The 144,179-nt window shown below is 47.8% G+C and overlaps 1 protein-coding gene across 1 annotated transcript; it reads left to right on the top strand.

The window, feature by feature from the left end:
• Nucleotides 1–24,570: 24,570 nt before the first annotated feature.
• map3k10 (mitogen-activated protein kinase kinase kinase 10) lies at nucleotides 24,571–125,219 on the top strand. The gene is made up of 10 exons (XM_072274488.1): nucleotides 24,571–25,580; nucleotides 92,546–92,726; nucleotides 93,416–93,564; nucleotides 95,287–95,462; nucleotides 96,528–96,768; nucleotides 97,807–97,941; nucleotides 107,935–108,073; nucleotides 112,597–112,709; nucleotides 115,949–116,650; nucleotides 119,138–125,219. Exons 1-10 carry the CDS (start codon nucleotides 24,836–24,838, stop codon nucleotides 119,566–119,568), a joined length of 3,012 nt encoding a protein of 1,003 aa, XP_072130589.1. The 5' UTR covers nucleotides 24,571–24,835; the 3' UTR covers nucleotides 119,569–125,219.
• The last annotated feature ends 18,960 nt before the right edge of the window (nucleotides 125,220–144,179 follow it).

The raw sequence follows: 144,179 nt of genomic DNA, 5'->3' as shown, positions 1-144,179 counted from the left end.
TGGTCTAATTGTTTCAACTGATTGGCTAATTCAATTCTCTCCTTATTAGCTTTTTTCTTAATACCTGCGGTAAAAGGAATAATTTGTCCTCTAATATAAGCCTTAAAAGCATCCCATAACGTAAGACTAGAAGTCTCTTCTAGTGTATTCTCTTAAAAAAAAAGAAATTTGTCTCTCCAAAAATTCTTTAAAATCCTTATCAGATAACAAAGTTGTATTAAAATGCCAGAATCTGTTTATTTGGGAGACACCCGGAAGATTTAAAGATAAAAACACAGGATCTGAAACAGCAATTTCTTTATATTCACAGGATTGAACCAATGGAATCCATTGACTATCAACAAAAGAAAATGAATCCTGGAATACGTATGATGAACATGAGAAAAAAATGAGTACTCTTTATCTGTTGAATGCAAAAAGCGCCAAACATCAACAATATCACATTTCATTAGAAAAGATTGGAAAAGGAGGTAGATCTACTAAAAGTCAATTGTTTAAAAGATGAGAAATCTAAAACAAGGTCTAAACAACAGTTGAAATCTCCTCCTAAAACCAGATAATACAGACTTAAATCTGGTAAAAGCAAAAAAAAGCATTCAAAAAAACCAGGATCATCTATATTCGGGGCATACAAATTAGGAAAAACCATTAATTTATTATCTAATTTCCCTGACGCTATAACAAAACGCCCATTGGTATCAGACACTACACTATGTTGAACGAAAGAAACTGAATTGTGTATAAGAATTGAAACTCCTCTGGCCTTAGCCTGAAAGGAAGAATGAAAAAATAAGCCCTTCCAATGGCTGTAAAGACGTAAATTATCACATTTACGAACATATGTTTCTTGTAAAAAAATTGAGACATTCAATTTCTTAATGTAATTAAATATTTTATTACGTTTCACAGGATGGTTTAATCCTTTCACATTAAAACTAAGTAAATTAATACTTTAATTTACTTTTAAATATTGCTTAAAAGAGTGGTTAGAATAAAAACCGCTGGAATGTATATTAAATCCAAACAATGAGCTTTAAGATAAAGTAACCAAGCAACAAATGAAGCTAAGAGAACTAAACAGCTGATAGAAAAGAAGAAATCCACCCCCCACCCCCACCCAAAGAGAGAAAGTCAACCAAAGGGCAGTCGACAGCTAAACCTACCAACATTTCCCTCCCAAAACAATCTACTGGCTGAGCTCCAAAAAATTTTGAAGGCTAACTGCATTCCAACAAGACACAACAAAAAACAGAGCAAAATTAAACTTATTTTAAAAAAGCCTCATGAAAAAATATAGTATAAAATATTAAAAAGAACTAAGAAAATTCAGAACATATTAACTTGGAAAGTATTAACTCAATGAAAACTGACTGATGTTAAATCCTTAATTTTCTAAGCAAAGAAATAAAAGTACAAAAACAAATTAGATACGAAGGTATACCAAAAGTAAAAAAAAATTGTTCATAAAAGGAAGTTAGACTGCTGATTCTAAAAAAAGGATCCATCAGGCAGACACAACATAGATTTATGTAGGGAATTATTGAACAGTTAAACTTCTGATACTGATTCCGAAATTTTAAAAATCCTGCACCTCTTGAGTCGAACAGAACCATTTCTGAGAGCCATTTTTCAAAATGATTCTAAGACGAGCGGGATAATGAAGAGAGGGTTTAAAACCTTTATTATACAACTCCGACATAACCTTTTTAAACTTGAAGCATTCATTCAACACCTCAGGTGAAAAATCCTCCACAATTCTGATCTTCTGGCCTTCATAATCAATCATTCCTTTTTTACGAGATTCACGAATTAAAAGTTCCTTTGTTTGAAAGTCATGAAGACAGATTTTCACTGAGTGAGGTCGTTCATCTGGAGGGTCTATTTTAGGTGGAGATTTTAAAATATTTGGAAATAAGTTAGCAAAAAGGTTTGCAAAAAATTCCGAAGGCTGATTGCCTTCCATTAATTCCTTAAAACCCAGAATTCATAAATTATTTCTTCTGCTTCTATTTTCTAAATCGATAATCTTCTGTCTTAATTTTTCATTAATCTTTGACTGTTTATCACAGATCTTTGCATCCAACATCGTCAAAGTGTCTTCATTCTCTTTTATCCATTTATCGTGTTCACTTAAAGTTTTTTGAATAGAATCCAATTTTACATCCACTTGTTTAAATTCAGCACTGAGTTGCCAGAATTTCTGCAGGAACTCCTCTGAAAGTTCATTTTTATGCTTCCAAAGTGTCTCTATAATAGATTCCAAAGTTATAGGAGGGTCCTCTTCTTTTTTAGTAGCTTTGGCACCCCTCATCGTAAAACAATATTGTGTTTAAAAGTAAGTTTTCAAAACAAGTTGGAAACAGTAAATTAAGTAGAGTAGGAGCAACTATAAAAACACTGCGACTCCATCAACAGCCAGTAGGTTTCTTCACTATATCTCAATAAATAAAATAGATCAATAAAACACCAGTATCTGATGTGGTTGCACACATAGGAATGTGTGAATCTCTCTGGCATGGTATGCCCTACAACATTCCTCCCTTGCCTCCTTGTCTCAGACAAGGTTGCTGTATTAATAGATTTGCAATACTTGCTTACTTTTGTGTGAAATGGAGACATTTAGAGTCAGTGATTTGCTGTCAGCTGGGGGGGGGGCATTTGATTCTGGTTTGCTTGACTTGACACTTCCAATTGATTTTTGTCTCTTCTGATGACAGCTCTGTCTTATGTTTTGCAAAAAAAGTTCATTAGCTATTGAGACTGTTGTTCATGCAGTGAGAAATGGTTGACTGTTGTGCTGAGGTGGTGTTATCATTACAGAGGACCTGTCCCGGGCCCAGCACGTAAACATGGCAATGTCTCTACTTCCTTAGGAGTTTGTGAAGATTCGGCATGATTCTGCATCACTTCTATAGATGCGTAGTTGATTCCGGGGGTATCTCTTGCTGCAGGGAGCACATTTTATGCGTTGTTGTTGAAAACCTGTGGCCCAGCATTATGGACAGAATTGATAAAAGATGACCAGTTTTGTACTGTATTTCTGTTATCAGAGATTAAAGGTACATTTATTATCAAAGAATATATACAACCCTGAGATTCCTCTTCCCACAGACAGTCACGAAACGATGAAACACTATGGAACCCGTTCAAGAAAAGCATCAAACACCCAAGGCGTAAAAAAAGAACAAATCACACAAACGGCAAATACATATGAGCAAAAAATACAGAAAATTGAACGTCAAACCACAGAGTAACTGAAACAGTCTGGGACTGTTCAGTTCAATTTGGCGCGGGGCTGTTCGTTGACTGCAGGCCACAAAAAGTGGCAGGTCGCAAAAAAAAAATCAAATCGCACAAATGCCATGAAAAAAGAATGAGCAAGTAACACAGAATACGAAACACAAAGACATCGAAAGAGCCCAGGCACGAGGAATTCTGCAGATGCTGGAAATTCAAGCAACACACATCAAAGTTGCTGGTGAACGCAGCAGGCCAGGCAGCATCTCTAGGAAGAGGTACAGTCGACGTTTCAGGCTGAGACCCTTCGTCAGGACTAACTGAAAGAAGAGCTAGTGCGAGATTTGAAAGTGGGGGGGGGGAGGGGGAGATCCAAAATGATAGGAGAAGACAGGAGGGGGAGGGATGGAGCCAAGAGCTGGACAGGTAGCCTCCAACCTGATGGTATGAACATTGACTTCTCAAACTTCCACTAATGCCCCACCTCCCCCTCGTACCCCATCCGTTATTTATTTATATACACACATTCTTTCTCTCTCTCCCTTTTATCTCCCTCTGTCCCTCTCACTATACCCCTTGCCCATCCTCTGGGGTTCCCACTCCCCCTTTTTCTTCTCCCCGGACCTCCTGTCCCATGAATCTCTCATATCCCCTTTGCCAATCACCTGTCCAGCTCTTGGCTCCATCCCTCCCCCTCCTGTCTTCTCCTATCATTTTGGATCTCCCCCCCCCTCCCACTTTCAAATTCCTTACTCACTCTTCCTTCAATTAGTCCTGATGAAGGGTCTCGGCCCAAAACGCCGACTGTACCTCTTCCTAGAGATGCTGCCTGGCCTGCTGCATTCACCAGCAACTTTGATGTGTGCTGCTTGAAAGAGTCCAGGCATATTCAGTTCAGTTCAATCCAGTCTCTTGCTAACTGCAGACTACAGACCCAGTCTATCCCGAACAAAATTAAACAAAAAAAGAAGCGGCCAGAAAGCAGAAACACATCATAACATGAACTACAGAGTCCAATCCACAAACTGCATCGATTAAAACTTGTTCAAGCCCCTGGACTGCAGCACAATCCTTCGGCAGCATCAAGCGAGAACGAGAGAGAGAGAGAGAGCGTTCACACTCAGGCACCTTCCTTTAGCAGCAATGAGTGAGACAGAGAGATAGAGATACTGGTCACATGTTGACACCTCCCTCCGGGAGCAGCAAGCGAAGGGGACAGAGGGAGAGAGAGAAACCGCTCACACTCAGGTAGAAGGGGCCTGTCCTCCGCTCTTGTCCTCTTCGATTTCAATCTTCCTCAATGCTTCAATCAGCAGGATCGGCAAGAAATGGAGTTGATCGTGGACGCGCACCCCGTCTCCAGCCTTCTTAGCCCCAAAGTCGCATGCTTTGTTCGAAACCCCGTCAAACTCCCTCAGAGACAGCAAATCATTAGGTCGCTCAATCAGCCCAAAATCACACCACCAAGATATAGATCATAAGCTCCAACAGGAGCAGAACCACAGCTGAAAGAAAAATGAAATAAAACAAGTGAAACAAGTAAAAGAAATTTCAGGAACCATTGTTCACTGGTGTCATCTTCTTCCGGAAGATGATATCCTCTTCTAGAAGAAGATCAGAGATATTCGGACCATAAGACATAAGAGCAGAATTAGGCCATTCAGCCCATCGAGTCTGCTCCACCACTCCATCCTGGCTGATATATTTTCCCTCTCAGCCTCATTCTCCTGCCTTCTGCCCGTAACCTTTGATGCCCTGACTGATTAAGGACCTTTTGAACTCCGCTTTAAATATACCCAATGACCTGAGGCAATGAATTCCACAGATTCACCACCCTCAGGCTAAGAAAATTACTCCTCACCTCTGTTCTAAAGGGTGTGCCCACTGGTCCTAGACTCCCCCACTGCAGGAAACATGCTCCCCACATCCCACATCCACTCTATCTTGTTTGATATGAGTTCCTGTGCCAGCCAAACAGCTGCCTCTCAAAATTCATTCTTGCCTTGTTTAGAGCAACACACACAAAATACCGGAGGAACTCGGCAGGTCAGAGAGCGTCTATGGAGAGGAATAAACATTTGACGTTTTTGAACCGAGACCCTTCATCAGGACTTGAGAAAAAGGGGGTAGAAGCCAAAATAAGAAGATGGTCGAAAGGGAAGGGGGAGGAGTACAAGGAGGCAGGTGATAGGTGAGACCAGGTGAGGGGGAAGATGGGTGGGTGGGGCATGGTGTGAAGCTGGGAGTCGATAGGTGAAAAAGGTAAAAGGCTGAAGAAGGAATCTGATAGGAGGTGGCAGTGGACTATGGGAGGAGGAGGGGAACTAGAGAGAGCGATGGGCTGGTGAGAAGAGAAAGGGGTGTGAAACTACTGGAAGTTAGAGAGATTGGTGTTCATGCCATCCAGTTGGAGGCTACCCAGATACAATGTGAGATGTTGCTCCTCCAACCTGAGGGTGGCCTTGTCATCACCATAGACATGTTAGAGTGGGAGCGGGAAGTAGAATTAAAATGGATGGCCTCTAGGGAAGCCTGCCACTTGTGGCGATGGAGCAAAAGTGCTCAACAAGGCAGTCTCCCAATCTACGTTGCGTCTCATCGATATAGAAGTGGTCGCACTGGGAGCACTGGATACAGTAGATGACCCCGACAGACTCGCAGGTGAAGAGTCGCCTCACCTGGAAGGAACATTTGGGACCCTGAGTGTGGGTGAGGGAGGAGGTGAATGGGCAGGTGTAGCATGTCTGTCACTTGCAGAGAGATTAGTGGGGAGGAACAAGTGGACAAAGAAATCACAGAGGAAGTAATCCCTGTGGAAAGCGGAGAGTGAGGGGTGGGGTGGGAGGGAAAAATGTGTTTGATGGTAGGATCCCATTGAAGATGGCAGAAGCTATGAAGAATGATGCACAGGTTTGTGGTAAGGACAAGGACAATTCTATCTCTGTTATGATGGCAGGAAGATGGAGTGAGGGTCGATGTCTGGGAAATGGAGGAGATGTGGGTGATGGCAGCTTCAGTGGTGGAGGAAGGGAAACCCTGTTCTTTGAAGAAGATGAACATCTATGATGCCTTGGAAAGCCTCATGCATTGGAGATGAAGGAACTGAGAAAAGAAATGGGATTTTTACAAGAGGCAGGGTAGGAAGAGGTATAGTCAAGATAGCTGTGGAAATTGGTAGGTTTAGAAAAGATGCTGGTAGACAACTTGTCTCCAGAGATGGAGGCAGAGAGATTGATAAAAGGACCAAGTGAATTTAAGGCCAGGGAGAAAGCTGGGGGAAATGTTGGTGAAATTGATGGGTGCATGAAGCAGCACCAATGCAGACGTCAGTGTAACAGAGGAAAAGTTGGTGAGCCTCACCAGGGAAGGCTTGCAAGGCTTATTCTACATAGCCAATGAAAAGGCAGGCATAGCTGGGCCCATTGATTGTCCATGGCCACCCCTTGAATGTGGGAGGAGACGAAAGAGAAATTATTGAGGGTGAGGATCACTCCGCCAGACGGAGGAGGGTGGTGATAGAGGGTGGTTGCATCTGTTTAGAAAAAAAGCAAAGAGTTTTAAGGCCTTCCTGATGGGGGATAGAAATATATAGGGACTGGACATCCATGGTGAAAATGAGGCAGTCAGGACTAGGGAATTGAAGAGATCACAAGTATGTGAAGTGTCACTGTCACCGTCTGGTCCGTGAAGTCCGCATTCCGGTTCACGGTCCAGTCTGTGGATTCCGTGTTCCGGCTATTCCTTTTATCCCTTGTTCCATTGGGCGCCTGATTCTCGTTTCGGGCTGGACCGTTCTGTCATAAGAGGGTGATGGAAGTGGACCCAAATGCAAGACACAGTCACTGAAGTACTAGGAGCTGGACTATGTTTATTAAGAATGCTAGGGAAGCCAAGGAGTGAGGACAAAGTGATAACACAAAGGTAGACGAAGAATGATACACCGGGAATCCTGGACTTGGACTTGGGACGAGAACTTGACAAGGGAACTCAGGTCATGACTCGGGACTCAGGTCTTGGCAGGGACTCGGTATCTGGGTCTAGACTTGGCTCTTGACTAGAACTAGGACTTGGCTTGGACTGGACTCGGACTAGGCTTGGACTTGACCCTTGGATTGGACTAGGCTCAGACTGGACTTAGACACAGGACACGGAACACTGAGCCGGGGCTCCTCCTTGGACACGGGACATGAAGAGACTGTTCCCAACTCAGAGTAGTGGCGAAACGGCTGGACTGTCCTCGGCAGTAACCTCATCAGTAACTTCGTTGGTAACCTCGTCTCCACTGGGTAGGTCCAGCCGTTTTGCTGCTACTCTTGAATTGGGAACTGTCTCTTCATGTCCCGTGTCCAAGGAGGAGCCCCGGCTCAGTGTTCCGTGTCCTGTGTCTAAGTCCAGTCTGAGCCTAGTCCAAGTCAAGAGTCCAGTCCAAGCCTAGTCTGAGTTAAGTCCAAGCCAAGTCTAGACCCAGATACCGAGTCCCTGCCAAGCCCTGAGTCCCGAGTCATGACCTGATTCTCTGTCAAGTTCTCGTCCCAAGTCCAAGTCCAGGTTTTCCGGTTTGTCACTCTTCGTCTACCTTCGTGTTATCACTTTGTCCTCGCTCCTTGGCTTCCCTAGCATTCTTAATAAACATAGTCCAGCTCCTAGTGCTTCAGTGACTGTGCCTTGCACTTGGGTCCACTTCCATCACCCTCTTATGACAGTCACAGATGTCGGTGGAAAGGGACTGAAGCAAGGGGGACAAAATGGATACAAGATATGCAGGCACAATCAGTAGGACAGGAGCAGGCAGAAACAATCGGCCTACCCAGACAGTCAGAGGTTTGTGGATCTTGGGTAGGAGGTAGTGTGGTGTAAGAGAACTATGAGGTGATAGCAGTCTCCCTCTCACTCTCTCTCTCTCTGTCTTGTTCCTTCCCTCTCTATTGTCCATCCCCTTCCTCTCTATCTCACTGTGTCCCTTTGTCTCTCCGTTTCTCTTTCTCTCTCTCCCTCTCTCCCTCCCATTCTGTCTGTATAGTTATCTGTCTATCTCTTTCTCTCTGTCTTATTCCTTCCTCCTCTATCGTCCCTTCCCTCCCCGTCTCATTTTTATATCTCTCCCTGTTCTCTATCCATCTGTCTGTCATTGTCTCTCTTTCTCCCTCTTGTTCCTTCCCCCTCTATAGTCCCATCCCCCCATCTCCCTTGCTCGTTCCTTCCCCCACCGTCCTATCCCCCTCTCTCTTTCTTTTCCTTTTCCCTCTATCATTACATTCCCCCCCCCCCTTATTCTGCCCCCGCACCCATTGTGTGTGGCTCTGGGAGTCGCACCACAAGAAGGATCTGGAGGCTTTTGAAGCTTGGAGAGTGTACAGAAGAGCTGCTGGCTGGATTAAAGGGTATCATCTTTAAAGACAAACTTGGGTTTTCTCTGGAACAGTAGTGGCTGAACGGAGACCTGATGGAAGTTTATACAATTACGAGGGACCCACATAGAGTCAACGGTCAGGATCCTTTCCCCAGGTAGAAATGTTCATTTTATACAGTGCAGAATACACTCTTCCAGCCACTCGAGCCGGCTGCTCAGCAACCCCAATTTAACCTTAACCCAATCACAGGAAAATTTAAAATCACCAATTAAACTACTAACTGGTATGTCTTTGGACTGTGGGAGGAAACCCACACATTCCACAGGGACATGGGATTCCCAATCTTTTATGCCGACTGATACCATTAAGCAAGGAGCCCAGACTGGGAACCCCTGCACGGGGAGGGCATAAAGATTCCTCACAGATGACGTCAGATTTGAACTTCGAACTCCGATGCCTCGAGCCCTACTAGCATCACAGCGACCGCCATGCTACCGTGGCACTGATAGGGCAGTGCTTTAAGGTGAGGAGGGAAGGTTTAAAGGAGAGGTGCAGGGCAAGTTTTTCCACCCAGAGAGTGGTGAGTGACTGGAACATCCTATGAAGGTTAGTCATCGGAACAGATATGACAGGGATGTTGAAGAGACTTTCAGATTAGCACACAAATATATGGGGAATGGAGAAAGATGGATTGCATGCAGGCAGAAGGATTAGTACATTTTAGTGTCATGTTTGGCACAGATGTCATGGATCAGACAGCCTGTTCCTGTGCTGTGCTGTTGTACGTTCTATATTCTCTCTCTCTCTATCTCTCACTCCCTCTCTCTCTCTCTCTCTCTCTCTCTCTCTCACACACACTGTCTGATTTCCTCCTCCCTCTTTCTCTCTACCCTCTCTTCCCTAGTCTCTCTATTTCTCTCTCCCTCCTCATACCTGTCTCTCTCTCCCCTTCTCCATCTCCCCCCCCCTCTCTCTCTCTCTCTCTCTCTCTCTCTCTCCCCTTGTCTCTTTTTCTCTCCCGCCTCTCTTTCTGTCTCCCATTCTGGTTGCTCCTTCCACCTCACCAGTAGCTTTGTGTCCCTCAGTGGAATTAGCTGGTTTTTCAGACTGCTTGAAGCTTCTGTTGGGCAAATTGTGGATGAAATGAAGACCCACCTCAGTGCCTCGCTCTCATCTGAAACTGAGGTATCCAGGAGGCACATCTCCAAACTGAGATACCCTGAAGCAGAAAAACAAGTCAGACGCTAGTTATGCACGCATCTCTGATACTTCTGACTGATGCATTAATCTCCTGTAGTTTCTGGTGAGTACTTCACTTTCTGAGGACCTGCTTCAGTTTACTTGGTCAGATTTGAAACTCTGAAACAGGCAGACTAATTTACCAAGCTGATGATTCATGAAGAAAATAAATCCAATTTTGTTGGGCTTTGAAATAGTTTCACCAGCCATTGTTCATTCACATTCACATTATTCAAATTCCTGACAACCCTTGATCACTTGCTTTAATTTTTCCAGATTCAAATGTTCCCTGCTTCTCTGGGATCCATAAAAATCCTGTCAACCATCAATCATCAGGCTCCTGAACCAAAGGGGATAATTTTACTCAATTTCATTCACCCCATCACTGAATTGTTCCTGTTCCGGCAGATTTTGGAGATACAACATAGGAAATATTAATTCAACACCAAACAGCCTTCAGATCTGAGCACAAACAAGAGAAAATCTGTAGATGCTGTAAATCCGAGCAACACACACAAAATGCTGGAGGAACTCAGCAGGCCAGGCAGCATCTATAGAAAAAAGGTACAGTCAACATTTCGGGCCAACTCAGTCCTGCCAAAGGGTTTCGGCCCAAAACATGGACTGTACATTTTTCCATGGATGCTGCCTGAGTTCCTCAAGCATTTTGAGTGTGTTGCTTCAGATCTGAATATGGATTGTAGATTGAATTTAAAACACAGCTTGGAACAGTAAATTGCCGACTAGGAAATACCCTATTAACTGATATATGTCTGCATATGCATGAACGCAATTGACACCCACTTTGCATGAACACAACCCAGAGATGGCAGCACCTGGAGTAAGTTGCAGACCAGGAGACGTCTAAGTGACTGAGATGTCTGCATATGCATGAATGCAATCAACTCCCCAGTGCATGAATACGACTCAGAGATCATAGTAATTAACACTTATTTTGGGTGTGTTGGTGGGAAGACCCAGGAATTTGAAAATTACATGTAACTCTGAAGACCTTGATATTTTTTTCTTATTAATTTATTATGATTATTTATGTTTTCTTTATTTTGGTATATATAATAATATAGAAACATATAAAATTATGAAAAGGATAGATGTTTCCACTGGTAGGTGAGACTAGAGCTTGGGGACATAGCCTCAAGATTTGGGGGAGCAGATTTAGGATGGAGATGTGGAGGAACTATTTTTCCCCGAGAGTGGAGAATCTGTGGAATTCTCTGCCTAATGAAGCAGTGGATGCTACCTCAGTAAATATATTTAAGACAAGGTTGGATAGATTTTTGCATAGTAGGGGAATTAAAGGTTGTGGGGGAAAGGCAGGTGGGTGGAGATGAGTCCATGGTCAGATCAGCCATGATCTTATTGAATGGCAGAGCAGGCTCGACAGGCCAGATGGCCAACTCCTGCTCCTATTTCTAATGTTCTTCTGTCTTCCCATGCTCTCTTTTTGCTACTACCATCAGGCAGGAGGTACAGGAGCCTCAGGGTCCTCAACAACAGGTTCAGAAACAGTTACTATCCTAACAACTATCAGGCTGCTGAACCAGCATGGATAACTTCACTCACCTCAACCGTTACGTAACAGGCAACAATGAATATCAATTGAGGCAGGTTATATAAAAACAACTAAACATTTATTAAACATGGATAAACAATGAAAAAAACAAACAAAAACCTTAACCAGAAGTTAACCGCTAATGCAGCCGTTCAACAAATCGTCACTCGGCACTAGTTATTAACGTGTTAAATGCGAAAACAGTTCTTAAAGCGGTGAAGTCAGATATAGTTCTTAAAATGGTAAATTCGAAAGTCCAACAGATTTATACGTTCAACTGGGGGAGACTTCTCTGGAGAAGGATTCCTTCATAGGCATGACTTTCCTGCTGGTTCTGTCCAAAGGATTCACGATGCTGGAAATAAACAGTTTAAAACAACTGACCTTAAGTTTTTCTAGAGAGCAAATCCTGTATGAACTCCTTGCTCTTTTGGCAAGAGTTATCTTCGATGCAGGTCACTACTCCTTCAATGAAGACTCAATAAGGTCAATCCTTTGTTAAAGTGCCGAACGATACCAACTCCTCTCAATCCTTTGGGTCCTGTACTTCGATAAAGTCTTCACTCTCCCGTACCACTGCTGGAATAAGGTACATCAACACATCTAGCAAAAATTGCCAGTCCAGCACTATTGTACCTTGCAACAGAACGTAACAACAGTTTTAAAAATGAAACTGCGTCATAAAAAACAAATACGCAACAGAAACGGAGACCCAGTACATTCTAGCTGGAAATCTAAAAACTAAAAACCGAGATGGACACTACGGAGGTTCTGGCGCAGGCAAACACAAAGCAGGTGCAAGCCTTTTTAGAAGCGTGGTTCTCTTCTGATAACTCCGTAAACAAAATATCGGAATAGATGCCATCTATCAACCCTAAGAGCCAAAGAAACCTGAGCCAATAGAATTCAAAGGTCATCTGAAGGGGGCAGCCAATCAGGACTAAGACAAGTGAATGGTGGGGTGGGGGTGGGCTATATAAATGCGAGCACTTCCAGAGAGAAACACCAACAACTGCATTCTGAGGATGTCTCCTTGACCGGTGATGAATTGTCCGTAAGCTAATTGCTAAGCTCAGCGCACACCACAACATCAGTCTCCTCATTCTCACGGTGAAACTCATCGGCCAATCAAAACAATAGTACTTGCAGCGAGCGTAACTCGGTGCTTGATGCTGGCCCAAGTGCAGAGGGAGAAACAAGGACACGGAATGAACAATTCACTGAGCTTTCATGAGAACTGTATGGACCGAGAGGAAAATAACAAACACTAAGGCCAACAAGACTGCTAACTAAAACTCTCAAACTAAAGTCTAAAGCTGACACTACAGCTCGGGACAGTGCTCCTTTACAGTGTTAATCTAAACTGAAATCTTCACAAACAAGACAAAATCTGCAGATTCTGGAAATGCTGGAGGAACTCAGCAGGCCAGGCAGCATCTGTGGACAAAAATACAGGAGTCCTGCCGAAGGGTTCCAGCCCGGAAGGTCGACTGTATTTTTTTTTCCATAGATGCTGCCTGGTCTGCTGAGTTCCTCCAGCATTTTGTGTGTGTTAAACTATAATCTTCTTTCCTGGAACATGGACTAAGGGATGTCCATTTAGAACTGAGATGAGGTTCACAGTCACCTTCTCACGGGTCACTTAGGGACAGTTGTTTGTTGGTTGTTTGTTCATCAGTCTTTGTTTGTGTATAGTTTTCCATAAGTTCTATTGCAATTCTTTATTTTCCTTTAAGTGCCTGCAAGAAAATGAATTTCAGCAGTAGATGGTGACATATACAAAGTGTGAAAATAAATTTACTTGGAACTTCACTTTCTCTATTTTACACAAATATCCCTCAGTGGGATTTGAACCCATAGCTCTCTGTCTCAGAGCACTGAGCATGTTCTGTGGATGCAGGCTGCTCATTATTCCCGTTTCCCAGTTTGGACTTCCACCTGCGGTACTGTGTGGAGCGCAGTCTTTCACTCCCCCTGGGTGTGTGTTCAAACCCACAGATCAGTCGGGCTGGATTCCGGTTGGGTTGAGTTGTTCTCTGATCTTGACAATTTAGTTGCAAAGGTTTCACCGCCATGCAAGGAGACATTGTTGGTGTGCTGTTCGATTGCGGTGTGTCCTCCCAATGCTTGGCCATTTTATACTTTTCAAATGGTTGATTGGTCGTCATTTCAGAAACTCAGTTGTGATGTGGGGAGGAAATCTCGTTGCTGATTGGCTGTGTGGTGAACTTTGTGTATTGTTGTCAGCATGTCTGTTTGCAGGATTACAATGCTGGAGGAGCTCAGCATACCTATGGATAAAAAGTACAGTCAATGTTTCAGGCTGAAATCCTGCAGAAGGGTTTTGGCTCAAAATATCGACTGTACCTTTTTCCTACCTGGCCTGCTGAGTTTCTCAGCATTTTGTGTGTGTTGCTCTGGGTTTCCAGCATCTGCAGATTTTCTCTTGTTTCTGTTTACAGGATTGTTCATGGAAAACCACGCTTCTGGGAATTTTCTTGATTGCTGCATGTTCCCTTATGTCATGACTGATGCCCAGTCGAATTTGTGCCCCTCTCAATCTTCATGGGGAGAGATTACAGAGAGTCAGTCATGATGCTTAATGGTGGCCAGTTGATGTTCATGGATCTGTGGGGATAGTTTTCTCCCAGTCTGGTTGGGTTCTTTTCACCTCTCCCTTGGTAACTGCTAACTGGTTGATTATTGTCACATGTACAGTGGAATAGCTTTGTTGGCTTAACACTTCACAGCAACAGCGATCTTGGTTCAATTCCTGCTGCTGTCTGTAAGGAGTTTGTGTGTTCTTGTTATGTATTTAATACTGTACCTCAGAAATATTTGAGTAATCTTATGTATATGTTGGTTGATTTAAGCATTCTTGTTTGTTTGGTATCTGGAATGTGGATGCAAAGAAGGAGGTGTGTGGAAAAACTATATGTAATTCAGAGGAAACATTGTAGATACATTGTAGCTATAGATTTGACCACTGATACCTTTGATTGCTAGCGTTTTAAAAATGTCATGCAATTTTGGTCAAGCAACCCTCTTCTTCCAAGAATGCAGCCGTGAGTCAATGGGTGTTAACATTCGTTTTGGGTGTCTGGAGTGTGGGTGTGAAGAAGGAGGTGTGTGGAGAACCATATGTAATTCAGAGGAAGCATTGTAGATACATTGTAACTATAGAATTGCCGTCCTCTCACCTTTGATCTTTAGAATATAAAACGGCATGTAATATTGGGTCAGACAGTCTCTCTTCTTCCAAGAGTGTCTCAATATGATGCCTGTTGCTCACTTTTATTGAATAAAACACTCCTATATCCACTAGCTTTAGTATCTCTCCGGTGACTTTATGCATGTCACAACATTAATTACAGGTTATATCTAAAAATACGTTAATTACATGTGATATGTGAGTGCTTTGCTTAAAGTACAGATGAAGTTACACCCATATTTCAGACTCCTGAATTCTTCGGAATTAGTTTAACGTTTTGAAGTTATAAAAGTTAACAGTTCTCCCTATGACCATGTAGCTTTCCTCTGGCTGCTCAGGTTTCCTCCCACAGTGATGGGTTAGGGTGAGTAAGTAGTGGGCAGGCTATGTTGGTGCCTGGGGCGTGGCGACACTTGTGGCCTCCCCGCAGCACGCCCCTGCATTGTGTCGGTTGTTGACACAAATGACACATTTCACTGTATGTTTTGATGTATGTGTGACAACTAAAGCTGATCTTGAAAGATCATTTCATCGCATCAGTACATCGAGGCAAGGCAAAGGGAAAAGCAATCACAGAATATGGAATAAAGTGTTGGAGAGAAAGTCCAGTGCAGGTCCCATTCCAATATTGATGACGTTCCAATGTCCGACACATTCCAATGTTGGTTCTGTTCCAAAGTCAAATCCTTTCTAATGTTGGACCCATTCTAATGTCACATCTCAGCGGCCTGTGCGATCCATTCCAGTGTCAGTCCCACTCCAATGTCGATCCCGTTCCAATGTCTGACCCGTTTCAATGTCCGACCCATTCCAATATCCAATCCATTCCAATATCTGACCCATTCCAATGTTGATCCCATTCCAATGTTGGTCCTGTTCCAATATCTGACCCATTCCAATGTCGGTCCCGTTCCAATGTCATATCTCAGCGGCCTGAAGAACATCGAACCCGTTCCAATGTCCAATCCATTCCAATGTCCAATCCCTTCCAATGTCTGAACCATTCCAATGTCCAACCTGTTCCAATATCGGTCCCAGTAAAATGTCTGATCCATTCCAATGTCGATCCCCATTCCAATGTTGCTCCCATTCCAGTGTCGGTCCCATTCCAATATCAATCCTGTTCCATTGTCGGTTCCATTCCAATGTGCGATCTGTTCCGATGTCCGACCCATTCCAATGTTAGACTTGTTCCAACGTCAGATCTGTTCAAATGCTGGACCCATTCCAATGTTGGATCTCATTTGCCTGAGGGACCCGTTCCAAAGTCAGACCTGTTCCAATGCTGGACTCTGACTCCCTGAATCGTGAGATCACAGATGACCGTGGCTCTGTTACATGCCAGTTGTCCTACTGTAGCACCAGTGAGCGGGTTTAGTTCCACTGCTGTCTGTAAGGAGTTGGTACGTTCTTCCCATGACCACATGGGTTTCCTCCGGGTGCTCTGGTTTCCTCCCACATTCCAAAGACGTATGGATTAGTAGGTTAGTTAATCACATGGGTGTCTTCTGAGCAACCACTTGCTGGTGGCAAATAAAATAAAGAAAACAACTAAATACTCTATTAAATGCACTTTTTCTGGTAAATAGTCACTGCAAACAATAGCCTGTAATGTCCCTGTTGTTGTTGAACTGCCTGTACGACATGACCTGACATTTTTGTGGTGAGAACTGAAGCCTTGAAGGTGAAGGAGGGTTGCGGCGCAGTGTGTACCGAACGAATCGAGGTGGCAAGAGGGAAATGAGACAATTAATGGCCTTTGCTAGAGGCAATTCCATGTGACAGAACCGAGGCAAGGTGGAGCCTGGGCCCTAGAGCGAGAAAGGGCCTGAAGTTTGATCGATTTCAGCACCGAGCCCAATTGGAAAGGTTCCGTGTGGGTGAAGTTGAGGAGCCAGGGCTCAGGCTTGAGAACAAGGAATGACCTGAGATTAGGAGGTACTAAGAGGCAGGTCAGATTGGAGGGGTTAGGGTATCGGGGCCAGAGGTGAGGGACGGGCCGGTTGAGCTTGCTGCTCAGTGAGGTCTACTTGTCACTGTGCTGAACTGAAGCTGTGCCCTGCAACTAACAGGCTCCTGGATGGGCTGCAGGGATGGCTGTGGACTCACTTCTGTAAACTTCAGCTTACTTTTACTGTTTGCATGATTTGTCTCTCTTTCTCTGCACATTGAGTGTTAGGTGGTCTTTTGTTTTAATGGGCTCTGTTGGGTTTCCCTGTTACATGGCTGCCTGTTAGGAGAGGAATCTCAAGGTTGTATAAAGTACACATACTTTGACAATAAACGTACTTTGAACGTTGAATTGGGCAGCCCGGGCTTGTTGAGCCAGAAGGGTGTGTTACTGTGCTGTACCTCTAAACAAATGAGAAAAGTCAGTGTCCTGGCCACAGGAAGTCACGATGCTGGAAGACTCGAACCGTTGGTCACCAGAGCAGCCTGTCGGAGCTGAGTTACTGGAGTGTTTCGTAAATCCCAGTCCTGGGACCGACGGATTAGAGCTGTTTAAACACCAGCTGCTTCATTGTTCCTTCCCCAAGGCATTAACAGACCCAAGCACTGACTCATTTATGACCTTAGATTTTTATGGGATGAAATATTCTGCTTTTATTTTGTAACTGGGTGCTGGAATATTGTGTTCAGTTCTGGTCCATTATTATAGGAAGGATGTGGAAGCTCTGGAGAGGGTGCAGAGGAGGTTTACCAGGATGCTGCCTGGATTAGAGAGGGTGATTTATCAGGACAGGTGAGCTCGAGCTTTTTATTTCGGAGCAGCGGTTCCCAACCTGGGTCCAGAGACCCTTTGCTTAATGGTATTGGTTCAAAGCAGGTTGTGAACCCCAGCTTTAGAGCAAAGGAGGATGAGAGGTAACTCGACAGAGGTGTACGTGATGATAAGAAGCATAGATAGAGTGGACAGCCAGAGACTTTGTCCAAGGGCAGAAATGGCTAATATGAGGGGCCATAATATAAGGTGATTGGGGGAAAGCGTGGCAGGGATGTTGGACGTAGGTTTTTTACACAGAGAATGGTGGGTGTGTGGAATGTACTGAAAGGGCTGGTGGTAGAGGCAGATACATTAGGGACATTTAAGAAACTCTTAGATAGGCACATGGATGATAGAAAACATGGAGGGCTATGTGGGAGGGAAGGTTAGATCGATCTTGGAATAGGTTAAATCTGCAGCACATCTTTGTGGGCTGAGAAGCGGGTATGGTGCTGTGGTGCTCTGTACTCGATGTTCTATGCAGAGATATCTGGGCCACCTGAACACGTGCTCTGCCAGTCAGCCAGCAAGTCAGCAAGAAGGCTTTCTCATCCCCAGTTCCCCCAAACTGCTGATCTAGTTGTACTACCTCCAAGTGACCCTGAAGCATTGCTGGATGTTACAAGATGTCATCAAAAATGTTTGATGGTTGGTTGGCAAAAACTCTGTGCGTATATTGACCTGTCCCTATGACTTCTTCTCTCAGGTAGATTTTAATATTGTGTTGGTAATATTGAAAAAATTGATGGGAATGTGTCAGTACCATCAAAAAGATTGTGGTTCAAACAGATGATCTGGTTATTATCTTCTTACTCTTTGTGGGAGCTTTCTGTGCTCCAGTACTTACTTGTAACTTGTTACTGTCATTTCCAGCAGCAATGAAGGTCCTCTATCTCTGTCTGTCCTTGGCCATCTTCTCTATAGTGCCCCATGTGTGTATCAGGGCCCTCATTTCTGCCTCTACGGTACAGTGCCAATCGTCTTTGGTTTCCTGCGATTCCTCTGCCCAGCAAAGTGCTGCCTTGGTGATGGAGTTGACCACTTTCATCATCACGTGCCAACCCATCCCCTACGTCTCCTCCTGATGATTGCGGCCACATCCTCTTGGTTGCACTGAAGGAGTAGGGCGTGGTTGGAGATCTTTCTTGACCACAAAATACGGAGGATCCCTGGCTCGCAGTGTGGAATGACGACGGCTCGGCAAGGCCACTCTCAGTCATGCATCAGCAGTATGTCCTGTCAAAGAATGTGGACAGAACACAGTTCTGGTGCAGCTTCACCTTGGTGTGGACACTGTACCTGGTTGATCTGAAGATATTTCTCACTTCCCGGAGTCTGCACTGGGACATTGGTCTCGACCTCACCATCCTGCAAATGATGCTGCCCAGCTGGGTGAATCCACCATAACCTTGAGGGGAGGAGGAGACTCTACATAGGGGGTCATGTTCTCAGTCTATCTCTCAGTGACTCCAGGTCCAACTTGTCCACCGAAACAAGTGCTCTCCCAGTCCGTCATCAAGTCAGCAAAGGTACAGTATGTGCTCCATATGACGTATAGACCGTGGGGGGGGGGGGGGATACCATGTAGCACAGCAGTTAGTGTAACACTATTATAGACCATGTGGGGGGCACCATGTAACATAGCAGTTAGTGTAACACTATTATAGACCATGTGGGGGGCACCATGTAACATAGCAGTTAGTGTAACACTATTATAGACCATGTGGGGGGGACATGTAGCATAGTAGTTAGTGTAACAATATTATAGACCATGTGGGGGGCACCATGTAACATAGCAGTTAGTGTAACACTATTATAGACCTTGTGGGGGGGGACATGTAGCATAGCAGTTAGTGTAACACTATTATTCACCATGGGGGGGGAGACATGTAGCATAGCAGTTAGTGTAACACTATTATAGACCGTGGGGGGGGGACATGTAGCATAGCAGTTAGTGTAACACTATTATAGACCGTGGGGGGGGGGACATGTAGCACAGCAGTTAGTGTAACACTATTATAGACCGTGTGGGGGGGGACATGTAGCATAGCAGTTAGTGTAACACTACTATTCACCATGTGGGGGGGACATGTAGCATAGCAGTTAGTGTAACACTATTATAGACCATGTGGGGGGGACATGTAGCATAGCAGTTAGTGTAACACTATTATAGACCGTGAGGGGGGGGATATGTAGCATAGCAGTTAGTGTAACACTATTATAGACCGTGAGGGGGGGGATATGTAGCATAGCAGTTAGTGTAACACTATTATAGACCGTGGGGGGGGGGACATGTAGCATAGCAGTTAGTGTAACACTATTATAGACCATGAGAGGAACACTATGCAGCATAGCAGTTAGTGTAACACTGTTATAGACCGTGCGGGTCTCACTCTGTAGCATAGTGGATCATGTGACTACCACAGCACCGATAATCAGGGTTCGATTCCTGCCCATGTCTGTAAGCAGCTGACACATTCGCCATGTGATTGTGTGTGTTTCCTCCGGGAGCTCCGGTTTCCAAAGTCGTCCCGGTTCAGCTTAGTAAGTTGTGGGCCCTGGAATCACGTCAACTCTTGTGGGCTGCCCCCAGCACACCCTCGGACCATTTGCCAAGCAATGCTTTTCACTGTGCATTCCAATGTTTTGATGTATATGTGACAAATACAACTAATCTCTAATTGTGTAGTGTGTGGTACAGGAACAGGGCCCCAAACAGTCCTTCCAGGCAAGGCAACACTTCACCTGTGAGTCTGTATCTGATGCTCTCGTCGTGGCCTCCTGTTTATTGGTGAGATCCAGTGTAGGTTGGGAGAATACTTCGTCAAGCACCTTAAGCACCTCCCAGCACTGTGGCCGCCAGGGATAGCAGGATCTCCTGGCGGCCACCAATTTCAATTCCATTTCCCATTCCCATTCCAACATGTCACTCCAAGGCCTCCTGTTCTGTCACAATGAGGCCACCCTCAGCTTGGGGGAGCAACACCTTATGTTTCATTTGGGTCGGTTTCAACATGGATTTCTTGAATTTCCAGTAATTGCCCCCTGCTCCTTCACCATCCCCCATTCCAGCATCTCCTTACCTGCCCATCACCTCCCTCTGGTGCTCCTCCCCCTTCCCTTTCTTCCATGGTCTTCCATCCTTTCCTGTCAGATTCCCCCTTCTCCAGTCCTGTATCTCCTCCACCAAATCAACCTCCAGCTCTTTACTCCACCCCTCCCTCTGCCTCTCCCAGTTTCACCTGTCACCCCTCCTCCCACCTTCTTACTCTGACTTCCCCCCTTCCCTTCCAGCCCTACTCAGTACAGCAGACAGCATAATCATCGTCCCGACCATCCCAGACACTCCCTCCCATCAGGCAGAAGATAGCACGCAGCACCAGGCTCAGGGACAGCTAATTATCAGACTCTCGAACAAGCCTCTTGTACAATAAGGAGCACGGTTGGCGTCACAATCTACCTCATTATGACCTTGCACTTTGTTTACCTGCACTGCGCTCAGTGCCTTTCACACTGTATTCTGTATTGTTGTTGTTCTACCTCAATGCACCGTGCAGAGATTTGATCTGTACAAACAGTGTGTAAGGCAAGTTTTTCCACTGGATCTCCATACATGTGACAATAACAATAAACCAATTCCAATACCAAATCTAGGCGACATCCTGGTTAACCTCTTCTGTCCCTCCTCAACAGTTTCTCCCCCAGCCCGCGAGACGACGGAACTCCGCCGCCACCTGGTTCTCAGCACACATGAAGCACCAGTGGCATTATACCATTTACTTTGTAAACTTGTGTTGTAAATGCACCTTACGCTAAATGTCAGTCTTCTGGAATATATTTGTTAATTTACTTGTGGTAATATTATTTTATGTGTTGTGTGTGTGAGTTATACATACCATGCTGACACCTTGTTTCGTTTGGTGGTCATCCACTGCGCCTAGTCCCATCCCCAGCCGTCTCGACTCTGTCTTGCCACTGGATCCAGATGGCAATTGGGAAGAGAGAGTGAGGTTGACGCTACACAACTCTCCCTCACTTAAATCCAAATCACATGCTAGTCTCGACACCATCATAATGGTGTTGAGATCCTCATACCATTGAATGACAATGAGCTTGAACTAATTTATTTAGGGATACAGGCCCTTCTGGCCCAACGAGCCCACGCTGTCCAATTACACCCGTGTGACCAATCACCCTACTAACCCGCACACCTTCTCAATTTCCACCATTGTCTTGAAGGAGTTTGTTTCTTCTCCCTGCTCCCACATGGGTTTTATCCGTGTGCTCCAGTTCCTTCCCACAGTCCAAAGATGTCCACGGTCACCGTACTGTTTCTTTAAATAAATAAAAGGATAAAATCTGGCCATACTGAATACAGGACAGGCTTGAGGGGCTCAGTGGCCTTCTTGTGCAGCTATTTTCTGAAGGTCTTTTTTAATCCAACTAGTCCACAAGAGACTCTGCAGTTGCTGGAAACTTTGAACAACAAAGATCAAAGTAAATTTATTATCAAAATACACGTATGTCACCATCTACAACTCTGCTTCATTTTCATGCAGACATATTCAATAAATCCATAATCAAATAATAACCATAAATAATAATCAATAAAAGACCACACCAACCAGTGTGCAAAAGGCAGCCACATAAAATGCTCAGCAGGCCAGACAGCGCCTATAGAGGAGAGTAAACGGTTAATGTTTTGGGCAGAGCCCTCATCAGCACTGGAAAGAAAGAGGGAAGAAGCGAGAACAAGGAGGTGGTGGGGGAGGAGAAGCTGAACAGGCAGGCAGGTGATAGGTGAGGGGAAGGTGGGTGGGGGAGAGGGGGGGGATGTGAGAGACCGGCAGGTGATAGGTGAGGGGAAGGTGGGTGGGTGGGGGAGAGGGGGGGGATGTGAGAGACCGGCAGGAGATAGGTGAGGGGAAGGTGGGTGGGGGAGAGGGGGGGGGATGTGAGAGACCGGCAGGTGATAGGTGAGGGGAAGGTGGGTGGGTGGGTGGGGGAGAGGGGGGGGGATGTGAGAGACCGGCAGGAGATAGGTGAGGGGAAGGTGGGTGGGGGAGAGGGGGGGGATGTGAGAGACCGGCAGGAGATAGGTGAGGGGAAGGTGGGTGGGTGAGGGGAAGGTGGGTGGGTGAGGGGAAGGTGGGTGGGGGAGACCGGCAGGTGATAGGTGAGGGGAAGGTGGGTGGGTGGGGGAGAGGGGGGGGATGTGAGAGACCGGCAGGAGATAGGTGAGGGGAAGGTGGGTGGGGGAGGGGAAGGTGGGTGGGGGAGAGGGGGGGGATGTGAGAGACCGGCAGGTGATAGGTGAGGGGAAGGTGGGTGGGTGGGGGAGAGGGGGGGGATGTGAGAGACCGGCAGGAGATAGGTGAGGGGAAGGTGGGTGGGGGAGAGGGGGGGGGATGTGAGAGACCGGCAGGTGATAGGTGAGGGGAAGGTGGGTGGGTGGGTGGGTGGGGGAGAGGGGGGGGGATGTGAGAGACCGGCAGGAGATAGGTGAGGGGAAGGTGGGTGGGTGAGGGGAAGGTGGGTGGGTGAGGGGAAGGTGGGTGGGTGAGGGGAAGGTGGGTGGGGGAGAGGGGGGGGATGTGAGAGACCGGCAGGTGATAGGTGAGGGGAAGGTGGGTGGGTGGGGGAGAGGGGGGGGATGTGAGAGACCGGCAGGAGATAGGTGAGGGGAAGGTGGGTGGGGGAGGGGAAGGTGGGTGGGGGAGAGGGGGGGGATGTGAGAGACCGGCAGGTGATAGGTGAGGGGAAGGTGGGTGGGTGGGGGAGAGGGGGGGGATGTGAGAGACCGGCAGGAGATAGGTGAGGGGAAGGTGGGTGGGGGAGGGGAAGGTGGGTGGGGGAGAGGGGGGGGGATGTGAGAGACCGGCAGGTGATAGGTGAGGGGAAGGTGGGTGGGTGGGGGAGAGGGGGGGGATGTGAGAGACCGGCAGGAGATAGGTGAGGGGAAGGTGGGTGGGGGAGGGGAAGGTGGGTGGGGGAGAGGGGGGGGGATGTGAGAGACCGGCAGGTGATAGGTGAGGGGAAGGTGGGTGGGTGGGGGAGAGGGGGGGGATGTGAGAGACCGGCAGGAGATAGGTGAGGGGAAGGTGGGTGGGTGAGGGGAAGGTGGGTGGGGGAGAGACCGGCAGGTGATAGGTGAGGGGAAGGTGGGTGGGTGGGTGGGTGGGGGAGAGGGGGGGGATGTGAGAGACCGGCAGGTGATAGGTGGAAGAGGTAAGGTACTGAAGAAGGACTCATAGGAGAGGAGAGTGGACTATGGGAGAAAGGGAAGGAGGAGGGGGCACCGGAGACAGGCGAGGGAAAGCGAAGGAGTGAGAGGAGGACCAGAATGGGGAATGGAAAAAGAGAGAACGGGGAGGAGCGAGACATTACCGGAAGTTAAAGAAATCGATGTTCATGCCATCGGTTGAGACGTTTCTGTACTGAATCTCTTGCCAATTTCCCTCAGTTAAATCCAAATCTATCCGCGTAGACAATTGATCAACACTTTTAAATATATCACGACAATGCATTTTTACAAGCGTGATTTTGTATTTTCTGCGGCTTCAGAATTATATCGCTCTCCCTCTCTCATACAACTCTACGGTTGCGTCTGTGCGCGGAAAAAAAAATTGAAAACTGCCGAACGCCTTTTCACCGTCCGCTGCACAGCTTTAAATTGCAAATGCCGTGCTGGGAAGACATACCAAATCCAGCCTACATGACACTGGGCGCACGATGCAAGGGCTGAAACTTTAAGAATGCTTTTACTCAACCCAATATTGATAAAACCGAGATTTAGCTCAAGAACAGAGAGTGCTAAACTGAAATAAAGCAAGAAAAGCTCACGAACATTTTTATTTGCATTCTGCTTTTTAACTACACGCACAATGTCAATTAACCAGTTTCGTAAAGAGCCCGCCCTCTACCGCTTACATTGGTGCAAGGTCGTGCCAATTAGAACGCGTTGCCAGATTTCTTGGCGTTTATTGGGTAATGTTGGGTGTCATTCACCTGGAGGCCCATCCCATTTGGTGCCCTGAGCGGGGTGCGGAGCGGCTGAAGAGCGGCGCGACACGTTGTTCCCTGGGAGTTGTAGTCCTTGAAGCTTCACAGCGGTTTCGTCAGTCCTGGATAGAGAACTACAGCTCCCAGGAAGCACTGCGCCGCCGGGTTCCCATGTAACAGCTGAGAGCCCCGGGGCGCTGTGACAAGCCGCATCCAGAACGGAACCCTTGTTTATTTCAACGCGGAAGTAGTGACCTTTTAAATCTTTTTTGTGGGGTGCCGGGGGTTAAGTCTTCTTGAAAATAATGCAATGCAAAAGAATAAAAGGGAGGACAATAAAATAAGACGCCTTATGCCGAGGGAAAGGTTGCGCGGCTTCTCGAGGCTGGAGATACGGCGAACAGCACAAGGCTTTCATTAAACCAGCCCCAGGACTCAATGGCCAGCCCGGTGCATGGATGCACAAGTCGGGATTTTTTGCAATGGAGCCAGCAGCGATGAATTGCAGTGGGTCCCCAGCTGCAGAGGCGACCTCATGCAATGGGGACCCACAGAGGCAAGCCCCGCAGCAGGCTGCCCCCGGCTTCTGGACGGCGGTGTTCGACTACGAGTCGACGGCGGATGAGGAGCTGACCCTGCGCCGGGGTGACCTGGTCGAGCTGCTGTCCCAGGACTCCACCGTGTCCGGGGACGAGGGCTGGTGGACGGGCAAGATCAAGGACAAGGTGGGCATCTTCCCCAGTAACTACGTGAGTAACCGGGCGCAGCTCAGCCGGGACCTTCCCTCTCCGCCGGTCATTGACTTCGACGAGTTGCTCCTGGAGGAGATCATCGGTGTCGGGGGCTTCGGCAAGGTGTACAAGGGGCTGTGGAGGAACGACGAGGTGGCGGTGAAAGCGGCCAGGCAAGACCCGGACGAGGACATCAGCGTGACGGCGGACAATGTCCGTAAGGAGGCTCGGCTGTTCGGCATGCTGAGGCATCCCAACGTCATCCTGCTGAAGGGAGTGTGTCTGAAGGAACCCAACCTGTGCCTGGTGATGGAGTATGCCCGCGGTGGAGCCTTAAACCGAGCTCTGGCCGGTAGGAAGGTGCCCCCTCATGTCCTGGTCAACTGGGCGGTGCAGATCGCAAGAGGCATGAACTACCTCCATAACGAAGCCTTGGTTCCGGTGATACACCGGGACCTGAAATCCAGCAACAGTAAGTACGGGCACCGGCCGGTGACGCGAGTGTTGGTTATATTCAAGTCTTCGTGGTTTCGCAACTCTCCAGCAGCACGGCTTGCGCCGGTGTTTGAATGCGCGGTCACAGAATAGGCCATTCGGCCTACTCGTCCATGTTGACCTCTTTGCCCAGTCAGCTGGCTCTATCTGCCCACGTTTGGCCCGCAGCCCCTCTCCAGGCACTGATCCGCCAACGGTTCCATTTAATATCAGAGACTGTATACAGTACACAGTCTGAAATTCTTACTCAGACAATTTACTATCAGAGACTGTATACAGTACACAACCTGAAATTACTATTGTTCACAGACAATTTAATATCAGAGACTGTATACAGTATACAGCCTGAAATTCTTACTCTTTTCACTGACAATTTAATATCAGAGAATGTATACAGCCTGAAATTCGTACTCATCACAGACAATTCAATATTAGAGACTGTATACTGTATACAGCCTGAAATTCTTGCTCTTCACAAACAATTTAATATTAGAGAATGTATACATTATACAACCTGAAATTCGTACTCTTCACAGACAATTTAATATTAGAGACTGTATACAGTATACAGGCTGAAATTCTTACTCCTCACAGACAATTTAATATTAGAGACTGTATACAGTATACAGGCTGAAATTCTTACTTTTCACAGACATCCATGAAACAGAGAGGGGGAAAAGACCCCAAAGAATGAATGACAGAAAAATATTTGAACCCCAAAGCCTCCCTCCCCTCCCATGCACAAGTAGCAGCAAAAGCACCCACCCTCCCCCCACTTGATCCACCAAGAAAGTATCAGCTCCCCAGCATCCACCATGCAATAGCAAAGAGACCATCAAAAACTGAACACATTGACATATGGCAAATATGCTCCCCCTCCCCCTCTCTCTCTCCCAGCCACTATTCAAGACCATAAGATATAGGAGTGGAATTAGGCCATTCAGCTCATCGAGTCTGCTCTGCCGTTCCCTCATGGCTAATTTATTATCCTTCTCAACTCCATTCTCCTGCCTTCTCCCTGTAACCTTTCTTTCATGATATTCCTGGCAGATCACTACCACCCTTTCTGTGAATCTCGCCCTCATCCTCCTTATAAATCTCTCTCTTCTGAGCTTAAATGTACGCTCTCTTGTTTTCAGCACCAACCCCTTTTGTGTGGGGGGGGCCTATGTGCTGCCTACACCCCTCATATTCCTCTATTTTCTCGTGTTTATGGATGGCCACTTCACTGTGCAGTCTCTTCGAAGGATGCCTACCTGGAAGAAGCTTAAATATTCTCTTAAACGGGAGTTCGGTGAAACTCTCTCATTGCTCCTCCTCTCTAGTCTCTGCTGCCCTCTGGTTCCTCGTCTATGTGCTCACCTATCACCTTCCAGCTAGCCTCTTTCCCTCCCCCCATCCCTACTCACCTTTTTATTCTGACATCTCCCCCCCCTTCCTTCTCAGTCCTCGGCCTGTCACGTTGACTGTTTATTCATGTCCATAGATGCTGCCTGGCCTGCTGAGTTCCTGCAGTATTTTACTTTTGTTCTTTTGGATTTCCAGTCTCTGCACGTTTTCTCATGTTTGTGTTTGGGGCTGAGGGCTTGCCTGATAGAAGGAGATGTCAGTGCTTTGGATGGTGGAGTTGATGACTTTGTGGCCAAGTTTGTGGATGTTATGAAGATAGATGGAGGGGCAGGTAGTGTTGAGGAGGCAGAGAGGCTTCAGAAGGATTTAGACAGATTAGGAGAATGGACAAAGAAGTGGCAGGTAGAATACAGTGTCGGGAAGTGTATGGTCACGCGCTGTGGTAGAAGAAATAAAAGAGTAGACTATTTTCCAAATGGAGAGAAAATTGAAAAATCCGAGGTGCAAAGGGAATTGTGAGTTGTGCAGGATTCCCTGAAGGTTAATTTGCAGGTTGAGTCTGGTGGGGAAGACAAATGTGATGTTAGCATTCATTTCAAGAGGACTAGAGTATAAAAACAAGAATGTAATTTAGAGGCTTTATAAAACACTGGTAAGACCTCACTTGGAATATCTGAGTAGCTTTGGGCCCCTTATCTGAGAAAGGATGTGCTGACGTTGGAGAGGTTTCAAAGGAGGTTCATGAAAATGGTTCTGGGATTGAAAGGCTTGTCATATGAGAGGTGTTTGATGGCTCTGGGCCTTTACTCACTGGAATTCAGATGAATGGGGGGGGGGTGAGAATCTCTTTGGAACCTATTGAATGTTGAAAGGCCTCGATAGATTGGATGTTTCCGACGGTGAAGGAGTCTAACACCAGAGGGGCCAGCCTCAGAATAGAGGGATGTCCTCTTAGACTGGAGATGAGGATTTCCTTTAGCCAGAGGGTGGTGAATTTGTGGAATTCTTTGCCACGGGCCGCTGGGAAGGCTAAGTCATTAAAGCAGAGGCTGATAGATTCTTGATTGGTCAGGGGACGAAGGGAAATGGGGAGACAACAGGAGACTGGGGCTGAGAGGGAAAATGGATCAGCCATGGTGAAATGGCAGAGCAGACTTGGTGGGCCAAATGGCCAAATCCTGCTCCTATATCTCATGGTCAGGAGGGGCATAGGCAGGATGAAATCACATAGTCTTTTTCTTGGGCGAGGGATGATTAAAATCAGAAGGGCAGAAAGGAAGTTCTCAGCCTGAAACAACATCTACTTATCCCCCTCCACAGATGCTGTCTGACCTGCTGAGTTCTCCCGGCATTTTGTGTGTGTTGCTCTGGAATTCTAGCATCTGCAGAATCTCTTGGTTTATTTTATTTTCCCATTTTATTGAGATTTTCTTTTGGCTGCCCGTAAGGAGATGGATCTCAGGGTTGTAGAAAGTATACATACTTTGAAGATGCAGCACGGGACAGACCTTCCTGGTCCTTCAAACCCTGCCACCTAGCAACCCCCCCCCCCGATTTAACCAAAACCTGATCACGGGAGAACTTACAATCACCAATTCACTACCAAATGGGACATCTTTGGACTGTAGGAGGAAACTGGAGCATCCGGAGAAAACTCACACAGTCACAGGGAGAACATACAAACTCCTCGCAGGCAGTGATGGGAATTGAACCCGGGTCGCTGGTACTGTAAAGCGTTGTGCTAACCGCTACGCTACCGTGCTGCCTCGTTATTACTGTCATGTGAAGGGCTTTTGATCAGCGTGCCACCTGGACGGATCACGCCATACACAAGTGCATGGAGGTGGTAGAAGGAAAAGCAGAATGCGCTGGGGCCATAGCTGTCCATGCCACTCCCATTCACGTACCTATCCAAACTTCTCTCAAACATTGAAATCGAGCTTGCGTGCACCACTTGCACGGCGGCTCATTCTTTGCTTAGAGGGTAACCACCCTCCAAGCTAAGAAGTTTCCCCTCGTGTTCCCCTTAAAATTTTCACCTTTCACCCTTAACCATGACCTCTGGTTGTAGTCCCTCATAATTTTGTATGCCTCAATTGAATCTCCCCTCAATTTTCTACGTTCCAAGGAATAAAGTCCTAACCTATTCAATCTTTCCTTATAACTCAGGTGTTCCAGTCCCCCAGCAACATCCTTGTAAATTTTCTCTGCTCTCTTTCAACTTTATTGACATCTTTCCTGTAGATAGGTGACCAAAACTGCACACAATACTCCAAATAAGGTCTTTCCAATGTCTTATACAACTTCGACATAACATCCCATCTGCTGTTCTCAGAGCGTTGATTTATGAAAGCCAGTGTGCCAAAAGCTTTCTTTATAGCCCTATCAATCTGGGCCACCACTTTCAATCAACCTTTATTTCCAAAAAAAAAATTTATCTTTATTTCATCTTTTGGTGTGTATGAGGTTTCTTCAAGAGTCTGGTAACAGCAGGGTAGAAGCTATCCTTAAGCCTAGTGGTACACCTCCTCGAACCTTTGTATCTCCTGCCTGATGGGGGGTGGGGGAGAAAACAGAGAGTGACAAGGGAGGGAACCTTGTCCGTATTTTCAGCTTTCCCAACACAGCGGGAAGTGGATAGGGAATCGCTGTAGGTTTTCCATGTAGATAATTAAAGCGGGCCACCTTCACTGAGATTGGGTGAGACTAGAGCTAGAGGTCATGGGTTAAGGATGAGAGGTGACATGAGGGGAAACGTCACTCAGAGGGTGGTGAGAGTGTGGAACGAGCTGCCAGTGCAGGTGGTGCATGTGAGCTCGACTTCAACGTTTAAGAGAAGTTTGGATAGGTACGTGGATGGTAGGGGTATGGAGGGCTATGATCGATGGGAGTGGGATGAAAGACAGGTCGGCATGGACACATTCATTATGTGCCGAGTCGTATGGCGTGGGCGATCGTGGTCTTTCCATGACCATGATTGTTATGGGCAAATATTTCCACAAAAGTGGTTTGCCATTGCCGCCTTCTGGGCAGTGTCTTTACAAGATGGGTGACCCCGCCATTATCAACACTCTTCAGAGACTGTCTGCCCGGCGTCAGTGGTCGCATAACCAGGACTTGTGATATGCACCGGCTGCTCATACGACCATCCACCACCTGCTCCCATGGTCACTTCACCCTGATCAGTGGTGGTGGAGGGGCTACACCTGCCCAGGGGTGATCTACAGTCTAGCGGAGGGAAGGAGCGCCTTTCACCTCCTTTGGTAGAGACGTACCTCCACCCCATCACCCATTTTATAAGTAGGCTAATAGAAACAAATGTACAAACCCAGGTAATAATATCTATTTCTTATTGTAGTTTATATTTTTTATTGTGCCTTGCAATGTGCTGCTGCTGCAAAACAACACATTTCATGACAAATGCCAGTGATGTTTAACCTGATTGTGTTTCTGACACCTGATGCAGGTTTTCAAAATTAGGAGAAGCATAGACAGTGGTGTTCGCAGTCAGCATAATTTGCCCTGGATAGAACTGTCAACAATCGGAGAACAGGCTTTTAAGGTTGGGGGAGGGCGTGCAGGCAGGGGGAAGTTTGAAGGTGAAGTGAGGGGCAAGGTTTTTGTACGTAGTGAGTTTGGGTGTCTGGAATGGGTTAGTGGAAGAAGACAATTTATAGTTTGAGGCTTTCAGATCGACAGGTGTACAAAGGGAATGAAGGGATGTGGATGCAGGAGCATAGTTAGGAGTTGGATTCATGATCAGATTGACATTTTGGGCCAAATGGCCTGTCCGGTGCTGTCCTGTTGTACGTTTTATTTAAGAAACGAAGGGAAAAGATCCCTGGGGAGCTAGCAGCCTGATAACATCGTGTCAGTAGCAGAGGGACGCAGGCATACGTTACAAAAGGTGCACTAACTCAACTTCACAGGACTGGGCAGATTCAACATGGGTTTATGACGGGAAATAACGCTTGACTGATCCACCAGCCTAGGAGTATGTGATTAGCAGAATAGATTTAGATTTTCGGTTGGCTTTTATCAGAATCAGGTTTAATATCACCGGCACATGTGAAACTTGTTAACTTTGCGGCAGCAGTACAATGCAATACATGATAAATTACAGTAGTATATATGTGTATTAAATAGTTAAATTAAGATGGGCAGTACAAAAACAGAAATTATATAAAAAGAAAGCATTGAGGTAGTGTTTATGGGTTCAATGTCCATTTGGAAATCAGATAGCAGAGAAAAAGCTGTTCCTGAATCATTGAGTGTGTGTCTTCAGGCTCCTGTACCTCCTCCCTGATGGTAACAATGAGAAGAGGGCATGTCCTGGGTGGTGGGGGTCCTTAATGATGGAAACCATTTTTCTGAGGCACTGCTCCACCGTAAGGGAAGTTCTGACACAAGAGATTGGTAACAAAATGAAAGTTGGTGTTGAAGGTTATTTAGTGACATGACCGAGATGTTGTTCTCAGGCAGGGCACACAGGGTGGGTAAGTTCCCAAACCATGTCGAAGTGTACGGCAAATGAAGTTGATCCCTGATTGGTGATTGGACACTGGCCACTTATGGTTTGTGTCACCCATTGGCTAAGAGGAACAAATGTCATATTTCCAATTTGTTAACAGCGCGATATCGGTGATACTGAATCAGGAAGGAGGATGTTAACGGGGGCAAGGATTAGTTTTATTTGTCATATGTAGATCGAATCTACAGTGAAATGTGCTGTTTGCGTCAGCAACCGTCACAATTGAGAGGATGTACAGGGGGCAGCCCGCAAGTTTCCAGCACCAACGTAGTGTGCCCACAACTCACTGATCTGTGTGTTGGATATGTGGGTTATGACTAAAGACAAGATAGCTGCAGTAGCTTAGCACTTTAGTGCAAGGGTGTTTAATAGTTGCATCAAAAATCAAACTTACAGAAAAATTAGTGAAAGTAGTGCCAATGTTTACAAAAAAGGAATCTACTGTACCAGAAAACACAATAATAGCTCTGCACCTGTTACGTCCTGTGAGAACTCCTGGCAGCCCAGATCTCTCTCCCTCAGTGAGGGTGAAGAGCTCCTTTTGTTAGGTTCGATGTCAGATCGTCTCTGATTACCCGCAAAGTTAACTTCCGACTACACATGAATTAGTATATGATGCACCCCACAATGAGTTACAATCATATTACAAAATAAACAGAAGTAGCTCCCTTAAATACAGTGTGCAAACGACATATACACATTTACACAGCTCCATCACTATAGAAATGGAATATTTCGCCTTTCATATCGGAAAAGGCACCATAAAGACAACCAGAGCCCATCAGCTCAGTTTAGGGCCCATTGTGAGAGTATATGGGGATAGGCATTGAAGTACTTGCACTCAGCAGAATGACAGCAGAGTGACAAGAGTGTGTGTGTGTCTGTGTGTCTGGGGTGTGTGTGAGTGTAAGTAAATGGGTGCATTTACTAAGTGCTGTCTGCCTCACTGTACATCTTCGGAATGGGGAAGGAAATCGGAACACCCAGACGATTGCGAGGAGAACGTACAGCCTCCTTGCTGAAAGCAGCAGGAATTGAATCCTGATCACTGGCACAGTAAGGCGTTTGATAACCACTGCACTTGCATATACTGAAGCCAAGTCAATGGGTAAGGACATGGCAGGTGCAACAGAATATAAACCAGGAAAAGCAGCGTATTGTTGCATGATGAGAGACTTGAGTAACGTATGTTATCGTATTTGTCGACGTGGAGTGGAAAGTGAGTTTGTAAATCTGACAGGAGCAAAGGATGTTGGGAATGGGGAGGGTGGAGCATTATGGGAGGGATGTGGGACAGGTAAGGAGTGGGCTGGGGTGGCGTGGATACAGACACACCCAGCCCTGAGAAACCAGGCAAGGTCATTTGATTTCAAACAATTGATTTATTGATTGTCACACAATGTCTCTCTGGTGCTTCTTGCTTCCTCTCCTCTCCCTTCCTCTTTTCCCAACCATGATTCCCCTCTACCTGTCCCTTCCCACTCTCAGTCTACAGTAGAATCTGGTTTATCATCACTCACATATGTCATGAAGTTTTTTTTGCAGCACCACTCCCTGCGTAAAAAAAAAAAAACTTACCCCTGACATCTCCTCTATACCTACTTCCTGGCGTCTAAAACTGTGCCCTCTCGTGCTAGCCATTTCAGCCCTGGAAAAAGCGTCTGACTATCTACGCAATCAATACCTCTCATCATCTTATGCACCTCTATCAGGTCACCTATCATCCTCCGTTGCTCCAAGGAGAAAAGGCCGAGTTCACTCAACCTATTCTCATAAGGCATGCTTCCCAATCCAGGCAACATCCTTGTAAATCTCCTTTGCACCCTTTCTATGGCTTCCACATCCTTCCTGTACTGAGGCAAGCAGAACTGAGCACAGTACTCCAAGTGGGGTCTGACCAGTGTTCTATATAGCTGTAACATTACCTCTCGTCTCTTAAACTCAATCCCACAATTGATGAAGGCCAATGCACCGTATGCCTTCTTAACCACAGAGTCAACCTGCACAGCAGCTTTGAGTGTCCTATGGACACGGACCCCAAGATCTCTCTGATCCTCCACACTACCAAGAGTCTGACCATTAATACTATATTCTGCCATCGTATTTGACCTACCAAAATGAACCACCTCACACTTACCTGGGTTGAACTCCATCTGCCACTTCTCAGCCCAGTTTTGCATCCCATCAATGTCCCTCTGTAACCTCTGACAGCCCTCCACACTATCCACAACACACCCAATCTTTGTGTCATCAGCAAATTTACTAACCTATCCCTCCATTTGCTCATCCAGGTCATTTATAAAAATCACGAAGAGAAGGGATCTCAGAACAGATCCCTGAGGCACTCCACTGGTCACGGACCTCCATGCAGAATATGACCTGTCAACAACCATTCTTTGCCTACTGTGGGCAAGCCAATTCCAGATCCACAAAGCAAGGTCCCCTTGGATCCCATACCTCCTTACTTTCTCAATAAGCCTTGCATGGAGTACCTTATCAAATGCCTTGCTGAAAATCCATATACATTACATCTACTGCTCTTCCTTCATCAATGTATTTAGTCACATCCTCAAAAAATTCACTCAGGCTCGTAAGGCACGACCTGCCTTTGACAAAGCCATGTTGACTATTCCTAATCATATTATGCCTCTCCAAATGCTCATAAATCCTGCCTCTCAGGATCTTCTCCATCAACTTACCAACCACTGAGGTAAGACTCACTGGTCTATAATTTCCTGGGCTGTCTCTACTCCCTTTGTTGAATAATGGAACAACATCCGCAACCCTCCAATCCTCCAGAACCTCTCCCGTCCCCATTGATGATGCAAAGGTCATCACCAGAGGTTCAGCAATTCCCTCCCTCGCTTCCCACAGTAGCCTGGGGTACATCTCATCCGGTCCCGGCGACTTATCCAACTTGATGCTTTCCAAAAGCTCCTGCACATTCTCTTTCTTAATGTCTATATGCTTAAGCTTTTCAATCTGCTGTAAGTCATCCCTACATTCGCCAAGATCCTTTTCTGTAGTGAATACTGAAGCAAAGTATTCATTAAGTATCTCTGCTATCTCCTCCGGTTCCATACACGCTTTTCCACTGTCACACTTGATTGGTCCTATTCTCTCACGTCAAGTATGTGAATGCCTTGGGGTTTTCTTTAATCCTGCTCGCCAAGGCCTTCTCATGGCCCCTTCTGGCTCTCCCAATTTCATTCTTAAACACCTTCCTGCTAGCCTTATAATCTTCTAGATCTCTATCATTACCTAGTTTTTTGAACCTTTTGTAAGCTTTTGTACACCATGGTTCCTGTACACTACCATCCTTTCCGTCTCATTGGAACATACCTCTGCAGAACGCCGCACAAATACCCCCTGAGCATTTGCCACAATTCTGCTGTACATTTCCCTTAGAACATCTCTTCCCAATTTATGCCTCCAAGTTCCTGCCTGATAGCTTCATATTTCCCTTTACTGCATTGTGATCACTATCTCCAAAATGCTCGCCCAATGAGAGACCTGACGCCTGACCAGGTTCATTTCCCAATACCGGATCAAGTACAGCCTCTCCTCTTGTATGCTTATCTACATACTGTGTCAAGAAACCTTCCTAAACACAGCTAACAAACTTCACCCCATCTAAACCCCTTGCCCTATGGACATGCCAATCAATATTTAGGAAATTAAAATCTACCACCATGACAACCCTGTTATTATTACACCTTTATAGAAATTGTCTCCCTATCTGCTCCTCGATGTCCTGTTACTATTCGGTGGTCTATATATAAAAAAAAACACCCAGTAGAGTATTGAACCCTTCCTGTTTCTAACTTTCACCCGCAGAGACTCAGTGGACAACCTCTCCTTGACTTCCTCCTTTTCTGCAGCCGTGACACTATCTCTGATCTACAGTGCCAGGCCCCACCTCTTTTGCCTCCCTCCCTGTTATTCCTGCCCCTGAGCCATCCAAGTCTCTGTAATGGCCACAACATCATAGCTCCAAGTACTGATCCACGCTCTAAGCTCATTCACTTTGTTCATGATGCTTCTTGCATTAAAATAGACACATCTCAAACCATCGGTCTGAGCGTGTCCCTTCTTTATCACCTGCCTATCCTCCCTCTCGCACTGTCACCAAGCTTTCTCTGTTTGTGAGCCAACCACCCCTTCCTCCGTCTCTTCAGTTCTGTTCCCACCCCCCAGCAATTCTAGTTTAAATTTTCCCCAGTAGCCTTAGCCTGGATATTATCCTCCCTGCCAGGATATTGGTTCCCCCTCAGATTCAAGTGCAACCTATCCTTTTTGTACAGGTCACACCTGCCCCAAAAGAGGTCCCAATGATCCAGAAATCTGAATCCCTGCCCCCTGTTTCAATGCCTCAGCCACGCATTGATCTTCCACCTCACTCTATTCTTTGTCACGTGGCACAGGCAGTAATCCCGAGATTACTACCTTTGAGGTCCTGCTTCTCAACTTCCTTCCTAACTCCCTGTAGTGTGTTTTCAGGACCTCCTCCCTTTTCCTACCTACTTTCATTTGGTACCAATATGTACCACAACCTCTGGCTGTTCACCTTCCCACTTCAGGATATCGTGGATGCGATCAGAAACATCTCAGGACAGGAAATAATAAAATATTATTATTTGGGAATAGTGGGTGGAGGTTTTGATCAGCCTTACTGCTTGGGGAAAGTCACTGTTTTTGAGTCTGGTGGTCCTGGTGTGCATGCTATGGAGCCTCCTCGCTGATGGGAGTGGGACAAACAGTCCATGAGCAAGGTGGGTGGGATCTCTCATGATGTTACTGGCCCTTTCTTTGCAACCATTCTGTATTTATGTCTTTGCTGGCAGGTAGGCTGCTGCCGGAAATGCATTGGGCAGTTTCGACTATCCGTTGTGGAGGCTTCCTGTCCACCACAGTTCAGTTTCCGTACCGTGCAGTGATGCTCTCGACTGCACATCTGTAGGGTGACAATGTGCATAGTCCAGCGCTGTTCCAGCTCCTCGGAAAGTAGAGGTGTTGGTGAGCTTTCCTCAAGTGTAGAAGTGTTCTAGGACCATGTCAGGTTGTACGGGATGTGCACCCACAGGAGTTTGAAACTGCTCGTAGTTTCCATCGCTGTAAAAAAAAGGGTGTGAGTGCTGCAAATTTTCCTGAAGTTGATAACCATCTCCTTTGTCTAGTTGCTATTGAGGAAGAGGTTATTTGCCTGGCACATGGCCTTGAGCTCTTCCACTTCTCATCTGCAGGCTGTCTCATCGTTGTTGGTGATGGGCCCCATTACTGCTGTGTCATCGGCAAAGGTGACGATGTGTTCGGCCGTGCGGTCATTTGTGAGCAGAGTGTACTGCAGTGGGCTCAGCACACAGCCCTGGGGGGCACATCCACTCTGTAAAGGCCCTTCAATGTTTAATAGACTTCAGTGATATTTTTCCATCATTCTCCACTCGAGGAAGTGGAGGTCCAGAGCCATCAAACGGCCTTTTGTTCCCGGATTGTTCTAGTGAAACTCCTTTGGGACCTCTCCAACACCAGCACATCCTTTCTTAGATATGGGGCCCAAAGCTGCTCACAATACCCCAAATGTAGACTGCTTGAGAGGACTAGACGGGTATTATCTGCAGTCTATGGCAGGGGGATGGGAACCCACACAGAAAAGAAGAGGGAAGTGATGCAGAGACCAAAGCTAGAGTTAGTGAAGAAAAAAGTAAGAGCAGAGTGCAAAAAAGTAAAAAGCAAAAATCGCATAGGTCACTAGATTCAAAAAAGGACAATGAGTATAAGGGCACTTTATCTAAGTGCCCGTAGTATTAGAAACAAGGCTAGTGAACTTGTGGCACAGATCAGTACCAAGGCATATGATTTAGTGGCCATTACAGAAACCTGGTTGCAAGGTGGAGATGACTGGGAATTAAATCTGAGGGCATCAGGTAATATGGAAAGATAGGCAGGAAGGCAGAGGAGGTGGGGTGGCACTCTTAATTAAGGATGAGATCAGGGCGATTGTGAGAGACGATATAAGATCTACGGAGCAGAATGTTGAGTCCATCTGGGTAGAGATTAAGAATAGTAAAGGGAAAAAATCACTGGTGGGAGTTGTCTATTGGCCACCTAATAAAAATATTGCAGTGGCAGAGGCAATTAACCAAGAAATTACTGAGGCTTGTAAGACCAAAACGGCAATTGTCATGGGGGATTCTAACTTCCAACGTAGATTGGGTGAATCAGGTTGGTCAAGGAAGTCTTGAGGAGGACTTCATAGAATGCATCCGTGATGGATTTCTTAAGCAGCGTGTTAGTGAAACTACAAGGGAAAATGCTATCTTAGATCTTGTCCTGTGCAATGAGACAGGTAAGATTAACGATCTTGTAGCCAGGGATCCTCTTGGAAAGAGTGATCATAGTATGATTAAATTTCGCATACAGATGGAGGATGAAATAGTTAGATCTAAAACTAGTGTATTATGCTTGAACAAGGGAGATTACAACAGGATGAGGGAGGAGTTGACTAATGTGGATTGGAAGCACAGGCAATTTGGTAGGACATTTGAGGAACAGTGGAATACTTTCAGAGAGATTTTTCACAGTGCTCAACAAAAGTATATTCCAGTCAAAAGTAAGGACAGTAAGTGTGGGGAGAGCCAGCCTTGGATAACTAAGGAAATAAAAGATAGTATCAAATTAAAAGCTCGTGTTCAAAGTTGCAAAGAGTAGTGGGAAACTGAAGGACTGGGAAAACTTTAAAAAGCAACAAAGAACAACTAAACAAGAAATAAAGTAAGGGAAGATAGAGTATGAAAGTAAATTAGCACAAAATATAAAAACAGATAGCAAAAGTTTTTATAAATATATAAAGTGGAAGAGGGTCACTAAAGTGGAAGACCAGAAGGGGAAATTGATATTGAGTGATAAGGAAATGGCTGAGGCATTGAACAACTGTTTTGTGTCGGTCTTCATGGTGGAGGACATGTCTAATATGCCAAAGAATGATGTTATGGACGTAATGGGAGATGAGGACCTGGATAAAATCACTGTCACTAAAGAGATAGTGATGAGCTAACTAGAGGGCCTGAAGGTGGATAAGTCCCCTGGTCCTGATGGGATGCATCCCAGGGTCCTGATGGGAACTGGCGGAGGTTATAGTAGACACATTGGTAATCATTTACCAAAATTCTCCAGACTCTGGGCAGGTCCCGGCAGATAGGAAGACAGCAAATATCACACCACTTTTTAAAAACGGATGTAGGCAAAAGATGGGCAACTATAGGCCAGTTAGCTTAACATCTGTAGTTGGGAAAATGCTTGAAGCTGTCATTAAGGAAGAAATAGTGAAACATTTGGAAAGGAGTGGTTCCATTAGACAGACGCAGCATGGATTCAGAAAGGGCAGGTCCTGTTTGACAAACTTACTGGAGTTCTTTGAGGACATAATGAGTGCAGTGGATAGAGGGGAACAGGTGGATGTCGTATACTTGGATTTCCAGAAGGTGTTCGATTAGGTCCCGCACAAGAGACTTATAAATAATATACGGATGCATGGAATCGGAGGAAGTGTATTGGCATGGATAGTGGATTGGTTAACCAATAGAAGGCAGAGAGTTGGTATAAATGGGTGTTTCTCCGGTTGGCAGTCAGTGGTGAGTGGGGTGCCGCAGGGGTCGGTGCTGGGCCTGCAGCTGTTTACCATTTACATTGATGATTTGGAAGAGGGGACTGAGTGTAGTGTAGCAAAATTTGCTGATGACACTATACTGAGTGGAAAAGCAAATTGTAGAGAGGATGTGGCGAGTCTGCAGAGGGGTATAGATAGGTTAAGTGAGTGGGCCAAGGTCTGGCAGATGGAATACAACATTGGTAAATGTGAGATCATCCACTTTGGAAGGAATAATAGAAGAGCAGATTATTATTTAAATGGTGAAAGATTGCAGCATTCTGTTATGCAGAGGGACTTGGGAGTGCTTGTTCATGAATCGCAAAAAATTGGCTTGCAGGTACAACAGGTTATTAAGAAGGCAAACAGAATGTTGGCCTTCATTGCTAGAGGGATTGAATTCAAGAGCAGGGAGGTCATGCTGCAACTATGCAGGGTACTGGTGAGGCCGCACCTGGGGTACTGTGTGCAGTTCTGGTCTCCATACTTGAGGAAGGATATACTGGCTTTGGAGGCAGTGCAGAGGAGGTTCACCAGGTTGATTCCAGAGATGAAGAGGTTAACCTATGAGGAGAGATTGAGTCGCCTGGGACTATACTCTCTGGAATTCAGAAGAATGAGAGGGGATCTTATAGAAACATATAAAATTTTGAAAGGGATAGATAAGATTGAAGTAGGAAAGTTGTTTCCATTGGTAGGTGAGACTAGAACTAGGGGACATTGCCTCAAGATTCAAGGGAGAAGATTTAGGACGGAGATGAGGAGAAACTGTTTTTTCCAGAGTGGTGAATCTGTGGAATTCAATACCCAGGGAAGCAGTTGAGACCTCTTCACTAAATATATTTAAAATACAGTTAGATAGGTTTTTACATAGTAGGAGAATTAAGGGTTATGGGGAAAAGGCAGGTAGATGGAGCTGAGTTTACGGGCATGAGTTTATGATCTTATTGAATGCTGAGGCAGGCTCGATGGGTCGGATGGCCGACTCCTGCTCCTATTTCTTAGGATGAGATCTCATTGAGACTTGCAGCATCTCTGTGGGGCTGGACAGGCTGGATGCAGGTTGGATCTTGCCCTCTTGCTGTGGAGTGTCAAGCAGAGAGGCTCAAAGTATGGGCCCGCCCATTTAGGAAAGAGGTAATGACCACAAGAGGTTCTGCAGATTCTTGACATCTTGAACAATGCAGCCAAAACGCTGGAGGAACTCAGCAGGTCAGGTAGCGTCAATGGCGAGTCCTGACGAGTTTCTCCAGCATCTTGTGTAGGCAGAGATGAGCAGTTCATTCACCCAGAGTGCAGTGAGCGTGCAGAGTTCTCATCCCTGGAGGTCTGTAAACTCTGAAAGTAATTCAAAGCAGAGCTCGGTAAATTTCCGGATGTGACAGGAGTTGGGGTGATAGGATCGTGCAAGGAGAAAAGCACTGAGGTGGGACATCCGCCGTGGCCCTGATCACTGGTGGCTCAACTGTCCACATGGAAGTTGTTAAGTCTCAAAGGCTGCAGTGTGTCCAGTCAGAAGATGAATGTTGAGTGAACTTGTTGAACTTGGTACAGTGTACACTCATTGACCACAGCAACTCACTCTTTCTGCAGTTGTTTTTACCTGGTGGAGCAGACTGCATTGGGAGCAGCAGATGCAGAAGCAGATTAATTAGCTTCTGTTATTTTTTTTATGTCATTCATTCTTTGGGGTTTTCTTCTGCTTCATGGATGTCTGTGAAGAGTAAGAATTTCAGGTTGTATACTGGAAACATTCTCTGATATTAAGTGGAACCAATGAGCCATCACCTCCAACATGAGGTGAAATTTGTCGGTTTACAGCAGCAGGGCTGTGCGAGGGCGGAATGACAATGTAGCAGTTAATGTAACGCAGTCACGGCGCCAGTGACCACTGATCGGGGTGCGATTTGCGCCGCTGTCTGTGAGCAGTTTGTATGTTCTCCCTGTGACTGCGTGGGTTTCCTCCGGGTGCTTCGGTTTCCTCCCACAGTCCAGAGACGTACCGGTTAGGGTTAGTGAGTTGTGAGCATGCTATATTGGCACTGGAAGTGTGGTGAAAGTTCCGGGCTGCCCCAGCACAATCTGTACTGGTTTGAATTGACACAAGTAACACATTTCACTGTATGTTTCAATGTTGCCATGTACATGACAAAGCTAATCTTTTTAAAACAATATTTTAAAAATGCCCTCATGATTCAGATTCCACGACCCTCCAAAGCAGAGTAACCCAAAGATTTAGGCTTGCATTCCAGGGTTCAAATCCCACCATGGCTGATGTAATTAAGGAATTGGCCACGAAATTACCATATCATCTCAAACCCGCTTATTCCAACAGTGGCCCCACAGGGAAGGAGGCCTCTGCTTTCCTGCTGTGGACTGTCTTTGCTTCCAGACCCACCAATGTGATTGAGTCTTGAGTGGCTTGTTACACCTCTCAGCTCATGGGATTGAACTCTACAGCCTGTATTCTCTACTTATTGCTTATTTGTTTATTTATTTTTTCCCCTCTGTATTTGCAGTTTGTTGTCTCTTACACATTGGTTGTCCATCTCTGTCGTGTGCGGTTCTTTAATTGATTCCGTTGTTTCTTTCTATTTACTGTGAATGCCCTCAAGAAAATGAATCTCAGGTAGTACAGAATGACCTCTATGAACTTTGACAATTTACTTGGAACGTTGAACATTTGACGAGGGCCTTACCAGATCCTCAAAGCCGAATTTTGAAACAAACTTGAGGGCTTTATCTTCTGGGGCCCTCCTGATCATTACCACAGAATAGAAGTTCAGATTCAGTCTTGATTGTCATTCAACCATACATGAATACAGCCAAGTGAGACATCATTACTCCAGGGCCAAGGTGCAAAACACAATACCAACTATCACACACAGCACAAGCCACATATAAGATAGCAGTAAAATGCAGTCACATACAAAAAAAATACAGTCCAAGTCCCTGAGTCTATGGTTGTTGCAGCAGTCTACAGTCGAACACAATATATCTTATCTTCTGCCGCGAGAACACTGGAGGTTAGCACCAACTCCTGCAAGGATGCCGCAGTGGAGAACTTCTGACTCCCTCCCCAGACGGCTACAAACAGGCTACACTGTGGTTTGAGGCCTAGTCCTTGCTATAACCGAGGTCATGCAGCTTCCCTGCCATCTGCCAATTAAACAATGCAGCATTCCACATTAGCAATGTCCATTGGGGTCTTGCGACTAAGACAATGTTCAACTGCACACCATCTTCATGCACCAGTGCCTGTCTGACGCAGGCAGTGGCGTGATCCGCATCAAGCCTAGCTCCTTCAGTCTCGCTGCTAACGTGCAACTCTTTAAGTTCCTAATGTCTTGCGATCGTAACAAGTACAGTTTAGAAAAAGGCAGTAACACCTTTGGTTGGTGTTACCTGTAGTAGTCCGAGTGTGCTGCCATCTTACTGAAGACAATAGAAGTGAGTTGTGTGAGACAAACTGGTGATAAGAGGCCACCAGGTTCTGGTACTTGGTCAGAAAGCTCTATATGAGATGAAGTGTTCTTGGCTTTTTTTTTTGGAGATACAGTGTGAAAAAGGCCCTTCTGGCACAATGAGCCTGAAATGTCCAATTAGACATGGGAGAAATTAATCTACTGGTCCCTATATTTTTGGATTGTGGGAGGAAAAGTTAATTTGCAGGTTGAGTTGATGGTGAGGGAGGCAAATGCAGTGTTAGCATTCATTTCAAGAGGACTAAAATTTCAAAGCAAGGATGTAATGTTGACTCTTTATAGGGCACTGGTGAGGCCTCACTTGGAGCATGGTGAGCAATTTTGGGCCCTTTATCTGAGAAAGCATGTGCTGACATTGGAGAGGGTTTAGAGGAGGTTCACGAAAATGATTCTGGGATTGAAAGGCTTATCATATGAGAAATGTTTTATACTTCTGTGCCTGTCCTCGCTGGAATTTAGAAGAATGGGGGTGACCTCATTGAAACCTATCAAATGTTGGAAGGTCTCGATAGAGCGGATGAGGAGAGGATGTTTCCTGAGGTGGGGGGGGGGTGTTCTAAGACCAGAGGGGACAGCCTCAGAATAGTGGGACATCCATTTAGAATGGAGATGATGAATTTCTTTAGCCAGAAGGTAGTGAATCGGTGGAATTTGTTGCCACAGGCAGCTGTAGAGGCCAAGCCGTTTGGTACATTTAATGCAGAGGCTGACAGATTCCTGACAAGTCAGGGCATGAAGGAATACGGGGAGGAGATTGGGGCTGAGAGGGAAAATGGATCAGCCGTGATGAAATGGTGGAGCAGGCTCGATGGGCCAAGTGGTGGAATGCTGTTCCTATATCGTATCGAAACCGGAACACCACGTGGTCGTGGGGAGAATGTGCGAACTTCACACAGGCAGTGGCAGGAATTGAACCGGGGTCATTGGTGCTATTATGGTGTTATGCTACTGTGTCATCTACAAAATATTTTCAGAGCTCATTCCCTAAAAAGGGTCCTGTTAGCAGATTCCACAGAAGGAGCTGAGTGCTAAAGAGAGGCAAGGGTACGAGATAAGATATGGATCGCAATGGACAGGCTCAAGGCACGGCCTCCTGTTTGACTTGGCACTGTCCGTGTGGAGTTTGCTCATTCTCCCTGAGACTATACACATTTCCTTCCCCCAGAAGCTCTGGTTTCTTCCCATGTCTCAACACCTTGTTGGTCAGTGAGCCAATCAACTGTGGTAAGCTGTCCCTGGTGTGTAGGTAGACCATGGGGAGAATAAAAATGGGATCACTGTAGAAGTTCAAAGTAAATTTGTTATCAAAGTACACAAATGTCACATTATGCAACCTGAGATTCATTTTCTTGAGGGCATACTCAATAAATCCATAGAATAATAACCATAACAGAATCAATGAAAGACCATCACCCAACTAGGGCATTGAACCACTGTGCAAATACAAAAAAAAAATAGATAAGCAATAAATATCGAGAATACGAGATGAAGAGTCCTTGAAAGTTGGTTGTGGGAACAGTTCAAAGACTGGCCAAATGAAGTTGAGTAAAGTTGTCCCCCCAGTTCAAGAATATGATGGTTGAAGAGTAATGACTGTTCCTGAACCTGGTGGTGTGGGACCTGAGACTCATTGTGGTGAGTGAAGTTATCCACACTGGTTCAGGAGCCTGATGGTTGTGGGGTAATAACTGTTCCTGAACCTGGTGGTGTGGGACCTGAGACTCATTGTGGTGAGTGAAGTTATCCACACTGGTTCAGGAGCCTGATGGTTGAGGGGTAATAACTGTGCCTGAACCTGGTGGTGTGGGTCCTGAGGCTCATTGTGGGGAGTGAAGTTATCCACACTGGTTCAGGAGCCTGATGGTTGTGGGGTGATAACTGTTCCTGAACCTGGTGGTGTGGGACCTGAGGCTCATTGTGGTGAGTGAAGTTATCCACACTGGTTCAGGAGGCTGATGGTTGTGGGGTAATAACTGTTCCTGAACCTGGTGGTGTGGGACCTGAGGCTCATTGTGGTGAGTGAAGTTATCCACACTGGTTCAGGAGCCTGATGGTTGAGGGGTAATAACTGTGCCTGAACCTGGTGGTGTGGGTCCTGAGGCTCATTGTGGGGAGTGAAGTTATCCACACTGGTTCAGGAGCCTGATGGTTGTGGGGTGATAACTGTTCCTGAACCTGGTGGTGTGGGACCTGAGGCTCATTGTGGTGAGTGAAGTTATCCACACTGGTTCAGGAGGCTGATGGTTGTGGGGTAATAACTGTTCCTGAACCTGGTGGTGTGGGACCTGAGGCTCATTGTGGTGAGTGAAGTTATCCACACTGGTTCAGGAGCCTGATGGTTGTGGGGTAATAACTGTTCCTGAACCTGGTGGTGTGGGACCTGAGGCTCATTGTGGGGAGTGAAGTTATCCACACTGGTTCAGGGGCCTGATGGTTGTGGGGTAATAACTGTTCCTGAACCTGGCGGTGTGGGACCTGAGGCTCATTGTGGTCAGTGAAGTTATCCACACTGGTTCAGGAGCCTGATGTTTGTAGGGTAATAACTGTTCCTGAACCTGGTGGTGTGGGACCTGAGGCTCATTGTGGTGAGTGAAGTTATCCACACTGGTTCAGGAGCCTGATGGTTGTGGGGCAATAACTGTTCCTGAACCTGGTGGTGTGGGTCCTGAGGCTCCTGTACCATCTTCCTAATGGCAGCAGTGAGAAGAGAGCATGTCCTGGGTGGTGGGGGTGTCTGCTGATGGATGCTGCTTTCCTGTGACAGCATTTCATGTAGATGTGCTCAGTGTGGGGAGGGTTTTACCTGTGATGGACTGGGCAGCATCCACTGCTTTTTGTAGGATTTTTCATTCAAGGGCATTGGTGTTTCCATACCAGCCTGTGGTGCCTCCACACCAAAATTCACAGTAAGTTTCTTATCAATGTACATAGATGTCACCACAGATAATCCTGAGGTTCATTTTCCTGCGGCATACTCACTAAATCCACGAACCATCATTGAATCAATGAATGACCAGACCCAGCATGGCTGACAGACAATAAGTGTGCAAAAGACAGCAAACTGCAAATGCAAAAGATTCAGATTTATTATCACCGGCATAAGATGTGAAGTTTGTTAACTTAGCAGCAGCAGTTCAACGCAATACGTGATAATATAGGGGGGGAGAAAAAGTAAATCAATTACAGCAGTACTTATGTGTATACCGAATAGATTTAAATTGTGCAAAAACAAAAATATACATTTTTAAAAAGTGAGGTGGTGTTCATGGGTTCAATGTCCATTCAGAAATCTGATGGCCAAGGAGAAGGAGCTGTTCCTGAATCATTGAGTGATTCAGGCTCCTGTGCCTCCTCTGTGATGGTAGCATTGGGAAGAGAGCATGTCCTGGGTGATGGGGTCCATGATAACGGATGTCTCCCTTCTGAGGCACCACTCCTTGAAGATGTCTTGGGTATGACAGAGGCTAGTACTCAAGATGGAGCTGATGAATTTTGCGACTTTAGTTTTTTTTTTTCAGTCCCCCTCCCCCCCAGCATACCAGACAGTGAGACAATCTGTCAGAATGCTCTCCATGGTACATCTCTACAAGATTTTGAGTGTTTTAGTTGACCAACCAAATCTCTTCAAACTCCTAATGAAATACCGCAGCTGTCTTGCCTTCTTTATAGCTGCGTGAATATGTTGGGACCAGGTTAGAGATACCACCTCAGAGGTATTGGCACCCAGGAACTTGAAATTGCTCACTCTTTCCACTTCTGATCCCTTGAGGATTCGTTTGTGTTCCCTTGTCTTACCTCTTCTGATATCTTCAATCAGTTCTTTCATCTTACTGACATTGGGTGCAAGGTTGTTGCTGTGACACCACTCTTACCAGCTGGTATATCTTGATCTTGTACGTCACCATCTGAGATTCTACCAACAATGGTTGTATCATCAGTAAATTTATAGACTTTATTTGAGCTATGCCTAGCCACACAGTGATGGGTATAGAGGGAGTAGAGCAATGAACTAAGCACACACCCCTGAGGCACACCAGAGTTGAGCGTCAGTGAGGAGGAGATATTATCACCAATCTGCACAGATTGTGCTCTTCCAGTTAGGAAGTCGAGGATCCAATCGCAGAGAGAGGTACAGAGGCCCAGGTTCTGTAGCTTATCGATCAGGATCGTGGGAAAGAGAAAAATAAGACATAATAATAAATAAGCAATAAATATTGAGAGTGTGAGATTAGGAGTCCTTGAAAGTGAATCCATAGGATGTGGGAACATTTCAGTGATCTGGATAACAATGTGGTTAACTGGATGTCACCAAGGTTGGGAATGTAGTGGAAATTGAGGAAGACCATCAGAGCTTGCAGTGAGATCTGGACCAGCTGGAAAAATACAGATGGAGTTTAATGCAGACAAGTGCGAGGTGTTGCACTTCAGTAGGACTAACTAGTGTAGGTCTTGCACAGTGAACGGTAGGGCACTGAGGTGTGCGGTAGAACAAAGGGATCTGGGAATACAGGTTCATAATGGTGTTACGAGTTGACAGGGTTGTTACAAAAGCTTTTGGCACTTTGGTCTGCATAAATCAATGTATTGAGTAGAGGAGTACAGGTTTGTTATGTTGAGGTTATAGAAGGCCTAATTTTGGTCACCTACATACAGGAAAGATGTAAATAAGGTTGACAGAGTACAGAGTACAAATTTCACGTCACATGCTGGTGATAATAAACCTGATTCAGATTCTGAGAGAAAATTTACAAGGATGTTGCTGGGTCTGGAGGACCTGAGTCATAAGGAGAGATTGAACAGGTTAGGACTTTATTCATTGGAACATAGAAGACTGAGGGAAGACTTGACAGTGATACACAAAATTATGAGGGGTATAGACAGGGTAAATGCAAGCAGGCTTTTTTTTCCACTGAGGTTGGGTGGGACTACAACTGGAGGTCATAGGTTAAAGATGAAAGGTGAGAAGTTTAAGGGGAACGTGAGAGGAAACTACATCACTCAGAGGGCTGTGAGAGTGTGGAACGAGCTGCCAGCACATGGTGCCTGCAATTTCGATTTCAATGTTTAAGAGAAGTTTGGGTCTGTACATGGATGGAGGGCTATAGTCTGGCTGCAGGTCGACAGGACTAGGTAGTTTAAATGATTTGGCCTGGACTAACTGGACCAAAAGGCTGTATTTTTCTTTGAACCTATGACTAAGTTTAAAGCATTGTCATAATAAGAGTCCCCCCCCTGACCTGTTCCCACAGGGAGCGGAAGTGATTGAATGCTGAAGTTACTTTGGAATTTGCATGTGTAGAGGACATTTGCATTGCACCGAGGAAACAAGCCATTCAGTCCATCGTGCTGGTGCTTGCCTATTTACTTGGTGGCGCTCAGGGCAGTTCAGGCAGTCCGGGTTCAGTTCCAGCGCCGGCTGTAAGGACTATGTCCATTCTCCCCGTGACTGTGCGGGGTTCCAGCAGGTGCTCTGGTTTCCTCCCACAGTCCAGTCGGTAGATTGGTCACATGGGTGGAACTGGAGAGTGCGGTCTCGTTGGGCCGGAGGGGCCTGTCACTGTGCTGTGTCTCAGGATAACCACTCTTCTGCTTGTTATGACGCTGGCGTTTAGGGCAGCAGTGAAGATCCTCCATCGCTGGCCGTGTTCAGGGCTTCCTTTGTCTTGCCAGTAACTTCCTCTCAGTTTTCACTCCTGTCAGTCATGCAAGTCCCGGGTGGAGACTCAGGAATACCCTCACACTCAGATGCAGAAGGATTCTTTATTGCTGTTTCCGTAACAGTTTTGTTTGACCAGTCAGGGTGGTTAGCCCTGAGCTGAACCCCAGAACCTGGAGGACCAGTGGACCTCTCTCAGTCTGACCTCTACCCTTTGACCTGTCTGGCATGGGTGACCCTACCAAGTGCCAAAGCACAAAGCTTTGACAGCGGCCAATGTAGCTGTCCGGGTCATTGAGGCACGCAAATCTCCAAACTCTATGACAAGGTTGTGGTCGTCCTGGGCGTCTAGATAACTAAATAAAATAAATAATGTACTTTTGTTCTGGCTGCTATGTGCTGTAAAGCCTTATCCTCCCCCCTCTCTTACACCCAGCACTTGCCCCCCCCACCTGTGCCAGTGGGAGGAAGTTCCCCATCTCACCCACTCCCCCTGGACTGGTGTATCAGTAATCTCTTCTGCTTCAGAGCCTCTCCTTCTGGTCTCTTCTTGCGTCACCCCCCCCCCCCCCCCCATCCACCCCAGATTCTAACCCTTCCCTACAAACACCGGGCAACTTACTGCGGTCTCTTATCCCACTGATCTGCACATGGGAGGACTCGACATGGTCGCAGGGAGAATGTGCAGACCACACAGACAGGGCCATTGTTATTGACAGGGCCAATGTCAGATGTTATTCCACATGTCCAGTGGGCATAGGACTGTCCCTGTTTCTCAGAGATCTGGAGTTCCCAACCGTTTTTATGCCAAGGAGCGATACCATTAATCGAGGGATCTGCGGACCCTGGGTTGGGAAACCCGTCCTAAAGTCTGTCACTGGCTCGTGGATGAAGCCGATCCTTTCAGTCTCCTGCATAGACATCAGAATCTGGTTTAATATCATCGACATATGTCATGGAATTTGTTGTTTTGTGGAAACAGTACAGTGCAATACATAAAAAAACCATAAATTATGACAAGAAATGTATACTTAAAAATTTAGTACAAAAAGAGATCAAAAATACTGAATACAAAATAATCTGCAGATGTTGGGGTCAAAGCAACACTCACAACATGCTGGAGGAACTCAGCAGGTCGGGCAGCATCCGTGGAAAAGATCGGTCGACGTTTCGGGCCGGAACCCTTTGTCCTGACGAAGGGTTCCGGCCCGAAACGTCGACCGATCTTTTCCACAGATGCTTCCCGACCTGCTGAGTTCCTCCAGCATGTTGTGAGTGTTACCAAAAGTACTAAGTTGGTGTTCATGGGTTCAATGTCCATTCAGAAATCAGATGGCAGAGGGGAAGAAGCTGTTCCTGAATTGTTGAATGTGTGTCTTCATGCTCCTGTACCTCATCCCTGACGATAGCGACAAGAAGAGGGCATGACCTGGGTGACGGGGATCCTTAATGATGGATGCTGCCTTTTGAAGCACTGCTCCTTGTAGATGTCCTGGGTGCTACGGAGGCTCATGATGGAGCTGACTGAGTTTAGATCTGAATGCAGCTTTTTCCGATCCTGTGCAGTGCCCCACTCCCCATACCAGATGGTGATCCAGCTAGCTCGAATGCTGTTCATGCTATATCTGTAGAGATTGGCAAGAGTCTTTAATCCTTCTTCAGTCTCTGACGGTGGTGAGAACTTAACGATGGTTGCCACCTTTTTTAGGAAACACCTTTCAAAGATGTCCTCTATGCGGGAGAGAGCACTGCCCATAATGGAGATGTTTCAATTTTATTTTTTTAAATTATCTTCTTTCTTCTTCTAACCAATAAGTCTGAGTTGTCTAATCCTGTTTACAAGAGTAGGTGATGACCCATCAGGTCTGTCCTTCTGTTCATTAATATCATGCCCAGTCTGACCTTGTCATCTCCAACCTGCTGCCCTCAACTCCTCCTTAGATGAAAAATCTTGGCCTTGAGTATATTTAATTGTAGCAGTTGGTAGAACTCCTTGAGTGGTGAGGTGGAGATAGATAAGCCAGTCCTTCCTTCCTGGGCAAGGTGTAGCACCTGCTTAGCACCCTCCCCCCCCCCAGTCAGGGTCACATGAAGCCAGGGGAGCAAGTGGGAGATGGTCGTATGATCAGCCGGTGCTGGTGCATATCACAAATCCTGGTAATGAGACCACTGATACCAGGCAGACAATCTGTGAAGAGTGTTGATAATGGCTGGGGTCACCCACCTTGTAAAGACACTGCCCAGAGGAACACAAGCCAAACTACTTCTAGAGAAAAAATTTCCAAGAATGGTCATGGACAGGTTACGATTGCCCACATCATACGAAATGTCCCATGATGATGATGATGTGGATAGACCCCCTGTGTCACAGTGCCAGAGTCCAGAGTTCAGTCCTGACCTCTGGCGCTCTCTGTGTGGAGTTTGCACGTTCTCCCTATTTTCCTTTAATCCAAAATTATGTCTGCAGTTCTAGCTTTTCCTCGTAAGTAACTCCATTTTAAGACTGTTCATATCCTTTACTTAGCAAAGGAAGAGCACTTCATATTCTGCCCGTGTAGGCAGCAACCCAGTGATAATGGGTTAATTTCTATCACAGGTTCTGTGGGAGCCATGCATCTGTTCTCTCCCTGCGCTGTATTGTGTGTTGTACATTTATCATGGTGACTGGGGGCACGTACTCTTGCTTATTTTGTGGCAGATAGTAGCCTGGGACTGGTAGAGGTCATAACTTTAGCTGACCACGCAGTAATGTTTAGCTTACACTTGGGTAAGACATCAGTTTGAGGTTGTACTTTTGCTAATTGCTAATAAAGGAGCGAGTGAAAGATTCGACTTTGGGAGCAGTTGTAGGAGCCGGGGGCACATCGTGCAAGTCCACGGGGTGGCAGGCAGTGGCAGCTGCAGCTGTTTTGTTCTGGTTTGGTGTAGCTACAGAGGTGTGGTACAGTACATCAAAAAATGTTTTGCATGTTATATATACAGATCATTTCATCACATTAGTATACCAAGGTAGAACAGGGAAAAGCAGCAGTAATGGAAGGTAGAATACAGTTACAGAGAACGTGCCATGCAAGCAGATAGTCAGTGCAGAAATCATAGAGACAAACAGGAGAGATTCTGCAGATGCTGGAAATCCAGAGTAACACACACAAAATGCTGGAGAACTCAGCAGGTCAGGCAGTGTCGATGGTCAGAGTAACACACACAAAATGCTGGAGGAACTCAGCAGGTCAGACAGTGTCGATGGTCAGAGTAACACACACAAAATGCTGGAGGAACTCAGCAGGTCAGACAGTGTCGATGGTCAGAGTAACACACACAAAATGCTGGAGGAACTCAGCAGGTCAGACAGTGTCGATGGTCAGAGTAACACACACAAAATGCTGGAGGAACTCAGCGGGTCAGACAGTGTCGATGGTCAGAGTAACACACACAAAATGCTGGAGGAACTCAGCGGGTCAGACAGTGTCGATGGTCAGAGTAACACACACAAAATGCTGGAGGAACTCAGCGGGTCAGACAGTGTCGACGGTCAGAGTAACACACACAAAATGCTGGAGGAACTCAGCGGGTCAGACAGTGTCGATGGTCAGAGCAACACACACAAAATGCTGGAGGAACTCAGCGGGTCAGACAGTGTCGATGGTCAGAGTAACACACACAAAATGCTGGAGGAACTCAGCGGGTCAGACAGTGTCGATGGTCAGAGTAACACACACAAAATGCTGGAGGAACTCAGCAGGTCAGGCAGTGTCGATGGTCAGAACAGCACACACAAAATGCTGGAGAAATGCAGGTCAGACAGTGTCAAAGAAATGAATAAACAGCTGACGCTTCAGGACTGGAGAGGAAGGGGGAAGATGCCTGATTTAAGGGTTGGGGGTGGGGGAGAGGGGAAGGATAATAGCTGGAAGGTGATAGATGAAGCCAGTTGGGTGGGGGAGGGGTGAATTCATATCTAATATGCAAAACCTGCGTCCTGAAGAGAATTATCAACAATGTGATCTGTGGCAGCTTTGGCCATCATCATTATGTGCTGGGTCATATGACATCATCATTATGTGTCGTGTTGTATGACGTGGGCGATCACAGTCTTTCCATAACCAAGCAACACACATCAAAGTTGCTGGTGAACACAGCAGGCCAGGCAGCATCTGTAAGAAGAGGTGCAGTCGACGTTTCAGGTCGAGACCCTTCGTCAGGACTAACTGAAGGAAGAGTGAGTAAGGGATTTGAAAGTTGGAGGGGGAGGGGGAGATCCAAAATGATAGAAGAAGACAGGAGGGGGAGGGATGGAGCCAAGAGCTGGACAGGTGATTGGCAAAAGGGATATGAGAGGATCATGGGACAGGAGGTCCGGGAAGAAAGACAAGGGGGGGGGAACCCAGAGGATGGGCAGGGGGTATATTCAGAGGGACACAGGGAGAAAAAGGAGAGAGAGAGAAAGAATGTGTGTATAAAAATAAGTAACAGATGGGGTACGAGGGGGAGGTGGGGCATTAGCGGAAGTTAGAGAAGTCGATGTTCATGCCATCAGGTTGGAGGCTACCCAGACGGAATATAAGGTGTTGTTCCTGCAACCCGAGTGTGGCTTCATCTTTACAGTAGAGGAGGCTGTGGATAGACATGTCAGAATGGGAATGGGATGTGGAATTAAAATGTGTTACAGTAGAGGACGCAGTGGATAGACATTACAGTAGAGGACACAGTGGATAGACATTACAGTAGAGGAGGCCGTGGATAGACAATCCCATTCTGACATGTCTATCCACGGCCTCCTCTACTGTAATGTCTATCCACAGCGTCCTCTACTGTAACACACTCTACGGCGTCCTCTACTGAACATCGACTTCTCTAACTTCCGCTAATGCCCCACCTCCCCCTCGTACCCCATCTGTTACTTATTTTTATACACACATTCTTTCTCTCACTCTCCTTTTTCTCCCTCTGTCCCTCTGAATATACCCCTTGCCCATCCTCTGGGTCCCCCCGCCCCCTTGTCTTTCTTCCCGGACCTCCTGTCCCATGATCCTCTCTTATCCCTTTTGCCAATCACCTGTCCAGCTCTTGGCTCCATCCCTCCCCCTCCTGTCTTCTCCCATCATTTTGGATCTCCCCCTCCCCCTCCAACTTTCAAATCCCTTACTCACTCTTCCTTCAGTTAGTTCTGATGAAGGGTCTCGGCCTGAAACATCGACTGCACCTCTTCCTAGAGATGCTGCCTGGCCTGCTGCATTCACCAGCAACTTTTATGTGTGTTGCTTGAACTTCCAGCATCTGCAGAATTCCTGTTGTTTGCTTTCCATAACCATGATTGTTCTTGGCAAATTTTTCCACAGAAACGCTTTGCCATTGCCATCTTCTGGGCAGTGTCTTTACAAGGTGGGTGACCCCAGCCATTATCAACACTCCTCAGAGATTGTCTGCCTGGTGTCAGTGGTTGCATAACCAGGACTTGTGATGCTCATTCGACCATCCACCACCTGCTCCCATGGCTTCTCGTGACCAAGGTGGTGGTGGGAGGTGGGGGATGGCTAAGCAGGTGCTACACCTTGCCCAAGGGTCACCTGCAGGCTAGTGGAGGGAAGGAGTGGCTTATACCTCCTTTGATAGAGATGTATCTCCCCCCTGCCAGATTGGATATTGAAATCATATCAATACCTGCATAAAACTCATTTTGTTCTCAAATGACACAGAACCCAAGCCACGTTTACTAACTTGTTCTATCTCTGTTTGATCACTGCGAGGAATTTCTTTCGCCAGAGGATGGGGAATCTGTACAATTCATGGTCACACACAGCTGTGGATGTCAAGTCACTGGGTATATTTAAAACAGAGGTTGACAGTTTCTTGATTAGTCAGGGTGTCAACGGTTACGGGGAGAAGGCAGGACAGTGAAAATAAATCAGTTGCAATTGAATGGCGGTGCAGACTCGATGGACCGAGTGGCCTAATTCTGGCAATAGTCTTATGGTGATGGGGTGGTACAGGCATGTTTTAACAAAAGGGTGAAAGCAAAATGCAAAACTATTAATTACTTTGTTTATTGAGATATAGCGCAGAATAGGCCCCTCTGGAACTTCGAGCCTTGCCCCCCCCCCCCCCAGTTTAACTTGAGCCTAATCAGGGGACAATTTACAATGACCCTTTAACCTACTGACCCTCACGTCTTTGTACTGTGGGAGGAAAGTGGAGCAGGCAGTCATGGGGAGAAGGGGCAAACTCCTTACAGGCACAGACGGGTACCCGTGCTGTGTGCTGCTGAGAGAATGATACGGAGTGGGGTTGAGAAGTAAAATAAATCAGCCATGATGTGATGGGCTGAATGGCATTATTTTGCTCCTGTGGTCTTGTTAGGGTTCTTGCAGATGCGCATCTGTGTGAATTCTTTTCCAAGTGCGGGTTAATGGAACATCTGACAGTGAGCTCTGCATCGTTCTGTTTGAAATCCGATATTCTGACTGTTTACACACAAGCATCTAAACGTCCTCTCCCTGCCACTCATCTGTCACCTCGCCCTGCCTATCGTCCCCCTCCACCTCCCAGCTGTGCTCAGGATCTGAAGGCACGACCCCTGTTCTGTGGTGTGCCGCAGTTCTCCCGGCTGTGTCACTGTCTGTCCCCTGGGTGGCTATGCTGCTTTCTCAGAGAGTGCCAACAGGTTAAAACACAGCCTCCCACGGCAGCTGTAATTACCCTCTAATTGACAATTAGCTGGGGAGCAGTTACCACAGGAGGTGAGAGGTGAATGTTTCCCGCTAATGTCGGGAAGTATTAATCCAAGCGTTTCCTCTGTGTTAGAACCATGGTACATATGTTTGCATTGTTAATACAAATAACTCTTTTCACTGTATGTTTTGATAATGTGTTAAATAACAATATAAATGTGTGATAAATAATAATTGTCATAAAACGTGAGAAATCTGAATAAAACTGTAAAACATAGGGCCATTCAGCCCATCGAGTCTGCTTCACCATTCCATCATGGCTGGTTTGTTTTCCCTCTCAATCCCCTTCTCCTGCCTTCTCCCTGTAATCTTTGACGCCCTGACTAATCCAGAACCTATCAACCTCCACTTTAAATATACGCAATAACTTGACCTCTGCAGCTGTCTGCGGCAACGGATCTCACAGATTCACTGTCCTCTGGCGAAATAAATTCCCACTCCTCGTCTCTGTTCTAAAAGGACGTTGTTCTATTCCGAGGTTGTGCCCTCTGGTTCTAGACTCCCCCGCTGTAGGAAACCTCCTCTCCACGTCCACTCTGTTGAGGTATTTCAATATTTGGCAAGTTTCCATGAGATTTTAACCCCTTCTCCTAAACCCCAGAGCCTTCAAACACTGTGTAATGCGACTGTTGAGGACAAACCCCAGCAAGTAGCTGACAGGGTTGGTTGCCGAGTGATAGGAAGGATCCGTGCTGGGAAGGGTGCTGGAAAGATTCACAGAGATGTTACCGTAACTGGAGGAAGTACATCTTACTGGGTGGAGAGGTAGAGATATGTCTCTCCCAATGAAGGTGTTAGGCATTCCTTCCCTCCAATGGACTGCAGGTCACCCTTGGGCGAGGTGTAGCACCTGCTTAGCCCCCTGCCCCCAGATCAGGGTTTTGGGACTCAGGCAGTGGATGGTCATATGAGCAGCCGGTGCACATCACAAGTCCCATAGAGACCCTGGTTGTTCACGTCTAACGACGTGGCACTTAACAAACAAAGGAACTAATCGTGAGCCGATTAACCTCTGCTTTAAATATTCCCAATGAATGGGATGATAACGGTGTAGTTAAAGATCAGCTTTATTTTGCACACGTCCATCAAACAATCGAAGCAGACAGTGAAAAGCATCATTGACGCCGACAGCCAACACAGTCCAAGGATGTGCTGGGGGCAGCCGGCAAGTGTCAGCATGGTGCCAGCGCCAGCGCATTGTGCCCACGTCTCACGAACGCGAACTGTTCATCTCTGGAAGGTGGAAGGAGCGTGCAAACTCCTTGCAGACAGCAGCGGCAAATGAACCCACATCGCTGCCATTGTGAAGCGCCATGCTAGCCTCTGTGCTGGCGAATAACGCTAAGCCGGTGTCCAGTCGACCTCAACGGGACACAGTTACACCTCTGCCCCTGGGGTGAGGCGAGCACGCGGCATGTCCCCCGTGCAGTTCCCAGAGTATGCTACGGCTGGGTTGTGAAGGGGGCTTACCTTCTACCCCCAGAGGCACAAATCAACCTCACGTCCTGTATATAAACCCCTGGAACAGCGGAGGCTGAGAGAGGTTTACAAGGTTATGAGAGGCATAGATAGAGTGGACAGGAAGTGTTCGTTTTCCAGGATTGTAATAATACCAGAGGATGTGCATTGAAGATGGGGGTGGGGTGGGTTGAAGGGGGATGTGACGGGTAAGTTTTTTACTCAGAGAGTGGTGGATGCACTGCCTGATATGGTTGTAGAGGCAAATACATTAGAGGCTTTTAAGAGAGATTTAGATAGGCACTCGAGTATTAACCTCTGCTTTAAGTATTCCCGTTGAGTTGGCTGCAATACAGCATTTGTGCCCATAAGGCATCGGAGCAGAATTTGCCCGTTGAGCCTGCTCCACCATTCCATCATGGCTGTTTTATTAACACTGTTAATCCCATTCTCCTGCCTTTCCCAGTAACCTTTGGTGCCCTTGCTAGCCCGATAGGTTAGGGTGTCTTCTATAGCGGGGGGAGTCCAAGACAGAGGGCAGAGCTACAGAATAGAAGAAAGTTGATGTAGAACAGAGATGATAACAACAACTTTAGCCAAAGGTTATTTGAATCTGTGGAATTTGTTGCTGTGGAGGCCGATTCATTGGGTGTATTTGAAGTGGAGGTTGATGGCAGCTTGATCACTCAGGGCTTCAAAGATTATGGGCAGAAGGCAGAAGAATCGGGTTAACAGGGATAATAAATTAGCCATGGTGGAATGGTGGAGCAGACTCGATGGGCTGAATGGCCTGATTCTGCTCCTTTGGCTTGTGGCTTTATCTAGTCAGGGACCTATAACCCTCCTCTTTAAGTACACGCAATGGCTTGGCCGGAATGTGGCAAAGGATTCCGCAGGTTCCGCAACCTCTGGCTTAAGAAATATATCAAACCAGTACTGTTACGCTTTCTTTTACCAAGGTCGGCCTTTCATCTGAGACTTGGTGTGTGTCTCTTACTCTGCCTGAGAGGGGGAGGTGTTTGTGTGTGGTAGGCTATGTATGCACGCGAGGGGAGGACATTGTATGTGTGTGTGAGAGAGAGAGGGAGAGTGTGCTTATTAGAAGGATTGTGTGTGTGTGTGTGTACACACACTTGAGAAGGAAGGTGTAAGTCTGTCTGTTGGTATACACGCACATGGGGGAGGTGTGCCTGTTCACTCTGTGAACGAAAGAGAGGGAGAGTGTGCAGCCAATCAGAAGGAGAGAGAGAATCCCAGAAGCCAGCTCCTGGGAGACGAGTTTGGTCTCACCATGGGGTGAGGGGCAGAGTTGTCATCGTGGGGAAGTGCTTGGCTCTGTGTGTGTGAAAGAGATTGCTGCCCCATAGCCTGCTGGCAACTTTAGACCATCAGACCACAACTCTACTCACAAGCATGCTACATCTGCCCTCTGGTCCTAGACTCCCCCCACTATAGGAAACATCCTCTCCACATCCACTCTGTGTCCTCTGGTCCTAGACTCCCCCCACTATAGGAAACATCCTCTCCACATCCACTCTATCTGTGTCCTCTGGTCCTAGACTCCCCCCCCCACTATAGGAAACATCCTCTCCACATCCACTCTATCTGTGTCCTCTGGTCCTAGACTCTCCCACTACAGGAAACACCTTCTCCACATCCACTCTATCTGTGTCCTCTGGTCCTAGACTCCCCCACCATAGGAAACATCCTCTCCACATCCACTCTATCTGTGCCCTCTGGTCCTAGACTCCCTCACTATAGGAAACATCCTCTCCACATCTACTCTATCTGTGTCCTCTGGTCCTAGACTCCCTCACTATAGGAAACATCCTCTCCACATCTACTCTATCTGTGTCCTCTGGTCCTAGACTCCCTCACTATAGGAAACATCCTCTCCATATCCACTCTTGAGGCCTTTCAATATTTGTGTTGGTTGTCCATCGTTTCTGACGATGACATAACCTGTGGGAGGAGTTTTATGGTGAAAAAGCCATTACACTGGGGCAGTTCACTGTCTTGGCCTCAAAAGTCTTGGTCCAATGGTACAAAACATCATCATGTCTAGAGAGTTCCTCGGCTGCAGTGGATAGCTGTGATGCCTGCTGTGCCTTGTCTTGCCCCTCGCTCTCCACGAAGCGTTGCAGCACCAGCTTCTCGGCAGTTGGATCTCATCCGCCCAGTCCGCCGGAGCTGACTTCGCCTGCTGGGGTAGGCACGTCCCTGTTGGAGGTTGGAGGTTCCCGGCTGCCCTCACCTGGTGTAGCCGGCCTGTCGAAGCGGTGTACCGGGCTGTGGCCGCTGTCGCAGGCAAATGGTTACTTAGAGCCTCCGGTGAGAGCTGAGTGTCCAGTGGGGACCAAAGGTGAGTGAGCTGCCCCCGGGCGGAGCACAACAAGCCTACCAGCAGAGGTGCTGCCTCTCCCTGGAATCCCCACACACCCCAGTATTTACTTGGTTTCTATTTGATCCCTGCCCTTTCGTTCTTCTAAACTCCAGCGAGTACAGGCCCAGAGCCATCAAACAATCCTGCATGAAGCTGCTTTGCGGCCAAAAAGTTCTGTTTTACCTTCATTAGTCCACAGGACTTGTTTCCAAAATGCATCAGGCTTGTTCAGATGTTCCTTTGAACCTTTTGAATGGAACTTTTTGGCCGCAATGAGCAAAGGTATGTTTGGAGAAAAGAGGGTGCAGAATTTCATGAAAAGAACACCTCTCCAACTGTTAAGCACAGGGGTGGATCGATCATGCTTTGAGCTTGTGTTGCAGCCAGTGGCACGGGAAACATTTACTGGTAGAGGGAAGAATGAATTTAATTAAATATCAGCAAATTCTGGAAGCAAACATCACACCGTCTGTAAAAAAGCTGAAGATGAAAAGAGGATGGCTTCTACAACAGGATAATGATCCTAAACACACCTCAAAATCCACAATGGACTACCTCAAGAGGTGCAAGCTGAAGGTTTTGCCATGGCCCTCACAGTCCCCTGACCTAAACATTATTGAAAATCTGTGGATAGACCTGTGAAAAGAGCAGTGCATGCAAGATGGCCCAAGAATCTCACAGAACTAGAAGCCTTTTGCAAGGAAGAATGGGCAAAAATCCCCCAAACAAGAATTGAAAGACTCAGAGCTGGTTACAGAAAGCGTTTACAAGCTGTGACACTTGCTAAAGGGAGTGTTACTAAGTACTGACCAAACTTTTGCTTCGGGCCCTTTTCCTTTTTTGTTATTTTGAAACTGTAAAAGATGGAAATAAAAAAAAGTTTTCTTGCTTAAAATATTAAAGAAATGTGTCATCTTTAACTTTATGCCTTTTGGAAATCAGTTCATCTGATTCGCTTAGCTATTCACAGTAACGGAAATTTTGACTGGGGTGCCCAAACTTTTGCATGCCACCGTAGTCCAGCTCTCTTTAATCTGCTCAGAAAGTGAGCTTCACACATTAAAAAGTTGCTGGTGAACGCAGCAGGTCAGGCAGCATCTCTAGGAAGAGGTACAGTCGACGTTTCAGGCCAAGACGAAGGGTTTCGGCCCGAAACGTCGACTGCACCTCTTCCTAGAGATGCTGCCTGGCCTGCTGCGTTCACCAGCAACTTTGTGTGCTGCTTGAAATTCCAGCATCTGCAGAATTCCTCGTGTTTGCAGAAAGTGAGCTTTCCTGACTGTGTTGGATTTGTAAGGTGAAAGGAAAGGAAAAAGAGGGTGATGGAGAAGGAGATGAGTGAGGGAGGAGGGAGCTAAGGAAGGGGACCAAAGGAAGGTCTCCTTCCCTACCTCTGTCTTCCTCTTGTCTATCTATGGGGGTGGGATGGTAGCCTCGCAGTTAGTACAGCACTAACGAAGCACTAGTGACCCGGGTTCAATTCCCGCTGCTACCTGCAATTAGAATCAGGTTGAATATCACCGGCATATGGTTTGAAATTTGTTATGTGGCAGCAGTACTTTGCAATACATAATATTAGAAAATAAACAGATGCATATTAAATAGTCAAATCAAGTAAGCAGTACAAAAATAGAAATTTAAAAAAGTAGTGAGGTAGTGTTGATGGGTTCAATGTCCATTCAGAAGTCAGATGGCAGAGGGGAAGAAGCTGTTCCTGAATCGCTGAGTGTGTGTCTTCAGACTCCTGTACCTCCTCCCCGACAGTAGCAATGAGAAGAGGGCATGTCCTTGGTCGGGGGGGCGGGGGGGGGGTCCTTTATAATGGATGCTGCCTTTTTGAGGCATCGCTCTTTGAAGGTGTCCTGGATACCACAGAGGTCAGTGCCCATGACAGAGGTCACTGCGTTTACAACTGTCTGCAGCTTGTTTTGATTCTGTGCAGTAGTCTGACCATACCGCCACCCTCCCATACCAGACGGTGATGCAGCCAGTCAGAATGCTCTCCACAGTGCATCTGTAGAAATCTGCAAAGGTTTCCTAAACATTTATTATCGAAGTATGTATGCAGTATACAACGCTTCCCCACAGACAGCCACGAAACAAAGAAACACCCTGGAACTCATTCAAAGAAAAACATCAAACCACACCCCCCACCCAACATGAAAAAAACAAATCGCACAAACAGCAAAAAAGAAGAAAGAAAACGAGTGAGAAACATCGAATATAAAACTGAAAATCAGTGCAGGTATATCCAGTGTTCAGTTCATCTCAATCTAGCACTGCTGAATGAAGTAAAAAATGACCGGAGGAATTGTGCAAAAATCTTCAGCAGGATATGCTGACAGGAGGCAGAACAGCAACTTGCATTTCTGTAGCCGTTCAGCTCATCCTGAAGCATTTTACTGCCAGTGAAATGAGCAAGGGTGGACTCCGGTCTACTGTAGGAACTTCCCTGCAGTTTAGTCACCCCAATGCAGGGCCGGCAGCCTCGGTTCGATTCCCGCCACTGCCTGTAAGGAGTTTGTATGTTCTCCCTGTGACTGCGTGGGTTTCCTCCGGGTGCTCTGGTTTCCTCCCACAGTCCAAAGACCTGTGGGTTAGTAGGTCTCATGAGTGTAATTAGGCGGTGCGGTTGGAAGGGCCTGTTACTGTCCTGTATCTCTAAATAAGTAACGTTTATAGTAATTCTATGGAGAGTAATAGATACAGACTTTAAAGTGAGAAGACATCAAGGTATTCGTGAGGTGAAGAGTGTTGTCTGTGTGTGTGTGTTTGTGTCATGGTCTCTACACCAGATCAGGGCACCACTGTGGCGTAGCAGTTACTGTGATGCTATTACGGCTCGGCACTTCGGAGTTCAGTTCCTCTGTAAGCAAGTTTTAACTTCCCATCCTGTGTGCACGTGATTTCCTCTGGGTGTTCCAGTTTTCTCCCACAATCCAAAGGGGTACCGGTTAAATGGACATTGTAAATTGTCCCTTGATTAGGCAGGGTTAAACTGGCGGGTTGCTGCGCAGGGCGAATAGAAGCTCTGATGGACCTGTGTGTCCATACTGTATCTCTAAATAAATAAATCCTGGTCTCCAATTTCTTTCGCCCACAGTCCAACATGCACTCTGATCAGATTCCTTCTTATAATCATATAACCATATAACAATTACAGCATGGAAACAGGCCATCTTGGTCCTTCTAGTCCGTGCCAAAGGCTTTCTCTCACCTAGTCCCATCTTCTTCGGCCCTTTGCGTCTCACACTCAACACCTCCTAGCTTTCCCCTTCCCTACCCACTCATCTTCCCCCTCACCTATCACCTGCCAGCTGGTATACCTCCCTCCACCTTTTTATTCTGGTTCCTGCCTCTCTTCCTTTCCAGCCCTGATGAGGGTTTACAGCCCGAAACGTCGACTGTTTATTCCCCTCCGTTGATGTCACTTGACCTCCAGCATTTTGCACGTGTCTGTCAAGATCTCCAGCAGCTGCAGAATCTCCTGTGTTTATGATCCAGTTGAAACAGCGAGCTGTTGGTCTCTGCTTTCATTGTTGCAGGTGTGATCTCTCTCCCTTGCTAGAGAGAGAGAGGGAGAGAGTGAACCTGTTTGAGACATCGAAGTGTTGGGATGTGGACTGTAGTTTTTGATGGACTCTAGGTCAAGGGCTCTTTGGGGGCTTTGCTGTTGCTGGTGTGGTGGGGGGAGAGGGTCGGCGCTTTTGCTGGAGCAAGTGGGGTGGGGGGAAGGGGATTTTGATTTTTCTGTCGATCATTCTTTGTTTTTTTTTCTGTTGTTGTGGCTGTCTGTGAAGAGTAAGAATTTCAGATTGTATACTGTGTACATTCTCTGATACGAAATGGAATCGTTTGATCCTGTACCACCTCACCTTTTGGAACAAGACCTGCCTCGTTTATCCTGAGCATGCAACAGTTGAACGGATTTGCGCACAGATACCACCCGCCGTCCTCTCTGAGGCGGATCAGAATCGTCCCCAGCAACGAAGAACAGGCAGGCAGTCCTTTGTGCTAAATGCTCAGCTTGTATTTTTTTCTGTACTTGTTTTAAGTTCCAACCCCACTGAATATACAGGGTCTAAAATGTCCCTGTGCTGAGAAGTAGATACATTGGTTTTGGTTGGTTCAATGGGGGAGATCAGTGGAGACATTGGAGATACCTGTACTTGCAATGTAATATTGCTAATGAAAGATTAATTGCCTCACCCATCAGACTGAAAGCGAGCCTCATTAGTAATTGCTCTACTCGGTGTCAACTAGGGAAGTGGGAGGGAAAATATGAGCAAAAAGGTGTCACCCATCATTACGGGCCCCATCACCCAGTCCATCGGGGAGGGGTGCAGGAGCCTGAAACACACACTCAGCGATTCAGGAACAGCTTCTTCCCCTCTGCCATCCGATTTCTGAATGGACATTGAACCTGTGAACACCACCTCACTACTTTTTATTTCCTATTTTTTCACTACATTTTTAATTAAACTATTTAATATATATATAATTGCTGTAATTCACAGTTTTCTCTCTTTTATCATGTATTACATTGGACAGCTGCTGCAAAGTCAACAAATTTCGCGACATATGCCGGTGATATTAAACCTGATTCAGATTCTGTCGGCGGTTCAGCGCACATTAACACTTTCACCTCCTGGGTCGGGTGGTGGGGGAGGCTGACACTATAATATTACGGGCTTGTGCTAACAATATTATCTGTGACTGGATGTGCTATCGTTAGTATATATGGTGTGTGTGACTGAATGTACTGTGTTTGCACCTTGACCCCCGGCAGAACACAGTTTCGTTTAGCTGTAGACATGGGAATTAAACTTGAACTTGGTGCGACATTGACTAGTAAACAGTCTCAAGAGATTCTGCAGATGCTGAAAACCTTGAGTAACACACACAGACACACACAAAATACTGGAAGAACTCAGCAGGTCAGGCAGCCTCTGTGGAAATGAATAAACAGTGGCTATTTCAGGACTGGAGAGGAGGGGGGCAGACACCAGAATACGGAAGTGGAGGGAGGGGGAGGAGCACAAGCTGTCAGGTGACAGGTCAGACCAGGTGAGGGGGAGGGTGGGGGAGTGGGGATGAAGTAAGAAGCTGGGAGGTGATAGGTGGAAGAGGTAAGGGGCTGAACAAGAAGGAATCTGATAGGACAGAGGAGAGTGGACTATCTAAAAAGACACTGCAGACTGTAACTTGGAAACAGCGAGCTCTTGGCCTCCCCACTCACTGTGGAGGGAATGTTACCTCCGTGAGAGGGGAAGTCTGTGGGATGTCAGACTGTGGTTTCTGATGGACTCTAGATCGTGGTCTCTTTGGGTGGAGTTGGAGGGGTTAATGCCTTTGCTGGAGCAAGTGTGGGAAGGGGGGAGGGGGGAAGGTTGAAGCTGCTGCTTGTGCATGGGAGGGGGAGGGGGCCTTGGGGTTCAACATTTTCATGTTATCATTCTTTGGGGTTTTTCTGTTTTGTGGATGTCTGTGAAGAGTAAGAATTTCAGGTTCTATATTATATACAGTCTCTGATATTAAATGGAACCATCGAACCATAGGAAAACGGGAAGGTGGTGGAGAACCGGACAGAGGTCTGGACAGGTGAGAAGAGAAGGGGGTGAGAGGGTAGCCAGAATGGGAAATGGGGAAAATAGAGGAGGTGGGAAAGTGGGGAAATTACCAGAAGTTAGAAAAATTGATGTTCCTGCTGTCAGGTTGGAGGCTGCCCAGGTGGAATATGAGGTGTTGCTCCTCTGTTCTGAGCGAGGCCTCATCGTGACGGTAGAGAAGGCCGTGACCAACATTTCAGCATAGGAAGGCAAATTGAAATGGGAGACCCCCCCCCCCCAGGGAAATCCTGCTGTTTGTAGTGGGCAGAGTGAAGGCGATCAGCGAAGTGGTTCCCGTCAATCTACGTTCGGCCTCACCGACGTAGAGGGGGCTGCTCTGTGTGCATCAGGAACAGTAGATGACCCTGCGAGACTCGCATGTGACGTGTCACCTCACCTGGAAGGACTGCGTGAAGCTGAGCTTTGCGTGTCTGGCCTCAGCTTTGAGGTCAGACGGACAGAGCTACCGCCCGCGTGTGTTTGGATGAGAGTCCCGTGGGTCAGTCCGACTCCCCCGTTGTGCAAAGCCTCTTGCACGGGTAGGGTTCTCATCTTGGGTCTGCAGGCCTACATCTGTGCCTGCTGCAGACTTGACCTGGGGTGAAGGGACTATGTATGTGGATGGAGGGATGGACGAGAGGGAGGGAGGGAGGAGTGGTACTTGCTTTTCTGTTGTTGTCGTCTGCGTTTTCCTGCTGATCGTCGTGGCCATGTTATGTTGGCGCCGGAATGTGCGGAGACACTTGCGGGCTGCCCCCAGCACACTCTCGGGCGCGCTGGCTGTCGCATTTCACTGTATATTTCGATGTACGTGTGACAAATGAACTTGAGTCTCGACCTTGAACACTATACTAGGGCAAATCTTGAATGAAACCCTGAGGTTTGAGACCATCTTGCATGCGGCTCGTCACGAGTGTCTGTATACTCTGGTCTCTCCTGCACGTTGTCAACCCAAGTGTCGCTTTGTCCCCAGTGGCCTGACCGACGCACTCACTTTCAAGGACTCTTCATCTCATGTTCTTGATGTTGATTGCTTATTTATTTATTTATCTTTTTTTTTCTTTTTGTATTTGCAGTTTTTTACCTTTCGCATATTAGCTGGTTGTCCATCCTGTTGGCAATATATCTACTTTGGTAATAAATTTACTTCGAACTTCGACCTCTGTAGAGGCACACAGATTGGAGACAGCCCTGTTGAGTCTGTGCAGGCCGCTAGGTCCCTGTCCACACTCAGCCCCCTATCTCTCCCACCTAATACCACCACACTTCTCATTTCATCACCCCTTCCCTACCCACTGCTTTCCCCCCTCACCTGGTCTCACCTATCACTTAGCAGCTTGTACACCTCCCGCCTTCCGATGCTGGTGTCTGCCCCCCTTCCTCAGTCTTGATGAAGGGACTCGGCCGGAAATGTCAACTGTTTATTCTCCTCCAAAGATGCAGCCTGACCTGCTGAGATCCTGTGGTATTTTGTGTGTTGCTCAGGATGTTTGAAGTGGCAGAGGTTGAGGGCGGTGACGATTAGCTTTATACGTCTCGCGTACATTGAAACATACGGTGAAATGTGTCATTTACATCAGCGATGTGCTGGGGAACAGCCCGCACCAACAAAGCGGGCCCGCAACTTACTAATCCTAACAGGTGCGTCTTTGGACGGTGGGAGGAGACCAGAGCACCCGGAGGACACCCACGCGGTCACGGGGAGAACGTACAAACTCCTTACAGACAGCTGTTGGAATTGAACCTGGGTCGTACAGCTGACCTGTAAAGCGTTACACCAGCCACTACGCCACCATTGTAAACAAAGTTTATAAAATTCAATGATTCAAAGCGCATTCATTATCAAAGTACATACACGGAATGCAACTCTGAGATTTGTCTTCCCGCAGGCAGCCACGAAACAATGAAACACCGTGGAACCTGTTCAAGCAAACAGCAAATGCCCAGAGCGCCAAAAGGAACAAATTGCGCAAATGGCAAAAAGCAATCAGATAACAGAGAATATCGAACGTCAAAACAGGAGTCCAGTTCAGTTCAGTGCCGCTAGTCGACTGCAGGCTGCAGGGCAAAGCGTTCTTCGCAGTCTGCATTGATCAAACCGCCCAAACACAGCAAAAATTCAGTAACCAGAATCCAGAAACACGTGCACTATAACCCTCAGGGTCCACAGCCTTGTAATGTGGATCCCAGGACTCCTGCACTTGCCTCCATTAGCAGCAAACATGAGGGAGAGGAAGACAGGTCAAATGCAGATAAATGGTGCTGAATACCCACCCGTCTTCTGCTCTCGTCCTCATCGACTTCAAACTTGCTCAACGTCTTAATCGGAGAGAAGCAAAGGAGTCGATCACGGTCTCGTACCCTCAACGTCTCAATCGGAGAGAAGCAAAGGAGTCGATCACGAGCTCTAGGCCTCAGGCTGCATGCTCCGCTCCGAGCCTCACCAAGCTCCCTTGGAGACAGCAAAGCGTCAAATCACTCCATCGGCCCAAAACCACACCATCAAAATGTAAATCACAGGTTCCAACTGCATGCGGTTTAGAAGTAGAATCGTATTTGAAAGAAGTAAATAGATAGTTTTGTGAGCTGTCAGCAGGACGTTGTCACTGGTCGCGGTGCTGTTCGCCCTACCAGCTTGAAGAATGTGGGAGACACAGAGTAGGGAGCTGGTGTCTCTTCCCAGGATTGAAATGTCAAGTATTTGAGGTGATAGAGAACACATTTAAATGAAATGTGCAGGGCAAGCTTTTTTTTCTGACACAGAGTGATGGGCTACCGGGGTGAAAGTGTTCAAGGAACTTTGTTTAGATGGACGCATGAACGTGTGAGGAATGGGGAGATGTATGTCGTGTGAGCAGTTCTGGGCCCCTTGTCTAGGAAAGGATGCACTGTCGTTGGAGAGGGGCCAGAGGAGGTTCACGATAATGATCCCAGGAATGAAAGGAATATTTGGTGGCTCTGGGCCTGTACTCACTGGGGTTTGGAAAAATGAGGCATCTCATTGAAACCCAATGAATATTGAAAGTTCTGGATGGAGTGAATGTGGAGAGGGCGTTTCCTATAGTGGGGGAGTCTAGGACCAGAGGACACAGCCTCAGAATAGAGGGTTGTCCATGGAACAGAGATGAGGAGGAATTTCTTTAGCCAGAGGGTGGTGAATCTGTGGAATTCATTGTCTCAGACAGCTGTGGAGACCAAGTCACTGGGTATATTTAAAGAGGAGTTTGATAGGTTCTTGATTAACCAAGGGTTCAAAGGTTACGGGAAGGAGGCAGGAGAATATTGTATCATTTCTTAATGCATGACTAAATGACAATAAAAGAGGACTGCGTGTCCTCATAATCTAAAAAAAAGGGACGAGAGGGGTCACAGTAGACAGCACAACAGTTTACAGTACCAGGATAACAGAGACGAGAGGGGTCACAGACAGCACAACGCTTTACAGTACCAAGAGAACAGGGACTAGAGGGGTCACAGTAGACAGCACAACGCTTTAGAGTGCCAGCACTGCCTGTAAGGAGTTTGTACGTTCTCCCCATGACTGCGTGGGTTTCCTCCGGGTGCTCCGGTTTCCTCCCACAGTCCAAAGATGTACCAGTTGGGAGGTTAATTGGTCATTGTAGGTTTTCCCATGATTAGGCTAGGATTAAATCGGGGGATTCACAGGTGGATAGGGTAGTTAAGAAAGCTTATGGGGTGTTAGCTTTCATAAGTCGAGGGATAGAGTTTAAGAGTCGCGATGTAATGATGCAGCTCTATAAAACTCTGGTTAGGCCACACTTGGAGTACTGTGTCCAGTTCTGGTCACCTCACTATAGGAAGGATGTGGAAGCATTGGAAAGGGTACAGAGGAGGTTTACCAGGATGCTGCCTGGTTTAGAAAGTATGCATTATGATCAGAGATTAAGGGAGCTAGGGCTTTACTCTTTGGTGAGAAGGAGGATGAGAGGAGACATGATAGAGGTGTACAAGATAATAAGGGGAATAGATAGAGTGGATAGCCAGCGCCTCTTCCCCAGGGCACCACTGCTCAATACAAGAGGACATGGCTTTAAGGTAAGGGGTGGGAAGTTCAAGAGGGATATTAGAGGAAGGTTTTTTACTCAGAGAGTGGTTGGTGCGTGGAATGCACTGCCTGAGTCAGTGGTGGAGGCAGATACACTAGTGAAGTTTAAGAGACTACTAGACAGGTATATGGAGGAATTTAAGGTGGGAGCTTATATGGGAGGCAGGGTTTGAGGGTCGGCACAACACTGTGGGCTGAAGGGCCTGTACTGTGCTGTACTATTCTATGTTCTATGGTCTATTGCTGGACGATGTGGCTCAAGGCTGGAAGGGCCTTTTCCACGTTGTATCTGAATAAATCACGATAAATAAAAATCTTATTAACTGGAGCCATGTAAAGAACCCGTTATGTCCCACTTTCTGCTGACACAGCGTAATAACAGCTGGAAAAGGAACTTTATAAACAAGAGATTCTACAGGTGCTGGAAGATATAAACGCACACACTCACGCACGCACATGCACAGACACAGGCGTGCGTGCACACACACACACGCACAGACACAGGCGCGCGCACGCTCTGAGACACACCCCTACCCACCCACCCAGGTAGCATCTATGGAGAGGAACAAAAGGGGATAACTTCTCTCACCCCATCACTGAACTGTTCCCACAATCAATGGACACGCTTTCAAAGACACTCCATCTCATGATCTTGATATTTATTGTTTACTTATTTATTATTTTTGTTTCTTCTTTTTGTATTTGACCAGTTTGTTGTCTTTTGCATGCTGGTTGAATGCCCACATTGGTCGGGTCTTCATTGATCCTGTTATAGTTACTATTCTATAGACTTGCTGAGTATGCCCGCAGGAAAACAAATCTCAGGGTTGGACATGGTGACATCTATGTACTTTGATAGTGAACTAGCCTTTGAACTTTAATTTGAACTCATAGGGATCCCTCACAGGTAGCATAGAGTTTAGCACAATGCTTTACAGTACCAGTGACCCGGGTTCAGTTCTCGCAGCTGCCTGTGAGAAGTTTGTACACTCTCCCCGTGATTGCATGTGTTTCCTCTGGGTGCTCTGGTTTCCTCCCACAGTCCAAAGATGTACCAGTTGCGTGATTAGGCTAGGGTTAAATAGGGGATTGCTGGGTGGTGCAGTTGAAGGGCCTATCCTACAGTGCGTATAGATAGATCAATAGACACAAAGACAAGCCAGCCATGATGGAATGGCGGAACAGTCTCGATGGACTGTATGGCCTGATTATGGTCTTGTGTGCAGGCAGAAGAGACATAATTTAATTTGGCATCACGATCGACACACCTTTGTGGGCGGAAGAGGTTTCATATAATTCAGCATCAGGTTCAGCAGACTTTTGTGGGCCGAAGGAGCTGATCCTGTGGTGTGTCGGTTGTTAGATCCAAATCCGCAGTCAGATCACGGGCCGCAGCATGCCGCACTGGCTGATGACCACCACCAGAGCTGGAAAGACACACCCTACTGGACCTTTGCTCCCAGAATTCATCAGCAGCTCAAGTGGGAAGTTAAAGTTCAGGGTTTGTTTTTGATAGGTAAGTATGTTCTGCAATTGAAGGCAGGGGTGGGGGGTGGAAGAGGGTGATGTTCCTTATTTTGACATCTGATGGAACTGTGTGTGTAATGCATTATGTACAAGGATGGCAAATTCTGCATTAGTTTTCAGAATCAGGTTTATTATCACATGTGGAACTTATTGCTCTTTTTATTGAGATACAACGTAGAATATGCCCTTCTGGACCTTTGAGCCAGACTACCCAGCAAACCTCCCCGAACCAACTCAACCTGAACCTGATCACGGGACAGTTTACAATGACTGATTAACCTCCCGACCGGTACGTCTTTGGACTGTGAGAGGAAACCCAGGGAGAACGTACAAACTCCTTACCGGCAGTGGTGGGAATTGAACCCTGGTCGCCTGCACAGTAAAGTGTTGGGCTGACTACTAAACCACTGCGCTGCATTCTCCTGCCTTCTCCCCATAACCTTTGACACCGATGGATAATTGAGGGATCACAAATGAGCAGGAATTTGTTCAGCCAGAAGATGGTGAATCTTTGGAATTTATTGCCACAGATGGCTGTGGACACCAGGCCATTGGGTATATTTTTAACACAGAGTACTCTGCAGATGCTGGGGTCAAAGCAACACTCTCAAGGAAACCTTCAAGGGTTCCGGCCGGAAACGTCAACTGATTGTTTCCATGGATGCTGCCCAACCTGCTGAGTTCCTCCAGCGTGTTGTGGGTATATTTTTAAAGCAGAGGTCCATAGGTTCTTGATTAGTCAGGGCGTCAAAGGTTACGGGGAGAAGGCAGGAGAATGGGGTTGAGAGGGATGGTAGATCAGCTTGTTGAAATGGTGGAGTAGACTCGATGGACCGAATGACCTAATTCTGCTCCTATGTTCTATGGTCTTTTAATGCTTGGCCAGTCAGAAATCGTTACTGATTCCGTTCTCGTGCTTGCATCGAGCCGGTGTCTCCCCTTGTTTGGCTCAGAGCCGTTTTGACTTGGGTGTTCTTGGTGATAACACCTTTGGGCTGTTGTAGAACTGGGAGGGGAAGGTGTCAAGGCTGGTTGGGCTTGGCAGGAAGCTGGATAATCCTCAGGGGGAGGGAGGGCAGTAGATAACATCGGTCGGGAACAAACAGTGGGAGGGGCACACATGTAGCCAAAGGCTACTGACACACAGTGGTGCAGATAGTTTCAGCTACTGAGAGATGGGTGTGGATGGTGATGGGAGTGTAGTTTCCAATCATAGGGGACAGTTGGGTGTGGAGACGTATTTTCCCACGCCAACCCGTCCTCCACCCCCTCCACAGATGTACTATATAATCTGTTTTATGTATTTATGTTTATTGTGCCTTTTAAAATAATGGTGTTCCTTATCTAACTGTGTTTTTATTTCTGTTGAATCTGACCTGGAATAGCAATGATTTTGTTCTCCTCTACACGTATACTGGAAATTAAATTGAACAACCTTGAATCTTTCTGAGCTAACATGTTTAGAAACTCTTTGTGGGGTTGGAGACTCAACTGAATTGTGTTTTAGCACCAAATAAAATACAGTAAGACATAGGAGCAGAAGTAGGCTATTCATCTTGCTTCGCCATTCCATTTATCAGCCTTCTCAACCCCATTCCCTTCCCTTCTCCCCATAACCTTTGATTCCCTATCTAATCAAGAACCTATCAACCTCCACTTTAAATGTACTCAACAACTTGGCTTCCATAGCAGTCTATGGCAAAGAATTCTACAGATTCGCCACCCCCAGCTAAGGAAATTCCTTTACATCTCTGTTCTAAAGAGACATTCTTCTATTCTGAGGTGTGGCCTCAGGCCCCAGTCTACCCCACTATAGGAAACATCCTCTCCATGTCCACTATACCTAGGCTATTCAATATTCAAAAGGGCTTTCAATATTTGATGGGCTCCCTCGGCCCCTCAGTGGGCGATATGTTATACACAGAAACACCTCTTCATCCACAGAGCCCAGCTTGATAGTATTCAAACTAACTTTTCAGAAATGTGAAAAGAGCCGATACAGACACAAACCCCCCGGGATATCCTGAAAGAGCTTCATTGATGGACATTCCACGTAATCCTTTATTCAATGTTGTCTTATTAGTAGTTTTTAAATTGCCAATTTTTGTCTTAGTATGATGTTATTTTGCTAAACCAAAGCTGAGACTTATATCATCTATCTCTCACACGCTCTCACTCGCTCACTCTCTCTCTCTCTCACACACACACACACACACACACACACACACACACACACACACTCACTCACACTCACACTCATACTCACACTCACACTCACACTCACACACACTCACACTCACTCACACACACACACACACACACTCTCACACACACACACTCTCACTCACACACTTGGGGCAGCGTGAGGAGGCACCCAGCAATAGAAAGTAAAGCAAAGTTGCTCTGGGTACTGGTTTATGGTTCTCACATATTTGGCCATTTAGCCCATCGAGACCATTCAGCCATTCAATCATGGCTAACCTATTTTCCCTCTCCTGCCTTCTCCCTGTAACCTTTGACACCCTGACTAAGCGGCACGCAGTAACTTCGTGGTTAGCGCATCACTTTACAACGCCAGCGACCACTGATTGGAGTTTGATTCCTGCCACCTGCGAGGAATTTGTACGTTCTCCCTGTGAATGGAGGGGTTTCCTCCTGGTGCTCTGATATCCTCCCACCTTCCAAATACTTACAGGTTAGGGGCATGTGGGCAGTTATGGACATGTTACACCACTGTGCAAAAGTCTTAGGTACATATATAGCTGGGGCGCCTAGACCTTTGCACAGTACTGCAGTAATTTTATGTATTGCATTGTACTGCTGCCACAAATAAAAACAAATTTCCTGACATATGTCAGTGATGATAAACCTGATTCTGATATGGGTCTCTATTGTGGACTGAGAGTGGGAAGGGGGCAGGGAGAGGGGAGTCATGGTTGGGAAAAGGGGAAGGGAGAGGGGAGGGAGTGGGAAGCATCAGAGAGACATTCTGTAATGATCAATAAACCAGTTGTTTGGAATCAAATTATCTTGCCTGGTAACTAAGGGCTGGGTGTGTCTGCACCCACACCACCCCTGCCCCTGGCACTCCTCCTGTCCCGCACTCCTCCCGCGGTGCTCCACCCTCACCATTCCCAACATCCTTTGCTCCCGCCAGATTTACAGACTCATTCTCCGCTCCGCTGTGCGGTAGTCCGAGGCACCGTAGATATATGTGTGTGTGCCTAAGACTTTTACACATTACGGTATGTTGGTGGAGGAAGTGTGGTGATACTAGTACGTTAACCGCAGCTCAATCCTCACTGGTTTGACACCAACGACACACTTCACTGTATATTTTGATGTTTCAGTGTGCGTGTGACATATAAAGCTAATCGAATCCTGAATCAAGAATCCAGTGACCTCCGCTTTAGATATATGCAGGGAGATGTATGGATGGCGGGGTGGAGGTACGTCTCTACCAAAGGAAGTGTAAGGCGCTCGCTCCTTCCCTCTGCTAGCCTGTAGATCACCCTTGGGCAAGCCCCCCCTCCCCCCGCAAATCAGGGTCAAGTGAAGCCATGGGAGCAGGTGGTGGATGGTCGTACGAGCAGCTGGTGCATATCACAAGTCCAGGTTATGTGACCACTGACACCGGAGAGACAATCTCTGTAGAGTATTGATAATGGCTGGGGTCACCCATCTTGTAAAAACACTGCCCAGAAGAAGACAATGGCAAACCACATCTATAGGAAAACTTGCCAAGAACAATCACGGTCATGGAAAGACCATGATCACCCATGTCATACAACACGGCACACAATGAACAGACAAAATAGTTATAGAGCATTACAGCACAGAAACAGGCCCTTCAGCCCATCTATCTGTGCTGAACGGTCATTCTGCCAAGTCCCATTGACCTTAGCCCTTCATACTCCTCCATCCATGTACCTGTCCAAATTGAAACCGGGCACGCTTCCAACACCTTTACATCGAAGGGCCTGTTCCTGCTCAGTGCTCTCTGCAATCCACAGACTGAATTGCTCCTGGACTGGTAACTGTGCCTTCAGTTGCTAGGATCGGGGTTGCAGAATTCTCTCCTTGATCACCCCCTCGCCATTTGTTACATCCATTTTCACTGAGCTCTCGGCTGTTCCGCTGACACCTCGTGCATGTCCGAGTGGATCTCTCTTGGGTAATAGCTGCTGCTGGACATAGGAACTCCTTTCTACATCCCTCCCCCTCCACCCTCCTACCTCTCTCTGGCCAAGCACCCCTTTTTATTTCTGGAGCCCACCAACCCCAGGTTACAGGGAAGTCCCTGACTGCTGTCTGCCTAGACAGAGTCAGAATCAAAGGTTTATTTAATATCAGAGAATGTATACAGTGGCATGCAAAAGTTTGGGCACCCCGGTCAAAATTTCTGTTACTGTGAATAGCTAAGTGAATAGAAGATGAACTGATCTCCAAAAGTCATAAAGTTAAAGATGAAACATTCTTTTCAACATTTTAATCAAAACCCCCCTTTGACTGCAAGAGACCTTCAGGAAGATTTAGCAGACTCTGGAGTGGTGGTGCACTGTTCTACTGTGCAGCGACACCCGCACAAGTATGACCTTCTTAGAAGAGTCATCAGAAGAAAACCTTTCCTGCTTCCTTACCACAAAATTCAGCGTCAGAAGTTTGCAAAGGAATATCTAAACAACCTGATGCATTTTGGAAACGAGTCCTGTGGATTGATGAAGTTAAAATAGAACTTTTTGGTCGCAATGAGCAAAGGTATGGTTGGAGAAAAAAGGGTGCAGAATTTCATGAAAAGAACCCCTCTCTAACTGTTAAGCCCGGGGGTGGATCGATCATGCTTTGGGCTTGTGTTGCAGCCAGTGGCACGGGGAACATTTCACTGGTAGAGGGAAGAATGAATTCAATTAAATACCAACAAATTCTGGAAGCAAATATCACACCGTCTGTAAAAAAGCTGAAGATGAAAAGAGGATGGCTTCTACAACAGGATAATGATCCTAAACACACCTCAAAATCCACAATGAACTACCTCAAAAGGCGCAAGCTGAAGGTTTTGCCATAGCCCTCACAGTCCCCCGACCTAAACATCATCGAGAATCTGTGGATAGACCACAAAAGAGCAGTGCATGAAAGATGGCCCAAGAATCTCACAGAACTAGAAGCCTTTTGCAAGGAATAATGGGCAAAAATCCCCCAAACAAGAATTGAAAGACTCTACAGAAAGCATTTACAAGCTGTGATACTTACCAAAGTGAGTGTTACTAGGTACTGACCATGCAGGGTGCCCAAACTTTTGCTTTGGGCCCTTTTCCTTTCTTGTTATTTTGAAACTGTAAAAGATAGAAATAAAAAAGTAATCTTGCTTAAAATATTAAAGAAATGTGTCATCTTTAACTGTATGCCCTTTGCAAATCAGGTCATCTTTTACTCGTTTAGCTATTCACAGTAACAGAGATTTTGACCAGGGGTGCCCAAACTCTTGCATGCCTCTGAACGTCCTGAAATTCGTACTCTTCACAGACATCCATGGAACAAGAAACCCCAAAAATGAGTGGTAGAAACAACAGGTTTAATATCACTGTTGTAAAATGTGTTGTCTTGTGGCAGCAGTACATTGCAATACCTAATAATAAAAAATATTTATTACAATAAGAAATAAAAATTTAATTAAGTAGTACAAAAAGAAAGAAAAAGTAGTTCAATGTCCATTCAGAGATCGGATGGCAGAGTCCCTGAATCATTGCATGTGTGTCTTCAGGCTCCTGTACTTCCGTCCTGATGGAGGCAATGAGAAGAGGGCATGTCCTGGGTGACGGGGTCCTCAACGATGCACACTGCCTTCTTCAAGCATGGTCTTTTGAAGATGCCGGGGAGGCTGTTGCCCACGGTGGAGTTGGCCAAGTTTTCCACTTGCTGCGGTTTTTCCCGATCCTGTGCCGTAGCCTCAGATGGTGAAGTGACTGGTTAGAATGTGCTCCACTCAGTGTCACTGGGCAGTGTCTGCAGTGTCAGGAGAGTAAGGCACACGTGCTCATGCACTCTGTGTGCCAGGTGGCTGGGATCCAATCCTCCTGCTGCCAGCTGCACACCCCCTGGCTGTTCACAGGAGTATTTGAATTCTCAGCCCTGGTTCCACCTCCCTCACAGCAAACTGCACCGTTTGCTTCAACAGCCAACACAGTCCGAGGGTTATTTGTATACAGAATTGTGCAAAAATCTCAGGCACATTTATATAGCTGGGGTGCCTAAGACTTTTGCACAGTACTGTAGTAATGTGATGTATTACACTGTAATGCTGCCGCAAAAGAAAAGTAAATTTCGTGGCATCTGTGAGTGATACGTGATTCTGATATGGGTCTCCATCGTGGACTGAGAGTGGGAAGGGGACGGAGAGGGGTTTGGGAAGGGAGAGGGGAGGGAGCAGGAAGCACCAGAGAGACATTCTATAATGATCAATAAACTAACCGTTTGAAATCAAATGATCTTGCCTGGTGCCTCAGGGCTGGGTGTGTCTGTATCCGCTCCCCCCTCCCAGCCCCTGGTAACTCCTTCTCAGCCAGCTGTCCCAACCCCCGCAGCGTTCCACCCTCGCCATTCCCATCATCCTTTGCTTGAGCAACAGCAGCGTCGTTGGTAACCGTGGGGGCACCCATTCTTAATCACAGGCTGTAGGACTTCGTCCGGCCTGTGACCCGTAGGTTTATAGAGAGGATCAGTGCATGCGAACCAACTCCACTCTTTAGGCTGGGGTGGGGAGCGGTGGGGTAACATCCCACAATGGCACGGGCAGCTGCGATATCTGTGGCGACCGCAAGGCTGTAGATTGAGAATTGGAGTTTTCCTTCTCCTAGAAAGACTGTCCAACAGGGCAAACAAGTTCGCATCTACCCGGGTTTGGAATCAGAGTCCCCTTCTACCCAGGTTTGGAATCTGAGTTGTCCTTCTAGAAAGACTGCCTGACAGGGCTAACAGGACCCCACCTATCCAGACAACAGGAATTCTGCGGATGCTGGAAATTCAAGCAACACACATCAAAGTTGCTGGCGAACGCAGCAGGCCAAGCAGCATCAGTAGGAAGAGGTGCAGTCGACGTTTCAGGCCGAGACCCTTCGTCAGGACTAACTGAAGGAAGAGTGAGTAAGAGATTTGAAAGTTGGAGGAGGAGGGGAGATCCAAAATGATAGGAGAAGACAGGAGGGGGAGGGATGGAGCCAAGAGCTGGACAGGTGACTGGCAAAGGGGATATGAGAGGATCATGGGACAGGAGGTCTGGGAAGAAAGACAAGGGGGGGGACCCAGAGGATGGGCAAGGGGTATATTCAGAGGGACAGAAGGAGAAAAAGGAGAGTGAGAGAAAGAATGTGTGTATAAAAGTAAGTAACAGATGGGGTGATATACTGCGTCCAGTGCTCCCGATGTGGCCTTTTATATATTGGCAAGACCCGACGCAGACTGGGAGACCGCTTTGCTGAACACCTACGCTCTGTCCGCCACAGAAAGCAGGGTCTCCCAGTGGCCACACATTTTAATTCCACATCCCATTCCCATTCTGACATGTCTATCCACGGCCTCCTCTACTGTAAAGATGAAGCCACACTCAGGTTGGAGGAACAACACCTTATATTCCGTCTGGGTAGCCTCCAACCTGATGGCATGAACATCGACTTCTCTAACTTCTGCTAATGCCCCACCTCCCCCTCGTACCCCCATCTGTTACTTATTTTTATACACACCTTCTTTCTCTCACTCTCCTTTTTCTCTCTCTGTCCCTCTGAATATACCCCTTGCCCATCCTCTGGGTCCCCCCCCCTTGTCTTTCTTCCCGGACCTCCTGTCCCATGATCCTCTCATATCCCTTTTGCCAATCACCTGTCCAGCTCTTGGCTCCATCCCTCCCCCTCCTGTCTTCTCCTATCATTTTGGATCTCCCCCTCCCCCACCAACTTTCAAATCCCTTACTAACTCTTCCTTCAGTTAGTCCTGACGAAGGGTCTCGGCCTGAAACGTCGACTGTACCTCTTCCTAGAGATGCTGCCTGGCCTGCTGTGTTCACCAGCAACTTTCATGTGTGTTGCCCACCTATCCAGGTTTGGAATCAGAGTTGTCTTTCTCCTAGGCTGATGAGCCCAGCCTGCCCACCCAGTTATACCACTGGGCACTCAATCATGCCGTGACTTAGCAAACTCAGTAAGAACAGGGACGCCATGTGAAGGCGTTGCTGTGGGCACAGTCGTGTAGGAGAGGCCATATGCAAGTGATCTCCTGCGTGCAGAGTCCTGAGAGAGGTTGCTGAAGAGATAATGGATGCATTGGTCATGATTTTTCAAGAATCATTTGATTCTGGCACTGTCTTGGAGGACTGGGAGATTACAAATGTCGCTCCACTCTTTAAGAAGGGAGGAAGGCAAAGAAAGGAAATTATAGGCCAGTTAGCCTAACCTCAGTGGTTTTGAAAGTGTTGGAGTCTATTATTAAGGATGAGGTGTCAGGGTACTTGGAGATTAAAGATAAACCAAGTCAAATTCAGTATGGTTTCTGTTAAGGGAAATCTTGCCTGACATCTGTTAATCGAGTTCTTCGAGGAACTAACCAGCAAGGTGGACAAAGGAGAGGCAGTGGATGTCACTTACTTGGATTTTCAGAAGGTATTTGATAGGTGCCACACGAGGCTGCTTAACAAGATAAAATCCTATGGTGTTACAGGAAAGATACTGGCATGGATAGAGGAATGGCTGACAGGCAGGAGGCAGCGAGTGGGAATAAAGGGGCCTTCGCTGGTTGGATGGCAGTGACTAGTGGTGTTCCTCAGGGGTCAGTATTGGGACCGCTACTTTTTACATTGTCAATGATTTGGATAATGGAATTGATGGCTTTGTGGCAAAGTTTGCAGATGATACAAAGATAGATGGACGGGTAGGTAGTGCTGAGGAAGCAATGTGATTGCAGCAGGACTTATACAGATTGGAAGAATGGGCAAGAAATGTGTCAGATGGAATACAGTGTTGGGAAACATATGATAATGCATTTTGGTAAAAGGAACAATAGTGCGGACTATTATCTAAATGGGGAGAAGCTTCAAACGTCAAAGGTGCAGAGGGACTTAGGAGACCTTGTTCGAGACTACCAGAAGGCTAATTTGCAGGTTGAGTCTGTGGTAAAGAAGTCAAATGTAATGTTGGCATTTATTTCCAGGGGAATAGAATATAAAAGCAGGGAGATAATGCTGAGCCTTTATAAGACACTAGTCAGGTCACACTTGATGGGCTGAATGGCCTCATTCTGCTCCTATATGTTACAGTTTAGGGTTAGTAAGTTGTGGGCATGCTATGTTGGCATCAGAAGCCAAGTTTAATGGATTCTGTTTCTGCCTGTATTGTCTGTGAGGGGTTAATGAATAACCAAGTGTCTTCGTTGATGGCTGTTTTTGGTTTCTGCCAAGGGTTTGAACTGCAAAATGGTGCAATTGCTTTGAATGTTGATTGTCTTTATCACACCCACCAACTTGGCGTTGGAAGCATGGCAACAGTTATTTGCTGCCCCCAGCGCACCCTGGGACTTATCGCAAACGACACGTTTCACAGTACCTTTTAATACACATATGACAAGTAAAGCTGATCCTTATCTTGTTCCTCCGACAGGAATAATCGGTCACTTTTGATGTCGGGGCTAATTGCTGCCACGAAAACACGGCCAAGCTTCCTGGTTGGTTCCTGCTATGGGCAGGAGTCAGTAGAAACTGACTGCGAATATTGGCAAGATCACCCTTTACTAGGCACTCTCCAGTTACGTGTGTGTGTGTCTCTCTCTCTCTCGCTCTTTCTCGCGCTCTCTCTTGCACTCTCTCACTCTTTCTCTCTCTGGCATGCTCTCTCGCGCCCTCTCTCTTTGTCGCACTCTCTCCCTGTCATGTGATCTCTCTGTAGTACTTTCCTTCTCTGTTGCTCTCTCTCTCTTTCTCTCTCGCTCTCTCCCTGTCACATGGTCTCTCTGTGGCACTTCCCTTCTCTGTTGCGTTCTCTCCTTGTTGCACCCTCTCTCTCCCTCTGCCCCTCTCTCTCTGTCGCACTCTTCACTACCACTCTCTCTCCTTCTCCCTCTCTGCCACTTCCTCTGTCCCTTAGCCACTCTCTCTCTCTCTCTCTCTCTCTCTCTCTCCCTCTGCCACGCTCTCTCTCTGCCGCGCGCTGTCTCTCTGCTTCACTCTGTCCCTGTGCCGCGCTGTCTCTCTCTCTCTCTCCGCTGTGCTTTCTGTGGCACACTCTATGTGCCTGTGTTGCGCTCTCTGCCTTGCTCGCTCTGTGTAGGTGTGTATCTCTCTCTGTCTATAAAATACTGTCAATCGCAGGTACATCAATACAATAAATGGCAGAACCAGTTCGAAGGGCCGAGTGGCCTTTTCCCTTGTTAACAAGGGAGATACATTTTAAATTTGGGAAACTCCTGGGGAAGAGCCCTTGGGTGGGATTTGGTGGATGTGGGCTTTTTGTCTGAAACAGAACTGCTTGGGAGGTGACAGAGTTGGTCGTTTCAGTGTGGATGTCTGTGGACCTGCCTTCTCCTCTGGGTTTTGGTCTATTTTCATACCTCCTGGAGTCAGACCAGCTCACATGAATGAGGGATTTGATCCCCTGAAACAATTTGCATAGGGCACGAACGTCTCTGCGCAGTGACAGATCTTCGCCAGACAAACATCGTGTTTGTTTAGTGCAGTGTGGGTTTTTTTCCTCTCTCCAAGAGCTTTCCTTTGTTGGGCTTTGCACGCTCTCAAGCAAACATCGTTGCATCAAACAGTCAAGCAGCTTAACCCTTGCTATGTCGATACAAATCTCGTCGGTCTCCGTCCTGATACAGCGAGTGCCTTCTGGAAGTTGGATGCGCATGTGCCTGAGGTGGGGTGGGTTGGGGGAGATGCCACAGTGTATGGTGGTCCTTCATAGAGCAAGGAATTGAGATCCAGCCAGCACGCTAGCGTTGTGGTTAGCAGAACATTATTAGGGTGCCAGCATCCCAGGTTTAATTCCCACCGCTGTCTGTAGGGAGTTTGTACGATCTCCCCGTGACCGTGTGGGTTTCCTCCGGGTGCTCCCGTTTCCTCCCACAGTCCAAAGATGTACAGTTCAGTAGTACTGAAGAATGATTTTGGCCTGAAACATCAACTCTTTATTCCTTTCCATGGATGCTGCCTGACCTGCTGAGTTCCTCCAGTGTTTTGTGTGTGTTGCCTCAGGTTAATTGGTCATGTGGGTGTAATTGGGTGCAAGGGCTCGTTGGGCCTGAAGGACCTGTTACTGTGCTGTATCCAGAAATAAAGTAAGTAGAAATCTTGTGATGCAATTGTAGTCAGCAAAATTGGGAGTGAATGTGCTTAGCTGGTAAGACTGTGCAAGTCCGCTGGGGAAATCGAAGCCCGATGCCTGCATGTTTGAGTTGGCTGGAGGCTAAAGAACATGGCCTGACCTGGGTTAAAATGGCCCAAGTTGTATAGACTTTCATTGGTTCCGTTCTGGATTTATTGAGAACACTTGCTTACTGTCCACTAAACCACACGGATTTGGGGCAGAGATGGTGGCCCTTCATCTCTGGTGGTGGTCAGGGCTTCCTGTCGGTTTTCACTCCTGTCAGTCATGCAAGTCCCGGGTGGAGACTCAGGAATACCGTCACACTCAGATGTAGAAGGATTCTTCATTGATGTTTCCGTAACAGTTTTGTTTGACCAGTCAGGGTGGTTAGCCCTGAGCTGAACCCCCGAACCTGGAGAACCCGTGGACCACTCTTAGTCTGGTCTCTACCCTTTGACCTGTTTGGCATGGATGACCCAACCAAGAACCAAAGCATAAAGCCCTGACTCCAGCCAACATAGCTCCCCAAGTCACTGAGGCACGCAAGACTCCAAACCATACGACAAGGCTGTGGTCCTCTTGGTAGTTTTACTGAGTTTGCCTGCAAGAAGATGTACTTTGATAATGAATTTACTGAACTTTGAACTTTAAAGGACTGTCCTCAGTAGGGTGTGCTGGAGACAGTCAGGCCACGTGCGTCTGGAGTCACAAACTGGACAAGTAAGGGATAGAATCTTTACTGAACTAAATAGCTTTTCACAACCACCTGCTTGTTTCCTGACACTAAATGGAATGGAGAAGTAAATTATGCAGCGAATGCGGGGAGCCTGCAGGGACATGTAGCTGGATTAAGTGAGTGGGCAAGGGTCTGGCAGATGGAGTACAAAGTTGGTAAATGTGAGGTCATCCACTTTGGAAGGAAATATCATTCAATAGAAGGTGTCTTGATAGAGTCAAGATGAGAAGAGGCATAGTTCGAGTGGATAGCCAGAGACCTCCCCCCCCCCCCACCCCCAGGAAAGCGAGAGATAAGATCAAGGCAGGGAAGTTGTTTCCTTTGGTGTGTGAGACTGGAACTAGGGGACATCGTCGCAAGATTTGGGGAGATTAGATATGAGGATATGAAGCTTTTCCTCGAAGGTAGTGAGTTTGTGGATTTGTCTGCGAGGGGAAGCAGGAGTAGTAACTCATTGAGTACACTAAAGCCACAGTTCAATCTTTGCATAGCGTGGGCGTTAAGGGTAATTGGGCGAAAGGCAGGTAGGTGAAGCTGAGTCCATGGCCAGATTAGTCATGAATGGTGATACAGGCTCAGCTACAACCCACTGCAGTCTCTTGCAATCCTCTATATTGATTCTCCATACCAGGGGGTGATGCATCCATTCAGGACCACATCGGCATCATAGTGTGCTGTGTCGTATGACCGGGGCGATCGCGGTCTTCCTTCTGTCTTTGCCAGTGAGGAAGTCCCCCTTAACGCTGCAGTTCTTACTCTTTCCTCCACTCATAGCCATGATTGTTCTTGGCAAATTTTTCTGCAGAAGTGGTTTGCCATTGCCTTCTTCTGAGCAGTGTCTTTACAAGTTGGGTGACCTCCAACCCAGTATCAATACTCTTCAGAGAGCATCTGCCTGGTGTCAGTGGTCACATAACCAGGACTTGTGACCTTCCACCACCTGCTCCCCGGTTTCACGTGACCCTGTTCGGTGAGGGGGGGCTAAGCAGGTGACCTACAGGCTAGTGGAGGGAACCACATATCCGTAGAAAATTGCACAAGTGTTTGACGGCAAGCTGAATCTTCCGATGAAGTGGGGCTGCTGCTGTACACCTCTGTGAATGTGTTGGACCCAGGGTAAAGTGGCAAGGGGCAAGATTCAGCGTGATCTTCCGTGCATGGAGAGAAAAGTGATGGGACAGATCTTATTGGATGTTTTTGCTCACACGACAGCCAACATTTTACTAAGTCTTTTGAATGTGTTAATGTTCTGCCTATCCACAGGTCTGTGTGTAGGCAGGTACAGTAACATCCAGAAGACATTTGAATAAGTATATAGATGGGAAGGGTTTTGAGGCTTAGAGAGCAAATGGGACTAGCTTGGCTAGCATGAACAAGTTGGGCTGAATAACCTGTTGCCTTGCTGTGTGATTCTGACCCGACGACTCTCTCCTGGAGGAATGTCACGAGCTTCACAATGAACAGCAGGGTCTTCGTGTCAGGCAAGGAAGTAATGAATGTCTGGTTCAACACAAGTCTGGAGCCCCTCTGCTAGATTAGAGTGGGGTCCCATGTTGACATTCCCCACCCCATCATTTTAATGTTACGCACTCCCCCTCTCGGTCAGGTGAATGTAGACATAGAGAAGGCCGTTCAGCGTGCTTGCAAGCTCTGTGCCTGATCTACTGCCTCAGCGACACACTCCAGCCCTGGCCCTATCCCTTAAATCCTTTAATCTCCAAAGGACTCCTGGCCTGTACAAGATGATAAGAAGACATAGATCCAGTGGACAGCCAGAGACCTTTTCCCAGGGTGCATTTGGCCAATACTAGGGGCATCATTTTAAGGTGTTTGGAGGAAAGTACTGGGGGGGTGTCAGAGGTGTAGACTTTTGAGTAAGGTCACTGGCTGCCCGCCCCACCTGTCCTTTCTGTGACCGGGAGGAGTCAACGTATATGGAGTGCGGGAGGTTGTGGCCTCTATTTGAGTATCCGAAGGGGCTGCTCCTCAAGTTCTGGTTACACCCCATGCTCTTGATCTGTGGTCTCCAGGAACGGAGGAGAGAGGGCCACCCAGGGGGTCTCCAGCTCGGCTTTCCCCTGGGCCGAGATAGCCAATCACATGTCCAAGTAGGGGCACCCAAGGGCTGTGTCCAAACCGATTGCCTCTCCCTCTTTTGGGGGTTCACCTGTGCCTGGGTGTCCCTGCAGAAGGAGCACATGTTCTCGATGGACATAATGGCAGGTTTCTGAGAACAGTGGGCCCTTCAGGGTGTCCCCAAGCCCTTGGGGCCAACAAAGTACTTCTGAATCGAAATGCATTCAGAATTAGGTTCATCGTCACTGGCATATGTCAAGAAATTTGATTTTTGCTGCTGCAGCACAGTGTAAGAAATAAAAAAATACTACAAGTCACAACTCATTTTTCAAAATTTCTTTTATTTTTAAGAACAGTCTCACTGTAAATTTTTCCATTTTTGTGATCTCAGTTGGTCTGTAGCACCAATTCATTGGAAATCAGCCACTTCTGACACCATTTTGTGTTCATTACTGAGGGAGAGTACAGAGCTCACACCAGCACACCAGCATGTAGGATATGCAACTAAACTATATTGGCAACCCTACTGGTACAGTATGTGAACTCCTCCCATGTGGGTGTGGCTAGCTGAGTGCCATGGGAATAACAAGTTCAAAGTAAATCAAACTACATATATGTCACCACGTACAACCCTGGAATTCATTCGCTTATGGGCATACTCAATAAATCCATAGAATAACTGTAACAAATCAATGAAAGACCGCCCAAGTGGGGTGTTCAACCAGACTGCAGATGAGAACAAACTGTGCAAATATAAAAAGAAGAAATAATAATAATAATAATAAATAAGCAATAAATACCTAGAACAGGAGATGAAGAGTCTTTGAAAGTGAGTTCATAGATTGTGGGAAGATTTCAATGAAGGGACAAGTGAAGTTGAATGAAGTTATCCCCTTTGGTTCAAGAGCCTGATGGTTGAGGAGTAGTAACTGTTCCTGAACCTGCTGGTGTGGGTCCTGAGGTTCTAGTATCACCTTCCTGATGGCAGCAGCGAGAAGAGAGCATGTCCTGGGTGGCGAGAGTCCTGGATGATGGATGCTGCTTTCTTGCAACACCGTTTCATGTAGATAATTGTGCCTGTGATGGAGCTGGCTAAGTCTACAACCCTCTCCACAGCTTTTTCCGATCCTCCATACCAGGCGATGAAAACCCAGTCAGAGTGCTCTCCATGGTGCATTTGTAGAAAATTGCTAGGGTCTTTGTAGACATATCAAATCTTAAGCAAAGGAAGAGTCAACATTTTGGGTTAAATTAGAACCCTGCATTAGAGTCCTGCATGCAAGGTTTTGACTCAAAATATCAGCGGTCCCTACAGACGATGCTCAGCCTACGGAGTGCCTCCGGCAGATTGTGTGTTGCTTCAGATTCCAACACCTGATATCTCAGCTGTCTGGTTGCATCACCATCTGGTATGGGGGCTGCAATGCATAGGAGGGAGAGACAGCAGAGGGTTGTAGAGTCAGCCAGCTCAGCCCCATCACGGACACAACCCTCCTCAGCATTGAGGTCACCTTCCCTGCCGAGGAAGGAGGTGTCGGAGTCGGCTGTGTGCCGCTCGGTTCCGTGCTGGGGTGGGGTCTGGCCCCTCCCGTCAGTGCTGCCCCCGGTGTTTGCTCCTGGGAGGACAAGCTGGATTGCGTTCATCTGCAGATGTACTTGTGCAAGATGAGGAATTGCTGTGGGCTTGTCCTTGCAGAAACATGGCTCCAGGACAATATCCAGGTACCATTCCCTTATGACACTCAGGGACTTGGACTATATATTTATAATATTATTATTATTTTTATATATCTTTCAAGCTGTTGTAGTTATTTGTGTTGTGTGTGGCTGTGGGTACTGTGTTTTGCAGCTTGGTCTCAGAGAAATGCTGTTTGGCTGTATTCATGGTTGAATGAAAATTAAATTGGACCTGAAGAAGTAGGTGCCTCAGGAAGGCAGCATTCATCATTAAAGGCATGCCCTCCTCTCCTTGCTACCATAAAAAGAGGGGTAGTTATTACTGGACCTGTACTTGTTAGAGTTCAGAAGAATGTGGGGTGCTGGAGGAACTCAGCAGGCCAGGCAACATCTATGGAAAAGAGTACAGGCGATGTTTTGGGCCGAGACCCCGCTGAGTTCCTCCATTCCTTTCAGTGTGGCTTGGATTTCCAGCACCTGCAGGTTTTCTCTTGTCTGAGATTGAGCGGTGACCTGACTGAATGTTGAAAGGCCTCAAGAGAGTGGATGCAAAGAGGCTGTTTCCAGTAGTGGGGGAGTCCAGGACCAGTGGGCACAGCCTCAGAATAAAGGGACGCCCATTTAGAATGGATGTGAGGAGGATTTTCTTTAGCTGGAGAGTGGTGAGTCTGTGGAATTTGTTGCCACAGGTCTTTAGGTGTATTTGAAGCAGGGGCTGATAGATTCTTGCTAAGTCAGGGTGTGAAGGGATATGGACAGAAGGCAGGAGACGGGGGCTGAAAGGGAAATGGATCGTCCATGATGAAATGGCAGAGCAGCCGCCTAATTCTGCTGCAATGTCTCACAGTCTTACGTTAAACAGGAAATGAGGTAGCCGAGCTGTATACAGCAAGTTCACACCATGTACTAAGAGATTAACAATAACGTGGCCATGGTGTAGCTGATAGACCCGGTCACTCAGAAACCCAGTAACCCAGGCTCAGTCGTGACCTCCAGCGCTGTCTATGTGGAGTTTACACGCTCTCCCTGTGGATTTCTGCGTGCTCAGTTTCCTTCTGTATCCCAATGATGAGCAGGGTTGATGGGCTAATCAGCCAGTGTAAATTGTCCCCAGTGTGCGTCTGAGGGGCAGAATCTGGGGAAGGAGAGGTTATTTATCTATATTTATTTATTTGGAGTTACAGTGCAGAACAGGCCCTTTAGTTATTTATTTATCTGTCTATCTATATTTATTTATTGGGGTACAGCTGAGAATAGACCCTTCCAGCCCTTCAACCTGCACTGGCAGCGGCCCACGCGCTCACGGGGAGAACGTACAAACTCCGTACGAGCAGCGGTAGGAATTGAACCCAGCTTGCTGGTGTCTAATACTGTAACACTAATCACTACAATACTATGCCGCAAACTGGGTGCAGGTGTCCCTGCTTTTTGTAAATCAGGTTAGGGCACGGCGATCTTTGCCCCGTGTCGTCCCGGGGTGGGGCCTCATTTACTCACTCACGTTCCTGGGTGGTTTGGTATCTGGGCAGGTGGGGGGAGGAGGTTAACCCAGACGAGGCATGTAAACTGATCTTTGGCCACACTGCTTTTGGCACAGGGCCCTTGGTGAGTTGGCATTCAGATGGTGTTGTGATCAGCCCCTCCCCCTCTTTAAAAAGAATTGTTAGTGGTTTCTATTTAAGAAAAAGTTCTGCCCTTCTATAAGACTGCTCACATCCAATTCAAGTTGAATTATCGTTCGACCATACAGCCGAATAAGACAGTGTACCTCTGGAGCCAAGGTGTAAAACATACACAGCGCATTCAAAGTAGCGAGCACGCACACAGTCATGCAGAAAAAAAACACGTATATAACCCGAGTCCCTGAGTGACATGTCCCGCAAATTGACGGTGCAGTTCCTGGGAGTGTGCAAACATACGCACGCAATCCAGCCTGTCATTCCACCGACCGAACACCGGAGGGCAGCACCAACGGGAGCCACCAGCCCCCAACTGGGAATGGACGCCACACTTAGCTGCCTCTGGCATCTCCACTCCTGGAGTACAGCTGCAGGCAAGCCTGTGGCTCGTGGCCTAGTCCTCGCCACAACCGAGGCCATGCAGCTCCCTCACTGTCTGTCGCGCCAAGGGAAACAGGCCTGCAGCATCTTGCATTATTGATGTCCAAAGAGAAACATCCAAGTCAACCACCCATGGTCACAATGCCTTCCCGCACCAACTCCCATGCCTTCAGTGCCACCCAGCAACACGGTCTTTGCCCAGTCCAGCACCTCTGCCAATGAACAGCTCACTGGTGGCGTAGACCTGTAATACCCAAAGTTCTTGAAGTCCGGCGTTGTCTTGCAAGTGTGAAAAAGGCATTTAACAAAGAAGAAAGGCCCCCGAGAGGCTGCCCCATCCAAACGCACCACCATCTTACCAGAAGCTTTCTTCTCTGATATCCCTCAATCCTCACAGCCGGCAAAGTACTTTGTTTGTTTATCTGTGTATCTATTTATATATTTAGATTGATTCATTCATTTATTGAGATACAGCATGGAATAGGCCCTTCCAGCACTTTGAGACATGCTGCCCAGCGACCCCCCGATTTAATCTTGGCCTAATCACAGGACAATTTACATTGACCAACTAACCCACCAAGCGGTACGTCTTTGGACTTTGGGAGGAAACCGGAGCACCTGGAGGAAACCCATGTGGTCACGGGGAGAATGTACAAACTCCTTACAGGCAGCGACGGGAATTGAACCTGGGTCGCTGGTACTGTAAAGTGTTAAGTTAACCACTGTGCTACTGTGCTGCCCTGAAGTGAGGTCACATTTGTCACGTGTGAAGCGTGTAGGCGGTTGTTGGGTAGCGGGGGGGGTAGGGGGTGCAAATAACCCCAGCTGGTGAGGGACAACTGTAACGTTCAAGATGATTGTTGATATCTTCAAATTCTAGATTTGTATTTTTTTTCAAGAATTGTCCCAAGTTAAGCAGCTGCCCCAGTTAACCGGAACCTACTGTAGTTAGGAGCACAAGATATAGGAGCAGAATTAGGCTATTTGGCCCATCAAGTCTGCTCTGCCATTTCATAATGGCTGATCGATTTTCCCTTTCAGAAGCAATCTCCTGCCTTCTCCCCGTACCCTTCATCCACTTACTAATCAAGAATCTGTCAACCTCTGCCTTAATTATACCCAATGACTTTGCCTCTACAGCTGCCTGTGGCAACAAATTCCACAGATTCACCACCCTCTGGCTAAAATGGTGGTTGATAGGTTCCTGATTAGCCAGAGCGTGAAAGGTTTTGAGTAGGGGGATGGGGTTAAGAGGGATAGTAAATCAGCCATGATGGAATGGCAGAACAGATTAGATGGACCAAATGGCCTAATTCTGCTCCGGTCTAAACAGCCAATATTTTTGGGCCAAGACCCATCAATAGATGATTCCCCTCCATAGATGCTGCCTGAGCTGCTGAGTTCTTCCAGCAATTTGTGTGGCATGCTTCAGATTTGTACAGAATTTCTTGTGTCATTTAAGCTAGCCAGCTCCTTAAAGCTGTGTAAACTGGTGCCTGTGTGCAGGAGGGAGTGACAGGCCACAAGAGGCTGCCGATGCATATCAGAATCAGATTTAATATCACCGCTGTGTGTCGTGAATCATTGAGGGTGTGTCTTCAGGTTCCTGTACAGTCTCCAATCACCACCTGAAATTCTGCCAGCAATAGTTGTATTGTCAGCTAATTCATAGATGACATTTCAGCCATGCCTCGTCGCACAGGCATGGGTCCAGAGGGAGAGCAGGGCAGTGAAATCTGGAGCAGCATGCAGTTTCCTGAAGGACCTCAGCAGGTCGAGCATCGTCTGTCAGGAGGGAAGGAATTGATGACCGGGGAATGGGAAGTAATGGGAATTTGGTGGGGGGGGGGGGGGGGGGCGGGGCGGAGGATGGGGAGAATGAGGTGGAATAAGATGGGATCAGTGTAAGGGCAAAATGCTGGAGGAACTCAGCAGGTCAGGCAGCATCTGTGGAGGGGAATAAACAGTAAATGTTTCAGGCCGAGACCCTTCTTCAGGCTGGAAAGGAAGGGGGAAGATGCCAGGACCAGGACGAAGGGGGAGGGGAAGTACTGCAAGCTGGCAGGTGATAGGTGAGACCAGGTGATGAGATGGGAGGTAGATGCTCATTAGTCAGCATGGACTCGATGGGATGAACAGCCTGTTTCTATTCTGAAAAAGTCTATAATCAGCCTGATTCCATTCCCCGGCTGTCTAACACATCCAGAAACCTCCCGTACACCCGCCTCGAGCAGTGAGTTCTAACCCCAGCCACTTACTGAGTGAAATTGCATTTCTTTTCCTTGCCCTTTCTCAAATCCTTCTATGAGTTGACATACCATTGATCCTAGACACTGACCCCTTTAACCCATTGACCTTGGATATTGACCCCTTTAACCCACCGACCTTGGATATTGACCCCTTTAACCCATTGATCCTAGACACTGACCCCTTTAACCCATTGACCTTGGAAGTGACCACTTCCCAATCTGTACTGTCAGTGGAAGCTGCCATTGCACTTAAAAATGAAAGATAAGCTTGATAAGCTCTCCCTTATTAGGGAGAGAGAGAAAACCTGTGGTTTGTCTAACGCCGGGTGAGACACGAAGTCTTTGGGGTAACTGCAAGTCTGTGTCTTTGCCATTGCCGAGCTCACGCTTGTGCTCGGAGGTGGTGCTGATGCTAGCTTTTTTTTTGCCGGTGGGGGGAGGGGGGGATTGTTGCTTGCTGCCGTTTACCGGTGGGAGAGGGGAGCTGGGGGGGACTTTGGGGTTCTCACATTTAACTGTCGTTCATTCTTTGGGGCACTTCTCTGTTTTTGTGGATGTTTGTGAAGAAAAAGCATTTCAGGATGTATATTGTATACATTTCTCTGACATTAAATTGGACCTTTGAAGGTTTGATTTGTTAGTTGTGGAGGACAAGCCGCTGGAAATATTGAAAGCAGAGATTGATAGGTTCTTGGTTAGTAAGAGCATTGAAGGTTACGGGGAAAAGGCAGGAGAATAGGGTTGAGAGAGTGGAAATATCAGCAATGATGGTGTGGCAGAGCAGACCGATGGGCCAAATGTTCTGAATCTGCTCCTGTAACTTGTGTCCTATGATTTGTCACGTGTACGTATGGTGTCATTCGTTGTTTGCGTCAACGGCCAGCACAATCCAAGTATTGCGCTAGGGGAAGCCCACAAGTGTCGCCATGATTTTGGCACCAACGTACCACACCCACAGCTTACTAACCCTAACTGGGACGTCTTTGGACTGTGGGAGGAAACTGGAGCACCTGGAGGAAACTGTGTAGTCACAGGGAGAACGTACAAACTCCTTACAGACAACAGTGGGAGAACGTGCAAACTCCTTATAGAAAGCAGCAGGAATTGAACCTGGGTCACTGGCACTCTAAAACGCTATGCTAACTACTACACACCCCTCCAGACTGTTCTTCCCCCTCAAGAGACCCTTCTCATGTTTCATTCCTTCCTATGAAGGAGGCCATTTGGACCATCAGGTCTCTGCTAGCACTGACTAATCCGATCAATCCCTCCCCAGCTTACGTTCCTGTATTGGGTGACGGAGCGGAGATACATCAAAGGAGTTTTAAGGCGCTGCTTCCCTCCACTGGCTTGCAGGTCACCCTTGGGCGAGGTGTAGCACCTGCTTAGCCCCCGAGCAGAGTCATGTGAAGCCATGGGAGCAGGTGGTGGATGGTCGTGTGAACAGCCGGTGCAGGTCACAAGTCCTGGTTACGCGACCACTGACACCAGGCAGACAATCTCTGAAGAGTATTGATAATGGCTGGGGTCACCCATCTTGTAAAGACACTGCCCAGAAGTAGGCAATGGCAAACCACTTCTGTTGAAAAGTTTTGAAGAACAATCATGGTCATGGAAAGACTGTGATTGCCCACGTCATATGACACGGCGCATAATGATGATGATAACATCCCTTCAACCTACTTGTCCAACGGCTCCACGACTAATCACCGTCTGTTACGGTGGGGGTGGGGGGCGGCTACCTGCACCGATTGAAATCAGCTGCCAGAGGGTTGTGAACTCAGTCAGCTCCAACATGGGCACTAGCCTCCCCAGTACACAGGGCATCTTCAAAGAGCGATGCCTCAAACAGACCACCGTCTGTCATTAAATGACCCCCTTCACCCAGGACATGCCCTCTTCTCATTGCTACCATCAGGGAGGAGGTACAGGAGCCTGAAGACACACACTCAATGATTCAGGAACAGCTTCTTCCACCTCTGCTATCCCGATTTCTGAATGGACATTGAACCCATCAACACTACCTCACTTTTTTATTTCTATTTTTGCACTAGTTATTTAATTTAACTATTTAATATATACATACTTACTGAAAAAGTTACAGTTTCTTACTATTATTATGCATTGCAATGTGCTGCTACCACAAAGACAACAAAGTTCATGGGATACCCAGTGATTCTCCAGTAGGGAGTGTATACAGGGTGCACCGTGGCGGGCGGGGGGGGGGGGGGTGGGGTGATTAGCCTTGTCTTTTGGAGGACCAACCAGGCAGTGAAGATTCCTCACGAGCTGGGAGGGTGCTGGCGAGATGTTGCCGTGCCCTTGGATCATTTTAACTCCCCCCTCCTCCTCTGCTCGTTACAGTTCTGATCCTCGAGAAGACAGAAGATGATGACCTCACCAACAAAACCCTGAAGATCACGGACTTCGGGCTGGCGCGTGAGTGGCACCGGACGACCAAGATGAGTGCGGCTGGCACCTACGCGTGGATGGCGCCCGAAGTCATCAAGCTGTCCCTGTTTTCCAAGAGCAGCGACGTGTGGAGGTGAGTCAGAGCCGGAGAATGAACCCAGGCCAGCGAGCAGTCCACACTGCGTCAGTGTCAGAGCACACGCGGGAGCCGCTTTCTCGAGCCCCTTCCCCCGTCCACTGCACAGGCAGAACCTCCCAGTGGCATCCGTTTCAGTTCAGCTTCCCAGTCCCATTCTCATAGATCGATGCACGGTGTCCTCTACAGTCACGACGAGGCCACCCTCAGGGTGGAGGAGCAACAGCCCCTATTCAATCTGGGTAGCCTCCAACCCGATGGCATGAATCCCTCCTCCTCTCCCTCGCCCTCTTCCCCTACCCCTCCCCATTCCCATCTCCCTCACCCTCCCTCCCTCCTCCTCTCCCTCTTCCTCCCCTCAACTATACTCATTCTGCCCCTCTCCCCTCTCCCTCGCCCTCTCCCCTACCCATCCCTCTCCCCCTCCCCTCTTCCCCCTCTCCCTCTCTCCCCTCCCCTCTCTCCCTCTCTCCCTCTCCACTCTCCCCACTCACCCCTCTCCCCTCTTTGCCTCCTCCTGCTCCTCCCCCCTCACTCCCTTCTCTCACTCTCTCCCTCCCTCACTTACACGAACACTCTCTTGCACACTTTCTCACTGACTCTCTCTGGCACACCATTGCTGTCTGTTTCGCGCACTCTAACTCTGTCTCCCGCACACTCTCTCACTCACACTTTCTCCCTCCCAGTTTCGGAGTGCTGTTGTGGGAGCTGCTGACGGGAGAGGTGCCGTACCGGGAGATCGACGGGCTGGCCGTCGCCTACGGAGTGGCCGTGAACAAACTGACCCTTCCCATCCCTTCCACCTGTCCCGAACCCTTCGGCAAACTCATGGAAGGTAGGAGCAGGATCTGATTGTGCCACATCTTGGGGTTGGTTTAATGTTGTCATGTGCACTGAGATACATTGAAAAGCTTTTGTTTGCGTGCTGTCCTGACTGATCATCAAAGGTTTCAGTATATCGAAGCTGTCACATCTAGAGTACTGCACGAAGGTCTCAGGCACGTGCATAGCTAAAGTGCCCAAGACTTTTGCACAGTATGGTAGTAATTTAATGTACTGCACTGTACTGCTGCAAAAAAAAAACAAACTTTGTGACAAATGTGAGTGATGATACACCTGATTCTGATCTGGGTCTCTATTGTGGACTTGGCCACACTCCCCCCTAATCAGGGTCACGCGAAGCCACGGGATCAGGTGGTGGATGGTCGTATGAGCAGCCAGTGTGGATCACATCCTGGTTATGTGACCACTGTCACCAGGCAGACAATCTCTGAAGAGTATTGATAATGACTGGGGTCACCCGTCTTGTAAAGACACTGCCTAGAAGAAGGCAATGGCAAACCAGTTGTGTAGAAAAATTTGCCGAACAATCATGGTGGGGAGACCATGATCACCCACGTCATACGACACGGCACACGATGATGATGATGTCATGCATACATTATGAGGAGACTGGACAGGCTCAATGCAAGCAGGCATTTTCCACTTAGGTTGAGTGAGATTAGAGGTCATGGGTTAAGGGTGAAAGGTGAAATATTTAAGGGGAACATGAGGGGAAACTTGATCAGTGAGGAACAAGCTGCCTTCACAAGTGGCAGATTTGGATTTGATTTCAATGTTTAAGAAAGATGGGAGGGGTATGGAGGGCTATGGTCCTGGTGTAGGTCCTTGGGATAGGCAGATTTATAGTTTAGCACAGACTAGATGGGCCAAAGGGCCTGGTTCTGTGCTGTAGGGCTCTACCACTCTACTTGTCAGTACTGTGCTTGAGGCCTGCCTGAGACCAGTTTCCGGTTTATTGTCACCTACGGTACACATGTATACTGCCAAACGAAACAACGTTCCTCCAGACCAGGGTGCACAACACAGTACATATAACTCACACACAACACATATTACCACAAATAAACTAACAAATAATTAGGTGCACAACGCAGTACATATAACTCACATACAGTAATATGACCACAAATAAATTAACCCATAATAAGGCACATTTACGACACGTTAAAAAGTAAAGAGTATAACGCTGCTGGTGTTTCATGTGTGCTGAGACCTGGGTGATGGCAGGGAGTTCAGTCTCACAGCCTGGGGGAAGAAACTGTTTCCCATCCTAACAGTCCTTGTCCTGATGATACGGTACCTTCTGCCTGAGGTAGGGGGTCAAAGAGATGGTTGGACGGATGGGGAGGATTATTGACGAGGGCCCTGTGTGCACACTGCTCCTGATAAATATCTCTAATGGGTGGAAGAGAGACCCTGATGATCCTCCCAGCTGTCCTCACAATCGTTTGTAGGGACTTGTGGTCAGCTGCCTTGCAATTCCCACACCAGACAGTGATGCAGCTGGTCAGGACACTCCCGGTGGAGCTCTGGTAAAAATTGGTTAGAATGGTGGGAGCCTCACTCACCTCAATCTCCTCAGGAAGTAGTGTTGTGATTTCATGTTGGGGAGTCGGACGGGCTGTGTATACACAGGGTGCAAACCTGTAAAACAATGCACCCAGCCGGCAGCCAAGGCCACTGTGCTCCTCACCGCGAGTGTGTTTGCCTGCAGACTGCTGGAACTCCGACGCACACAGCAGGCCGTCCTTCAGGGACATCGTCTCTCAGCTGGTGGCCATCGAGCAGTCGACCCTCTTCGAGATGCCGCTGGACTCGTTTCACTCGCTGCAGGAGGACTGGAAGCTGGAGATCCAGCAGATGTTCGACGAGCTGCGGACGAAGGAGAAGGTAGGTGGGCTTTGGGCCGGGAGCAGGCTCGGGGGTCCACACTCGCTCACCCTCCAACTCGGATAGACAGTGAGTGGTCCTGGAGGAGATAGCAACAGGCTCGATCGTGTGGAGGTGCTGAGGGTTTAACGCTGGCAGAGCAGAGAAAATGGGGCAATTAAGCAAAAAGGTAATTTGGCCACTCGGGAGAGATTTCAACAGGGCGTTCGACCCGGGACTTCCTGAGGGTCCTTAGCCCAGAACACCAGTCAGAACTGAAGGATTCTTGATGGAACAGGGCTGGGGGTGGGGTGAGTGGTGGCAGGGAGTTCAGTAATCTCATGCCCGACACCCCCAGGACCCTGCAGGGCTCTGAACGCCAGGGACACTGCATCTCTCGTTCCCCCCCCCCCACCCCCGGATGCTGCATCACTTGTTCTCCAAGAAAACTGCACCTCTCGTCCCCCCTCCCAGACACTGCATCTTCCCCCTCTTCCCCAGACACTGCATCCCCCCCCCGGACGCTGTATCCCCTCCCCCAGGACACTGCACACTGCATTCCCCCCAGACACTGCATCCCACCCCCCCGGACACTGCACACTGCATTCCCCCCGGACACTGTATCCCCCCCCCCCAGGACACTGCACACTGCATCCCCCCCCGGACATTGTATCCCCCCCACAGATACTGCATCCACCCCGGATACTGCACCTCCCCCTCTTCCCCGGACACTGTATTCCCCTCCCCCGGACACTGTACCCCCCCAGACACTGCATTCCCCCCCCCCCAGACACTGCACACTGCATCCAACCCCCCCCCCCGGACACTGTATCCCCCCCTGGACACTGCATCCACACCCCCCCCGGACACTGTATCCCCCCCCCCCCGGACACTGTATCCCCCCCCCCGGACACTGCACACTGCATCCCCCCCCCCCGGACACTGCATCCCCCCCCCAGACGCTGCATCCCCCCCCCAGACACTGCACACCCCCCGGACACTGCATCCCCCCCCCCAGACGCTGCATCCCCCCCCCCCCGGACACTGCACACCCCCCCAGCTCTCCCTGTGGCCGTGCCCCCCCAGGAGCTGCGGAGCTGGGAGGAGGAGCTGTGCCGGGCAGCGGTTCAGCAGAGGAACCACGAGGAGCTGCTTCGCCGCCGGGAGCAGGAGCTGGCCGAGCGGGAGATCGACATCGTCGAGCGGGAGCTGAACATTATCATGCGGCAGCTGTACCAGGAGAAGCCCCGCGTCAAAAAGCGCAAAGGCAACTTCAAGAGGAGCCGCTTGAAACTGCGGGACGGGAACCGCATCAGCTTACCGTCAGGTGGGTCCGCGACCTCGCCCATCCCCGTGCCTCAGCGAGCTACAACCGGCAATTCCATCCTCAGTCCTGACCCGACTGCGCTGGATGCGGCAACTGGCCCTTCACCCATCCCTACCCGTACCGCGGGCTAGAGCGGGCCAGTCGGCCCACGATCTCCATCCCTACCCGTACCGCGGGCTAGAGCGGGCCAGTCGGCCCACGATCTCCATCCCTACCCGTACCGCGGGCTAGAGCGGGCCAGTCGGCCCACGATCTCCATCCCTACCCGTACCGCGGGCTAGAGCGGGCCAGTCGGCCCACGATCTCCATCCCTACCCGTACCGCGGGCTAGAGCGGGCCAGTCGGCCCACGATCTCCATCCCTACCCGTACCGCGGGCTAGAGCGGGCCAGTCGGCCCACGATCTCCATCCCTACCCGTACCGCGGGCTAGAGCGGGCCAGTCGGCCCACGATCTCCATCCCTACCCGTACCCCACTGAAATGTCTTCACTGTCAGATGCAAAGCAGCCGCCGTGTGTACGTGATGATCCCACAACCAGCAATGCCATGGGGGGGGCTGTCAATCAAGGGATAAGCACTGAGCCCAGATCAGTGGGCAGGGGGGGGGGGCAGAATTGTCCCGCGGTCACATCTCCCCCTCTGGTTTTCAGACCAGGAAACTCTCCTGTTCCCCCCCCCCCCCACCGTGTCAGTGTGCCCACTTCCTCGACCCCTCTCCTGCAGCCCCGCCTATGTTTGCGGCTCGAGTCCCAGGTCTGCGGAATTGAACCCACGATCTGCAGAGGGCACTGGGCAGCAGGCTGAGCCTTTGCAGGTGTGTTTGTGGGGAGAATGATATTTCCTCGGTAGGAATGGACACAGTTAAATCCGAGTTTAATTATCAGGCAACCATACCCATGTATACAGCCCAACGAAGCAATGTTCCTCTGGGGCCACAGTGCAAAACACAGCACCAACAGCACACAGCACATATGGTTATGCTATGATATAGTTGTGCTTTGTGATTGTTACTGAGGCTGATTTCTGCTTGTTCCAAAGGGTTTGAGCACAAGATCACGGTGCAGGCCTCTCCCACGGTGGACAAGAGGAAGGGGCAGGGGCAGGGACAGGGGCCCGGTGGTCTGAGTCCTCCTGGCAGCCCCCTCATCATCCCCAGACTCCGTGCCATTCGCCGTAAGTCTCCCTGTGGTTCCCACTGCCCCAGTTAAGGTGAATGGGACCCGTAAGTAACTCCAGAATCAGAAACGGGTTTATTCTCACTGATGTACGTCATGAAATTTGTTGTTTGGAGACAGGAGTACATCGCAAGGCACAGGTGCGTAGACCAGGCAGGCATTCTGACAGAATGAGAGAGAGGTAAATGGTGCAAACGAGGAATAGTAAGGTAGTGTTCATGGGTTCAATGTCCATTCAGAAATCGCATGGCAAAGGGGAAGAAGCTGTTCCTGAATCGCTGAGTGCAGATCTTTAGGCTCCTGTAACTTGTTGTTCTTTCCCTCCACTAGCAGCTGGTGCATATCACAAGTCCTGGTTATGTGACCACTGACACCAGGCGGACAATCTCTGAAAAGTGTTGATACTGGGTGGGGAAAATTGGCCAAGAACAGTCATGGTCATGGAAAGACCATGATCGCCCACATCATACAACATGGCGCGTAATGATGGCGTCATAAGACACAGCACAGAATGATGATGTCATACACCACGGCACATGATGATGATGATGATGACTTTGCCCCAGTGGTAGTAATGGGAAGAGGGTATGTTCTCGGGGGTGGGAGTCCTGAATGATGCATTCCGCCTTTTCGTCACATCACCTGTGTAACTGCTGCCGTGCCTTTGTCACAACTGCATCAATGTGTTGGGCCCAGCTACTACAACCTTTGTTCCCCAGATCTACGTGTCTTGCTGCAGAGGGTGGGGGGGGGGGGGACAGCGGGTTTGCACTGCCCTGTTGTATAACTGCGCTCGCCTAGCTGTGTTGTGGGGGTGTGGGGAGGGATTTACCAGTGGGGTGGGACATCTCTCTAGAACCAGACTCACTTACTGCCTGTTACACCGCTGGTGTTTAGAGCAGTAATGAAGGCCTCCATCTCTGGTGGTGTTCAGGGCTTCCTTCATCATGTCAGCAGCTTCCTCTCAGTTTTCACTACTGTCAGTCACACAAGTCCTGGGTGGAGACTCAGGAATACCGTCACACTCAGATGTAGAAAGATTCTTCATTGCCTGTTTCTGTAACAGTTTTGTTTGACCAGTCAGGGTTGTTACGCCTGAGCTGAACCCCCGAACCTGGAGGACCGGTGGACCACTCTTAGTCTGGTCTCTACCCTTTGACCTGTTTGTCCTGGGTGACCCTACCAAGAGCCAAATCATAAAGCCCTGACTCCAGCCAACATAGCTCTCTGGGTCAAGCAAGCCTCCAAAACTGCGACAAGCTAATGGTCATCTTGGCAGTCTGGCACCAGACCTCGAGGTCAGTCCCGGGAATCTCGGTCCTCTCTTTTCCGGGTTCCAGCTCAGTGCTGTTTCTGTCAATGTTGTGAGATCTGCCGAGCTGTAGGGAAGGGACTGACCCTGGAGATACTGTCCTTGTGCAGCAGCATGGGGAATTCCTAAATCCGGATCCCCGACGGAACTCCTGAGAGCACGAGGAGCAGGTGATGAGGTGGGCAAAGACAGACTGGGACACTGGCAAAACGCTAGAGGAACTCAGCAGGCCAGGACAAGACCAGACCATTTATCAAGTCTGTCTCAGCCCGAAATGTCGACTGTTTATTCAGTTCCATAAATGCCGAGTTCCTCTCGCATTTTGTGTGTGTGCGTTGCTCTGGGTTCCAGCATCTGCAAGATCTCTTGTGTTTTAGTGGCCTGGTGCGTTGAGGTGAGACATGGGGCTTGTGTTCTGAGACATGGCATGCCTCATTAATGGAGCGACACTGCCCTCTTGTGGGCACTGCAGGTGTGAACTTGAATTCCAAGTTTGTGGAACTTCCATGTAGACACATGTAATCAACATTGATTTCTATAAATGCCTGTATGTAATCACTCCCTTTTATTTCCCTTCTCTTCCTCTCCCCTGCCCTCATCATCTGCCTTCCTTTCTCCCGTGGCCCACTGTCCTCTCCTATCAGATTCCTCCTTTTCAGCCCTTTAACACTTCCACCTAACATCACACACAAAATGCTGGAGGAACTCAGCAGGTCAGACAGTGTCGATGGTCAGAGTAACACACACAAAATGCTGGAGGAACTCAGCAGGTCAGACAGTGTCGATGGTCAGAGTAACACACACAAAATGCTGGAGGAACTCAGCACGTCAGACAGTGTCGATGGTCAGAGTAACACACACAAAATGCTGGAGGAACTCAGCAGGTCAGACAGTGTCGATGGTCAGAGTAACACACACAAAATGCTGGAGAACTCAGCAGGTCAGACAGTGTCGATGGTCAGAGTAACACACACAAAATGCTGGAGAACTCAGCAGGTCAGACAGTGTCGATGGTCAGAGTAACACACACAAAATGCTGGAGGAACTCAGCAGGTCAGACAGTGTCGATGGTCAGAGTAACACACACAAAATGCTGGAGGAACTCAGTGGGTCAGACAGTGTCGATGGTCAGAGTAACACACACAAAATGCTGGAGGAACTCAGCAGGTCAGACAGTGTCGATGGTCAGAGTAACACACACAAAATGCTGGAGGAACTCAGCAGGTCAGACAGTGTCGATGGTCAGAGTAACACACACAAAATGCTGGAGGAACTCAGCGGGTCAGACAGTGTCGATGGTCAGAGTAACACACACAAAATGCTGGAGGAACTCAGCAGGTCAGACAGTGTCGATGGTCAGAGTAACACACACAAAATGCTGGAGGAACTCAGCAGGTCAGACAGTGTCGATGGTCAGAGTAACACACACAAAATGCTGGAGGAACTCAGCGGGTCAGACAGTGTCGATGGTCAGAGTAACACACACAAAATGCTGGAGGAACTCAGCGGGTCAGACAGTGTCGATGGTCAGAGTAACACACACAAAATGCTGGAGGAACTCAGCGGGTCAGACAGTGTCGATGGTCAGAGCAACACACACAAAATGCTGGAGGAACTCAGCGGGTCAGACAGTGTCGATGGTCAGAGCAACACACACAAAATGCTGGAGGAACTCAGCGGGTCAGACAGTGTCGATGGTCAGAGCAACACACACAAAATGCTGGAGGAACTCAGCAGATCAGACAGTGTCGATGGTCAGAGTAACACACACAAAATGCTGGAGGAACTCAGTGGGTCAGATAGTGTCGATGGTCAGAGTAACACACACAAAATGCTGGAGGAACTCAGCAGGTCAGACAGTGTCGATGGTCAGAGTAACACACACAAAAGGCTGGAGGAACTCAGCAGGTCAGACAGTGTCGATGGTCAGAGTAACACACACAAAATGCTGGAGGAACTCAGCAGGTCAGACAGTGTCGATGGTCAGAGTAACACACACAAAATGCTGGAGGAACTCAGCGGGTCAGACAGTGTCGATGGTCAGAGTAACACACACAAAATGCTGGAGGAACTCAGCAGGTCAGACAGTGTCGATGGTCAGAGTAACACACACAAAATGCTGGAGGAACTCAGCAGGTCAGGCAGCGTCTCTGGGAAAAAAGTACAGTTGACGTTTTGGGCGTTGCTCGGATTTCCAGCATCCGCTGACGTTCTCTTGTTTGTGGTTTGACCTCTTCCACCTCTCACCTCCCAGCTTCTCATATCCCCACCCACTCACCCTCCACCTCACCTGGTCTCACTTATCACCTGACAGCTTGTACGCCTTCCCCTCTTGCTCCTTCGTATTCTCTGTTCTGCCGCCTTCCTGATGGGGAGTCTCGGCCCAAAGCATCGACTGTTTATTCCTCTCCATAGGTGCTGCCTGACCTGCTGAGTCCCCCCCCCCCCATTTGTGTGTGTGTTGCTCTGGAATCCTCACCTGCACTTCAAGTACATGTTAGCAGGGACACACACACCTCCTGTACCGTAGAAAGTGGCCACTGCGTGGTTGTTTGTGGTCTTCAGCTGCTAGAGCACTCCAGACCTGCACACCACTGCCGTAACGCCTGATTAATTGAGTTCCTGTCGGCTTGAGCCAGTCTGACCGTTCTCCTCTGACCTCTCTCATTAACAAAGCACTTTCACCACAGACCTGCCACTCACCAGATTTTGATTTTTTGCACCGTTCTCTGTAAACTGTAGAGCAGGAGTTCCCAACCTGGGGTCCACAGACTCCTCAGCTAATAGTGGCGGTCCGTGGCATGAGAAAGGTTGGGAACCCCTGACTCTGGAGACTGTTGTGTGGAAAAATCCCAGCAGATCAGCGTTTTCTGAGATCCTTAAACAAACTCCCCCACCCCCAGTCTGCCACCAACAATCAATCATTCCACGGTCAAAGTCACTCTGATCACATTTCTTCCCCATTCTGATGTTTGGCCTGAACAACAACTGAACCTCTTGACCATGTCAGCATGCTTTTATGCATTGAGCAGCTGCCATATGATTGATTAATTAGATATTTGCATTAATAAGCAGGTGTACCTAGCAAAATGGTCACTGAGAGTAAGTTATCATAAAATGACATAAATTACACAACAGAAAAGGGATCCCACCAGCAAACATATCTTTACTTCCCCCCCACCCCTGCTTTCCGCAGGGATCACTCTCTCTGTGATTCCCTTGTCCATTTGTCCCTCCCCACTTCTAGCCGAAGTGCTACCCCTGCCCAATCACCTCCATTCAGGCCCCAAACAGCCCCTCCAGGTGAGGCAGCACCCCACCTGCAAACCTGCTGGGGTTGTCTGTCTTGTCCAGTGCTCCTGGTGCGGCCTACTCTGCTTTGGTGAGACCCATCATCATAAATTGAGGACCACTTCATCGAGTATTTTTGCTTCATCTGCCAGAAGTGGAACTTACTTGTGGTGAATCATTTTAATTCCCATTCCAGCACTTCAGTCCCTGTTGTGCCAAGATGAGGTGAACCTCAGGGTGGAGGAGCAACACCTTATATTCCACCTGGGTAGCCTCCAACCTGATGGCATGAACGTCGATTTCTCCTTCCAGTGAACCAATTTCCCTCTTCCACTATTCCTCACTCTGGCCTCTTACCTCTTCTCACCTGCCTATCACCTCCCCTGGGTCCTCTCTTTCTTCCCATTCTCCTATTGTCTACTGTCCTCTCCTATCAGATCCCTTCCTCTCCAGGCCCTTATCTTTCCTACCCACCTGGTTTCACCCATCACCTAGCTATCCTCCTTCCCCCTACCCCCCCCCCACATTTTTATTCTGGCATCTTCTCCTTCCTTTCCAGTCCAACAGCACAATACAGGCCCTTCGGCCCACAAAGTTGTGCCGAACATGTCCCTACCTTAGAAATTACTAGGCTTACCCATAGCCCTCTATTTTTCTAAGCTCCATGTACCTATCCAAATGTCTCTTAAAAGACCCTATCGTATCCGCCTCCACCACCGTCGCCGGCAGCCCATTCCACGCACTCACCACTCTCTGCATAAAAAACTTACCCCTGACATCTCCTCTGTACTTACTCCCCAACACCTTAAACCTGTGTCCTCTTGCGGCAACCATTTCAGCCCTGGGAAAAAGCCTCTGACTATCCACACGGTCAATGCCTCTCATCATCTTATACACCTCTATCAGGTCACCTCTCATCCTCCGTCGCTCCAAGGGGAAAAGGCCGAGTTCACTCAACCTATTCTGATATGGCATGCTCCCCAATCCAGGCAACATCCTTGTAAATCTCCTCTGCACCCTTTCTATAGTTTCCATATCCTCCCTGTAGTGAGGCGACCAGAAATGAACACAGTACTCCAAGTGGGGTCTGACCAGGGTCCTATATAGCTGCAACATTACCTCTCGGCTCCTAAATGAAATACAATGTTGGAAAATGCATGGTCATACACTTTGGTAGTAGAAATAAATGTGTGAACTATTTTCTACATGGGGAGAAAATTCAGGAATTTGAGATGCAGAAGGACATGGGAGTCCTTGTGCAGAACACCTTGAAGGTTAACTTACAGGTTGAGTCGGTGATGAGGAAGGCAAATGCCATGTTAGCATTCATTTCAAGAGGTCTAGAATACAAGAGCAGGGATGTGATGCTGAGGCTTTATAAGATACTGGTGAGGTCTCACCTTGAGTATCGTGAACAGTTTTGGTTCCCTCATCTTAGAAAAGATGTGCTGGCATTGAAGAGGGTCCAGAGGAGATTCACAAGGATGATTCCAGGAATGAAAGGGTTATCATAGGAAGATCGTTTGATGGCTCTGGGTCTGTACTCACTGGAATTCAGAAGGATGAGGGGAGGATCTCATTGAAATCTTTCAAATGTTGAAAGGCCTAGACAGAGTAGATGTGGAAAGAATGTTTACAGTCTAGGAATAGAGGGCACAGCCTCAGGATAGAGGGCGCCATTTCAAAACAGAGATGCGGAAAAATTTTGTTAACCGGAGGATGCTGAATTTGTGGAATTTGTTACCACAGGCAGCTGTGGAGGCCAGGTTGTTTGGGTGTATTTAAGGCAGAGATTGATAGGTTCTTGATTGGACATGGCATCAAAAGTTACAGGGAGATGGCTGGGAACTGGGGTTGAGGAGATTAAATAAGAGGGTCAGCCATGATTGAATGGTGGAGCAGACTCAATGGGCCAGATGGCCTAATTCTGCTCTTGTGTCTTATGGTCTTATGATGTCAGCAGGTGATGTCTGATAACTGTGGTCCACGGGTCCAATGAAGGCTGGAGGCCCAGACTGTACAGTGTTTGGAGGACTGTCTGTGTGTGTGGGTAGATAGGAGGGAGGAAGGGGCTCGTTTTGTTGCTGCTGAACACCGTGGACACACTAAGTTGGCGCCGGAATGTGTGGTGACGCTAGCGGACTGCCCCCAGCACGTCCTTGATTTGTGTTGGTTGTGAATGCAGTGGTGCTTTTCACCATATGTTTGATGTACACGGGATATAAATCTGAATCTGCACCTGAATGTTAGTGCAAACTGAGGTAGGCATAATCCGATGGAGAGGGAGCGATTTTCAGGTTGAGGGCAGTGGAAAGAAGCCATTGTTGAATGGTCCCAGAATGCACCTGAACACTTAACAGCCGACAAGGTATTTCATAACCTGTCAAAGCTGAGGCATTGTGGGAAATTCTGTAGCATCCAATATCAAAGACCCCCATCCGGGCCTTGCTCTCTTCTCACCACTGCTACCATTGGGCAGGAGCCTCAGGTCCCACACCACCAGGTTCAGGAACAGTTATTACCCCACAACCATCAGGCTCCTGAACCAGTGTGGATAACTTCACTCACCACAATGAGCCTCAGGTCCCACACCACCAGGTTCAGGAACAGTTATTACCCCACAACCATCAGGCTCCTGAACCAGTGTGGATAACTTCACTCACCACAACTCTGAACTGATTCCACAACCTACGGACTCATTTTCAAGGACTCTTCATCTCAGGTTCTTGATATTTGCGGGTAAAACTCTCTCACTATTGAGCACGTCTGCACAAAACACTGTCTTTACAAGGCGGGTGACCCCAGCCATTATCAATACTCTTCAGGGATTCAAACAACACACATCAAAGTTGCAGGTGAACGCAGCAGGCCAGGCAGCATCTCTAGGAAGAGGTACAGTCGACGTTTCAGGCCGAGACCCTTCATCAGGACTAACTGAAAGAAGAGCTAGTAAGAGATTTGAGAGGGGGAGGGGGAGATCCAAAATGATAGGAGGAGGGGGAGGGATGGAGCCAAGAGCTGGACAGGTGATTGGCAAAAGGGATATGAGAGGATCATGGGACAGGAGGTCCAGGGAGAACGAAAAGGAAGAGGGGGGAGAATACCCAGAGGATGGGCAAGGCATATAGTGAGGGGGACAGAGGGAGAAAAAGGAGAGAGAGAAAAGGAATGTGTGTATATAAATAAATACCGGATGGGGTATGAGGGGGAGGTGGGGCACCAGCGGAAGTCTGAGAAGTCAAGGCACTTCACCTGTGAGTCGGCTGGGGTGATATACTGCGTCCAGTGCTCCCGATGTGCCTTGACTTCTTAAACTTCTGCTAATGCCCCACCTCCCCCTCGTACCCCATCTGTTATAGTGAGACGGAGTGCCTTATATCTCTCTGGAGTAATTATAATTACAATAAATTATTTATTCAGCACTTTTAATACAGACGATATAGTTCAAAGTGTTTTACAAAGTGCAATCATCCATGGAGGGAACAAAGAGTCAACATTTTGGGCCAAGACTCTTCATCAGTCTCTCAGCCCAAACGTCAATTGTTTATTCCTGTCCGTAGATGCTGCCTGACCCGCTCAGTTCTTCCAGCATTTAGATGCCCAGTGTATTGCTCTGGATTTCCAAGCATTTGCAGAATCTCTTGTGTTTATGGAAGGCTGGAGGAATTCAGTGGGTCGCGTGGCATCTCGAAGTTCAAAGAAGTTCAAGATACATTTATTATCAAAAAGTAGGTACTCAACCTTGAGATTCATCTCCTTACAGGCAGCCACAAAACTAAGAAACCCAATAGAACCCATTACAAAATAGAAGTCTGTCAAACACCCAGTGTGCGGAGAAAAAAAAACACAAATTGTGCAAACAGTAAGAGTGAGCAAAGATCATTCAGAACTGAAGTTCAAGAAAGTGATTCCACAGCCACGAAGCCGGCAGCCCGATAGCTGCAGGCCGCAGCCTCGGTTCAGCGCAGAGACGAGTGAAGTTCATGGAGAGACGAGCTGAACAGTCCCATCCCTCGCCTGCAGCCCCTGACCTTTCCAATCTGGCCCGGTGCTTAAATCGTCCAAACCTGATGTCGTTCCTCACTCTGAGACCCAGATCCTGCTGCTTCAATATACTGTCAGGCCTGGCCCCTGCCGCCTCGATTTGACCATTGACATTTGAGGCTGGGACCCTTTATCTCGACTGAAAACACCCACAAGACAAAGGAGCAGACTTAGGTCATTCAACCTATCGAGTCTACTCTGCCACTTGCTTTCCCCACAGATGCTGCCTGATCTGCTGAGTTTCTCCTGCATCTTGTTTTGTGTTCCTGAGGAAACGTTCAGCTACCACACACGGCAGTGAGCATATAACACTGGACAACACATTTTTTTCAAAAGGGTTGCTTCCTCAGAATTTTTTTTGGTAATGATAGACCGCTTGAAGCTGAACACAAATATAATTTCAGACCACTTGCACCACAGAGGAATTTGGAGAAATGAGAAATTAACTTTTATTGAATATGATGTGTTTAATTGCATAACAGTGTTGTCACTTTGCAATAGTTCAACCGAGCTAAAAATGTTTGGTTGTACTCAGTTTCTGAGTCTCGCTTAAGTGTCCAACAATAATCAGCCAGCATTGATGGATTCCAGTTGCCCTGATACCGTTTCTCCATGACCGCAATGTCCTGGTGAAACCTTTCACCATGCTTGTCACTGACAGCACCAAGATTTGCAGGGAAGGAGTTTAAATGGGAATGCAGAAAACGAATCGTTAGTGACATGTTGCACTTCATGGTTTTGTGTGCTTGAAGCATGCTTTCAACCAGCTGCATGTAGTCTGGTGCTCCGTAGTTGCCAAGAAAACTTTCAACAACTTTAATGCCTTCCATGTGATTTTCTCCGGTCCCACTAAAAGTTCTTCGAATTGCCTGTCATTGATGACCTTCTGACTTGTGGACCAACAAAAATGCCTTCCTTAATCTTAGCATCAGTTATTCTGATTTGAATTATGAATTGAAATAACAAATATAGGCGATTTTTAAAAAAATGGTGCGTGATAGGGAAATTTTCATGGTGATTTTCCCAGAAGTATTCAGGAAGCAAAATCTTTTTTGTCCAGTGTTAACGGCTTCAGTTAAAGGCAAAATATCTGGTGAACTCGCCTGTGAGATTGCAGCCATGAATTTCTCTGTGTCCACCCGCAAGGTCAGATAATTCCTCACCTGAAAGGCCACATCAGTAACACTGCAGCCCTGGCACCCAGAGTTTGACGTGTGAGGGTCGGGGAGCTGGACGTGAACCCACGATCTGCTGCCCGTGGGCGAAGGCGTGACCCACTGGGCTGCGACGTCAGCGAGGGGTGCTGCGGCCTGGTGCGTGACTGTGTTGTTTCCCCTTTGGCAGTGACTCCGGGCGAGGGCTGCCAGACCTGGGGCCGGACTGCGGTGTACAAGCAGGAGGAGCTCGAGGGCCACAAAAAGAAGGGGAGAACGTGGGGGCCCAGCTCGACTCAGCCAAAGGAGCGGCTTGGCGGTGAGGAGAGGTGAGTTCTTCAGGAAGGCCAATGCAATGTTGACAAGTACTGAACATAAACCAGCGTTAGAGGTGATGAGAGGCACAGATTGGGTGGACAGCCAGGGACTTTTTCCCAGGGCCAAAATGGCTTACACCAGGGAGCATAATGTTAAGGTGATAGGAGGAAAGAATAGGGGAGGATGTCAGAGATAGTTTTTTTTAACACAGAGAGTGGTAGGTGTGTGGGGCACCCTGCCAGAGTTCGAAGAGTCAGATACATTAGGGACGTTTAAGAAACCTGGAGGACCAGTGGACCTCTCTTAGTCTGGCCTCTACCCTTTGACCTGCTTGGCATGGGTGACCCTACCAGGAGCCAAAGCACAAGACCCTGACTCCAGCCAGCATAGCTCTCTGGGTCATTGAGGCACGCAAGCCTCCAAACCCTACGACGAGGTTGTGGTCCTCTTGGAGCTTATAGTAGAGTGGGTAACAGAAATTGGACCTTACAGAATTCACAAATAACCACCAAAAATCAGGGCGGTGGAATAAAAAATTGCCCTAGTGTGGCCTTGTGGGCCCGATTTCTCACTGGTGTTGCTAACCGAAGGGTCGCAGGGAGCTGGAGCGTCGAGACAGCGGGTGTGGCTGTCAGAGGCCTCTCCACGGGTGATGGCTGTGGTAGGAGTGATATCTCTCCCTCTCCCTGTCTCCCTCCCTCTTTCCCTCCACCCAAGTCTCGAGTCAGCGGGACTCAAAGTGGAAGCAGCACTACGGTCTGTAACATGGAAACAGCGACTGTTTGTCTTCCCTCGCACTGTGGAAGCAGTGATATCTGTCTCTCACCTGTCAGTGAGAGAGAGGGCCTGTGGGATAGTGAACTGTTGGGATGAACAGTTAGTTTTTGATGGACTGTAGACCATAGTCTCTCCTTTGGACTTTGCTGGTGCTTGTAGGGTGGCTGGTGGGAATGGTGATGTTTTACGCTAGAATAAGTGGGGGGAGGGGAGGGTTGATGCTTTGCTGTTTCTTGTGCTGGAGGGGGTTCGGGGTTCTAACTCTTTCTGTCGTTCATTCTTTTGGGGTTTTTTTCTGTTTCGTGGATGTCTGTGGAGAGTAAGAGTTTCAGGTTATATATTGTATACGTTCCCTGATATTAAATTGAACCGTTGAACCATACGAAATTTATGGGGTCGGGATTGGAGGTAAACAAACAGAAACTTATTTTTTTCAACTTGCATTTTTAAATGGACCTGCAGAGAACTTGACTTTGTGTTATCAGAATCAGACTTAATATCACTGATGTATGTTGTGAAATGTGTTGTCTTTGCGGCAGACCTGCATTGAAATACATGATCATATAGAGAAAAAAATTAAAAATAAGCAAGTAAGTCAGTAAATCATTACAGTAAGTATATATTTGTATATTAAGTAGTTAAATTAAAGATAGTGCAAAAACAGAAATAAAAAGTAGTGAGGTAGCGTCAGTGGGTTCAATGTCCATTCAGGAATCGATGGCAGAGGGGAAGATGCTGTTCCTGAATCATTGAGTGTGTGTCTTCAGGCTTCTGTACCTCCTCCCCAAAAAAAAGCTTTTGACTGTAATGTAACCCAACTACAGCGTCATCAATCAGGGTTCAGTCCTCGCCGCTGTCTGTTGGGGGTTTGCACGTTCTCCCCATGACCACACGGGTTTCGTCCGGGTGCTCCGGTTTCCTGTCACATTCCAAAGACATACGGGTTAGGATTAGTAACATGGGCATTGGTGCGATGGCATCGGACACTTGGGGGCAGAGTTCGTTGTTGGCGCTGTTGGGCGTATTCTGGAGTTAGAGTATAAAGCAAATGCTAATTGCAACAGCAACCAGTCTTCAGGCCTGAATGATTGTCAATGGAATTTAAAATGGAGCTCAGATCAGTGGTGTTCCTGGACTTGATTACAAGGCAGGAAGCACTCCGTTGACCTAAGATGACTGCTTATGGATGAATGCAGCTCAGAGAGAACAGTAGTTAACATTCAAAATGCCGGGGAACTCATTAAGAGAACATTTGCTTTAATCACCATGTGTACATGGAAACATACAGTGAAATGTGTCATAAAACAACAGTCTGCAGATGTGCTGGGGGCAGATCACAATATTGCCACACTTCCAGCAGGTCAGGCAGCGTCTACGGAGGTGAATACTAAACACCAGAGAGCCTCCAGATGCTGGGAATCTTGAGCGACACACACAAAACACTGGAGGAACTCAGCAGGTCAGGCAGCATCTACAGAAATGAATAAACAGGCGATGTTTTGGGCTGAGAGTCACGAAGAAGGGATCCACTCTGAAACGTCGATGGTTTATTCATTTCCATGGACGCTGCCTGACCTGCTGAGTTTCTCCAGCGTTTTGTGTGTGTTCCCAGCGCTGAATAAACAGTTGATGTTTCAGGCTGCAAGGAATTAATTTATTATTGTCATCTTCACTGAGATATAGTGAAAGGTTTTTGGTTGCATGCCATCCAGACAGAATATTTCACACGTAGGACTATAGGACATAGGAGCAGAATTAGGCTATTTGGCCCATTGAGTCTGCTCTACCATTCTATCATAGCTGTTTTATTTTCCCTCTCAGCCCCATTCTCCTGCCTTCTCCCCTGCATAAGTACTGTCGAGTATCTCTCCATGAAGTCTCACAAAACACAATAGCAACACTGAGTGGATCTTCATCAAGCACCTTCATTACTTGGAAGGGGAAAGTTCACGTCCACTCCCACCAGGGATGGCTGGAGACTTCCAACACACCGTTTACAAAGCACTATTTTCATATATGAGAATGAGGTGAGGTTACTACTTCCTGCGAGCTCCGTCCATCCGGTCATCTGCCATCTGCGGCTGAGTTGTCTCTGCTACTTGCTTATCCTTGCACAATGTTCGGTCCACTGGGTGCTTGTAGTCACGTATTCCTTCAGTGAGCACATTTCTTGTAGCTTCCTCTTACTACTTTAATCACGTACATAGATTGCAACATATTAGCTTGGCACTCTGGGGTTGTACAACTCCATTTTGTCACATCAAACAGTTACGAAGTTCAATGCATATTCCCACAATGTACAGAGGTGTACTTAGGAAAACAGAGCACAGAATAGCGTGTTACAGTTACAGAGAGAGCGCAGCGCAGGTAGACACACCAAGTTCAGGACCCACAACCATTCAGGAGCCTTATAACAGCTATCCCTGAGCCTGGAGGTACGTGTCTCAAACTTTTGGATCTTCTGCCCTTTGGGTGGTAGGAAAAGGGAGAAAACACTTGCAAATTTCTACAGATGTACCGTGGAGAATGTGCCATTCTAACTGGCTGCATCACCGTCTGGTTTTGGGGGTGGGGGGGGGCTTCACTGCACAGCATCAAAGTAAGCTGCAGAGAGTTGTAAAATCAGTCAGCTCCATCATGGGCACTAACCTCCATGGTATCCAGGACATCTTCAAGGAGCGACGCCTCAAAAAGGCGGCATCCATCATTAAGGACCCCCATCACCCAGGACATACCCTCTTCTCATTGCTACCATCAGGAAGGAGGTACAGGAGCCTGAAGACACACACTCAACGATTCAGGAACAGCTTCTTCCCCTCTGCCATCCCATTTCTGAATGGACATTGAACCCAATAACACTAACTCACTACTTTTTAAAAAATTTCTATTTTTGTACTGCTTATTTAACTGTTTAATATATATACTTCCTGTAATTCAGTTTTTTAAATCTATTATCATGTATGGCAATGTACTGCTGCTGCAAGTTTAAAACTTTCATGACATATGCCGATGATATTAAACCTGATTCTGATGTCTGGGCTGGGAGAGGTCTTTAGCTGCTTTCTCAAGGCAGAAAGAATCATTAGAAGGGAGGCCGGTTTCCGTGACGGGCTGAGCTTTTGTGGACTGAAGCTCCCAGTCAGATATTCCTACAGGGTGGGTGTGCATTCGATCTGGGGCGACGATATCCTCAGAATTGGAATCAATTTTATTCCTAGGACAGAGTCAGTGTGTGTTCAATTTGGGGTGACGATATCCTCAGAATTGGAATCAGTTTTGTCATCACTAACGTGTCGTGAAATTTGTTGTTTTGTGGCAGCAGTACAGAGCAAAAGTATTTTTTTTAAATACTTTGAGTTTCATTAAGAAATGTATAAAAATAAATAAGTAATGTAAAACAAGAGGAAAGAGGTGATGTTATGTTTGTCCGTTCAGAAATCTGAAGGCAGAAGGGAAGGAACTGTTCCTAACGTATTGAGTGTGTGTCTTCAGGCTCCTGTTCCATGTCCCTGATGGTAGCAATGAGAAGAGGGCACGTCCTGGGTGGTGGGGGTCCATAATGATGGATGCCACCTTGAGGCTCTGCTTTTTGAAGCTGTCTTCGTCGGTGGGGAGGCTAATGCCCATGGTGGAGCTGGCTGAATTTACAACTCTGTGTGGCCTTTTCCGATCAATCCCACGTATTCGGGTGTTGAAGCTTTCAGGGTGCTTGCGTTTGCTGATCTCCGACCGTACGTTTGCTTTTTGACGTTCGCAGGTTGAAGTCTCTGGGAGATGGCAGCAAGTTCTGGTCATCCAGTGCCCCAAGTTTGGGGAAAAGCCCCCGGCACCTTCCCATTACAATGGGATTTGCGAGTCTCACCGAGATGGGTAAGTAGTCAAGCACATGCTTAAACTGAGAGGTACAGAAATCGCGACTCTCCCCGCAGTTGGGTGCTTCAGGAACACAAGACAAGGTTGGCGGGATGGTGCACAAACAGGGAAATTTACCGGGCTTCCTGAGGGTGGATTCCTGCTGGGAAAGACTTGGGAAGAGGTGGGATGAGACTGGTCTGGAGATCTTCCATTCACAACCTAGGCGCATGCCCAGTATCTTCCATTCAATGAAGTCTCCTGTTTTGAAATTGAAGGGTAGAAGGCAAAATGAGATCACAAAAATCAGCAAAGCCAATCACGACCGCATCACCAGAATCAGAATCAGGTTTAATATCACTGACGTGAAATCTGTGGTTTTGTGGCAGTACAGTGAAATGCATAAAATACTATCAATTACAATAAAAATAGACAGTATAAAAATAGCACAAAAAAGAGAAAATTAATAAGTGGCCATGGGCCATTCAGAAATCTGATGGCGGTGGGCAAGAAGTCATTCCTAAAATGTTGAGTGAGTGCTGTTAAGCTTCTGTACCTCCTCCCTGATGGTAGCAATGAGAAGGAGGCTTGTCCTGGGTGATGGGCGTTCATGATGGATGCTGCCTGCTAGGGGCACCGTTCTCTGAAGATGTCCTGGATGCTGGGGAGGCTCGTGCCCATGATGGAGCTGACTGAGTTCGCAAACCTCTGCAGCTTTTTTTCCGACTTGCACCTCCATACCAGATGGTGATACAACCAATCAGAAGGCACTCCACAGTACTTATGCCATTGGCATTTAGGGCAGCAGTGAAGGACCCCCATCTCCATCTGTCCATACACAGATAAAGGAGGATTCTTCACTGCTGTTGTTTATTGACCAGTCAGGGTTGTTGGCCCTGAGCTGACCCCTCAAACCTGGAGGACCGGCCGACCACTCTGAATGTGGCCTCTACCCTTTGACGTGGGTGACCCTACCAAGAGCCAAAGCATAAAGCCCTGACTCCAGCCAACATAGTCCTTCAGGTCATTGAGGCACGCAAGCCTCCGAACCCAGTGAAATGGTCGTGATGCTCTTGGAGGACTCCACAGTACATCTGTAGAAATTTGCTAGAGTCTTTGATGACATACCAAATCTTCTCAAACTCCTCATGAACTATAGCAGCTGGCATGTCTTCGTAATTGGGTTGATACGTTGGGGATGTTATTGAGAGGTGACTGTATAAGCCCAAGAGAGAACTCCCCTCCTCCTCCTCCTTGCTCAAACACACCAAAATCCAGAGAGGTGACATATCCACCAGAATATTTGACACCCATCCAACTCAATCAGTTATACAGCTCTTCAAATCGTCCATACTGACCATAGTGTCCATCTCAGCCAGTTCCCTTTGCCTCTCTCTATTGCCCACACACCTGCCCAAATGCCTTTTAAATATTGTTGGGAGTTATTCCACAGGGAAACACTAACAGGTCCTTGTGGAAATGAACAGTCCTGACAAAGGGTCTCAGCCTGAAACGTTGACTGCTCGTTTCCACAGATGCTGCCCAACCTGCTGAGTTCCTCCAGCGTTTTGTAGGAGGATACAAGATGGATGGGCGGGATCCGTCATAATACCTAGGGCCCTGCATATGCAGCCCTCCTGATAGATGCCCCCAGTGAATTATCGAGAGACCCTTATGATCCTCTCGGCCATTCTTATCATCCTTGTAGAGACTTCCGATCTGATGTTCGGCTGCTCCCAGACCAGATGGAGATGAGTTTGTCAGGATGCTCTCCATGGTGCTCCTGCAAAATTCAGTTAAGATAGGGGTGTCTGTGGTCCTGGTGATTTTGTACACCTTGATAAGGCCACTGCTCAGTCCTCTAAACTCCTAGGAATAGAGTCCTAACCTGCCCAACCTGTCCCTCAAGTCCCTGGTGAAGTTCCATCGAACTTCTGTCCACCCTTTAATGACATAACGTCTGACCAGCTTGTGGTCCTGTTTGGACCAGGTTAGGCAGGCATGAGTTTTAAGTTGATACCCTGACAGACCCCCTGTGTACCAGAATGGCATTGCCACCCCTCCTGAGTCCCCGTCTCCGGGGGAGAGACAGTAAGGCACAGCAGCAGGACTGGGCTCTTTGGCCATCAACGTGCAGGTAAATCTTCTCGTGTCCTGAAGTCTGAGCTTGGCACGGTAACCCTCAACATAGTCTCCCTTTTGCCCAGAGGGAGTGTCGGATCCTGATGCTTTTAATCCAAGGTTCTTTTGTATTTTCTAGAGGCACAAAACTTGGCACTTCACGATCGTTTTATTAAGCACTAATAGAACAAAGAAAATTGGAAACATAGAGAAGGAGAGGTCTAGTAGAGGAAGGAAAAGCAGAAGCGATGTAGTGGGCCAACGTGTTCAACTCTTTTTATACCATAGATAAGGAACATTCCATTCAAATTTGTAGATAAGAATTTATTTTTTTTCTTGTACTCTGTATTCTTATATATATATAAATTAATAAAAATATTGGAACAAAAAAATTAACCAATCAGACAGCCCCTCTTCAAATAATTCAATGCCAGGGAACATTCATATAGAATTGTAACCACAACAGGGTACACTGAACAATTGCACATATATACGGTGACCATTAGGAAGCATACTACACAGTTACATGCATATGGGTTCTCTTGTTCGTTACGTGCCATGTCTTATGACGTGGGCGATCACTGTCTTTCCATGACCATGATTATTCTTGGCAAATTTTTCTACAGAAGTGGTTTGCCGTTGGCTTTACAAAAAGGGTGACCCCAGCCATTATCAATACTCTTCAGAGACTGTCTGCCTGGGGTCAGTGGTCGCATAACCAGGACTTGTGATATGCACCAGCTGCTCATACGACCATCCACCACCTGCTCCCATGGCTTCACGTGACTCTGTTCGGGGTGGAGGGGAGGGGTGTCTAAGGGGGTGCTGCTCCTTGCCCAAGATGACCTACAGGCTAGTGGAGGGATGGAGTGCCTTACACCTCCTTTGGTAAAGACACATCTTCCCCACCCGGCCACCCGACTGGTAGTTATATAAAATGCAAGCAGACAATTAATTGTTAAACTGCAAAGAAAATAACAAAGAGTAATTGGCTGCAAAGTTCTCGGGAAGGCCTCGTCAGAGATGGGAGCACAGGCATGATCTTCATTTTGTTCAGGGGTGGGTTGGCTGCTGATTAACGAGCTGCGAGCATGTCTCCCCTCACTCACTCGCTCTCTCCCTCCGTCCCTCCGCAGAGGGCCTGACTCCCAGCACAGGAGGATCCCAGCGCCCACTCCAGTCTCCAGGCCTCCAGGACAGTGAGGGGAGCACGGCAGAGGAGTGCCCGACCCTACTGCCAGGGTTGGGGGACAGCCCGAGCCGGGGCGCTCATCGGCGGAGAAGGGATCTGGCGCTCCTGGGCTGCGCCAGCATCCTGAGCTCGGTGGGGCTAGGCCTCGACCTGCTGGAGCTGGGCCGGCAGCAGTCCGCACAGGAGGAACAGGAGGCCCGGGAGGAACGACGCAGGCCCGAGGGCCTCTTCCAGTGGGGAGGCCGCAGCCGCTGCTCCAGCAGCCCCAGCCGCCGGCCCTCGGCCTTGCCTTCTCTGGAGGTCTCCTCCTCCGTCACCCTCCTCTCCCTCTCCTCCTTCTCCGACTGTAACTCCACTCGCTCCCTGCTGCGCTCCGACAGCGAGGAGGCCGGTGGAGGGGACCAGGAGGAGGGGTCGCAGAGTACCACTGCCCCCCGTGGCAACCCGCTGGTGGACCTGGCCGCCGAGAGCTTCAAAAAGGAGCCTGGGCTGTCCCTCACCCCCACCCATGTCAGCGCTGCCTCCGCCGTCAGCCACCGGCACAGGAGGATCCCGTCGGACGGTGCGATCCGTCACCCCGCACCACAGGGACGGGCGCACAGGAGGACTCCGTCAGATGGCAGTTCTCAGGACCTGACAGGAGCAGGTAAGCGACTGGGTCCATTTCTTCCACCCTCCTCGCACTCCCCTCACACCCCTTCCTTTCCTCCCCAACCTCGGCATCTCCCCCTCATCCCTCCTTCCTTCTCCCGTCTTTCTTCGCCCTTTCCCACTCCTCACTCCACCCTCCTCCGCACCATTTCCTTTCCCTCCTCCTACCATACCTCTTCCCTCACCATCCTCCCCAAACCTTGCCCCCTCGTCTCCCCAAAACCCAACCCCCTCCCCCCTCCTTCCCTTCCCCCCCTCGCCCTACTCCCCTCTTTGGGCCCCCTTTTTCCTCCCCCTTGCTTTCCTTCCATCACATCCCAACCCCTCACCTCCTCTCCAAGTCCTGCCCCATCCTCCTCTTTCTCTTCCCCCTCACCCTTCCACCCTCTCCCCTCCAACCTACCCTTCACCCTCCCCCTCACTTACCCCTCCTCTCCCACCCTCTTCCTCCCCTTCCTCCTAAACCTCTCCGAAATTGGATGGCAGAGGGGAAGAAGCTGTTCCTGAAACATTCAGTGTGTGTGGCAATGAGGAGAGGGCATGTCCTGGGTGCTGGGGAGTGGGGGGCGGTGACGGGGGTCCATAATGACAGACGCCGCCTTTCTGAGGCATTGCCTTTTGAAGATGACCTTGATACTGGGGAGGCTGGTGCCCACAATGGAGATGGCAGAGTTGACAACACTCTGCGGCTTTTTCCGGTCCTGTGCGTCGGTGCCTCTAATATAGCCATACACACATGTATCTATGTATGTGTGTGTGTATATATATGGCTATATTTAAGAGGGAGTTAGATATGGCCCTTGTGGCTACGGGGATCAGGGGGTATGGAGGGAAGGCTGGGGCGGGGTTCTGAGTTGGATGATCAACCATGATCATAATAAATGGCGGTGCAGGCTCGAAGGGCCGAATGGCCTACTCCTGCACCTATTTTCTATGTTTCTATCAAAGTGTACATATATCAGCACGTACATCCCTGAAATTTGCTTTCTTGCCGGTATTGTTCATTAAGTCCAAGAACCACAATATTCTATGAAAGACCACACCCAATAGGGCAGACAACCACAATGCAAAAGACTGTAAATACAAAAGAAGAAAAAATAATAATAATAAAGAAATAAGCAATAAATATGGAGAGCATGAGCTGAAGAGTTCATGAATGTGAATCCATACGTTGTGGGAACATTTCGATGATGTGACAAGTGAAGTTATCCTGTTTAGTTCAGGAGCCTGATGGTTGAGGGGTAGTAGCTGTTCCTGATCCTGGTGATGTGAATCCTGAGGCTCCTGTACCACCTTCCTGGTGACAGCAGCGAGAAGAGAGCCTGGCCTGATGCTGGGCAGGCTGGAGCCCAAAGTAAGGAGGAAATATGCCCCCTGTGGATCCTCGATCCCGAGGACCAGGATGCTGAGTCACTGGCTTTGGTTTTTGGAAACTGGAGGATTTGGTAAGGTCAAGAAGGGAAGGGAATGACCCCTAGGCAGGTAGCGACGAGAGTTCAATCCCAGCCTCCGGCGCTATCTACTTGTTCTACTTGTGACCAGGTGGATTCCCCCGGGTGCTCTGGTTCCCTCCCACGTCCCACGACGTGTGGTACCACTGAGATGATTGGTCGCTGTAAACTTCCCTTGTGGGTGTCCAGAGAGTCAGGGTGTTACTGGGCAGCTGTTAGAAAATGGGTCGCAGTGATATAAGTGGGGTGGGGAAATAGGGCTGACGGGATTGGTCAGCACTGGCCAATGGTCCAATTGGTTTTCAGCTCTGACCAATGGTCCAAGTAGTCTTCAGCTCTGACCAATGATCTGTATGGTCATCAGCTCTGACCAGTGGTTCCAGTGGTCATCAGCTCTGGTCAGTGGTCCCAATGGTCATCAGCTCTGACCAATGGTCCCAATGGTCATCAGCTCTGGCCAGTGGTCTGTATGGTCATCAGCTCTAGCCAATGGTCCCAATGGTCATCAGCCTCTGGCCAGTGGTCTGTATGGTCATCAGCTTTGACCAATGGTCCATATGGTCATCAGCATTGACCAGAAGTCCCAATGACCTTCACAGTAAAGAAATAAAAATGAGAATGCTGCCTTTAGGGGCAGAACAGGCTGGAGGGGCACAATGGTTGGCAAAACACTCTACAGCAGCAACGATCGGGTTCAAATCCCACCGCTGTCTGTAAGGAGTTTGAAGGAGTCCGCGTAGGTTTCCTCTGTGTTCTGCAGTTTCCTCCCACATTCCAAAGACATACGGTTTGGGATTATTGCGTTATGGGCGTGCTATCTTGGCTCGAGAAGCGTGGCGACACTTGCGGGCTGCCCCCAGCACATCCTCAGACTGTGTTGGTCACTGATGCAAACGCCACGTTTGGCAGTACATGTGACAAATAAAGATAATCTGTATCGTATTTGGGATCTGATGTCCGTCCCGGTTAGTTGGCCACTGAGCTACTATCCACCACAGTGCACTCACCTTGTCTTCTCCTTCCTTCCCAAGGCTCTCTGAAGGATCCCTCGGAGATCCCTCGACTCCCGGACCCTGCCTCCTTCCTACCCCCCATCCTGCGGCAGAAGGCCTCGGACAAGAACGCGGCGCTGGAGAGGCCAAAGACACTGGAGTTTGCACCCAGACCCAGGCCTTCGGCGGGGAGGCCCCGGATCGACCCCTGGCGTTTTGTCTCCCTCAGCCGGACCCTCAGCTCTTCACCAGCCAGCAGCACCGAGACACCCAGCAACACTGACTCTGGCGGCAGCACAACTGACGAGAGACTCTGTCCCTCCGGTCTATCCGGCTCGGACACGGGACGCAGCCTGCTGGACACGGACATGGAAGGGCAGACAGCGGACGGGACGCTGCCTCTCTGCCGAGCCGATCTGGCTCCCCACAAGGAGTCTATCTACAGCGTGGAGGAGGGTCATATGCGTTGAGACCACCAGGCCCCAAACACGTTGCCCCTGGCAACCAGCTACTTAATTTGTGGCACCTTGGCATGTTGCTGGGATTGGTGTTTTGATTGGGCGGCTTAAGCCACTGATAGGATTTGGCATTCTGATTGGGTGGCTCAAACCACTGACAAGATCTAGTGTTCTGATTGGGTGGCTCAAATCCTTGACCATAAATTGGCAGGATCCTCTGTTCTGATTGGGCAGCACAAAGTTTTGAACCGTCCATTCTGGGTGCAAGATTGAACATCCAGCCACCTGATTGGATCGCGCATCATCCGAGTGGTCAGGCCTCAGTGGTTGAAATGTTTAGCCTCAAAGGTGATGGTAATGGGGCAGGCCTGGCCACAGTAAATTTTCTGTCACCCCACAGGAGAGTATTTCAGCAGAAGATCAAGTGGGTTTCCAGCTCTCCCTCCTCCTTGAATTAGGCCTTCGGGCTGCTCTTGCTAATCAAACGGGGATCAAAGAAAACAGCACAAATGCTCCCCACCCTCTTAGAACATCCAGCAATGTTCAGGAGAACCTTTGGATTCCAGAGATCCCAGCACTTTCCCCAGAGAAGCAGACCTCTCTGATCCATGAAGCCAAACCGTCCCTCCTCTTTTCCCCTTGCACCGACACTTCACCATTGAGGGGTGATGCTTTCTGCCTTTGGAGCAGGATGTAAAGTTCTGCTGCCAAAGCGGCCTCCAGTCAGGAAGGTGGCCTGATTGAAGGATTTCTCCTCTGCTGTTATGGTCTAGGTTGTTTAATCCTCTAAGCAACAATGGGGATTAGAGATTTCGGGGTACAATTGCATCTTGGACTGGCACACCAAAGCCAAAAGTTGGAGAACCATTGTGCCATTGTGTCAACACCAGGTTACGAGTTGAAGGCAGCCATTGTGTTTTGGGGAAAGGGCCAGTGGGGAAGCTCAAATGGGTTCCAGGCTCCGGGAATCCTGTCTTCCTGACCTAATGCACTCACGGAGAAAGGGAACCTCATGGATGGGAGCCAGCTTTATTATCACTGACCGATATCTTGGGAATCGTTGTTTTGTGCAGCAGTGCAGTGCAATACATACAGTTACCATAAAATGCAATAAAGGTATCAAAATAAATATGTAATGTAAACAGAGAGCAAACTAGTGTGGTAGTGCACACTGAGTGTGTATCAAGGCACGACAGCGGCTATGTTCCATTAGGAGTTTGAGGAGATTTAGTATGTCACCAAAGGCACTCGCAGATGTACTGTGGAGAGCATTCTGACTGGCTGCATCACCTTCTGGTATGGTGGGGGCGTGCACTGTGTAGGATCGAAATAAGCTGCAGAGACTTGTAGATTTAGTCAGCTAGTCTCTGTAGTATCCAGGACACCTTCAAAGAGCGATGCCTCAAAAAGGCGGCGTCCATCATTAATGACCCCCATCACCCAGGACATGCCCAGGGAGGAGGTACAGGAGCCTGAAGGCACACACTCAACGATTCAATAACAGCTTCTTCCCCTCTGCCATCCGAATTCTGAATGGACATTGAACCCTGAATACTACCTCACTACTTTTTAATTTCCATTTTTGCACTACATATTTAATTTAATTATTTATCTATATATATAATTAATGTAATTCCATTTGCTCTAGTATTATGTATTGCATTGTACTGCTGTCAAAAATACAACAAATTTTGTGACAAGTGATACTAAATCTGTTTCTGATATCTTCATGCTCCTGTATCTCCTCGTCGAAGGTAGTAATGAGAAGAGGATATGTCACAGGTGGTGAGGATTATTAATGATGGACACCACTCTCCTCTCCAATCATATTCCTTCTTCTTCAGCCCTTTTCCTCTTCCACCTATCACCTCCCAGCTTCATTCTCCCTTCCCTACCTACCCAACTTCCCCCTCACCTTCCAGCTTGTACTCCTTCCCCCATCTTATCCCGGCTTCTTCCCCCTTCCTTTCTAGTCCCGATGAAGGGTCCCAGCCCGAAACGCTAACCTTTTATTCCCCCCCACAGACTGGCCCTCTGAGTTCCTCCAGCATTTTGTGTGTGATTTACATGTGGATTTGTTGCAATCAGAGCAACCTGCCGAAAACGGCGGTGGAAGCAGGTTCAAGTCCCAGAATGAAACTGGATCTCTTGCAGCCCAGGAGAATGTTCACTCCATTTGTTTCCTGGGTTGGCTCTTTGGTAAAAAGCCCTGAAAAGAAAATACTTGTGGGACAGTGCGGAAGAGAGCAGGAGGAGAGACGAGTGGCAGAACTTGCTTTGAGAAATGAGGGACCAGAAGATGAATTCTAAATAGAATTGCCATGGAACAATCTAGAATTAGTGTCCGTGTTGGGTTCCTTAATAAACTGTGGTACAGTGTAGCTGTTTAATGAATCTACAAAAAGTCCCAATATAAGGTCTCAGCCCGAAACATCGGCTGTTTACTCAATTCCATAGGTGCTGCCTGATCTGCTGAGCTCCCCCAGCGTTGTGCGTGTGTTTTGCTCTGGATTCCCACCACCCACAGAATCTTGTGTTTAAATCTTTCCCGAGGTTAAGCGTTGCCGGCCTGGTTGATTGAACTTTTCTGGTTTCTGGGACTGAACTGAGTGATTCTTGGAGAGAAGGTATTTCTGCACAGCTTTAACGGTGAAAGGGGACTATTTTCTAAGTGGACAGAAAATTCAAAACTCTGAGGTGCAAAGGGACATGGGAGTCCTCGTGCAGGATTCCCTGAAGGTTAATTTGCAGGCTGAGCCGGTGGCGAGGGAGGGAAATGCGATGTTAGCATTCATTTCAAGAGGACGAGAATATGTAAGCAAGGATGTGATGTTGAGGCTTTATAAAGCACTAGTGAGGCCTCACTTGGAGTATTGTGAGCAGTTTGGTCCCCTTATCTTAGAGAGGATGTGCTGAAACTGGAGAGAGTGCAAAGGAAGTTCACAAAAATGATTCCAGGATTGAACAGCTTGTCATATGAAGAATGTTTGACGGCTCTGGGCCTGTACTCACTGGAATTCAGAAGGATGAGAGGTGACCTCATTGAAACCTATTGAATGTGGAAAGGCCTCAAAAGAGCGGATGTGGAGAGGGTGTCTCCTATGATGGGAGAGTCTAGGACTAGAAGACACAGCCTCAGAATAGAGGGGTGCCTTAAAATGGAGATGAGGAGGAATTTCTTTAGCCAGAGGGTAGTGAATCTGTGGAATTGTCACAGGTGGCTGTGGAGTCCAAGTCATAGGCTGTACTTAAGGTAGAGGTTGATAGATTCTTGATTGGTCAGGGCATGAAGGGATATGGGGAGAAAGCAGGAGATTGAGGCTGAGAGGAAGATCGGATCAGCCATGATGAAATGGTAGATCAGACTCGATGGGCCGAATGGCCTGCATGCACACCTTCGTAAATACAGGTCAGATTCAATTAGCAAATCTTACTGCAGGAAAAGAGTTAAATGTGTCATCTGCTGCAGTGAATGGTGGCGGACCACATTTGGACTTAAACCCAGGTCTATAAAAGCCAGAAACCATTCATTACATCACTGAAAGAAATCTATTAAACAAGGAAGCAATTTAAAATAAGGGGGAAACACTCTCTTGACCATTTGGCCTCCCCCACCTGGTAATAATCAACACGAGATAGATGACTTAATGGTTGTGGAAACTGTGAGGTGATTCACTTTGGAAGGCTGAGTTTGAAGGCAGAGTACAGGGAGGAGGAGCAGAGGGATCATTAGTCGGGGGCCTGAGTTCAAGAACCCTCTAGGTAGTGTTTCAGCTCTATAAAACTCTGGTTAGAGCACACTTGGGGAATCACCTACCACCTTGTACTCTTCCTCCCCTCCCCCCACCTTCTCAACAACTTCTCCAGCCCTGAAGAAGGGTCTCAGCCCGAAATGTCGACTGTTTGTGCTGCCAGTCCTGCTGAATTCCTCCAGCATTTTGAGTGTGTTGCCTTGGGGTATTGTGCTCACCTCACTATAGGCAGGATGTGGAAGCTTTAGAGCAGGTGCAGAGGAGATTTACCGGGATACTGCCTGGATTAGAGAGCGTGCCTTTTGAGGAGAGGTTGAGCAAACTAGGGCTTTTCTCTTTGGAGCGAAGAAGGATGAGAGGCGACCTGATAGAGGTGTACAAGATGATAAAAGGCAGAGATCGAGTCGACAGCCAGAGACTTTTTCCCAGGACGGAGATGGCTAATGTGAGGGGGGATAATTTTAAGGTGATTGAAGGAGAGTATTGGGGGGATGTTAGAAGTAGGTTTTTTTTTTACACAGGAAGTGGTGGATGCGTGGAACATGCTGCCAGAGATGGTGGAAGAGGCAGGTGCATTTGGGGCATTTAAGAGGCTCTTAGATAGGCATATGGATGAAATGAAAATGGAGGGTTTATGGGGGAAGAAAAGGGTTAAAGGGTTGGCATAGCATGGTGGACAAAAGGGCATGAACTGTGCTCTACCGTTATTAAATCTTTGCTTTTGATTTACTGATGTCTTCCAAACTGGAGACTGATTAGCCCCCAGTGACTTTCTCCATAATCTGGCACGGCTGGTATTCCCCGCTAAGGTTAACGGTTCACTGTACCTCGCGCTATCAAACTTTTCTCATAACAGAGTATTCTCTCGGAGTCTGACCTCTTCATTAACTGGGTGAGAGCTGCACAAAAGAATTGTGTTAATCTCCAGTAAAAGTGACAGCCCCATCCTTAGCACAGAGTATCACTTGGTGGTCACCTGTGCACCTGCCTGTCAATGCAAATATCTAATCAGCCAATCATGTGGCAGGATGTCAAAGCATAAAAGCATGCAGACATGGTCAAGAGGCTCATTTGTTGTTCAGACCAAACATCGGAATGGGGAAGAAATGTGATCTCAGTTTGCTTTGACCGTGTAATGATTGTTGGTGCCAGATCGGGTGGTTTGAGTATCTCAGAATCTCCTAGGATTTTCATGCACTACAATTTCTAGCGTTTACAGAGGATGGTACTAAAACCAAAAGCCATCCAGTGAGTGGCAGTTCTGTGGGAGAAAAAGCATTGTTAATGAGAGAGGTCAGAGAATAGACAACTGGTTCAAGCTGACAGGAAGGTGACAGTAACTCAAATTAAAACATTAAAAAATTAAAACACATTAAAACGATGGTGTGCAGAAGAGTAGCTCTGAATGCATAACACATTGAACCTTGAAGTGAATGGTCTACAGCAGCTGAAGACCATGGACATACACTCAATGGCCACTTTATTAGTTACCTCCTGTACACCTTCCTATAGGAAACACTTCAGAAGGAGTTTGAGAGAATTCCAATCACTGTATAATAAAAGAAGGAAGAATATTAATTTTTTTTTCTTTCAAACTGGGACCACTTGTGCCCAATCATTGCAATCTCAGTCAGGTAACACTAATTAAATATGTAAATTATGTAAATAAAGGTAAATAATATGCAAACACCTGCCCACGCACTGTAAGGACATACTGAGGATGCAAAAAATAACTTCATGGGAGATGTAATATAAACTGTCTAGGAATGATGTTTAAATTTTTAACTCTGTGTAAATACCTGTAAATTATTATCTGAAATTTGCCAGGATTTCCTGGCTGATTTATCCCTAAATTATACCGTGAGGCAAATGGTGGAGCTGTGATTCGTAGAGGAAATTAAAACGATTTGTCAGTGAGCGGCTCATTGTTTTTATTTGTGAATACTTATCTCTGATTTTAATTCAACCCATGCAGTTGTAGTCATAGAGCACTACAGCACAGGAACAGGCCCTTCAGTCCATCTAGTCCATACCTGAGCTGTTATTGTGCCTAGTCCCATTGACCTCACGCCTGGACTATGGCCCTCAATAGCTCTCCCATCAACGTACCGATCCAAATTTTTCTTAAATGATGAAATTGAGCCTGAATCCATCACTTCTGCTGGCAGCTCGTTCGCTCTCTGCGTGAAGAAGTTTCCCTCAAATATTTCACTTTTCACACTTAACCTATGACCTCAGTGGAAAATCCATCTCTAAAACTTCCACATCCTTCCTATAATGAGGCAACCAGAACTGAACACAATACTCCATGTCTAGTCTAACCGGAGTTTTATAGAGCTGCAACATGACCTTGTGACTCTTGAACTGCAACACCTGACTAATGGAGGCCAACACATATGCTCTTATAACAACCTTATCGACTTGTGCAGCAACTTCGAAGGATCTATTAATGTGGCCCCAAGATCCCTCTGTTCATACACACTGTTACAAATCCTTACCCCATCTGCAAATTCGACCTTCTGAAGTGTGTTTCATTGTCTCTTCACTCAACCCTGAAACATCTGGACAGCAAAGATGCATAGACCAGCAGACTGTATCGACTATAGCTCAGCATTCAATACCATCATACCCTCAAAACTAATCAATTGTCATGGTCCGGATCGGGGTCCCTTTAACCTTACTTTGTTTATGCTACAGTCCGGACCGTTGACTCCTTGTTTCCCTTTGGTTCCCTGTTTTCCCGTGTCCCTCAGCTTTGGTGATTGGAGGCAATTTACTCTCAACTGAACCGGTAGTTTATAGTCTCCGGCTTTCAGCCATTCGGCGGGAGAGCATTTGCAAAGTCACCAAGGTACAGCGTGCCAATGTCATCTGGCCAGAGCAAGCCTAGTCTCTGCCTGAAGCAAGTGCCGGTAATTTGCCTTTCCTCACCGGAGCAACCCTGTCATCAAGTTACCCCACCAAAGCGAGCCTGCTAAGTTTCCTCACCGAGGTGAGTCCGTCAGTTAACCCACCGGAGGGAATCAAGAACCGCTGTCTACTGTTCCCAGGCCGAGTCCAGAGCTCGCCACTACCTGGCGGCATCCACGTACCGAGTCAAGTCCCGTCCCCGGCAGCATCCACGTATTGAGTCAAGTCCCGTCCCTGGCGGCATCCAAGTTCAGAGTCAAGTCCTGGCCCTGGCGGTCTGTGATTCCTGTCCTACCCCCCCCTGCCTGAATCCCTTCTCTGCCCCTCTCGCCTCTAGCCCTCATCTGCAGCCCTCGCCTGCACCTCGGTCTAGTTCTATCGCTGGAGCTAGATAGGTACTGTCTGGTGTTCTTTCGTGTTGGTCTTGTCCTCGCCTCCGTGGGGTAAGTCTGGCCGTCTTGTGTTGCCCCGCGGGGGGTCATGTCTTGTCTCGTCTTGTCCTCACCTCTGTAGGGTAAGTCAGGCCGTTTTGCCGTTGCTCCGAGGGGGGTCATGAATCCCGGCCCTATGTCCTGTACCCAAGGAGGGGTCCTGACTCTCTGTTCTGTGTATATGTCCATGGTTCCATGTACCTGCTCTCCCGAGACCGAGGCTCTGTTTTTCCTTGTTCCTCCTCTCCCCAGCCCACGTCATGTCCATGCCTGGTTCTGGGGTCCGAGCCCGAGGCAAGACCCAGGTACTGGGTCCTTGCCCAGTCCCTGGCTCGGAGTCCATACCATAGCCTCTTCATTTCACCTGTAGTTCTGGGATCCAATTCCGAGTCCTAGCCCAGGCCCCTAGTCCCAGCCTAGTCGTAGTCCTGAGTCCTTGTCCAGTTCGCTATTCCTGCTTCTGCTTTGCTCTCCTGGTATCAAACAATAAACTCAATTTACTTAACCTCACAAGATGTGTCTTGCATTTCAGTCCACCCTTGCTCCCAATGCCCCACTATTGTGACATCAATAAGCTATCAGACCTTGGCCTCAATACCTCCTTGTGCAGTTAGATCCTCGATTTCCTCACTTGCAACCCCAGTCAGTTCGGACTGGCAGCAACATCTCCTCCATAATCTCCACCAGCACTGGTGCACCACAGGGATGTGTGCTTAGTCCCCTGTTTGACTTGCTTTACACTTATGACTGTGAGGCTAAGCACAGCTCCAATGCCATATTCCAGTTTTCTGACAACACCACTGTTGGCTGAATCAAAGGTGGCGATGAATCAGCATAGAGGAGGGAGAACGAAAATCCGGCTGAGTGATGCTACAGCAACAACCTCTCACTCGATGTCAGAAAGACCAGGGAGCTGATTACTGACTTCAGGGGGAGGAAACCAGAGGTCCATTAGGCAGTCCTCTTTGGAGGGTCAGAGGTGGAGAGCGTCAGCAACTTTAATTTCCTTCAGATGATCATTTTGGAGGAATTGAACTTAAATGCAATTACGAAGAAAGCCCATCCTCCAGCATCTCCAAAGGGACCCTACCATTAAATATATCTTCAGCTCCCTTCCTCTCCGCTTTCTGCAAGAATCATTCACTTATCCATTCGTCCCTCCCCATGACTCTCCCCCAGTGCTTATCCCTGCAAGTGGCCCAAATTCTACACCTGCCCTTTCACCCTCACCTCCATTCAGGGCCCCACCCAGTCCTTCCAGGTGAGGCAGCACTTCACCTGCAAATCCACTGGGGTGGTCTATTGTGTCCGGTGCTCCCAATGTGGCTTCCTCTACGTCGGTGAAGCCCACCGTAAACTGGGGGACTGTTTTGTCAAGCACCTCTGCTCCATCTGACACAAGTGGGACTTCCCACTGGCCAAACATTTAAATTCTGATTTGCATTCCCGTTATGATGTGCTAGTCCACGGTCTCCTCTTGTGCCAAGATGAGGCTGCCCTCAGGGTGGAGAAACAACACCTTATATTCCACCTGGGTAGCCTCAAACAGCGTGAATATTGATTTATTGATTTCTCCTTCCTGTGAACAAATTTCCCTTCCCCCCCACCTTCTTCTATTCCCCTCTCACTTCTTCTCACCTGTCTATTGCTTCCCCCTGGGTCCCCTCCTCCTTCCCTCTCTCCTATGGTCCACTCTCCTCTCCTATCAGATTTCTTCCTTTCCAACCCTTGACCATTCCCACCCACCTGGCTTTGATCACCTTCCAGCAAGCCTCCTTTCCCTTCCCCTCCCTCCACCTTTTAATTCAGACATCTTCCCCCACCTTCTCAGTCCTGATGAAGGATCTCAGCCCGAAGTGTTGACTGTTTACTCTTTTCCATAGATGCTGCCTGACTTGCTGAGTTCCTCCAGCATTTTGTGTGTGGTACTTCCTTAGAAATTTGCAAAAATTCGGCATGATGTCTAAAATTTTAACAAACTTCTGTTGATGTGTAGTGGAGAGTATATTGACTGGCTGCATCCCCAATGTGTGGGTATGGAAACACCAATGTTCTTGAATGAAAAATCCTACAAAAGGTAATGGATACAGCCCAGTCCATCACAGGTAAAGCCCTCCCCACAACTGAGCACATCCACATGAAATGCTGTTGCAGGAAAGTAGCATCCATCATCAGGGACCTCCACCACCCAGGACATGTTCTCCTGTCACTAATGTCATCAGGAAGAAGGTTCAGGAGCCGCAGGACTCACATCACCAGGTTCAGGAACAGTTATTACCCTTCAGCCATCAGGCTCTTGAACCAAAGGGGATAACTTCACTCAACTTCACTTGCCCCATCATCGAATAGAGCCTCTAGAGGCAGACAGGTTCTATGGTATTTCTTTGTTTTGTGGCTGCCTGTAAGGAGACAAATCTCAAGGTTGTATATAGTAGACATACTTTGATAATAAATGAACTTTGAACTTTTCTGGGTTGAAGTGTATCTGCCACTTCTCAGCCCAGCTCTGCACCCTGTCACTGTCCCACAGCAAAATGCAACAACCCTCCACACTATCCACAACTCCACCAACCTCGGTGTCATCTGCAATCCTCTCCTCCTCCTGCTCCCTGCATACCTGAAGAGCAAGGCTCCAGCGATCAACGCACCTAAGAGGTGGCCGTGTTCAAGAACTCATCTGAAGATCTGAATGACTACACCAGGGTCATAACAGACTTTATTATAACAACTGTGTGTCCCCACAAAGTCATTCAGGGTTTTCCCCAATCAGAAGCCCTGGATGAACCATGAAATCTGCTGAGAGCCAGATCAGAGGCGTTCAAGTCTGGTGATGAAGAATGCTACAAGAGGTACAGGTATGGTCTCTGGAAAGCCACCTCTAGGCCAAGTGGAGATTCCGGACTAGGCTGGAATCAACGAGGTATGTTTGACAACCGCGGCAAGGTTTAAATGCCATAACCTCCTACTGTGCTAAATCTTGCGACATAGGGACAGCAGGGCTTTGCTTCTGGATGGGCTCAATGCCTTCTGTGCTCACTTTGATCAACAGAGCAGGGGGGAACCATTGTGCACCCCCATGTCTCCCGATGATCCTTGGGTCTCGGTATCTGAAGGTGACGTGTGGGCTGCCCTTAAAGGAGAGTGGATCCAAGGAAAGCACCCGGTCCGGGTGGAGTACCAGGCTGAGATCTGTGTTGACCAACTGGCTTGTTTGTTCACGGATATTTTCAACTTCTCGACCCGGCAGTGTGTGGTACCCACCTGCTTGAAGCAGGCTTTAATTATACTGGTGCCCAGGAAGAGCTTGGGAACCTGCCTCAATGACTATCGCCCAGTAATGTACATGCACAGTGATGAAGTGTGTTGAGAGGTCGGTGATGAAGCATATCAGCTCCTGTCTGAGCGGAGACTAGATCCACTGCTGTTTGCCTACCCAGGCAACAGGTCCACAGCAGATGCTGTCTCGTTTGCTCTTCACTCAATCCTGGAACATCTAGCAGCAAAGGTGCATACATCAGGATATTCTTTATCGATTACAGTTCAACATTTAACACCATCATCCCCTCTAAACTGATCAGTAAACTCCAAGACCTGGGCCTCAATACCCCCTTGTGCAATCGGATTCCAGATTTCCTCACTTGTAGACCCCAGATTGCTCGGATTGGCAAAGACATCTCCTCCACGATCTCCATCAGCACAGGAGCACCACAGGGATGTGTGGTTAACCCCCTGCTCTACTCACTTTACACCTGTGACTGTGTGGCTAAGTACAGCTCCAACACCAAATACAAGTTCGGTGTTGGCACCAGTGTTGTGGACTGTATCAAAGGGGGTGATGAATCGGCATTCAGGACTGAGACTGAAAGTTTGGCTGAGTGTAGGTATCACCTCACCACCCATTTGCTTTTCTTGCTGCTGCCATTAGGTAGAAAGTACAAGAGCCTCAGGATTCACAACACCAGGGTTCAGGAACAGCTTCAACCATCAGACTCTTGAACAAAAGGGGATGACTACACTCATTCCATTTCTGATGTTCCCTCAACTGATGGTCTCACTTTAAGGACCTTTTATCTTGTTATTTCATGTTCTTGTCATTTATTGTTATTTATTTATACATTCATTTGTACTGTTTGCTGTCCATTGATCCTGTTTACAGTTACTGCTCTATAGATTTGTTAAGTATGTCTGCAGGAAAAAGAAACTCAGGGTGTATATACTCAAACAATAAATTTTACTTTGAACTTTGAACTTTGATCTTACTAACCCACACTTCCACTTCCTCATCCAAGCCATTTATGAAAATCACAAAGAGACAGGATCCCAGACAACGTTCCCTCAATTTTTTTAGAGCTACATGGACCTACCATTGCGCTGAGTAGGAAATTCTTACATGGCCTGAAAACTACGCAGCACTTTTTAAAATATAATATGGATAATATAAGTATTTAGAATGAAAATGGAAAAATCATATACTTTTGACCTTATTTATTAATTGAAGGGTGTAATGAAATGTAGTACATCAAAAAAATCTTTCACATTTTGTAAGGTTTTAAAAGTTCAGCAGGCTGGTGGTTTATTAATAATGAGCTTCATTTCATTTCATTTCATGAGACTTCCATTCTGTGTTTATTGTTACAATTTGTAACAGTGTTGTAACTTGAAACATGGACAATGTAAATACAGTGAAGCTCTAAAATGTTTCAAAGTAAAGGTTGTGGTACATTTATTAATTAGAAAATTTATGGATTATATTTATTAACACATGATTACAGTGTGTTTCACAATTATATTAACATAGATTTCAAAATTATATTCAGATAATTTGAAATTATATCAACATAAGTTCAAAATTGTATTAACATTATCTAAAAGAAAATTCCAGCTGTTCAGTAACAAAGGGTATGTGCATGGGTGCATTTCAGTTACTGCAAGGCTGTGCACCCATGCAGCTTAAAGGGAACAGTGGTCTGAAAACTGATCCTGGCAGGGAATGCCATTGGTTATAGATGTCCAGGCAGAATATGCTCCATTTGCTACCAACCCTTGCCTTCAAATATCTACACCACTCATGAACCTCTGTAAGTGCACCTCTTGATCCAGGGAAAGGAGTCCCGGTTTATCCAGCCTGCCCTTGTACCTCAAACCCTCCAGTCCCAATAACATCTTTGTGAATCTTTTCTCCAGCTTAACCCATATCCTTCCCATAGTGTGGGCTGACCAACAGCTGTAACGTGGTGTCCCAGCTCAGTGCCGTGACCAGTGAAGGTAAGCGAGCTGTATGCAGCCTTCACCAACCCCACACATACTCCCCCCACCTCCCTGTGATGCCCCTTTCAGGGAACTATTTACATGTATTAGCAGGGCGATCACTCAGGTTGAGAACGATGTTCTCCTGAGGGGTTACTCCATTAATGGAGAATGAATGTGTGTGACTCTGTTTAACGTGGGGAGGCTGAGGCACAGGTGGCCACCACGTGATCTTTTACAGAAGGGGGTCAGCGTCCCGTAGTGTGGCATCCGAGACCACTGTGGGCCCTGCTGTGCTGCAGTCTTCCTCCGCCCTCACTGCCGTAGCGACGTGTTGTCATCTTCTGTCATTGAGGTCTTGGTTGGATCGCGCTTCATCTGGATCCTCCCTCCTGACCTTACCGCCGTCGGTGACCTTACTGGGAGCTAAGCTCCAGAGAGTATTGCTCTAGGGACCTCAGGAACTCACAATCCTCTCCACCGTCACGGATAGTCATCGTCCGAGAAGTACTCCATGTATCTGCACACCTGGCCGTTCACAATCCTCTCCACCGTCACGGGTAGTCATCGTCGGAGAAGTACTCCATGTATCTGCACACCTGGCTGCCACAGTAGAGGCAAGTACGTTCGAGGCATTTCAGAGACTCTTTTTGTTAGGCACATGGATGATAGAAGAATGGAGGGTTACTGGGGAGGGAAAGATTAGATTGATCTTGGAGAAGGATAAAGGGTCAGAACAGCACTGTGGGCTGAAGGGCCTCCACTGTATAGTAATGTTCTGATGCTTTTTGTTCAAAGCTACCCACTCCTTACTATAGAGCAGTGTGGTAGAGGTTGGTTCCATCAATTTTTAAGAGCAGGATCACAGAGCCTGAAAGCCATTAACTCTTACGTTCCTGAAAAACTAGGTTCTCCAATCATGGTCAGAGAATAAAGGATTAGAGTGCTGTTTGAAACAGAGATGAGGAGGAATCTCTTTAAATTTCAAAGTACATTTATTATCAACATATGTATATGTTATACAATCTTGAGATTCATCTCCTTACAGGCAGCCGAGAAACAAAGAAACCCAAAAGGACATATTAAAAAAGAGAAAACCATCAAACCTCCAATGTGCAGAGAAAAAAAAACAGATCTTGCAAACACTAAAAGTAAGCAAGAAGCACTCAGAACTAAGTGAATCCTCAGACGTGAAGCCAGGAATCACCGCAGCCGGAGCAGGCCTCAGGCCTCAGTTCAGCACAGAGCTGAGTAAACGTTGCAGAGCAGCGAGCTGAACTGGACCATCCTTCGCCCCCGGTCCTGACAGCCTGACTTTTTCAATCTGGTCCGGAGCTTAAATCTTTCAAATATCAAGTCGTTCCTCACTCTGCGGGCTGGACATCGACACCATGAATCAGCCCAGCACTTAACTTAATAAGACCATAAGACCATAAGATATAGGAGCAGAAGCAGGTCATTTGGCCCATCAAGTCTGCTCCGCCATTCAATCATGGTCTGGTCCAATTCTTCCAGTCGTCCCCACTCCCCTGCCTTCACCCCATACCCTTTGATGCCCCGGCTAATCAAGAACTATCTATCTCTGCTTAAATACACCCAGTGACTTGGCCTCCACAGCCGCTCATGGCAACAAATTCCACAGATTTACCATCCTCTGACTAAAGTAATTTCTCTGCATCTCAGTTCTAAATGGACATCCTTCAATCCTGAGGTAGTGCCCTCTTGTCCTAGACTCCTCTACCATGGGAAATAACTTTGCCATATCTAATCTGTTCAGGCCTTTTAACATTTGGAATGTTTCTATGAGATCTCTCCTCATTCTCCTGAACTCCAGGGAATACAGCCCAAGAGCTGCTAGGCGTTCCTCATTCGGCAACCCTTTCATTCCTGAAATCATTCTCGTGAATCTTCTCTGAACCCCCTCCAATGTCAGTATATCCTTTCTAAAAAAAAGGAGCTCAAAACTGCACACAATACTCCAAGTGTGGTCTCATGAGTGCCTCATAGAGTCTCAACATCACATCCCTGCTTTTATATTCTATACCTCTAGAAATGACTGCCAACATTGCATTAGCCTTCTTCACCACCGACTCAACCTGGAGGTTAACCTTTAGGGTATCCCGCACAAGGACTCCTAAGTCCCTTTGCATCTCTGCATTTTGAATTCTCTCCCCATCTAAATAATAGTCCGTGTTCGCCATGATGCGGAACTTTTCTTCCGCCGTCTCCATCTCCGAGCCTACTTCTTCGGCAAGGACTCTTCCACCCCCACCGATGATCCCTTCTCCCATCTTCAACCCTCCTCTTCTTCATGGACACCCCGCTCTGGTCTTCTGCCTGCTCTGGATCTCTTTATCGCTAATTGCCGACGGGACATCAACCGTCTCGCCTTCACCGCACCTTGTCCCTATTCCAACCTCACTCCTTCGGAACGCTCCGCTCTCCACTCCCTCCGCACTAATCCTAACCTTATTATTAAACCCGCCAATAAGGGGGGTGCTGTTGTAGTCTGGCGTACTGACCTCTACCTTGCCGAGGCACAGCGACAACTCACGGATACCTCCTCTTATTTACCCCTCGATCGTGACCCCACTAAGGAGCACCAGGCCATTGTCTCCCACACCATCACCGACTTTATCCGCTCAGGGGATCTCCCATCCACTGCTACCAACCTTATAGTTCCCACACCCCGCACTTCCCGTTTCTACCTCCTACCCAAGATCCACAAACCTGCCTGTCTTGGCCGACCTATTGTCTCAGCTTGCTCCTGCCCCACCGAACTCGTTTCTGCATACCTCGACACTGTTTTATCACCCCTTGTTCAATCCCTTCCGACCTATGTTCGTGACACTTCTCACGCTCTTAAACTTTTCGATGATTTTAAGTTCCCTGGCCCCCACCGCTTTATTTTCACCATGGATGTCCAGTCCCGATATACTTCCATCCCCCATCAGGAAGGTCTCAAAGCTCTACGCTTCTTTTTGGATTCCAGACCTAATCAGTTCCCCTCTACCACCACTCTGCTCCGTCTAGCGGAATTAGTCCTTACTCTTAATAATTTCTCCTTTGGCTACTCCCACTTCCTCCAAACTAAGGGTGTAGCTATGGGCACCCGTATGGGTCCTAGCTATGCCTGCCTTTTTGTTGGCTTTGTGGAACAATCTATGTTCCATGCCTATTCTGGTATCTGTCCCCCACTTTTCCTTCGCTACATCGACGACTGCATTGGCGCTGCTTCCTGCACGCATGCAGAGCTCGTTGATTTTATTAACTTTGCCTCCAACTTTCACCCTGCCCTCAAGTTTACCTGGTCCATTTCCGACACCTCCCTCCCCTTTCTAGATCTTTCTGTCTCTGTCTCTGGAGACAGCTTATCCACTGATGTCTACTATAAGCCTACTGACTCTCACAGCTATCTGGACTATTCCTCTTCTCACCCTGTCTCTTGCAAAAACGCCATCCCCTTCTCGCAATTCCTCCGTCTCCGCCGCATCTGCTGTCAGGATGAGGCTTTTCATTCTAGGACGAGGGAGATGTCTTTCTTTTTTAAAGAAAGGGGCTTCCCTTCCTCCACTATCAACTCTGCTCTTAAACGCATCTCCCCCATTTCATGTATATCTGCTCTCACTCCATCCTCCCGCCACCCCACTAGGAATAGGGTTCCCCTGGTCCTCACCTACCACCCCACCAGCCTCCGGGTCCAACATATTATTCTCCATAACTTCCGCCACCTCCAACGGGATCACACCACTAAGCACATCTTTCCCTCCCCCCCTCTCTCTGCATTCCGCAGGGATCGCTCCCTACGCGACTCCCTTGTCCATTCGTCCCCTCCATCCCTCCCTACTGAACCCCTCCTGGCACTTATCTGTGTAAGCGGAACAAGTGCTACACATGCCCTTACACTTCCTCCCTAACCACCATTCAGGGCCCCAAACAGTCCTTCCAGGTGAGGCGACACTTCACCTGTGAGTCGACTGGGGTGATATACTGCGTCTGGTGCTCCCAATCTGGCCTTTTATATATTGGCGAGACCTGACGCAGACTGGGAGACCGTTTTGCTGAACATCTACGCTCTGTCTTCCAGAGAAAGCAGGATCTCCCAGTGGCCACACATTTTAATTCCACATCCCATTCCCATTCTGACATGTCTATCCACGGCCTCCTCTACTGTAAAGATGAAGCCACACTCAGGTTGGAGGAACAACACCTTATATTCTGTCTGGGTAGCCTCCAACCTGATGGCATGAACATCGACTTCTCTAACTTCCACTAATGCCCCACCTCCCCCTCGTACCCCATCTGTTACTTATTTTTATACACACATTCTTTCTCTCACTCTCCTTTTTCTCCCTGTGTCCCTCTGAATATACCCCTTGCCCATCCTCTGGGTCCCCCCCCCTTGTCTTTCTTCCCGGACCTCCTGTCCCATGATCCTCTCGTATCCCCTTTTGCCAATCACCTGTCCAGCTCTTGGCTCCATCCCTCCCCCTCCTGTCTTCTCCTATCATTTTGGATCTCCCCCTCCCCCTCCCACTTTCAAATCCCTTACTCACTCTTCCTTCAGTTAGTCCTGACGAAGGGTCTCGGCCTGAAACGTCGATTGCACCTCTTCCTAGAGATGCTGCCTGGCCTGCTGCGTTCACCAGCAACTTTTATGTGTGTTGCAAGAGTCTGCCCATTTATTTCTTCCACCAAAGTGCATGACCATACACTTTCCAATATTGTATTTTATTTGCCACTTCTTTGCCCATTCCTCTAACCTATCTAAGTCTCTCTGCAGGCTCTCTGTTTCCTCAACACTACCTGATCCTTCACCTATCTTTGTACCACAGGCAAATTTAGGCACAAATCCATTAATCCCATAGTCCAAATCATTTACATACATCATAAAAAGCAACGGTCCCAACACCGACCCCTGTGGAACTCCACTGGTAACCGGCAGCCGGTCAGAATTGGATCTCTTTATTCCCACTCTCTTTTTCTGCTGACCAGCCAATGCTCCACCCATGCTAGTAACTTCCCTGTAATTCCATGGAACCTTATCTTGCTAAGCAGCCTCATGTGCGGCACCTTGTCAAAGGCCTTCTGAAAATCCAAGCACACCATGTCTACTGCATCTCCTTTGTCTACCCTGCTTGTAATTTCCTCAAAGAATTGTAGTAGGTTTGTCAGGCAGCATTTTTCTTTCAGGAAACCAACTTTGGCCTATGTTGTCATGTGCCTCTAGCTACTTCATAATCTCATCCCTAACAATCGATTCCAACAACTTCCCAACCACTGATGTCAGGCTAACAGGTCTATAGTTTCCTTTCTGCTGTGTCCCACCCTTCTTAAATAGCGGAGTAACATTTGCAATTTTCCAGTCATCCAGTACAATGCCAGAATCTATTGATTCTTGAAAGATCATTGCTAATGCCTCTGCAATCTCTCCAGCTACTTCCTTCAGAACCCAAGTTCCATCAGGTCCAGGAGATTTAACCACCTTCAGACCATTAACCTTCCTGAGCACCTTCTCAGTCGTAATTTTCACTGCACAAACTTCACTTCCCTGACACTCTTGAATATCCGGTATACTGCAGATGTCTTCCACTGTGAAGACTGATGCAAAATACGCCCCTCCGTTGTTTGGAGGAGCCTGGAGGGTTACGAACTGGTCGTGGGTAACTGGGACGAGCAGGGAGGATGCTGTGGTTGGCATGGACCAAATGAACTTCATCTGATCATTTCCAACTTCTTATCCCACCAAAATTTCCCTGCCTCTAAGACTTACTTGTTTTCTCTTCAGTCTGAAATGTCATCCTTCCAACAGATGCTACTTGATCCACTGAGCCTTGCTAGGAATTCTTTTTTTATTTTGGATTCAGATTCATTTATTTGCCACACGTATAGAGAAATTACAAACAACATCCAACGCGGTAGTGTAGTGGTCAGCACAATGCTTTACAGTACCAGCAACACAGATTCAATGCCTGTCACTGCCTGTAAGGAGTTTGTATGTTCTCCCTGTAATGTACTGGTTGGTAGGTTAATTGCTTTTATTTGAGAAACTTCGCGGAATAAGCCCTTCCGGCCCTTCGAGTCGCACCACCCAGTAGTTCCCCCAATTTTAACCTAGCCTAATCATGGGACAATTCACAATGACCAATTAACCTACCAACCAGTGTGTCTTTGGACTATAGGAGGAAACCAGAGCACCCGGAGGAAACCCGCGAGGTCATGGGGAGAACATACAAACTTCCATACATGGCCTCCTCTACTGCCATGATGAGGCTAAACTCAGGTTGGAGGAGCAACACCTCATATATCGTCTAGGTAGTCTCCAGCCCCTTGGTATGAACATAGAATTCTCCAACTTCCGGTAATTCCCTCCCCCTCCCTTCCCCTATCTCTATAGATAGGCGGGACTGCGCAGGCGTGTGACGTCGGGCAGTGCAGCGCGGCAGATTTAAAAGGAACAGAGCCTCATAGAGCGGGCAGCGGAGTTTGCAGGTGGCGGAGTGAGCCGGGAGCAGAGTGAAGACTTAAGGGCTTCGGCTCAACGGGCTTAGGCGGAAACAGGCGAGGCGAGGGAGGTTTGGCATTCATTTTCTGTTGTTATTTGAGGAGAAGGGCAGTATGAGTGTGAGGGCAGTTTGCTGTTCTCGGTGTCGGATGTGGGAGGCCCTGGAGTCTCCAAGCCTCCCGGACGTCTACATCTGCGCCAAGTGCATCGAGATGCAGCTCCTTAGGGACCGCGTTACGGAACTGGAGCTGCAGCTCGATGACCTTCATCTGGTCAGGGAGAGTGAGGAGGTGATAGAGAGGAGCTGCAGGCAGGTGGTCATGCCTGGGCCACGGGAGGCAGACAAGTGGGTCACAGTTAGGAGGGGGAAGGGGAAAGGTCAGGTAATAGGGAGTACCCCAGTGGCTGTGCCCCTTAACAACAGGTACTCCTGTTTGAGTACTGTTGGGGGGGACAGCTTACCCGGGGGAAGTGACAGTGGCCGTGCCTCCGGCACAGAGTCTGGCCCTGTAGCTCAGAAGGGTAGGGCAAGGAAGAGGAGGGCAGTTGTGATAGGGGACTCGATAGTAAGGGGGTCAGATAGGCGATTCTGTGGACGCAGTCCAGAGACCCGGATGGTAGTTTGCCTCCCTGGTGCCAGGGTCCGGGATATTTCTGATCGTGTCCAAGATATCCTGAAGTGGGAGGGTGAGGAGCCAGAGGTCGTGGTACATATAGGTACCAATGACATAGGTAGGAAAAGGGATGAGGTCCTGAAAGGAGAATATAGGGAGCTAGGAAGGGAGTTGAGAAAAAGGACCGCAAAGGTAGTAATCTCGGGATTACTGCCTGTGCCACGCGACAGTGAGAGTAGGAATGCGATGAGGTGGAGGATAAATGCGTGGCTGGGGGATTGGAGCAGGGGGCAGGGGTTCAAGTTTTTGGATCATTGGGACCTCATTGGGGCAGGCGTGACCTGTACAAAAAGGACGGGTTGCACTTGAATCCTAGGGGGACCAATATCCTGGCAGGGAGATTAGCGGGGGCTACTGAGGTGACTTTAAATTAGAATGGTTGGGGGGTGGGAATCAAATTAAAGAGGCTAGGCGTGAGGAGGTTAGTTCACTACAGGGGGATGGGAACCAGTGCAGAGAGGCAGAGGGGTGTAAAGTGAGGGTAGAAACAAAAAGTACTAAGGAGAAAAGTAAAAGTGGCAGGCTGACAAATCCAGGGCAAGCATTAAAAAGGGCCACTTTTCAGCATAATTGTATAAGGGCTAAGAGAGTTGTAAAAGAGCACCTGAAGGCTTTGTGTGTCAATGCAAGGAGCATTCATAATAAGGTGGATGAATTGAAAGTGCAGATTGTTATTAATGATTATGATATAGTTGGGATCACAGAGACATGGCTCCAGGGTGACCAGGGATGGGAGCTCAACGTTCAGGGATATTCAATATTCAGGAGGGATAGACATGAAGGAAGGGGAGGTGGGGTGGCGTTGCTGGTTAAAGAAGAGATTAACGCAATAGAAAGGAAGGACATAAGCCGGGAAGATGTGGAATCGATATGGGTAGAGCTGCGTAACACTAAGGGGCAGAAGACGCTGGTGGGAGTTGTGTACAGGCCACCTAACAGTAGTAGTGAGGTCGGAGATGGTATTAAACAGGAAATTAGAAATGTGTGCAATAAAGGAACAGCAGTTATAATGGGTGACTTCAATCTACATGTAGATTGGGTGAACCAAATTGGTAAAGGTGCTGAGGAAGAGGATTTCTTGGAATGTATGCGGGATGGTTTTTTGAACCAACATGTCGAGGAACCGACTAGAGAGCAGGCTATTCTGGACTGGGTATTGAGCAATGAGGAAGAGTTAATTAGCAATCTTGTCGTGAGAGGCCCCTTGGGTAAGAGTGACCATAATATGGTGGAATTCTTCATTAAGATGGAGAGTGACATAGTTAATTCAGAAACAAAGGTTCTGAACTTAAAGAGAGGTAACTTTGAAGGTATGAGACGTGAATTAGCTAAGATAGACTGGCAAATGACACTTAAAGGATTGACAGTGGATATGCAATGGCAAGCATTTAAAGGTTGCATGGATGAACTGCAACAAATGTTCATCCCAGTTTGGCAAAAGAATAAATCAAGGAAGGTAGTGCACCCGTGGCTGACAAGAGAAATTAGGGATAGTATCAATTCCAAAGAAGAAGCATACAAATTAGCCAGAGAAAGTGGCTAACCTGAGGACTGGAAGAAATTCAGAGTTCAGCAGAGGAGGACAAAGGGCTTAATTAGGAAGGGGAAAAAAGATTATGAGAGAAAACTGGCAGGCAACATAAAAACGGACTGTAAAAGCTTTTATAGATATGTAAAAAGGAAAAGACTGGTAAAGACAAATGTAGGTCCCCTACAGACAGAAACAGGTGAATTGAATATGGGGAGCAAGGAAATGGCAGACCAATTGAATAATTACTTTGGTTCTGTCTTCACTAAGGAGGACATAAATAATCTTCCAGAAATAGTAAGGGACAGAGGGTCCAGTGAGATGGAGGAATTGAGCGAAATACATGTTAGTAGGGAAGTGGTGTTAGGTAAATTGAAGGGATTGAAGGCAGATATATCCCCAGGGCCAGATGGTCTGCATCCCAGAGTGCTTAAGGAAGTAGCCCAAGAAATAGTGGATGCATTAGTGATAATTTTTCAAAACTCGTTAGATTCTGGACTAGTTCCTGGGGATTGGAGGGTGGCTAATGTAACTCCACTTTTTAAAAAAGGAGGGAGAGAGAAACCGGGGAATTATAGACCGGTCAGCCTAACGTCGGTGGTGGGGAAACTGCTGGAGTCAGTTATCAAGGATGTGATAACAGCACATTTGGAAAGTGGTGAAATGATCGGACAAAGTCAGCATGGATTTGTGAAAGGAAAATCATGTCTGACGAATCTCATAGAATTTTTTGAGGATGTAACTAGTAGAGTGGATAGGGGAGAACCAGTGGATGTGGTATATTTGGATTTTCAGAAGGCTTTTGACAAGGTCCCACACAGGAGATTAGTGTGCAAACTTAAAGCACACGGTATTGGGGGTAAGGTATTGGTGTGGGTGGAGAGTTGGTTAGCAGACAGGAAGCAAAGAGTGGGAATAAATGAGACCTTTTCAGAATGGCAGGCGGTGACTAGTGGGGTACCGCAAGGCCCAGTTGTTTACAATATATATTAATGACTTGGATGAGGGAATTAAATGCAGCATCTCCAAGTTTGCGGATGACACGAAGCTGGGTGGCAGTGTTAGCTGTGAGGAGGATGCTAATGCAGGGTGACTTGGATAGGTTGGGTGAGTGGGCAAATTCATGGCAGATGCAATTTAATGTGGATAAATGTGAAGTTACCCACTTTGGTGGCAAAAATAGGAAAACAGATTATTATCTGAATGGTGGCCGATTAGGAAAAGGGGAGGTGCAACGAGACCTGGGTGTCATTATACACCAGTCATTGAAAGTGGGCATGCAGGTACAGCAGGCGGTGAAAAAGGCGAATGGTATGCTGGCATTTATAGCGAGAGGATTCAAGTACAGGAGCAGGGAGGTACTACTGCAGTTGTACAAGGCCTTGGTGAGACCGCACCTGGAGTATTGTGTGCAGTTTTGTTCCCCTAATCTGAGGAAAGACATCCTTGCCATAGAGGGATTACAGAGAAGGTTCACCAGATTGATTCCTGGGATGGCAGGACTTTCATATGAAGAAAGAATGGATGAACTGGGCTTGTACTCGTTGGAATTTAGAAGATTGAGGGGGGATCTGATTGAAACGTATAAGATCCTAAAGGGATTGGACAGGCTAGATGCAGGAAGATTGTTCCCGATGTTGGGGAAGTCCAGAACGAGGGGTCACAGTTTGAGGATAAAGGGGAAGCCTTTTAGGACCGAGATTAGGAAAAACTTCTTCACGCAGAGAGTGGTGAATCTGTGGAATTCTCTGCCACAGGAAACAGTTGAGGCCAGTTCTTTGGCTATATTTAAGAGGGAGTTAGATATGGCCCTTGTGGCTACGGGGGTCAGGGGGTATGGAGGGAAGGCTGGGGCGGTGTTCTGAGTTGGATGATCAGCCATGATCATAATAAATGGCGGTGCAGGCTCGAAGGGGTGAATGGCCTACTCCTGCACCTATTTTCTATGTTTCTATGTTTCTATGTTTCTATATCACTCTGCCCCCTCCCCCAGCTGCCTATCACCTCCCTCATGGTTCCGCCTCCTTCTAGTACCCATTGTGTTTTCCCCTGTTCTTTCTTCACCTTTCCTGCCTATCACCTCCCTGCCTCCCCTCCCCCACCCTTTTATCTTTCCCCTTACCGGTTTTTCACCTGGAACCTACCAGCCTTCTCCTTCCCACCCTCCCCACGCCTTCTTTATAGGGCCTCTGTCCCCTCCCTCTACAGTCCTGATGAAGGGTTCCGGCCCGAAACATCGACCGATCTTTTCCACGGATGCTGCCTGACCTGCTGAGTTCCTCCAGCGTGTTGTGAGTGTTACAAACTTCTTACAGGCAGCGGCGGGAACAGAACTTAGATTGTCTGCACAGAGATTGGTCCTGGTGCCTCCAGTTTCCTCCAACATTGTAAGACAATTTTAATTGGTCAAGGTAATCTGTCCTGTGACGAGTCTCAGGTCAAACCGGGGGACTGCTGGGCGGTGTGGCTCCAAGTGCCAGAAGGGCCTATTCTGTGCTGTATCTCAATAAGCAAGGACATGCTGGGGGCAGCCCGCAAGAGTCGCCACAGATTCCGGCGCCAACATTGCCTGTTCACAATGTTCAGCAGATCGAAACAAGACAGCAACAGCAACAACAGAACAAAACAAATCCGTTTCCCAGCCGGCCACTTTTACACACAGATGAGCTGCCTCCGAGCCTCCAGGTTTTGGCCCTGGACTCTCAGAATCAGGTCGAGAACCCCCCCAGTCCCTGACCCACTCTCAGGCTCAACCTTCGGGTCTCTACCTCTACACTCGCCGAGCTCTGGACATAGCCCTTTTGGCTTTGCCTTCCGGACTTCACCGACCTCTGGGTATCAACTGGAGGACCCGCCAGTCATAGGTTTGACTTCAGGATTCCAACCTCATGACCTGGGGGGAGGGGTACTCACAGGCCCTCCTGATTCCCACCCACACAGACCTCCAACTTGGAACCTGTGTGTGCAGTTACTTCTACCTTTCAAAATCAGGAGCACATCCGTGTCTGCAAAGGTTAATAGCAGATCCTGTGTGAGCTGGAGAACAGTTACTCTCCAGCTGGTCGAAAATTGAAGCCCACTGAATACTGAGAGGCCTAGATAGAGTGGACATGGTGAGGATATACTTTATAGTTGTGGAGTCTTAGACCAGGGGGCCCGGCCTCAGAAGAGAAAGACATTCCTTTAGAACAGAGATGAGGAGGGAGGAGGGGTGAATCTGTGGAATTCAGTGACACCGATATTTGTGGAGGCCAAAGCATTTGGTATATGTAAGGCAAAGGTTGATAGGTTCATGAATAGTTGGGCATCAAAGGTTATGGGGAGAAGGCAGGATCTCCGAGCAAATGGCCTTGTACTGTTCCTATATCTTACGGTCACGGTAATAGGGACTGGGACCAGAGGACAGGAGCTGGGATCGCTGAGCAAATGGCATCCCACCAGGAGGTGGCAGTGTGGAGCCAGCAAACAGAATCTCCAGCAGGGCCATGCTGGTCAGACGAGACAGAAGCCAGCCTCTGCGAAAGTCAGTCCAGGTAGCAGAAGAGGAGGGAGGTGGCGATGAGTGGAGTTCCACCG

This window comes from Mobula birostris, chromosome 12 (genome assembly GCF_030028105.1).
Source record: "Mobula birostris isolate sMobBir1 chromosome 12, sMobBir1.hap1, whole genome shotgun sequence".
In the NCBI taxonomy this organism is placed as follows: Eukaryota; Metazoa; Chordata; class Chondrichthyes; order Myliobatiformes; family Myliobatidae; genus Mobula; species Mobula birostris.
Note: the sequence above shows the minus strand (reverse complement) of the source record. Positions and strands in the feature narration are given on the sequence as shown.

Excerpts from the sequence above, each read along its gene's own strand:
- map3k10 (XM_072274488.1), top strand. The coding sequence starts at position 24,836 with ATGCACAAGTCGGGATTTTTTGCAATGGAGCCAGCAGCGATGAATTGC. Across the intron at positions 96,769-97,806 it reads CCGCATCAGCTTACCGTCAG|GGTTTGAGCACAAGATCACG; the intron begins GTGGGTCCGCGA and ends CTTGTTCCAAAG. Across the intron at positions 112,710-115,948 it reads TGCGAGTCTCACCGAGATGG|AGGGCCTGACTCCCAGCACA; the intron begins GTAAGTAGTCAA and ends GTCCCTCCGCAG.